Source organism: Pseudophryne corroboree, chromosome 9, assembly GCF_028390025.1.
Source record: "Pseudophryne corroboree isolate aPseCor3 chromosome 9, aPseCor3.hap2, whole genome shotgun sequence".
In the NCBI taxonomy this organism is placed as follows: domain Eukaryota; kingdom Metazoa; phylum Chordata; class Amphibia; order Anura; family Myobatrachidae; genus Pseudophryne; species Pseudophryne corroboree.
This window is the reverse complement of record NC_086452.1, coordinates 91,845,574-91,989,752: the sequence shown is the minus strand read 5'-3', so window position 1 is coordinate 91,989,752 and position 144,179 is coordinate 91,845,574. Positions and strand designations below refer to the sequence as shown.

At 46.4% G+C, this 144,179-nt stretch overlaps 1 protein-coding gene across 1 annotated transcript; it reads right to left on the bottom strand.

Moving 5' to 3' along the window:
- Positions 1-80,627: 80,627 nt before the first annotated feature.
- On the bottom strand, positions 80,628-114,425 carry LOC134957601 (protein kinase C delta type-like). Its single transcript, XM_063939612.1, has 10 exons — positions 113,861-114,425; positions 110,928-111,028; positions 109,590-109,760; positions 107,182-107,273; positions 105,916-105,978; positions 97,498-97,636; positions 84,195-84,317; positions 83,793-83,921; positions 83,023-83,239; positions 80,628-80,778 (listed from the first exon to the last, which is right to left on the bottom strand). The coding sequence occupies exons 1-10, from the start codon at positions 114,339-114,341 to the stop codon at positions 80,768-80,770; spliced, it is 1,527 nt and encodes a 508-aa protein (XP_063795682.1). The 5' UTR covers positions 114,342-114,425; the 3' UTR covers positions 80,628-80,767.
- Between the last annotated feature and the right edge of the window lie 29,754 nt (positions 114,426-144,179).

Sequence of the window (144,179 nt, the reverse complement as noted above, 5' to 3'; positions counted from 1 at the left end):
TTAGGTCCATCCCGCCATCATCCGACTGCGCAAATGCGCACAGGCCACGGATCCAAAACGCAACAACACGTGGCACAGAAAAGACCACGTCACGATCTGCCCAGAGCACAATCTGCCTCTCCACCAACGCGACGCATCAGTACGGTCGCATCAAGGCCACCGTCCGATTTGCTGGCACCCTCCCCACCACTTCAACTGCAGTCCCCTCAAATTCCAGGTGAGTCCAAAAATATACACCACAAAATAAAACACAACCCATTACAAAAATTGTGTAGAAAAAAACCCCCAAAACATAGTAATCTTATTAAATTAGCCTTTACACTTATTTAAGAAAATGGTTTGGTCATGGCCAACCCATTATAAAAGACAAATAAAGGTTACGATTATTCTGTCTGTACATTTGAAGCTAACACTAGCATATTGGGGGTAATTCCAAGTTGCTCGCAGCAGGAATTTTGTTAGCAGTTGGGCAAAACCATGTGTACTGCAGGGGAGGCAGATATAACATGTGCAGAAAGAGTTAGATTTGGGTGGGTTATTTTGTTTCTATGCAGGGTAAATACTGGCTGCTTTATTTTTACACTGCAAATTAGATTGCAGATTGAACACACCACACCAAAATCTAAATCTCTCTGCACATGTTAAATCTGCCTCCCCTGCAGTGCACATGGTTTTGCCCAACTGCTAACAAAATTCCTGCTGCGATCAACTTGGAATTACCCCCATTGTGCAGAAGTATACTACCAAATGTGAAAGTAACGTTTGCACACATAATCATATTGTGACCTTGAGTAAATATTTCACATTTTTTTTTATTACAATTAGTTTAGTATAGCCATCACAGATGTACTGTAACATACTAGCCAAGTTATTTAGTCAGAATCACACTAAACCAGGGTTTGGAATAGCAAATGTCACTTGACATTGGGCCAGATGTACTAAGCTTGAAAAGTGATAAATATCACTGTGATAAAGCACCAGCCAATCGGCTCCTAACTGTCATTTTTCAAACACAGCCTGTGACATGGCAGTTAGGAGCCGATTGGCTGGTGCTTTATCACAGTGATATTTATCACTTTTCAGGCTTAGTACATCTCCCCCATTATGTTTAGGCTTAAGGTTGTGTTGCTTAATATACTGGGACAAAATAACAACAATAGCAGGTCATAATGCAGTGGTATCCCAACTTTATGTAAACACGGTGCCCTAGAGTTTACTACATTTAAACATGGCACCCATAGCCAAAATAAAACTTATTGGGAAATTTAGGATGAAAAATTATAATAATGAGATTGTGTTTATATGACATCCTTAGCCTCAATTGTGTGTTGTGTGAAAATATTTACTTCTGTTTCTCCCCACATTTTATGACTGACAGCTCCTAGCACTAGTTTAGCTTATTATATTGATCTTAAAAAAATTGATTTGGTCGTGGCCCACCAGCCCAAGGCACCCCTGCAAGTGCCCCAACACACCACAGGGAGCCACGGCTCACAGTTTGAGAAACACTGGCATAATGGGTAGGCCAAATTTCTGCTTATTTAGGTACGGACTTGCACAAAAAAATTATTTCACTAGTTGGTGTTATTTTTAAAAATATGTACAAAAGATAATTAATATAAAACAAAAATAACTACAATATGATTCCATTCATACACACACAGATCAAGGCAACATGACCCCCGCACACCAGTCAGATGTAATGGGGAAAACTTATGTCCTTAACCTGCAGCCGGTAGACCCGACAACACCAAGCACGCCACCTATGGCTGGTCCTCCGCCTCCAACTACTCCACCACCACAATTGAGCACAGCCACACCACCGCCACAAAACACATTCCAGGCATTTTGTGACAGCTGGACAACCCAGCAACCACAAAATATGGAGTGTCTTCGCAGACAGACCCAGCTGCTGTCAAGTCTTCCACATTATCTCCCCAGATTAAGTCGCACTATGTGCAGACAAAATTCTGAGCTCAGCAGAATTGCCACATGCATGGAACAAATGCGGGCTGATACCAGCAACATGATGCTCACCATGGCCAGGATTATGGACGACCAAATGAGGCAACATCAGAACTACCTCAATCTCCTAGATTCTAACAATCGACTATGTGAAAGTCTAGCCAGAATAATAGAAAATAACACGGCATCAAACATCCAAATGAATGCTACATTAAGCAACCTCAGCCACAATATTGCCAACCTACACAACCAACAGTAGCGGATCTTGCCACGGGTAAGCAGGGCTTTTGCCCGGGGCGCCGCCTTCCGGAGGGCGCCGGCACCGTCCGGAGGGTGCCGCACCATGGCAAGGTCCGCTGCTGCTGTGCGGTGCCCGCCGCTGCCCTTATCGTCTAGTTTCCCTTCGTGGGCTGCCCGCTGTGAAGGGAAACTTGACGCTACGGGACTAGTTTCCCTTCCTGGAGAGGACCTTAACTGTTATGATGTGCGGTGCGCGTTGACGTCATCGCGCACCGCACAGCAAAGGTCCTCTCCACGAAGGGAACTAGACGCTTAGCGTCTAGTTTTCCTTCGTGGAGAGGACCTTTGCTGTGCGGTGCGCGATGACGTCATCGCGCACAGCACATCCTACTACAGTACAGGGGGTGTAACTGACCTCGCCCCCTGTATGAAGCCACGCCCCCTAACGCCGCCCGGGGGCGCAAGAAGCCTTGGAACCGGCCCTGACAACCAACAACCCAGCACAAGCTCTGAAACCACAACACCGTTAACTACGCCTATTTCATCCCCAGTTAGAAGATCAAGAAGAAGAGCTAATGTCCCTGGCCCCGACTCTGCCGGTTCTAAGGGCCACACAAAAAAATAATTTAAAGCAGCAACAGGTGTGGGTTTGTTAGGGGGTTTGAGTTTTTATGTGTTTCTATTTGAAATTTTAGAATATTTATAAAGAAAAAAATAAACACATTTGTTTGCGCAATAAACACCTGATTTGTGGGCCAAATTAATATGGTTATAATGAGTTAAGACATATTATGTTATTATTGATAAAATGTGATTCACCAAAAAAAAAAAAATCTGTGCCCGAATGAGAAGGGTGCACCTTAGTGAGCTCTCCAGAGCTTGCTGAGAAAGAAAAGTATTTTGACTTCTCTTCCTGCAGTTCAGACTTTTGTGAAGGGAGTGCTGCATATACAGCCCCCGTTTGTGCCTCCAGTGGCACCTTGGGATCTGAACGTGGTGTTGAGTTTCTTAAAAACACATTGGTTTGAACCACTAAAATCAGTGGAGTTAAAATATCTCACGTGGAAGGTGGTCATGCTTTTAGCCTTAGCTTTAGCTAGGCGTGTGTCGGAATTGGTGGTTTTGTCACTTAAAAGCCCCTATCTGGTTTTTTCATATGGTCAGGGCAGAATTGCGGATTCGTCAGCAATTTCTGCCGACGGTAGTGTCATCTTTTCATATGAACCAACCTATTGTGGTGCCTGTAGCTACCAGTGGCTGGGAGGATTCCGAGTTACTAGATGTAGTGCGGGCTTTGAAGAAGTTATGTGGCCAGAACGGCTAAGGTCAGGAAAACGGAGTCGCTGTTTATCCTGTATGCATCCAACAAGCTGGGTGCTCCTGCTTCAAAGCAAACTATTGCTCGCTGGATCTGTAACACGATTCAGCAGGTTCAGTCTGCGGCTGGGTTGTCGCATCCAAAATCAGTAAAGGCCCATTCCACAAGGAAGGTGGGCTCTTCTTGGGCGGCTGCCCGAGGGATCTCGGCATTGCAACTTTGCCGAGCAGCTACTTGGTCGGGTTCAAACACATTTGCAAAGTTCTACAGGTTTGATACCCTAGCTGAGGAGGACCTTGAGTTTGCTCATTCGGTGCTGCAGAGTCATCCGCACTCTCCCGCCCGTTTGGGTGCTTTGGTATAATCCCCATGGTCCTTACGGAGTCCCCAGCATCCACTTAGGACGTTAGAGAAAATAAGATTTTACTCACCGGTAAATCTATTTCTCGTAGTCCGTAGTGGATGCTGGGCGCCCGTCCCAAGTGCGGACTTCTTCTGCAATACTTGTATATAGTTATTGCTTAACAAAGGGTTATGTTATGTTACATCAGGTTGTCTGATGTTTTGTAATTGTTCATACTGTTAACTGGGTTTGGTTATCACAAGTTATACGGTGTGATTGTTGTGGCTGGTATGAGTCTTACCCTGGATTCCAAAATCCTTTCCTTGTAATGTTAGCTCGTCCGGGCACAGTTTCCTTAACTGAGGTCTGGAGGAGGGACATAGAGGGAGGAGCCAGTGCACACCAGTAGACCTAATTCTTTTCTAGAGTGCCCTATCTCCTGCGGAGCCCGTCTATTCCCCATGGTCCTTACGGAGTCCCCAGCATCCACTACGGACTACGAGAAAATGAATTTACCGGTGAGTAAAATCTTATTTAAACACAGGGCAACATCCATTTGTGTGTGTGGGATTGTAATCATGTAGTTAGGTACTGTTTTATGTTTCAACAAATGTAGGCTGAACTTAGGTTTTACATGAAACACATTCGTATTTTTTTTCTTTCACTTCCAAAAAAACATGAATGCCCTCATCACTGCCGAGATTTGAGTTTAGTAAATTCCCGAGATGACACTTTGAAGAAAAAACACCAACTCGGTCAAAATCGGGACTTTAGTAAATATACGCCCCAGAATCTGAACTTAATTGGATCACTTGGTCTATAATCAAATAAGGTTTAATTTGAAAAATAACTGTATACTATATATATGTGTCTACGGAGGCACAGTTGGGATATTTATACAATCTCTGTATCTTAAAGTAGTTATTGTTCTATTCTTTGGAAAACGTCCACTCAACAGTTCAGTTTCTCATTTCCCCCAGCACAGATTTCTGTATATATGATTTATAACCTATTTTATTATGTTTTGGACTTTCTATTTTATGTGAGAACATTAAAACTGGACATATTGTAAATGACTTGGTTTTCATACTATACTGTATTTATTGCTCAGTTGCGTCTTCTTCTTTTATGGTGTTTCGTCATCATTTCAGTTTTACATACATTGCTGCTCTCCAAATAAGCACAGCAAGGTCAATAGCTACCGGAGGAAAGAACTCCGTAAATGTAAGAACTTTACCGATATTGGGGGAAGCAGTATCAGCACACGTTATGTGCGCTATACCGCTTCCCCCTCATGTATGATAGCCGTGATATGCGCCTCTGTCCATATTGGCGCTGCTCTCTATAAGATAGCAGGCCAATATGCTTAGTAGAGATGAGCGGGTTCGGTTTCTTTGAATCCGAACCCGCACGAACTTCACTTTTTTTTTCACGGGTCCGAGCGACTCGGATCTTCCCGCCTTGCTCGGTTAACCCGAGCGCGCCCGAACGTCATCATGACGCTGTCGGATTCTCGCGAGGCTCGGATTCTATCGCGAGACTCGGATTCTATATAAGGAGCCGCGCGTCGCCGCCATTTTCACACGTGCATTGAGATTGATAGGGAGAGGACGTGGCTGGCGTCCTCTCCATTTAGATTAGATTTAGAAGAGAGAGAGAGAGAGAGAGATTGCTGTGATACTGTAGATTAGAAGAGAGTGCAGAGTGCAGACAGAGTTTAGTGACTGACGACCACAGTGACCAGTGACCAGTGACCACCAGAGACAGTGCAGTTGTTTGTTTTATTTAATATATCCGTTCTCTGCCTGAAAAAAACGATACACAGTCACACAGTGACTCAGTCTGTGTGCACTGCTCAGCCCAGTGTGCTGCACATCAATGTATTGTATATAAAGCTTATAATTGTGGGGGAGACTGGGGAGCACTGCAGGTTGTTATAGCAGGAGCCAGGAGTACATGATAAATAATATTATATTAAAATTAAACAGTGCACACTTTTGCTGCAGGAGTGCCACTGCCAGTGTGACTAGTGGTGACCAGTGCCTGACCACCAGTATATTAGTAGTATTGTATACTATCTCTTTATCAACCAGTCTATATTAGCAGCAGACACAGTACAGTGCGGTAGTTCACGGCTGTGGCTACCTCTGTGTCGGCACTCGGCAGGCAGTCCGTCCATCCATAATTGTATTATATACCACCTAACCGTGGTTTTTTTTTTCTTTCTTTATACCGTCGTCATAGTCATACTAGTTGTTACGAGTATACTACTATCTCTTTATCAACCAGTGTACAGTGCGGTAGTTCACGGCTGTGGCTACCTCTGTGTCGGAACTCGGCAGGCAGTCCGTCCATCCATAATTGTATTATAATATATACCACCTAACCGTGGTTTTTTTTTCGTTCTTTATACCGTCGTCATACTAGTTGTTACGAGTATACTACTATCTCTTTATCAACCAGTGTACAGTGCGGTAGTTCACGGCTGTGGCTACCTCTGTGTCGGAACTCGGCAGGCAGTCCGTCCATCCATAATTGTATTATAATATATACCACCTAACCGTGGTTTTTTTTTCGTTCTTTATACCGTCGTCATACTAGTTGTTACGAGTATACTACTATCTCTTTATCAACCAGTGTACAGTGCGGTAGTTCACGGCTGTGGCTACCTCTGTGTCGGCACTCGGCAGGCAGTCCGTCCAACCATAATTGTATTATATACCACCTAACCGTGGTTTTTTTTTCATTCTTTATACCGTCGTCATACTAGTTGTTACGAGTATACTACTATCTCTTTATCAACCAGTGTACAGTGCGGTAGTTCACGGCTGTGGCTACCTCTGTGTCGGCACTCGGCAGGCAGTCCGTCCAACCATAATTGTATTATATACCACCTAACCGTGGTTTTTTTTTCATTCTTTATACCGTCGTCATACTAGTTGTTACGAGTATACTACTATCTCTTTATCAACCAGTGTACAGTGCGGTAGTTCACGGCTGTGGCTACCTCTGTGTCGGCACTCGGCAGCCCGTCCATAATTGTATATACCAGTGACCTAACCGTGGTTTTTTTTTTCTTTCTTTATACATACATACTAGTTACGAGTATACTATCTCTTTATCAACCAGTCTATATATTAGCAGCAGACACAGTACAGTGCGGTAGTTCACGGCTGTGGCTACCTCTGTGTCGGCACTCGGCAGCCCGTCCATAATTGTATATACCACCTAACCGTGGTTTTTTTTCTTTCTTTATACATACATACTAGTTACGAGTATACTATCTCTTTATCAACCAGTCTATATATTAGCAGCAGACACAGTACAGTGCGGTAGTTCACGGCTGTGGCTACCTCTGTGTCGGCACTCCGCAGCCCGTCCATAATTGTATATACCAGTGACCTAACCGTGGTTTTTTTTTCTTTCTTTATACATACATACTAGTTACGAGTATACTATCTCTTTATCAACCAGTCTATATATTAGCAGCAGACACAGTACAGTGCGGTAGTTCACGGCTGTGGCTACCTCTGTGTCGGCACTCGGCAGCCCGTCCATAATTGTATATACCAGTGACCTAACCGTGGTTTTTTTTTCTTTCTTTATACATACATACTAGTTACGAGTATACTATCTCTTTATCAACCAGTCTATATATTAGCAGCAGACACAGTACAGTGCGGTAGTTCACGGCTGTGGCTACCTCTGTGTCGGCACTCCGCAGCCCGTCCATAATTGTATATACCAGTGACCTAACCGTGGTTTTTTTTTCTTTCTTTATACATACATACTAGTTACGAGTATACTATCTCTTTATCAACCAGTCTATATATTAGCAGCAGACACAGTACAGTGCGGTAGTTCACGGCTGTGGCTACCTCTGTGTCGGCACTCGGCAGCCCGTCCATAATTGTATATACCAGTGACCTAACCGTGGTTTTTTTTTCTTTCTTTATACATACATACTAGTTACGAGTATACTATCTCTTTATCAACCAGTCTATATATTAGCAGCAGACACAGTACAGTGCGGTAGTTCACGGCTGTGGCTACCTCTGTGTCGGCACTCGGCAGCCCGTCCATAATTGTATACTAGTATCCAATCCATCCATCTGCATTGTTTACCTGAGGTGCCTTTTAGTTGTGCCTATTAAAATATGGAGAACAAAAATGTTGAGGTTCCAAAATTAGGGAAAGATCAAGATCCACTTCCACCTCGTGCTGAAGCTGCTGCCACTAGTCATGGCCGAGACGATGAAATGCCAGCAACGTCGTCTGCCAAGGCCGATGCCCAATGGCATAGTACAGAGCATGTCAAAACCAAAACACCAAATATCAGTAAAAAAAGGACTCCAAAACCTAAAATAAAATTGTCTTAATCTTACTCACACAGTCAGCTACCTCATTGCGCCTCTTTTTTTCTTTGCGTCATGTGCTGTTTGGGGAGGGTTTTTTGGAAGGGACATCCTGCGTGACACTGCAGTGCCACTCCTAGATGGGCCCGGTGTTTGTGTCGGCCACTAGGGTCGCTAATCTTACTCACACAGCTACCTCATTGCGCCTCTTTTTTTCTTTGCGTCATGTGCTGTTTGGGGAGGGTTTTTTGGAAGGGCCATCCTGCGTGACACTGCAGTGCCACTCCTAGATGGGCCCGGTGTTTGTGTCGGCCACTAGGGTCGCTAATCTTACTCACACAGTCAGCTACCTCATTGCGCCTCTTTTTTTCTTTGCGTCATGTGCTGTTTGGGGAGGGTTTTTTGGAAGGGCCATCCTGCGTGACACTGCAGTGCCACTCCTAGATGGGCCCGGTGTTTGTGTCGGCCACTAGGGTCGCTAATCTTACTCACACAGCTACCTCATTGCGCCTCTTTTTTTCTTTGCGTCATGTGCTGTTTGGGGAGGGTTTTTTGGAAGGGACATCCTGCGTGACACTGCAGTGCCACTCCTAGATGGGCCCGGTGTTTGTGTCGGCCACTAGGGTCGCTTATCTTACTCACACAGCGACCTCGGTGCAAATTTTAGGACTAAAAATAATATTGTGAGGTGTGAGGTATTCAGAATAGACTGAAAATGAGTGTAAATTATGGTTTTTGAGGTTAATAATACTTTGGGATCAAAATGACCCCCAAATTCTATGATTTAAGCTGTTTTTTAGTGTTTTTGGAAAAAAACACCCGAATCCAAAACACACCCGAATCCGACAAAAATAATTCGGTGAGGTTTTGCCAAAACGCGTTCGAACCCAAAACACGGCCGCGGAACCGAACCCAAAACCAAAACACAAAACCCGAAAAATTTCAGGCGCTCATCTCTAGGCGTATGATTTCGACAGCTGCATGGTGTTGATGCCCATACACCACAGCAGGGACAGAGCTGTCCCTGGCTGTGGCTGGTGCTGGTTTCGGACTGCGATGGGAATCTTGTGTGAGTAGCGGTTTCCCGCACATGCGCAGCGGAGCCGACCGGGCAGTGAGACACAGCGCATCAGCACTAAGTAGATACGCTGTGCGCTCAGGGGAGCATCGCCGGAGGGGGGAACTTCTGCTTCGGCAGGAAGTGTTATAGTGGCACAATGCGTGCTGCTATAATACATCTACCCCTTTATTCTTACACTATAGAATCATTAGATACCTGGCACATACGGTATGGGACAATCCTGTCACTTGGTTTGGGCTCTGCAACACATATTCATGTCCGTGTATAATTGCATAAATAAGCATGCATCGCCATCTACTGGCAGGCATGAAAATATGTGGGCCTGATTCAGAGATGGATAGAAATGCAATGCTGCATGCAAGGAGCATTGTATTTCCATCAGATCTAAAGGCGGGACATGCAGGAGACATCTCAGTAGAAGAGACGCCTCCTGCATGCTGCTGCGATCCCAGCACTGCAACCGACGCCGCAAGCTGGGATCCTCCACGCAGATGGCCAGCTGAGAAAGCTCCAGGTTACTCAGCTGGCCCATGGAAGCGGGGGCTGAGAGGTCAGGGAGTCTGCGTGGTAACATGCAGACAACTGTCTCTCCCCTCCCAAAAAACGGGGGCAACATGCCCCCATTTCTGGGAATACAGGCTTGTCCCTACCCCCTCAATGCCGCAGCCTGTCAATCAGTGCGGGCGAGATTGCAAGGCACGTTCCGCACATACACAGTTAATTGGGAATCTGCGTGCGACAAATACCTGTGGTCAGGTCTGAATCAGGCCCTAAATTCATTGAAGCGGTGTGTATGTGTGTGTGTGTGTGTGTGTGTGTGAGTGTGTGTGTGTGTGTGTGTGTGTGTGTGTGTGTGTGTGAAAATTAGTGATGAGCGGTTTCGGTTTCTCGGAAACCGAACCCCCCCGAACTTCAGCCTTTTTACACGGGTCCGAGGCAGACTCGGATCTTCCCGCCTTGCTCGGTTAACCCGAGCGCGCCCGAACGTCATCATCCCGCTGTCGGATTCTCGCGAGGCTCGGATTCTATCGCGAGACTCGGATTCTATATAAGGAGCCGCGCGTTGCCGCCATTTTCTCACGTGCATTGAGATTGATAGGGAGAGGACGTGGCTGGCGTCCTCTCCGTTTAGATAGAGAGTGAGACACTTGATTTCCTGGAGCATTAGGAGTACTCAGAGAGAGTGCAGAGTTTTGCTGATAGTTATACTAGTGACCACCAGTTTTATTTATTATTTAATATAATCCGTTCTCTGCCTGAAAAAAAACGATACACAGTCACATACCATATCTGTGCTCAGCCTCAGTGTGCTGCATGATAATATCATCTATGTATATCTGACTGTGCTGAGTGCTCACTGCTCACACAGCTTAATTGTGGGGGAGACTGGGGAGCAGTTATAGCAGGAGTACATATTTAACAGTGCACACTTTTGCTGCCAGTGTGACTGACCAGTGACCACCAGTATATTGTCTGCCTGAAAAAGTTAAACACTCGTGTGGTGTTTTTTTTTTTTATTCTATAAACGCATTCTGCTGACAGTGTCCAGCAGGTCCGTCATTCATTATATTATAATATATACCTGCAGTAGTGATATATATATATTTTTTATATCATTATCATCCAGTCTATACTAGCAGACGCAGTACGGTAGTCCACGGCTGTAGCTACCTCTGTGTCGGCAGTCGCTCGTCCATAATTGTATACCTACCTGTGGTGGGTTTTTTTTTTCTATCTTCTTCATACTAGTAGTTTAGGAGTCTGCAGTGCTGACAGTGTCCAGCAGGTCCGTAATTATATAATATATACCTGTCCTGCAGTAGTGATATATATATATTTTTTATATCATTATCATCCAGTCTATACTAGCAGACGCAGTACGGTAGTCCACGGCTGTAGCTACCTCTGTGTCGGCAGTCACTCGTCCATAATTGTATACCTACCTGTGGTGGTTTTTTTTTTCCTATCTTCTTCATACTAGTAGTTTAGGAGTCTGCAGTGCTGACAGTGTCCAGCAGGTCCGTCATTATATAATATATACCTGTCCTGCAGTAGTGATATATATATATTTTTTATATCATTATCATCCAGTCTATACTAGCAGATGCAGTACGGTAGTCCACGGCTGTAGCTACCTCTGTGTCGGCAGTCGCTCGTCCATAATTGTATACCTACCTGTGGTGGGTTTTTTTTTCTATCTTCTTCATACTAGTAGTTTAGGAGTCTGCAGTGCTGACAGTGTCCAGCAGGTCCGTCATTATATAATATATACCTGTCCTGCAGTAGTGATATATATATATATATTTTTTGTATCATTATCATCCAGTCTAAACTAGCAGACGCAGTACGGTAGTCCACGGCTGTAGCTACCTCTGTGTCGGCAGTCGCTCGTCCATAATTGTATACCTACCTGTGGTGGTTTTTTTTTTCTATCTTCATACTAGTAGTTTAGGAGTCTGCAGTGCTGACAGTGTCCAGCAGGTCCGTCATTATATAATATATACCTGTCCTGCAGTAGTGATATATATATATTTTTTATATCATTATCATCCAGTCTAAACTAGCAGATGCAGTACGGTAGTCCACGGCTGTAGCTACCTCTGTGTCGGCAGTTGCTCGTCCATAATTGTATACCTACCTGTGGTGGTTTTTTTTTTCTATCTTCTTCATACTAGTAGTTTAGGAGTCTGCAGTGCTGACAGTGGCCAGCAGGTCCGTCATTATATAATATATACCTGTCCTGCAGTAGTGATATATATATATTTTTTATATCATTATCATCCAGTCTATACTAGCAGACGCAGTACGGTAGTCCACGGCTGTAGCTACCTCTGTGTCGGCAGTCACTCGTCATCCATAAGTATACTAGTATCCATCCATCTCCATTGTTTACCTGAGGTGCCTTTTAGTTGTGCCTATTAAAATATGGAGAACAAAAATGTTGAGGTTCCAAAAATAGGGAAAGATCAAGATCGACTTCCACCTCGTGCTGAAGCTGCTGCCACTAGTCATGGCCGAGACGATGAAATGCCATCAACGTCGTCTGCCAAGGCCGATGCCCAATGTCATAGTACAGAGCATGTAAAATCCAAAACACCAAATATCAGTAAAAAAAGGACTCAAAAATCTAAAATAAAATCGTCGGAGGAGAAGCGTAAACTTGCCAATATGCCATTTACCACACGGAGTGGCAAGGAACGGCTGAGGCCCTGGCCTATGTTCATGGCTAGTGGTTCAGCTTCACATGAGGATGGAAGCACTCAGCCTCTCGCTAGAAAAATGAAAAGACTTAAGCTGGCAAAAGCACAGCAAAGAACTGTGCGATCTTCGAAATCACAAATCCACAAGGAGTGTCCAATTGTGTCGTTTGCGATGCCTGACCTTCCCAACACTGGACGTGAAGAGCATGCACCTTCCACCATTTGCACGCCCCCTGCAAGTGCTGGAAGGAGCACCCGCAGTCCAGTTCCTGATAGTCAGATTGAAGATGTCAGTGTTGAAGTACACCAGGATGAGGAGGATATGGGTGTTGCTGGCGCTGGGGAGGAAATTGACCAGGAGGATTCTGATGGTGAGGTGGTTTGTTTAAGTCAGGCACCCAGGGAGACACCTGTTGTCCGTGGGAGGAATATGGCCATTGACATGCCTGGTGAAAATACCAAAAAAATCAGCTCTTCAGTGTGGAAGTATTTCAACAGAAATGCGGACAACATTTGTCAAGCCGTGTGTTGCCTTTGTCAAGCTGTAATAAGTAGGGGTAAGGACGTTAACCACCTCGGAACATCCTCCCTTATACTAGAGATGAGCGCCTGAAATTTTTCGGGTTTTGTGTTTTGGTTTTGGGTTCGGTTCCGCGGCCGTGTTTTGGGTTCGAACGCGTTTTGGCAAAACCTCACCGAATTTTTTTTGTCGGATTCGGGTGTGTTTTGGATTCGGGTGTTTTTTTCAAAAAACACTAAAAAACAGCTTAAATCATAGAATTTGGGGGTCATTTTGACCCCAAAGTATTATTAACCTCAAAAACCATAATTTACACTCATTTTCAGTCTATTCTGAATACCTCACACCTCACAATATTATTTTTAGTCCTAAAATTTGCACCGAGGTCGCTGTGTGAGTAAGATAAGCGACCCTAGTGGCCGACACAAACACCGGGCCCATCTAGGAGTGGCACTGCAGTGTCACGCAGGATGTCCCTTCCAAAAAACCCTCCCCAAACAGCACATGACGCAAAGAAAAAAAGAGGCGCAATGAGGTAGCTGTGTGAGTAAGATTAGCGACCCTAGTGGCCGACACAAACACCGGGCCCATCTAGGAGTGGCACTGCAGTGTCACGCAGGATGGCCCTTCCAAAAAACCCTCCCCAAACAGCACATGACGCAAAGAAAAAAAGAGGCGCAATGAGGTAGCTGTGTGAGTAAGATTAGCGACCCTAGTGGCCGACACAAACACCGGGCCCATCTAGGAGTGGCACTGCAGTGTCACGCAGGATGTCCCTTCCAAAAAACCCTCCCCAAACAGCACATGACGCAAAGAAAAAAAGAGGCGCAATGAGGTAGCTGACTGTGTGAGTAAGATTAGCGACCCTAGTGGCCGACACAAACACCGGGCCCATCTAGGAGTGGCACTGCAGTGTCACGCAGGATGTCCCTTCCAAAAAACCCTCCCCAATCAGCACATGATGCAAAGAAAAAGAAAAGAAAAAAGAGGTGCAAGATGGAATTGTCCTTGGGCCCTCCCACCCACCCTTATGTTGTATAAACAAAACAGGACATGCACACTTTAACCAACCCATCATTACAGTGACAGGGTCTGCCACACGACTGTGACTGATATGACGGGTTGGTTTGGACCCCCCCCAAAAAAGAAGCAATTAATCTCTCCTTGCACAAACTGGCTCTACAGAGGCAAGATGTCCACCTCATCTTCACCCTCCGATATATCACCGTGTACATCCCCCTCCTCACAGATTATCAATTCGTCCCCACTGGAATCCACCATCTCAGCTCCCTGTGTACTTTGTGGAGGCAATTGCTGCTGGTCAATGTCTCCGCGGAGGAATTGATTATAATTCATTTTAATGAACATCATCTTCTCCACATTTTCTGGATGTAACCTCGTACGCCGATTGCTGACAAGGTGAGCGGCGGCACTAAACACTCTTTCGGAGTACACACTTGTGGGAGGGCAACTTAGGTAGAATAAAGCCAGTTTGTGCAAGGGCCTCCAAATTGCCTCTTTTTCCTGCCAGTATAAGTACGGACTGTGTGACGTGCCTACTTGGATGCGGTCACTCATATAATCCTCCACCATTCTATCAATGTTGAGAGAATCATATGCAGTGACAGTAGACGACATGTCCGTAATCGTTGTCAGGTCCTTCAGTCCGGACCAGATGTCAGCATCAGCAGTCGCTCCAGACTGCCCTGCATCACCGCCAGCGGGTGGGCTCGGAATTCTGAGCCTTTTCCTCGCACCCCCAGTTGCGGGAGAATGTGAAGGAGGAGATGTTGACAGGTCGCGTTCCGCTTGACTTGACAATTTTGTCACCAGCAGGTCTTTCAACCCCAGCAGACTTGTGTCTGCCGGAAAGAGAGATCCAAGGTAGGCTTTAAATCTAGGATCGAGCACGGTGGCCAAAATGTAGTGCTCTGATTTCAACAGATTGACCACCCGTGAATCCTTGTTAAGCGAATTAAGGGCTGCATCCACAAGTCCCACATGCCTAGCGGAATCGCTCCCTTTTAGCTCCTTCTTCAATGCCTCCAGCTTCTTCTGCAAAAGCCTGATGAGGGGAATGACCTGACTCAGGCTGGCAGTGTCTGAACTGACTTCACGTGTGGCAAGTTCAAAGGGCATCAGAACCTTGCACAACGTTGAAATCATTCTCCACTGCACTTGAGACAGGTGCATTCCACCTCCTATATCGTGCTCAATTGTATAGGCTTGAATGGCCTTTTGCTGCTCCTCCAACCTCTGAAGCATATAGAGGGTTGAATTCCACCTCGTTACCACTTCTTGCTTCAGATGATGGCAGGGCAGGTTCAGTAGTTTTTGGTGGTGCTCCAGTCTTCTGTACGTGGTGCCTGTACGCCGAAAGTGTCCCGCAATTCTTCTGGCCACCGACAGCATCTCTTGCACGCCCCTGTCGTTTTTTAAAAAATTCTGCACCACCAAATTCAAGGTATGTGCAAAACATGGGACGTGCTGGAATTTGCCCATATTTAATGCACACACAATATTGCTGGCGTTGTCCGATGCCACAAATCCACAGGAGAGTCCAATTGGGGTAAGCCATTCCGCGATGATCTTCCTCAGTTGCCGTAAGAGGTTTTCAGCTGTGTGCGTATTCTGGAAACCGGTGATACAAAGCGTAGCCTGCCTAGGAAAGAGTTGGCGTTTGCGAGATGCTGCTACTGGTGCCGCCGCTGCTGTTCTTGCGGCGGGAGTCCATACATCTACCCAGTGGGCTGTCACAGTCATATAGTCCTGACCCTGCCCTGCTCCACTTGTCCACATGTCCGTGGTTAAGTGGACATTGGGTACAGCTGCATTTTTTAGGACACTGGTGACTCTTTTTCTGAGGTCTGTGTACATTTTCGGTATCGCCTGCCTAGAGAAATGGAACCTAGATGGTATTTGGTACCGGGGACACAGTACCTCCAACAAGTCTCTAGTTGGCTCTGCAGTAATGATGGATACCGGAACCACATTTCTCACCACCCAGGATGCCAAGGCCTCAGTTATCCGCTTTGCAGTAGGATGACTGCTGTGATATTTCATCTTCCTCGCAAAGGACTGTTGAACAGTCAATTGCTTACTGGAAGTAGTACAAGTGGGCTTACGACTTCCCCTCTGGGATGACCATCGACTCCCAGCGGCAACAACAGCAGCGCCAGCAGCAGTAGGCGTTACACGCAAGGATGCATCGGAGGAATCCCAGGCAGGAGAGGACTCGTCAGAATTGCCAGTGACATGGCCTGCAGGACTATTGGCATTCCTGGGGAAGGAGGAAATTGACACTGAGGGAGTTGGTGGGGTGGTTTGCGTGAGCTTGGTTACAAGAGGAAGGGATTTACTGGTCAGTGGACTGCTTCCGCTGTCACCCAAAGTTTTTGAACTTGTCACTGACTTATTATGAATGCGCTGCAGGTGACGTATAAGGGAGGATGTTCCGAGGTGGTTAACGTCCTTACCCCTACTTATTACAGCTTGACAAAGGGAACACACGGCTTGACACCTGTTGTCCGCATTTCTGGTGAAATACCTCCACACCGAAGAGCTGATTTTTTTGGTATTTTCACCTGGCATGTCAACGGCCATATTCCTCCCACGGACAACAGGTGTCTCCCCGGGTGCCTGACTTAAACAAACCACCTCACCATCAGAATCCTCCTGGTCAATTTCCTCCCCAGCGCCAGCAACACCCATATCCTCCTCATCCTGGTGTACTTCAACATTGACATCTTCAATCTGACTATCAGGAACTGGACTGCGGGTGCTCCTTCCAGCACTTGCAGGGGGCGTGCAAATGGTGGATGGCGCATGCTCTTCACGTCCAGTGTTGGGAAGGTCAGGCATCGCAACCGACACAATTGGACTCTCCTTGTGGATTTGGGATTTCGAAGAATGCACAGTTCTTTGCTGTGCTGCTTTTGCCAGCTTGAGTCTTTTCATTTTTCTAGCGAGAGGCTGAGTGCTTCCATCCTCATGTGAAGCTGAACCACTAGCCATGAACATAGGCCAGGGCCTCAGCCGTTCCTTGCCACTCCGTGTGGTAAATGGCATATTGGCAAGTTTACGCTTCTCCTCCGACAATTTTATTTTAGGTTTTGGAGTCATTTTTTTTCTGATATTTGGTGTTTTGGATTTGACATGCTCTGTACTATGACATTGGGCATCGGCCTTGGCAGACGACGTTGCTGGCATTTCATCGTCTCGGCCATGACTAGTGGCAGCAGCTTCAGCACGAGGTGGAAGTGGATCTTGATCTTTCCCTAATTTTGGAACCTCAACATTTTTGTTCTCCATATTTTAATAGGCACAACTAAAAGGCACCTCAGGTAAACAATGGAGATGGATACTAGTATACAATTATGGACTGCCTGCCGACTGCAGACACAGAGGTAGCCACAGCCGTGAACTACCGTACTGTACTGTGTCTGCAGCTAATATAGACTGGTTGATAAAGAGAAGATGTCTATGTAACTATGTATGTATAAAGAAGACTGAAAAAAATCCACGGTTAGGTGGTATACAATTATGGACGGACTGCCTGCCGAGTGCAGACACAGAGGTAGCCACAGCCGTGAACTACCGTACTGTACTGTGTCTGCAGCTAATATAGACTGGTTGATAAAGAGAAGATGTCTATGTAACTATGTATGTATAAAGAAGAATGAAAAAAAAACACGGTTAGGTGGTATACAATTATGGACGGACTGCCTGCCGAGTGCAGACACAGAGGTAGCCACAGCCGTGAACTACCGTACTGTACTGTGTCTGCAGCTAATATAGACTGGTTGATAAAGAGAAGATGTCTATGTAACTATGTATGTATAAAGAAGAATGAAAAAAATCCACGGTTAGGTGGTATTACAATTATGGACGGACTGCCTGCCGAGTGCAGAGACCTGCTGGACACTGTCTGTCAGCAGAATGAGTTTTATTTTTATAGAATAAAAAAAAAAAAACACACAAGTGAAGTCACACGACGAGTGTTTAACTTTTTCAGGCAATCACAATATAAGTATACTACTAACTATACTGGTGGTCAGTGTGGTCAGGTCACTGGTCAGTCACACTGGCAGTGGCACTCCTGCAGCAAAAGTGTGCACTGTTTAATTTTAATATAATATGTACTCCTGGCTCCTGCTATAACCTATAACTGGCACTGCAGTAGTGCTCCCCAGTCTCCCCCACAATTATAAGCTGTGTGAGCTGAGCAGTCAGACAGATATATAATATATATAGATGATGCAGCACACTGGCCTGAGCCTGAGCAGTGCACACAGATATGGTATGTGACTGACTGAGTCACTGTGTGTATCGCTTTTTTCAGGCAGAGAACGGATATATTAAATAAACTGCACTGTGTGTCTGGTGGTCACTCACTATATAATATATTATGTACTCCTGGCTCCTGCTATAACCTATAACTGGCACTGCAGTAGTGCTCCCCAGTCTCCCCCACAATTATAAGCTGTGTGAGCTGAGCAGTCAGACAGATATATATAATAGAGATGAGCGGGTTCGGTTCCTCTGAATCCGAACCCGCCAGAACTTCATGTTTTTTTTCACGGGTCCGAGCGACTCGGATCTTCCCGCCTTGCTCGGTTAACCCGAGCGCGCCCGAACGTCATCATGGCGCTGTCGGATTCTCGCGAGGCTCGGATTCTATCGCGAGACTCGGATTCTATATAAGGAGCCGCGCGTCGCCGCCATTTTCACACGTGCATTGAGATTGATAGGGAGAGGACGTGGCTGGCGTCCTCTCCGTTTAGAATAGATTAGAGAGACACTTGATTTACTAATTTTGGGGAGCATTAGGAGTACTCAGTACAGTGCAGAGTTTTGCTGATAGTGACCAGTGACCACCAGTTTTATTTATAATCCGTTCTCTGCCTGAAAAAAGCGATACACAGCACACAGTGACTCAGTCACATACCATATCTGTGTGCACTGCTCAGGCTCAGGCCAGTGTGCTGCATCATCTATTATCTATATATAATATTATATATATCTGTCTGACTGCTCAGCTCACACAGCTTATAATTGTGGGGGAGACTGGGGAGCACTACTGCAGTGCCAGTTATAGGTTATAGCAGGAGCCAGGAGTACATAATATATTATATAGTGAGTGACCACCAGACACACAGTGCAGTTTATTTAATATATCCGTTCTCTGCCTGAAAAAAGCGATACACACAGTGACTCAGTCAGTCACATACCATATCTGTGTGCACTGCTCAGGCTCAGGCCAGTGTGCTGCATCATCTATATATATTATATATCTGTCTGACTGCTCAGCTCACACAGCTTATAATTGTGGGGGAGACTGGGGAGCACTACTGCAGTGCCAGTTATAGGTTATAGCAGGAGCCAGGAGTACATAATATTATATTAAAATTAAACAGTGCACACTTTTGCTGCAGGAGTGCCACTGCCAGTGTGACTAGTGACCAGTGACCTGACCACCAGTATATATAATATTAGTAGTATACTATCTCTTTATCAACCAGTCTATATTAGCAGCAGACACAGTACAGTGCGGTAGTTCACGGCTGTGGCTACCTCTGTGTCGGCACTCGGCAGCCCGTCCATAATTGTATATACCACCTAACCGTGTTTTTTTTTTCTTTCTTTATACATACATACTAGTTACGAGTATACTATCTCTTTATCAACCAGTCTATATATTAGCAGCAGACACAGTACAGTGCGGTAGTTCACGGCTGTGGCTACCTCTGTGTCGGCACTCGGCAGCCCGTCCATAATTGTATATACCACCTAACCGTGGTTTTTTTTTCTTTCTTTATACATACATACTAGTTACGAGTATACTATCTCTTTATCAACCAGTCTATATATTAGCAGCAGACACAGTACAGTGCGGTAGTTCACGGCTGTGGCTACCTCTGTGTCGGCACTCGGCAGCCCGTCCATAATTGTATATACCACCTAACCGTGGTTTTTTTTTCTTTCTTTATACATACATACTAGTTACGAGTATACTATCTCTTTATCAACCAGTCTATATATTAGCAGCAGACACAGTACAGTGCGGTAGTTCACGGCTGTGGCTACCTCTGTGTCGGCACTCGGCAGCCCGTCCATAATTGTATATACCACCTAACCGTGGTTTTTTTTTCTTTCTTTATACATACATACTAGTTACGAGTATACTATCTCTTTATCAACCAGTCTATATTAGCAGCAGACACAGTACAGTGCGGTAGTTCACGGCTGTGGCTACCTCTGTGTCGGCACTCAGCAGCCCGTCCATAATTGTATATACCACCTAACCGTGGTTTTTTTTTCTTTCTTTATACATACATACTAGTTACGAGTATACTATCTCTTTATCAACCAGTCTATATATTAGCAGCAGACACAGTACAGTGCGGTAGTTCACGGCTGTGGCTACCTCTGTGTCGGCACTCGGCAGCCCGTCCATAATTGTATATACCACCTAACCGTGGTTTTTTTTTCTTTCTTTATACATACATACTAGTTACGAGTATACTATCTCTTTATCAACCAGTCTATATATTAGCAGCAGACACAGTACAGTGCGGTAGTTCACGGCTGTGGCTACCTCTGTGTCGGCACTCGGCAGCCCGTCCATAATTGTATATACCACCTAACCGTGGTTTTTTTTTCTTTCTTTATACATACATACTAGTTACGAGTATACTATCTCTTTATCAACCAGTCTATATATTAGCAGCAGACACAGTACAGTGCGGTAGTTCACGGCTGTGGCTACCTCTGTGTCGGCACTCGGCAGCCCATCCATAATTGTATATACCACCTAACCGTGGTTTTTTTTTCTTTCTTTATACATACATACTAGTTACGAGTATACTATCTCTTTATCAACCAGTCTATATTAGCAGCAGACACAGTACAGTGCGGTAGTTCACGGCTGTGGCTACCTCTGTGTCGGCACTCGGCAGCCCGTCCATAATTGTATATACCACCTAACCGTGGTTTTTTTTTTCTTTCTTTATACATACATACTAGTTACGAGTATACTATCTCTTTATCAACCAGTCTATATATTAGCAGCAGACACAGTACAGTGCGGTAGTTCACGGCTGTGGCTCCCTCTGTGTCGGCACTCGGCAGCCCGTCCATAATTGTATATACCACCTAACCGTGGTTTTTTTTTCTTTCTTTATACATACATACTAGTTACGAGTATACTATCTCTTTATCAACCAGTCTATATATTAGCAGCAGACACAGTACAGTGCGGTAGTTCACGGCTGTGGCTACCTCTGTGTCGGCACTCGGCAGCCCGTCCATAATTGTATATACCACCTAACCGTGGTTTTTTTTTCTTTCTTTATACATACATACTAGTTACGAGTATACTATCTCTTTATCAACCAGTCTATATATTAGCAGCAGACACAGTACAGTGCGGTAGTTCACGGCTGTGGCTACCTCTGTGTCGGCACTCGGCAGCCCGTCCATAATTGTATATACCACCTAACCGTGGTTTTTTTTTCTTTCTTTATACATACATACTAGTTACGAGTATACTATCTCTTTATCAACCAGTCTATATATTAGCAGCAGACACAGTACAGTGCGGTAGTTCACGGCTGTGGCTACCTCTGTGTCGGCACTCGGCAGCCCGTCCATAATTGTATATACCACCTAACCGTGGTTTTTTTTTCTTTCTTTATACATACATACTAGTTACGAGTATACTATCTCTTTATCAACCAGTCTATATATTAGCAGCAGACACAGTACAGTGCGGTAGTTCACGGCTGTGGCTACCTCTGTGTCGGCACTCGGCAGCCCGTCCATAATTGTATACTAGTATCCAATCCATCCATCTCCATTGTTTACCTGAGGTGCCTTTTAGTTGTGCCTATTAAAATATGGAGAACAAAAATGTTGAGGTTCCAAAATTAGGGAAAGATCAAGATCCACTTCCACCTCGTGCTGAAGCTGCTGCCACTAGTCATGGCCGAGACGATGAAATGCCAGCAACGTCGTCTGCCAAGGCCGATGCCCAATGTCATAGTACAGAGCATGTCAAATCCAAAACACCAAATATCAGTAAAAAAAGGACTCCAAAACCTAAAATAAAATTGTCGGAGGAGAAGCGTAAACTTGCCAATATGCCATTTACCACACGGAGTGGCAAGGAACGGCTGAGGCCCTGGCCTATGTTCATGGCTAGTGGTTCAGCTTCACATGAGGATGGAAGCACTCAGCCTCTCGCTAGAAAAATGAAAAGACTCAAGCTGGCAAAAGCAGCACAGCAAAGAACTGTGCATTCTTCGAAATCCCAAATCCACAAGGAGAGTCCAATTGTGTCGGTTGCGATGCCTGACCTTCCCAACACTGGACGTGAAGAGCATGCGCCTTCCACCATTTGCACGCCCCCTGCAAGTGCTGGAAGGAGCACCCGCAGTCCAGTTCCTGATAGTCAGATTGAAGATGTCAGTGTTGAAGTACACCAGGATGAGGAGGATATGGGTGTTGCTGGCGCTGGGGAGGAAATTGACCAGGAGGATTCTGATGGTGAGGTGGTTTGTTTAAGTCAGGCACCCGGGGAGACACCTGTTGTCCGTGGGAGGAATATGGCCGTTGACATGCCAGGTGAAAATACCAAAAAAATCAGCTCTTCGGTGTGGAGGTATTTCACCAGAAATGCGGACAACAGGTGTCAAGCCGTGTGTTCCCTTTGTCAAGCTGTAATAAGTAGGGGTAAGGACGTTAACCACCTCGGAACATCCTCCCTTATACGTCACCTGCAGCGCATTCATAATAAGTCAGTGACAAGTTCAAAAACTTTGGGTGACAGCGGAAGCAGTCCACTGACCAGTAAATCCCTTCCTCTTGTAACCAAGCTCACGCAAACCACCCCACCAACTCCCTCAGTGTCAATTTCCTCCTTCCCCAGGAATGCCAATAGTCCTGCAGGCCATGTCACTGGCAATTCTGACGAGTCCTCTCCTGCCTGGGATTCCTCCGATGCATCCTTGCGTGTAACGCCTACTGCTGCTGGCGCTGCTGTTGTTGCCGCTGGGAGTCGATGGTCATCCCAGAGGGGAAGTCGTAAGCCCACTTGTACTACTTCCAGTAAGCAATTGACTGTTCAACAGTCCTTTGCGAGGAAGATGAAATATCACAGCAGTCATCCTACTGCAAAGCGGATAACTGAGTCCTTGACAACTATGTTGGTGTTAGACGTGCGTCCGGTATCCGCCGTTAGTTCACAGGGAACTAGACAATTTATTGAGGCAGTGTGCCCCCGTTACCAAATACCATCTAGGTTCCACTTCTCTAGGCAGGCGATACCGAGAATGTACACGGACGTCAGAAAAAGACTCACCAGTGTCCTAAAAAATGCAGTTGTACCCAATGTCCACTTAACCACGGACATGTGGACAAGTGGAGCAGGGCAGGGTCAGGACTATATGACTGTGACAGCCCACTGGGTAGATGTATGGACTCCCGCCGCAAGAACAGCAGCGGCGGCACCAGTAGCAGCATCTCGCAAACGCCAACTCTTTCCTAGGCAGGCTACGCTTTGTATCACCGCTTTCCAGAATACGCACACAGCTGAAAACCTCTTACGGCAACTGAGGAAGATCATCGCGGAATGGCTTACCCCAATTGGACTCTCCTGTGGATTTGTGGCATCGGACAACGCCAGCAATATTGTGTGTGCATTAAATATGGGCAAATTCCAGCACGTCCCATGTTTTGCACATACCTTGAATTTGGTGGTGCAGAATTTTTAAAAAAACGACAGGGGCGTGCAAGAGATGCTGTCGGTGGCCAGAAAAATTGCGGGACACTTTCGGCGTACAGGCACCACGTACAGAAGACTGGAGCACCACCAAAAACTACTGAACCTGCCCTGCCATCATCTGAAGCAAGAAGTGGTAACGAGGTGGAATTCAACCCTCTATATGCTTCAGAGGTTGGAGGAGCAGCAAAAGGCCATTCAAGCCTATACAATTGAGCACGATATAGTAGGTGGAATGCACCTGTCTCAAGTGCAGTGGAGAATGATTTCAACGTTGTGCAAGGTTCTGATGCCCTTTGAACTTGCCACACGTGAAGTCAGTTCAGACACTGCCAGCCTGAGTCAGGTCATTCCCCTCATCAGGCTTTTGCAGAAGAAGCTGGAGGCATTGAAGAAGGAGCTAAAAGGGAGCGATTCCGCTAGGCATGTGGGACTTGTGGATGCAGCCCTTAATTCGCTTAACAAGGATTCACGGGTGGTCAATCTGTTGAAATCAGAGCACTACATTTTGGCCACCGTGCTCGATCCTAGATTTAAAGCCTACCTTGGATCTCTCTTTCCGGCAGACACAGGTCTGCTGGGGTTGAAAGACCTGCTGGTGACAAAATTGTCAAGTCAAGCGGAACGCGACCTGTCAACATCTCCTCCTTCACATTCTCCCGCAACTGGGGGTGCGAGGAAAAGGCTCAGAATTCCGAGCCCACCCGCTGGCGGTGATGCAGGGCAGTCTGGAGCGACTGCTGATGCTGACATCTGGTCCGGACTGAAGGACCTGACAACGATTACGGACATGTCGTCTACTGTCACTGCATATGATTCTCTCAACATTGATAGAATGGTGGAGGATTATATGAGTGACCGCATCCAAGTAGGCACGTCACACAGTCCGTACTTATACTGGCAGGAAAAAGAGGCAATTTGGAGGCCCTTGCACAAACTGGCTTTATTCTACCTAAGTTGCCCTCCCACAAGTGTGTACTCCGAAAGAGTGTTTAGTGCCGCCGCTCACCTTGTCAGCAATCGGCGTACGAGGTTACATCCAGAAAATGTGGAGAAGATGATGTTCATTAAAATGAATTATAATCAATTCCTCCGCGGAGACATTGACCAGCAGCAATTGCCTCCACAAAGTACACAGGGAGCTGAGATGGTGGATTCCAGTGGGGACGAATTGATAATCTGTGAGGAGGGGGATGTACACGGTGATATATCGGAGGGTGAAGATGAGGTGGACATCTTGCCTCTGTAGAGCCAGTTTGTGCAAGGAGAGATTAATTGCTTCTTTTTTGGGGGGGGTCCAAACCAACCCGTCATATCAGTCACAGTCGTGTGGCAGACCCTGTCACTGAAATGATGGGTTGGTTAAAGTATGCATGTCCTGTTTTGTTTATACAACATAAGGGTGGGTGGGAGGGCCCAAGGACAATTCCATCTTGCACCTCTTTTTTCTTTTCTTTTTCTTTGCATCATGTGCTGATTGGGGAGGGTTTTTTGGAAGGGACATCCTGCGTGACACTGCAGTGCCACTCCTAGATGGGCCCGGTGTTTGTGTCGGCCACTAGGGTCGCTAATCTTACTCACACAGTCAGCTACCTCATTGCGCCTCTTTTTTTCTTTGCGTCATGTGCTGTTTGAGGAGGGTTTTTTGGAAGGGACATCCTGCGTGACACTGCAGTGCCACTCCTAGATGGGCCCGGTGTTTGTGTCGGCCACTAGGGTCGCTAATCTTACTCACACAGCTACCTCATTGCGCCTCTTTTTTTCTTTGCGTCATGTGCTGTTTGGGGAGGGTTTTTTGGAAGGGACATCCTGCGTGACACTGCAGTGCCACTCCTAGATGGGCCCGGTGTTTGTGTCGGCCACTAGGGTCGCTAATCTTACTCACACAGCTACCTCATTGCGCCTCTTTTTTTCTTTGCGTCATGTGCTGTTTGGGGAGGGTTTTTTGGAAGGGCCATCCTGCGTGACACTGCAGTGCCACTCCTAGATGGGCCCGGTGTTTGTGTCGGCCACTAGGGTTGCTAATCTTACTCACACAGCTACCTCATTGCGCCTCTTTTTTTCTTTGCGTCATGTGCTGTTTGGGGAGGGTTTTTTGGAAGGGACATCCTGCGTGACACTGCAGTGCCACTCCTAGATGGGCCCGGTGTTTGTGTCGGCCACTAGGGTCGCTTATCTTACTCACACAGCGACCTCGGTGCAAATTTTAGGACTAAAAATAATATTGTGAGGTGTGAGGTATTCAGAATAGACTGAAAATGAGTGTAAATTATGGTTTTTGAGGTTAATAATACTTTGGGATCAAAATGACCCCCAAATTCTATGATTTAAGCTGTTTTTTAGAGTTTTTTGAAAAAAACACCCGAATCCAAAACACACCCGAATCCGACAAAAAAAATTCGGTGAGGTTTTGCCAAAACGCGTTCGAACCCAAAACACGGCCGCGGAACCGAACCCAAAACCAAAACACAAAACCCGAAAAATTTCAGGCGCTCATCTCTAATATATAATATTATATATAGATAATAGATGATGCAGCACACTGGCCTGAGCCTGAGCAGTGCACACAGATATGGTATGTGACTGACTGAGTCACTGTGTGTATCGCTTTTTTCAGGCAGAGAACGGATATATTAAATAAACTGCACTGTGTGTCTGGTGGTCACTCACTATATAATATATTATGTACTCCTGGCTCCTGCTATAACCTATAACTGGCACTGCAGTAGTGCTCCCCAGTCTCCCCCACAATTATAAGCTGTGTGAGCTGAGCAGTCAGACAGATATATATAATATTATATATAGATAATAGATGATGCAGCACACTGGCCTGAGCCTGAGCAGTGCACACAGATATGGTATGTGACTGACTGAGTCACTGTGTGTATCGCTTTTTTCAGGCAGAGAACGGATATATTAAATAAACTGCACTGTGTGTCTGGTGGTCACTCACTATATAATATATTATGTACTCCTGGCTCCTGCTATAACCTATAACTGGCACTGCAGTAGTGCTCCCCAGTCTCCCCCACAATTATAAGCTGTGTGAGCTGAGCAGTCAGACAGATATATATAATATTATATATAGATAATAGATGATGCAGCACACTGGCCTGAGCAGTGCACACAGATATGGTATGTGACTGACTGAGTCACTGTGTGTATCGCTTTTTTCAGGCAGAGAACGGATATATTAAATAAACTGCACTGTGTGTCTGGTGGTCACTCACTATATAATATATTATGTACTCCTGGCTCCTGCTATAACCTATAACTGGCACTGCAGTAGTGCTCCCCAGTCTCCCCCACAATTATAAGCTGTGTGAGCTGAGCAGTCAGACAGATATATATATAATATTATATATAGATATTATGATAATAGATGATGCAGCACACTGGCCTGAGCCTGAGCAGTGCACACAGATATGGTATGTGACTGAGTCACTGTGTGCTGTGTATCGCTTTTTTCAGGCAGAGAACGGATTATAAAGTAAACTGCACTGTCCTCACTAGTAAACTCTCTCCACTCAGTCTCTACACTTCTACAGTAACAGTACTCCTCCTAGTCAGCTCCAGTAAATCTCTCTCAGTCTCTTATAATCTAAATGGAGAGGACGCCAGCCACGTCCTCTCCCTATCAATCTCAATGCACGTGTGAAAATGGCGGCGACGCGCGGCTCCTTATATAGAATCCGAGTCTCGCGATAGAATCCGAGCCTCGCGAGAATCCGACAGCGTCATGATGACGTTCGGGCGCGCTCGGGTTAACCGAGCAAGGCGGGAAGATCCGAGTCGCTCGGACCCGTGAAAAAAAACATGAAGTTCTGGCGGGTTCGGATTCAGAGAAACCGAACCCGCTCATCTCTACCTTATACGTCACCTGCAGCGCATTCATCATAAGTCAGTGACAAGTTCAAAAACTTTGGGCGACAGCGGAAGCAGTCCACTGACCAGTAAATCCCTTCCTCTTGTAACCAAGCTCACGCAAACCACCCCACCAACTCCCTCAGTGTCAATTTCCTCCTTCCCCAGGAATGCCAATAGTCCTGCAGGCCATGTCACTGGCAATTCTGACGAGTCCTCTCCTGCCTGGGATTTCTCCGATGCATCCTTGCGTGTAACGCCTACTGCTGCTGGCGCTGCTGTTGTTGCTGCTGGGAGTCGATTGTCATCCCAGAGGGGAAGTCGTAAGACCACTTTTACTACTTCCACCAAGCAATTGACTGTCCAACAGTCCTTTGCGAGGAAGATGAAATATCACAGCAGTCATCCTGCTGCAAAGCGGATAACTGAGGCCTTGGCATCCTGGGCAGTGAGAAACGTGGTTTCGGTATCCATCATTACTGCAGAGCCAACTATAGACTTGTTGGAGGTACTGTGTCCCCGGTACCAAATACCATCTAGGTTCCATTTCTCTTGGCAGGCGATACCGAAAATGTACAAAGACATCAGAAAAAGACTCACCAGTGTCCTAAAAAATGCAGTTGTACCCAATGTCCACTTAACCACGGACATGTGGACAAGTGGAGCAGGGCAGACTCAGGACTATATGACTGTGACAGCCCACTGGGTAGATGTATGGACTCTAGAGATGAGCGCCTGAAATTTTTCGGGTTTTGTGTTTTGGTTTTGGGTTCGGTTCCGCGGCCGTGTTTTGGGTTCGAACGCGTTTTGGCAAAACCTCACCGAATTATTTTTGTCGGATTCGGGTGTGTTTTGGATTCGGGTGTTTTTTTCAAAAAACCCTAAAAAACAGCTTAAATCATAGAATTTGGGGGTAATTTTGATCCCAAAGTATTATTAACCTCAAAAAACATAATTTACACTCATTTTCAGCCTATTCTGAACACATCACACCTCACAATATTATTTTTAGTCCTAAAATTTGCACCGAGGTCGCTGTGTGAGTAAGATAAGCGACCCTAGTGGCCGACACAAACACCGGGCCCATCTAGGAGTGGCACTGCAGTGTCACGCAGGATGTCCCTTCCAAAAAACCCTCCCCAAACAGCACATGACGCAAAGAAAAAAAGAGGCGCAATGAGGTAGCTGTGTGAGTAAGATTAGCGACCCTAGTGGCCGACACAAACACCGGGCCCATCTAGGAGTGGCACTGCAGTGTCACGCAGGATGGCCCTTCCAAAAAACCCTCCCCAAACAGCACATGACGCAAAGAAAAAAAGAGGCGCAATGAGGTAGCTGTGTGAGTAAGATTAGCGACCCTAGTGGCCGACACAAACACCGGGCCCATCTAGGAGTGGCACTGCAGTGTCACGCAGGATGGCCCTTCCAAAAAACCCTCCCAAAACAGCACATGACGCAAAGAAAAAAAGAGGCGCAATGAGGTAGCTGACTGTGTGAGTAAGATTAGCGACCCTAGTGGCCGACACAAACACCGGGCACATCTAGGAGTGGCACTGCAGTGTCACGCAGGATGTCCCTTCCAAAAAACCCTCCCCAAACAGCACATGACGCAAAGAAAAAAAGAGGCGCAATGAGGTAGCTGTGTGAGTAAGATTAGCGACCCTAGTGGCCGACACAAACACCGGGCCCATCTAGGAGTGGCACTGCAGTGTCACGCAGGATGTCCCTTCCAAAAAACCCTCCCCAATCAGCACATGATGCAAAGAAAAAGAAAAGAAAAAAGAGGTGCAAGATGGAATTATCCTTGGGCCCTCCCACCCACCCTTATGTTGTATAAACAAAACAGGACATGCACACTTTAACCAACCCATCATTTCAGTGACAGGGTCTGCCACACGACTGTGACTGATATGACGGGTTGGTTTGGACCCCCCCCAAAAAAGAAGCAATTAATCTCTCCTTGCACAAACTGGCTCTACAGAGGCAAGATGTCCACCTCATCTTCACCCTCCGATATATCACCGTGTACATCCCCCTCCTCACAGATTATCAATTCGTCCCCACTGGAATCCACCATCTCAGCTCCCTGTGTACTTTGTGGAGGCAATTGCTGCTGGTCAATGTCTCCGCGGAGGAATTGATTATAATTCATTTTAATGAACATCATCTTCTCCACATTTTCTGGATGTAACCTCGTACGCCGATTGCTGACAAGGTGAGCGGCGGCACTAAACACTCTTTCGGAGTACACACTTGTGGGAGGGCAACTTAGGTAGAATAAAGCCAGTTTGTGCAAGGGCCTCCAAATTGCCTCTTTTTCCTGCCAGTATAAGTACGGACTGTGTGACGTGCCTACTTGGATGCGGTCACTCATATAATCCTCCACCATTCTATCAATGTTGAGAGAATCATATGCAGTGACAGTAGACGACATGTCCGTAATCGTTGTCAGGTCCTTCAGTCCGGACCAGATGTCAGCATCAGCAGTCGCTCCAGACTGCCCTGCATCACCGCCAGCGGGTGGGCTCGGAATTCTGAGCCTTTTCCTCGCACCCCCAGTTGCGGGAGAATGTGAAGGAGGAGATGTTGACAGGTCGCGTTCCGCTTGACTTGACAATTTTGTCACCAGCAGGTCTTTCAACCCCAGCAGACCTGTGTCTGCCGGAAAGAGAGATCCAAGGTAGGCTTTAAATCTAGGATCGAGCACGGTGGCCAAAATGTAGTGCTCTGATTTCAACAGATTGACCACCCGTGAATCCTTGTTAAGCGAATTAAGGGCTGCATCCACAAGTCCCACATGCCTAGCGGAATCGCTCCGTGTTAGCTCCTTCTTCAATGCCTCCAGCTTCTTCTGCAAAAGCCTGATGAGGGGAATGACCTGACTCAGGCTGGCAGTGTCTGAACTGACTTCACGTGTGGCAAGTTCAAAGGGCATCAGAACCTTGCACAACGTTGAAATCATTCTCCACTGCACTTGAGACAGGTGCATTCCATCTCCTATATCGTGCTCAATTGTATAGGCTTGAATGGCCTTTTGCTGCTCCTCCAACCTCTGAAGCATATAGAGGGTTGAATTCCACCTCGTTACCACTTCTTGCTTCAGATGATGGCAGGGCAGGTTCAGTAGTTTTTGGTGGTGCTCCAGTCTTCTGTACGTGGTGCCTGTACGCCGAAAGTGTCCCGCAATTTTTCTGGCCACCGACAGCATCTCTTGCACGCCCCTGTCGTTTTTTAAAAAATTCTGCACCACCAAATTCAAGGTATGTGCAAAACATGGGACGTGCTGGAATTTGCCCATATTTAATGCACACACAATATTGCTGGCGTTGTCCGATGCCACAAATCCACAGGAGAGTCCAATTGGGGTAAGCCATTCCGCGATGATCTTCCTCAGTTGCCGTAAGAGGTTTTCAGCTGTGTGCGTATTCTGGAAAGCGGTGATACAAAGCGTAGCCTGCCTAGGAAAGAGTTGGCGTTTGCGAGATGCTGCTACTGGTGCCGCCGCTGCTGTTCTTGCGGCGGGAGTCCATACATCTACCCAGTGGGCTGTCACAGTCATATAGTCCTGACCCTGCCCTGCTCCACTTGTCCACATGTCCGTGGTTAAGTGGACATTGGGTACAACTGCATTTTTTAGGACACTGGTGAGTCTTTTTCTGACGTCCGTGTACATTCTCGGTATCGCCTGCCTAGAGAAGTGGAACCTAGATGGTATTTGGTAACGGGGGCACACTGCCTCAATAAATTGTCTAGTTCCCTGTGAACTAACGGCGGATACCGGACGCACGTCTAACACCAACATAGTTGTCAAGGACTCAGTTATCCGCTTTGCAGTAGGATGACTGCTGTGATATTTCATCTTCCTCGCAAAGGACTGTTGAACAGTCAATTGCTTACTGGAAGTAGTACAAGTGGGCTTACGACTTCCCCTCTGGGATGACCATCGACTCCCAGCGGCAACAACAGCAGCGCCAGCAGCAGTAGGCGTTACACGCAAGGATGCATCGGAGGAATCCCAGGCAGGAAAGGACTCGTCAGACTTGCCAGTGACATGGCCTGCAGGACTATTGGCATTCCTGGGGAAGGAGGAAATTGACACTGAGGGAGTTGGTGGGGTGGTTTGCGTGAGCTTGGTTACAAGAGGAAGGGATTTACTGGTCAGTGGACTGCTTCCGCTGTCACCCAAAGTTTTTGAACTTGTCACTGACTTATTATGAATGCGCTGCAGGTGACGTATAAGGGAGGATGTTCCGAGGTGGTTAACGTCCTTACCCCTACTTATTACAGCTTGACAAAGGGAACACACGGCTTGACACCTGTTGTCCGCATTTCTGGTGAAATACCTCCACACCGAAGAGCTGATTTTTTTGGTATTTTCACCTGGCATGTCAACGGCCATATTCCTCCCACGGACAACAGGTGTCTCCCCGGGTGCCTGACTTAAACAAACCACCTCACCATCAGAATCCTCCTGGTCAATTTCCTCCCCAGCGCCAGCAACACCCATATCCTCCTCATCCTGGTGTACTTCAACACTGACATCTTCAATCTGACTATCAGGAACTGGACTGCGGGTGCTCCTTCCAGCACTTGCAGGGGGCATGCAAATAGTGGAAGGCGCATGCTCTTCACGTCCAGTGTTGGGAAGGTCAGGCATCGCAAACGACACAATTGGACTCTCCTTGTGGATTTGGGATTTCAAAGAACGCACAGTTCTTTGCGGTGCTTTTGCCAGCTTGAGTCTTTTCAGTTTTCTAGCGAGAGGCTGAGTGCTTCCATCCTCATGTGAAGCTGAACCACTAGCCATGAACATAGGCCAGGGCCTCAGCCGTTCCTTGCCACTCCGTGTGGTAAATGGCATATTGGCAAGTTTACGCTTCTCCTCCGACAATTTTATTTTAGGTTTTGGAGTCCTTTTTTTTCTGATATTTGGTGTTTTGGATTTGACATGCTCTGTACTATGACATTGGGCATCGGCCTTGGCAGACGACGTTGCTGGCATTTCATCGTCTCGGCCATGACTAGTGGCAGCAGCTTCAGCACGAGGTGGAAGTGGATCTTGATCTTTCCCTAATTTTGGAACCTCAACTTTTTTGTTCTCCATATTTTATAGGCAGAACTAAAAGGCACCTCAGGTAAACAATGGAGATGGATGGATTGGATAGTTTACTAGTATACAATTATGGACGGACTGCCACGGTTAGGTGGTATAAAAAAACCACGGTTAGGTGGTATATATTATAATAATAATACAATTATGGATGGACGGACTGCCTGCCGACTGCCGACACAGAGGTAGCCACAGCCGTGAACTACCGCACTGTACACTGGTTGATAAAGAGATAGTAGTATACTCGTAACAACTAGTATGACACTATGACGACGGTATAAAGAATGGAAAAAAAACCACGGTTAGGTGGTATATATTATAATAATAATACAATTATGGATGGACGGACTGCCTGCCGACTGCCGACACAGAGGTAGCCACAGCCGTGAACTACCGCACTGTACACTGGTTGATAAAGAGATAGTAGTATACTCGTAACAACTAGTATGACACTATGACGACGGTATAAAGAATGGAAAAAAAACCACGGTTAGGTGGTATATATTATAATAATAATACAATTATGGATGGACGGACTGCCTGCCGACTGCCGACACAGAGGTAGCCACAGCCGTGAACTACCGCACTGTACACTGGTTGATAAAGAGATAGTAGTATACTCGTAACAACTAGTATGACACTATGACGACGGTATAAAGAATGGAAAAAAAACCACGGTTAGGTGGTATATATTATAATAATAATACAATTATGGATGGACGGACTGCCTGCCGACTGCCGACACAGAGGTAGCCACAGCCGTGAACTACCGCACTGTACACTGGTTGATAAAGAGATAGTAGTATACTCGTAACAACTAGTATGACACTATGACGACGGTATAAAGAATGGAAAAAAAACCACGGTTAGGTGGTATATATTATAATAATAATACAATTATGGATGGACGGACTGCCTGCCGACTGCCGACACAGAGGTAGCCACAGCCGTGAACTACCGCACTGTACACTGGTTGATAAAGAGATAGTAGTATACTCGTAACAACTAGTATGACACTATGACGACGGTATAAAGAATGGAAAAAAAACCACGGTTAGGTGGTATATATTATAATAATAATACAATTATGGATGGACGGACTGCCTGCCGACTGCCGACACAGAGGTAGCCACAGCCGTGAACTACCGCACTGTACACTGGTTGATAAAGAGATAGTAGTATACTCGTAACAACTAGTATGACACTATGACGGTATAAAGAAAGAAAAAAAAATACCACGGTTAGGTGGTATATATTGTAATACAATTATGGATGGACGGACTGCCTGCCGAGTTCCGACTGCCGACACAGAGGTAGCCACAGCCGTGAACTACCGCACTGTACTGTGTCTGCTGCTAATATAGACTGGTTGATAAAGAGATAGTATACAATACATACAACAATGAATATACTACTATACTGGTGGTCAGGCACTGGTCACCACTAGTCACACTGGCAGTGGCACTCCTGCAGCAAAAGTGTGCACTGTTTAATTTTAAATTAATATAATATTATGTACTCCTGGGGGCTCCTGCTATAACAACCTGCAGTGCTCCCCAGTCTCCCCCACAATTATTATAAGCTTTGCCTTTTATACATTGATGTGCAGCACACTGGGCTGAGCTGAGTGCACACAGACTGAGTCACACTGTGTGACTGGCTGCTGCTGTGTATCGTTTTTTTTCAGGCAGAGAACGGATATAGCAGAGAACGGATATATATTAAAATAAATAAAAGTTAACTAACAACAACTGCACTGGTCACTGTGGTAAACTCTGTCTGACTCTGCACAATCTCTCTCTCTCTTCTAATCTAATTTCTAATGGAGAGGACGCCAGCCACGTCCTCTCCCTATCAATCTCAATGCACGTGTGAAAATGGCGGCGACGCGCGGCTCCTTATATAGAATCCGAGTCTCGCGAGAATCCGACAGCGTCATGATGACGTTCGGGCGCGCTCGGGTTAACCGAGCAAGGCGGGAGGATCCGAGTCTGCTCGGACCCGTGAAAAAAACATGAAGTTCGTGCGGGTTCGGTTTCAGAGAAACCGAACCCGCTCATCTCTAATGGACTCCCGCCGCAAGAACAGCAGCGGCGGCACCAGTAGCAGCATCTCGCAAACGCCAACTCTTTCCTAGGCAGGCTACGCTTTGTATCACCGCTTTCCAGAATACGCACACAGCTGAAAACCTCTTACGGCAACTGAGGAAGATCATCGCAGAATGGCTTACCCCAATTGGACTCTCCTGTGGATTTGTGGCATCGGACAACGCCAGCAATATTGTGTGTGCATTAAATCTGGGCAAATTCCAGCACGTCCCATGTTTTGCACATACCTTGAATTTGGTGGTGCAGAATTATTTAAAAAACGACAGGGGCGTGCAAGAGATGCTGTCGGTGGCCAGAAGAATTGCGGCACACTTTCGGCGTACAGGCACCACGTACAGAAGACTGGAGCACCACCAAAAACGCCTGAACCTGCCCTGCCATCATCTGAAGCAAGAAGTGGTAACGAGGTGGAATTCAACCCTCTATATGCTTCAGAGGTTGGAGGAGCAGCAAAAGGCCATTCAAGCCTATACAACTGAGCACGATATAGGAGGTGGAATGCACCTGTTTCAAGCGCAGTGGAGAATGATTTCAACGTTGTGCAAGGTTCTGCAACCTTTTGAACTTGCCACACGTGAAGTCAGTTCAGACACTGCCAGCCTGAGTCAGGTCATTCCCCTCATCAGGCTTTTGCAGAAGAAGCTGGAGACATTGAAGGAGGAGCTAACACAGAGCGATTCCGCTAGGCATGTGGGACTTGTGGATGGAGCCCTTAATTCGCTTAACAAGGATTCACGGGTGGTCAATCTGTTGAAATCAGAGCACTACATTTTGGCCACCGTGCTCGATCCTAGATTTAAAACCTACCTTGGATCTCTCTTTCCGGCAGACACAAGTCTGCTGGGGTTCAAAGAACTGCTGGTGAGAAAATTGTCAAGTCAAGCGGAACGCGACCTGTCAACATCTCCTCCTTCACATTCTCCCGCAACTGGGGGTGCGAGGAAAAGGCTCAGAATTCCGAGCCCACCCGCTGGCGGTGATGCAGGGCAGTCTGGAGCGACTGCTGATGCTGACATCTGGTCCGGACTGAAGGACCTGACAACGATTACCGACATGTCGTCTACTGTCACTGCATATGATTCTCTCCCCATTGAAAGAATGGTGGAGGATTATATGAGTGACCGCATCCAAGTAGGCACGTCAGACAGTCCGTACTTATACTGGCAGGAAAAAGAGGCAATTTGGAGGCCCTTGCACAAACTGGCTTTATTCTACCTAAGTTGCCCTCCCACAAGTGTGTACTCCGAAAGAGTGTTTAGTGCCGCCGCTCACCTTGTCAGCAATCGGCGTACGAGGTTACATCCAGAAAATGTGGAGAAGATGATGTTCATTAAAATGAATTATAATCAATTCCTCCGTGGAGACATTCACCAGCAGCAATTGCCTCCACAAAAGTACACAGGGAGCTGAGATGGTGGATTCCAGTGGGGACGAATTGATAATCTGTGAGGAGGGGGATGTACACGGTGATATATCGGAGGATGATGATGAGGTGGACATCTTGCCTCTGTAGAGCCAGTTTGTGCAAGGAGAGATTAATTGCTTCTTTTTTGGTGGGGGTCCAAACTAACCCGTCATTTCAGTCACAGTCGTGTGGCAGACCCTGTCACTGAAATGATGGGTTGGTTAAAGTGTGCATGTCCTGTTTATACAACATAAGGGTGGGTGGGAGGGCCCAAGGACAATGCCATCTTGCACCTCTTTTTTCTTTCATTTTTCTTTGCGTCATGTGCTGTTTGGGGAGTAGTTTTTTGAAGGGCCAGCCTGCGTGACACTGCAGTGCCACTCCTAGATGGGCCAGGTGTTTGTGTCGGCCACTAGGGTCGCTTAGCTTACTCACACAGCTACCTCATTGCGCCTCTTTTTTTTCTTCTTTGCGTCATGTGCTGTTTGGGGAGTAGTTTTTTGAAGGGCCAGCCTGCGTGACACTGCAGTGCCACTCCTAGATGGGCCAGGTGTTTGTGTCGGCCACTAGGGTCGCTTAGCTTACTCACACAGCTACCTCATTGCGCCTCTTTTTTTTCTTCTTTGCGTCATGTGCTGTTTGGGGAGTAGTTTTTGGAAGGGCCAGCCTGCGTGACACTGCAGTGCCACTCCTAGATGGGCCAGGTGTTTGTGTCGGCCACTAGGGTCGCTTAGCTTACTCACACAGCTACCTCATTGCGCCTCTTTTTTTTCTTCTTTGCGTCATGTGCTGTTTGGGGAGTAGTTTTTTGAAGGGCCAGCCTGCGTGACACTGCAGTGCCACTCCTAGATGGGCCAGGTGTTTGTGTCGGTCGCTTAGCTTACTCACACAGCTACCTCATTGCGCCTCTTTTTTTTCTTCTTTGCGTCATGTGCTGTTTGGGGAGTGTTTTTTGGAAGGGCCATCCTGCGTGACACTGCAGTGCCACTCCTAGATGGGCCAGGTGTTTGTGTCGGCCACTTGGGTCGCTTATCTTAGTCACACAGCTACCTCATTGCGCCTCTTTTTTTCTTTGCGTCATGTGCTGTTTGGGGGGTGTTTTTTGGAAGGGCCATCCTGCGTGACACTGCAGTGCCACTCCTAGATGGGCCAGGTGTTTGTGTCGGCCACTTGGGTCGCTGAGCTTAGTCATTCAGCGACCTCGGTGCAAATTTTAGGACTAAAAATAATATTGTGAGGTGTGAGGTGTTCAGAATAGACTGAAAATGAGTGGAAATTATGGTTATTGAGGTTAATAATACTTTGGGATCAAAATGACCCCCAAATTCTATGATTTAAGCTGTTTTTTAGGGTTTTTTGAAAAAAAACACCCGAATCCAAAACACACCCGAATCCGACAAAAAAAATTCAGTGAGGTTTTGCCAAAACGCGTTCGAACCCAAAACACGGCCGCGGAACCGAACCCAAAACCAAGACACAAAACCCGAAAAATTTCCGGTGCTCATCACTAGTGAAAATAGACATTTTATATACAGCATACTAAGATAAGTGCTGATGAGAACATTCATATACCATCAAATTGTATGTTTCTATTGATGTTACCAAAAGGTTAAAAAAAAAAAAAGGGGGGAAGACTACATGAGCCAAGGGGTTCTTATCTGCCATCAAATTCTATGTTTCTAACATAGAGGGTAAATGTACAACATTATGAACATCTTTAGGGATTAATTAAGTGCAGTGTAGTCTGCTACGGAGCATCTCCGTGATGCTAGGCTGCACACATACCAGCCATTTACGGTAGGCTGTCCATCGCAGGTTTTTATGCGCACATCATGTTCATTCTAGCACCTGTCGCAATCCGTGCAGTTCCTCTTTCCTGCCTGGGGTGTTGCTCTCTGCTCTGGTGCTTCTAGCACACTCTGGTCTATCTCAACACCATAGCAGAGAGCGACACCCCAGGCAGGAAAGAGGAAGTGCATGGTTTATGACAGATGCAGAGTGCTAGAATGAACACTACATACCTCTATGGGGTGTGATGGGAAATGTGCAATGTTCATGGCTGCTATGCACTATTCTGAATGACATATCACCGCCATCAGACTGAACTGTCTTGTTCCCTTAAGGGTAGATTTAGTAAGATGCTGGTTGTCAAAACTGCTGATCAGCGGCAGCTTTGACTGAGAGTTTTAAAACGGCAATAGAAACATAAGCTAAGCAAGCCTGCTCTACCATTTATTCCTAACAGCCACATCTAATAACTCTACCCTATAGTCAGGGACGTTCGGTGAGCTAAATAGCTCAGGAGGCATTGCCTGGCATCAGAGACAGATTTACACGCAATGTGTGACCCAAAGGTTACATCTGGTCATTATACACAGGTGCAGTAGTAAAAACTCCTGGAAATTTGGTGAGATTTGATCAGAGATGTACGGAAAAGTTAGCCAGGGGAGGCACTACCTCACCTGCCATAGACTTTTTACTCCAAAGTTTTGGCTATAAAAATGATTAGAATAATGAAAAGAAGATATTTCAAACATATTCTTTGTATTTTTCATATACTTTATACAGTCAAACCTTTGGCACAAACATTAGTATGACAGGAAAGGCTCTGCCTCCCCTGCCTCACCCCACCGTACGTCACTGCCTATAGTGTCTGAAAGATACGTCATTATTGGGTTGCTGCAGAGTTTCCCAAACCCGCAATTCCGGTTCAGATCATTTTAGGGATATCCGTGCTTGAGTCCAGTTGTTTAAATCAAATTGACTGCGCTACTAATTAAGTCACCTGTGCTCAAGCATGGATATCCTTAAAACCTGAAGTGTAATGGCAGAGTTTGGGAAACCGAGTTGCTGCATTAGTGCTCTTTATAAACATTCTGCAATCTTCCAAAATTGCCACTAGGGGGTAATGTTCTATCAATGGCAGTTGATAGGTTTACCACACTATCTATTTAAATTGGGACACTTATGAATTGCACAGGTTTTATGGCTGGCTGACTTCAACCTTGCATTTTACAGTGTAATTCAAGAGTGTCCCGGTCTAAAGGGATAGTGCGGTAAGCCTATTGATAGAACTTATTTTAACGTTGCTCCCAAATTATAAGCAGGGGTTAAAGTGGGTCTGAACTGGGCGGAACTGCTTTCCATTAGTTGTGTTTGGAGGGGGAACGAGTTTCGCCTCCGCTGCGGCTCTGCACACAATCCCTGGTGACCAGTACCTGCCAATCAAGTGATTCCTCCCCTAAGAGGAGTCGCAGAGTGCTCACTCAGCTTTTTCGCCGCATAGTTCAATTAATGTTGGCGGTGCTACAGTCAGTTGGCAGGCCCATCTCCCCCTCCTATGGCATGCCAGGAATGAGATGTGACTACATCCTGCGGCAATGTCTGTCATTTCCACAGCAGCACAAAGAGCAACAGAGGAGGACTGACCGATGCAGAAGCAATAGCCGACTGACTGTGAGTTATGTGATGCTGCTTTTTTATTCCTTTGTATAAATATATTACAAGCACTTAAGGGAAAGATATAGATTCTATTTTCACTACATTAAATAAATCATCTTCTCTGCTTCCAAACTATATATATATATATATATATATATATTTATTTGTTTTTTCTTAAAGCCACCCGCTACTATAAAAGGTGGTAGTCAGTGGGGATTGTGTTGTTGTCCCTAACCCAGCCCTTAAACTAACCCTAAGTTGTAGACTGGATGGACCATGTAATTCGTATCTGCTGTAGAATTTTATGTTTCTATGTACATGGTGTATAGCAAGAAAATATCTGTGAATTCAATGGTACGATAACTTTGACATATACTTGTACTTGTGGGGCAATAACATCTCCTCTAATTGAATTCAGCCCTATGAATAGAGGTTATGTCAGGCATGTCCAAACTGCGGCCCTCCAGCTGTTGAGAAACAACATATCCCAGCATGCCCTGACACAGCTTTAACATTCTCTGACAGCAAAACTGTGCCAGGGCATGCTGGGATATGTAGTTTCACAACAGCTGGAGGGCAGGGCCGGTGGAAGGTTTCTCGGCACCCTAGGCAAAAGTTAAGCCTACCCCCCACCCCCTCTCCTTATTGACGTTACGTTACAGTAGTGCCTCTTATTCACGTTACACCACTGTTGAGCCCATTTACATTAAACCACACAGTAGAGTCCATTCACGTCCTGCCACACAGTAGTACTCCTTATACAAATGATGCCACACAGTAATAGTGCCCCTTATAACACTATATGCCATAAAGTAATGCCCCCTATACATTATGCCACTCAGTAATGCCCCCTATACATTATGCCACACAGTAATGCCACTTACACATTATGACACACACAGTAATGGCCATTACACATTATGCCACATTATGATTGGCTTGCGGTCCATGAGCTCCAATTGGCTTGTGGATGGCTCCAGATTCAACATGATGGTGTCGTTGTCTCTCACATGGTTGTGTGCACTGGCCAGTGTACCACCTATAAACAGTTGGCGCGTAAAACAAAAATGTGTGCTTGTACTGGAGCAATAATGCTAAAATTATATATATATATATATATATATATACACACACACACACACACACACACACACACACACACACACACACACACACAACCTTTTAATAATAGTGTATACATTTCATGAAAAGTGAGTGCCTATTATGTTTCTTTCTTTAATTATAGTTGTACATGCTTGTGTGTATATATATATATTCTTTTTTTCAGTGTCCCGTATCCCCTTTCCTGTTTGTAAAAAAATAAATAATTATATGGAGATATATATATATATATATGTGTATAATAGTGGTCGAAGTGGAAATTTTGAAGTGGGGGTATGGAAAAGTGATGATTGCAATTATGCGCGCACCTCTGGAAAAGAGTGTGTGGCCACTGAAAAGGGGGCGTGTCCTTCAGTGTAGTTTCCAACACCATATACCCCTTATACACATTATGCACAACACCACAATAGTAGGACCCCTTATACTATCTAGTACTCGTGCCCCTTTCATATTATACTACACAGTATGAGCCGAAATTCACATTATATTACAGTATCAGCTGAAATTCACATTATACCACATGGTATGAGCTGAAATTCACATTATAGCACACAGAATGAGCCGAAATTCACATTATAGCACACAGAATGAGCTGAAATTCATATTATAGTACACGGTATGAGCCGAAATTCACATTATAGCACACGGTATGAGCTGAAATTCACATTATACCACACAGAATGAGCTGAAATTCACATTATAGCACACAGAATGAGCCGAAATTCACATTATAGCACACAGAATGAGCTGAAATTCACATTATGGCACAATGAATGAGCCAAAATTCACATTAAAGCACACAGTATGAGCCGTAATTTACGTTATAGCACCCAGAATGATCCAAAATTCACATCATGCCACATGGAATGAAACAAAATTCAGGGAGAGTGACAGCTGGGACATAAAGAGAGTGACAGAGAAAGTGACAGAGGAATAGGGAAAGTGACAGCAGGGACATAGAGACAGGGAGAGTGACAGAGGAATAGGGAAAGTGACAGCAGGGACATAGGGACAGTGAGAGTGACAGGGAAAGTGACAGCAGGGACATAGGGACAGGAAGAGTGACATGGACAGTGACAGCAGGGACGTAGGGGCAGGGAGAGTGACAGGGAAAGTGACAGCAGGACACAGGGACAGGGAGAGTGACAAAGAGAAGGAAAGCATTGGCATACAGTAGGGACTAGGAAGAGAGGCAGCCGGGTAAGCAGTGGCGTAACTTCAGCTCAATTGCCCCTTGCAAAAAATTATTTGTATTTTACTGACTCCTTGCCCTGTGTGAGTGATAACCCCCCTTCCCCTGTGTGAGCCATGCACCCCCTCCCCCCCCCCCCCCAACACACACACACTTCCTCCTTTTCTGAGCCATTTCCCCCTTCCTACTGTGTGAGAGAGGGAGACAGGGAGAGGGAGAGCGCGAGAGAGACTGGGAAAGAGAGAAAGATGAGAGAGACATGGAGAGAGAGACAGAGATAAGGAGAGAGAGAAGAGAGGGAGAGAGATGGAGAGGGGAAGAGAGACGAGGGAGAGAGAGAGAGGCGAGGGAGGGAGAGAGAGAGGTGAGGGAGAGAGGCGAGGGAGAGAGAGAGAGATGAGGGGGAGAGAGAGGCGAGGGAGAGTGAGTGGCGAGGGAGAGAGAGAGGCGAGGAAGAGACTAAAGTGACAAGAGGCGAGGGGGAGAGAGGCGAGGGAGAAAGTGACGAGGAGAGATGGACGAGGGGGAGAGAGAGAGAGAAGAGGGAGTAAGAGAGACAAGGGAGAGAGAGAGGCAAGGGAGAGAGATGACGGAGACGAGAGAGAGATGGATGCGGAAGAGAGAGAAAGACGAGGGAGAGTGAGAAGAGGGAGAGGAGAGAGAGACAAGGGAGAGACAGAAATGGGGAGAGAGGGATATGGGAGGGGAAAGAGACAGAGATAGATGCAGAGACAGGGAGAGGGAGATAGGGACACAGGGAGGGGGTGAGAGACAGGAGAGACAGCGAGAGACATGCAGAGACAGGGAGAGAGAGAAGCGAGGGAGAGACGCAGAGACGGAGGGATACAGGGAGAAGGCGAGAGACAGGGACACAGACAGGGAAAGGGAGAAAGAGACAGGGAGAGAGAGACGAGGGAGAGAGACAGATGGAGAGAAAGAGAGGGGGAAAGAGACGTGGGAGAGAGACAGGGAGACAGATGGGGACACAGACAGGGAAAGGAAAAGAGAGACAGGGAGAGAGAGACGGGGAGACGCAGGAGAGAGACGGAGAGGGAGACAGAGATGGGGAGAGAGAGAAGCGAGGGAGAGAGACAGGGACACAGACAGGGAAAGGGAAATAGAGACAGGAAGAGAGGGAGATGAGGGAGACAGACAGGGAGAGAGAGGGGAGGTTGACAGAGAGAGAGAGATGCGGGAGGGAGAGAGGGAGAGACAGATGGGGAGAGAGAGAAGCGAGGGAAAGGGGGAGAGACAGTGAGAGGGAAAGAGACGCAGAGAGACAGGGAGAGAGACGCAGAGACAAGGAGACAGTGCTGGGGAGAAAGAGAGAGACAGGGAAAAAGAGGGAACAGCACAGGGTGAGGTGCATGGAACCTTTGCCGCTCTGCGGGATGCTGGGTGATGAAGAAGGGCACCAAGGGTGCCACACACTGACGCTCCTCCTTATGTGGCCGGGCGGCTGTGGTCTCACCTCTAGAGTTTCCTGCACAAGAGCCGCAAACTTTCTGCACAGTCCACACTTACCCTACCTCCTTGTCCGTTATGGCGCTCGCTGGTAGCTGCGGTGCGGCGCCTCTTCCGGCCTCGCTGTCCGGACCGTGTAGCCCTCTCTGTCAGGACGGCTGGTTGTGGGGGAAGCTCCTCCTCGTGTCCCCGGTCTCCACTCTGCTCCTTGGCCTCCTCCCACTAATGTTCCCTGCCTCCCCGTGTCTCGCTTATACCGCAGCCACTGAATGGCAGTGAGTGGGTCCTTTTATGTGCCCCTGCCCGAGAGGGGGTCTTTTAGTGACCCCTTCGCCCTACTGTGGTCGGTGGCACAGCGGCTCCTAAGAATGCGGCGCTACTATTTCAAATCTGCCGCAGACCGGCAGCCAATCAGGAGCGGTCCACGGCAGATTTGAAATAGTAGCTCTGCGGACAGGAGCGAGAGCTCAATGCAGTGGCGGCGGGGGGTCTTCAGAGCACTGTATATATATAGGCAGGAAGGCGGCCAACAGCTGGTTGGAAACTGCGACGGCTGAAGGAGCATGGAAGGCTTGGGACAGCGATCGGACCTCCCTGCCTACAACTGCAGGGGGAGGAGGGAGTGGTGGATGATGCTGCTGCCTGCCAGGAATTAGGACACAGTAGCATCGCGCTGCTTCTCCTGCTTGTTGCCGGGGTCCGTCAGCAGTGGGGGCGCGGCAGGGCAGACGCAGTTCACCCTGGCCGCGGGTGACTGATAGTGGTGGCTGCGGCTGGCTAGACCGGTGCTGCGGCCACCGCTAACCAGCCCTGCACAACATGATTTTTAGGTAAAACTAATTCAGGAGGGGCGTGCCGCCCTCCAGCGGCCGGCGCTCATAGGCAGCTGCCTAAAGCTGCCTAATGGTAGCGCCGGCCCTGCTGGAGGGCGACAGTTTGGACTTGCCTGGGGTATGTGATCCCTGTACAGCAGTCACAGAAAAGGTTAATCTCTGCAGCTTGTCACTCAAATTACATTGTTGCTCTTTTATTTTTAGAGAGCTGGGAGCTGTAACTCACAGAGCAGCTGCAAAAATGAGTCTTATACATAACACAGCCAACAGTTCTGTATTCCTGGGGTGTGGTATGTTAGATAGACTAGACTTAGGTTGACAGTATCTAGGTCGACCACTGTTGGTTGACAGCAAGTAGGTCGACATGTACTAGGTTGACATGAAAAAAGGTTGACATAACTGTAAAAAAAAAAATTGGTGTTGTTTTCTTTGTAGCATGACCAGGAACCCCAATAAGTGCACCGGGTCCCCTGATGTGGCTTGCCATACTTTGGGCAAGGTGGTTGCTCCACTACCGCTGCGCTCGGCACAGGTTACCGTTCCCAATTGTAGTCCACGTGGATCGTAAAATATGAAAAAGTAAAAAAAATGAAAAAAAGTGAAAAATTCATATTGACCTTTTCTCCTGTCGAATTAGTACATGTCCAGCTATAGTCCCTGTCGACCTAGAAACCATGTCGACCTACTTACTGTCGACCAATAGTGGTTGACCTAGACATTGTCGACCTAAGTCTTGTCGACCTAGAGACCGGATCCCATATTCCTGTATAGTGGATTTAATTCTCAGTATATGTCACTGACAGCTGCGCCACACCAATTATTTATTACTCTATAGTGGATTTAAGTCTCAGTATTTGTAACTGACAGCTGCACAGTACCACTTGTCATAGGCGAATCCAGGGGGGCGGGCACTCGGGCCCGTGCCCCCCTGTCGTTTCTCACTTCTTCTTCTTTTTTTCAAAAGGAGAACAGCAGCAGCACTACTGCACTAGGACCCGCCGCTGCCCTAACAGCAAGTCCGTGTGGTAACCAATGGGGATGAAACCTACCTCCCCCACTGCCAGCCAGCCAGAGTCCAGCCCAGGCACGGGGTTCAAATGCCAGCATCGAGTAAGACTGTTACATGTGATGGTGCAGAAGGCTTCATTAGCCCTCACTGCACCGCACAGTTTCCTCCTCCACTTCCTTTACCACCATGCTAGGTGCAGTCAAACTCAGCTCAGCGTTGAGAAGGCGGCCCGTGTGATTGTAACAGGGCTGTCCTACAGACGTCTTGTGCTGCTTGTTGGAGATCCAGCTGGCTGCTTCTGCTAATCAAAGATGGGCAGTTCGTGTCCTGCAGTCTGTCTCACAGCAGTACCCAAAACAAGGTATGCTGCACCTGCCACCACCAACTAAAAACTATAATAATGATATTGTGCTGGGGTGCCTTCCAGGCTCCTATAACTAATGGAACAGGTGACCAACATTTCAAGGTCCAATCAGCCTTTTCATCAGGGTGAGACATTGGCAATAAACCAGGATGCGCTCCTGTAGCCAATCATTACCGGATGGCGTATTCTGTGAGGCCATGCCCCCTGTGATACCACTCCGTTATCTGGGAGCATGTGTGCCTTAGATGCATGTAAACTTAACATGTCTAAGACCGAGCTGATCATCTTCCCTCCCTCCCGCATAACCTCACCTCCTACAATCTCATTATCTATTGATGGCACTACTATCTCCTCTAGCCCCCAAGTGCGCTGTCTTGGAGTAATCCTTGACTCCTCCCTCTCCTTCAAACCACACATTCAGCACCTCTCACAAACCTGCCATTTTCATCTAAAAAATATTTCCAGGATCAGACCCTTTCTGACCCAGGATGCTACTAAGACTCTTATCCACTCACTGGTCATCTCCAGACTGGACTACTGTAATCTGCTCCTGACTGGCATTCCTGACAAATACCTCTCTCTCCACTCCAATCTATACACAAAGCTGCTGCCCGGCTCATCTTCCTCACTAAATGCACTACGTCCACCTCTCCTCTCTTATTAGACCTTCACTGGCTCCCCTTCCCTTTCAGAATCCATTTCAAGCTTCTCACACTCGCTTACAAAGCCCTCACCCACTCCTCTCCCATCTACATCTCTGACCTTATCTCCCTTTACACTCCCACCCGTCCTCTTCGCTCTGCTAATGCACGCCGACTCTCCTGCCTACGGATTACTTCCTCCCACTCCTACCTCCAAGATTTTTCACATGCTGCACCACTTCTTTGGAATTCCCTACCTCTCCCCCTCAGACTCTCCACCTCTCTACAAAACTTCAAACGGGCTCTCAAGACCCTCTTCTTCACCAAACCCAGCCAAATCTCATCCTAACCCTCTGTTCTACGCTCTCTATGTACCCCAACTGTATCACCCTTGTCTGTCTACCCCTCCCCTTTAGAATGTAAGCTCTCACGAGCAGGGCCCTTTTCCCTCATGTGCTTATCCTTTCTTACTTTAATAATCTTCAACTGCACCAATTCCATCAGTCTTCTGCCACCTGATACTTATTCCAGTGTCATCTGCTGATGTAACTATGTTTATTTACGCTGTACTTGTCCTATACTGTCATCAACTGTGAGTTGCTGTTTTCCTGTTTGATTATTTGTTTATGTACTCTGTAATTGGGCGCTGCGAAACCCTTGCGGCGCCATATAAATAAAGGATAATAATAATAATAATAAATGTAAATATAACTATCACCATTCCCCTATCATGGTGCCCACCCTTTCATTTTCTTCTGGATCCGCCCCTGCCACTTGTGTAATCCTTTGTACAGCATGTAATTTTCAGTATATGACAGCTGCTACACAGCATCTCTATAATACTGTATACTGTGTGTGCTCCCCTATATTATATTGTATTTACTGCAATGCTGTCTTATCTTTTATGGTCATAACGGCAATGCTCTCTGTAATTTATAGTGGCCACTACAATGCCCTCTGTATTATCTGGCCATCATTGGATGATGTCTGTATTATCTGCCTGTTACTGCAATGCTCTCTGTAGTATATAGAGGTCACCAAGATGTTCCCTGTATTATATGTAGAGATGAGCGGGTTCGGTTTCTCTGAATCCGAACCCGCCCGAACTTCATGGTTTTTTTCACGGGTCCGAGCAGACTCGGATCCTCCCGCCTTGCTCGGTTAACCCGAGCGCGCCCGAACGTCATCATGACGCTGTCGGATTCTCGCGAGACTCGGATTCTATATAAGGAGCCGCGCGTCGCCGCCATTTTCACACGTGCATTGAGATTGATAGGGAGAGGACGTGGCTGGCGTCCTCTCCATTTAGATTAGAAGAGAGAGAGAGAGAGAGAGAGAGATTGACCTGATTTACTGGAGCTTAGGAGTACTGTAGAAGTGTAGAGAGTGCAGAGTTTACTAGTGACTGACCACAGTGACCACCAGACAGTGCAGTTTTGTTTTATTTAATATATCCGTTCTCTGCCTGAAAAAAACGATACACACAGTGACTCAGTCACATACCATATCTGTGTGCACTGCTCAGCCCAGTGTGCTGCATCATCTATGTATATATATCTGACTGTGCTCAGCTCACACAGCTTATAATTGTGGGGGAGACTGGGGAGCACTGCAGTGCCAGTTATAGGTTATAGCAGGAGCCAGGAGTACATATTATATTAAAATTAAACAGTGCACACTTTTGCTGCAGGAGTGCCACTGCCAGTGTGACTGACCAGTGACCTGACCACACTGACCACCAGTATAGTTAGTAGTATACTATATTGTGATTGCCTGAAAAAGTTAAACACTCGTCGTGTGACTTCACTTGTGTGGTGTTTTTTTTTTTATTCTATAAAAAACTCATTCTGCTGACAGACAGTGTCCAGCAGGTCCGTCATTATATAATATATACCTGTCCGGCTGCAGTAGTGATATATATATATTTTTTATATCATTATTTATCATCCAGTCGCAGCAGACACAGTACGGTAGTTCACGGCTGTAGCTACCTCTGTGTCGGCACTCGGCAGTCCATCCATAATTGTATACCACCTACCCGTGTTTTTTTTTTCTTTCTTCTTTATACATACATACTACTACATCTCTTTATCAACCAGTCTATATTAGCAGCAGACACAGTACAGTACGGTAGTTCACGGCTGTAGCTACCTCTGTGTCGGCACTCGGCAGTCCGTCCATAATTGTATACCACCTACCCGTGGTTTTTTTTTCTTTCTTCTTTATACATACATACTATTACATCTCTTTATCAACCAGTCTATATTAGCAGCAGACACAGTACAGTACGGTAGTTCACGGCTGTAGCTACCTCTGTGTCGGCACTCGGCAGTCCGTCCATAATTGTATACCACCTACCCGTGGTTTTTTTTTCTTTCTTCTTTATACATACATACTACTACATCTCTTTATCAACCAGTCTATATTAGCAGCAGACACAGTACAGTACGGTAGTCCACGGCTGTAGCTACCTCTGTGTCGGCACTCGGCAGTCCGTCCATAATTGTATACTAGTATCCATCCATCTCCATTGTTTACCTGAGGTGCCTTTTAGTTGTGCCTATTAAAATATGGAGAACAAAAATGTTGAGGTTCCAAAATTAGGGAAAGATCAAGATCCACTTCCACCTCGTGCTGAAGCTGCTGCCACTAGTCATGGCCGAGACGATGAAATGCCAGCAACGTCGTCTGCCAAGGCCGATGCCCAATGTCATAGTACAGAGCATGTCAAATCCAAAACACCAAATATCAGTAAAAAAAGGACTCCAAAACCTAAAATAAAATTGTCGGAGGAGAAGCGTAAACTTGCCAATATGCCATTTACCACACGGAGTGGCAAGGAACGGCTGAGGCCCTGGCCTATGTTCATGGCTAGTGGTTCAGCTTCACATGAGGATGGAGGCACTCAGCCTCTCGCTAGAAAAATGAAAAGACTCAAGCTGGCAAAAGCAGTAGCACCGCAAAGAACTGTGCATTCTTCGAAATCCCAAATCCACAAGGAGAGTCCAATTGTGTCGGTTGCGATGCCTGACCTTCCCAACACTGGACGTGAAGAGCATGCGCCTTCCACCATTTGCACGCCCCCTGCAAGTGCTGGAAGGAGCACCCGCAGTCCAGTTCCTGATAGTCAGATTGAAGATGTCAGTGTTGAAGTACACCAGGATGAGGAGGATATGGGTGTTGCTGGCGCTGGGGAGGAAATTGACCAGGAGGATTCTGATGGTGAGGTGGTTTGTTTAAGTCAGGCACCCGGGGAGACACCTGTTGTCCGTGGGAGGAATATGGCCGTTGACATGCCTGGTGAAAATACCCAAAAAATCAGCTCTTCGGTGTGGAGGTATTTCAACAGAAATGCGGACAACAGGTGTCAAGCCGTGTGTTCCCTTTGTCAAGCTGTAATAAGTAGGGGTAAGGACGTTAACCACCTCGGAACATCCTCCCTTATACGTCACCTGCAGCGCATTCATAATAAGTCAGTGACAAGTTCAAAAACTTTGGGTGACAGCGGAAGCAGTCCACTGACCAGTAAATCCCTTCCTCTTGTAACCAAGCTCACGCAAACCACCCCACCAACTCCCTCAGTGTCAATTTCCTCCTTCCCCAGGAATGCCAATAGTCCTGCAGGCCATGTCACTGGCAATTCTGATGATTCCTCTCCTGCCTGGGATTCCTCCGATGCATCCTTGCGTGTAACGCCTACTGCTGCTGGCGCTGCTGTTGTTGCTGCTGGGAGTCGATGGTCATCCCAGAGGGGAAGTCGTAAGACCACTTTTACTACTTCCACCAAGCAATTGACTGTCCAACAGTCCTTTGCGAGGAAGATGAAATATCACAGCAGTCATCCTACTGCAAAGCGGATAACTGAGGCCTTGGCATCCTGGGTGGTGAGTAACGTGGTTCCGGTATCCATCATTACTGCAGAGCCAACTAGAGACTTGTTGGAGGTACTGTGTCCCCGGTACCAAATACCATCTAGGTTCCATTTCTCTAGGCAGGCGATACCGAAAATGTACACAGACCTCAGAAAAAGAGTCACCAGTGTCCTAAAAAATGCAGCTGTACCCAATGTCCACTTAACCACGGACATGTGGACAAGTGGAGCAGGGCAGGCTCAGGACTATATGACTGTGACAGCCCACTGGGTAGATGTATGGACTCCCGCCGCAAGAACAGCAGCGGCGGCACCAGTAGCAGCATCTCGCAAACGCCAACTCTTTCCTAGGCAGGCTACGCTTTGTATCACCGCTTTCCAGAATACACACACAGCTGAAAACCTCTTACGGCAACTGAGGAAGATCATCGCGGAATGGCTTACCCCAATTGGACTCTCCTGTGGATTTGTGGCATCGGACAACGCCAGCAATATTGTGTGTGCATTAAATATGGGCAAATTCCAGCACGTCCCATGTTTTGCACATACCTTGAATTTGGTGGTGCAGAATTATTTAAAAAACGACAGGGGCGTGCAAGAGATGCTGTCAGTGGCCAGAAGAATTGCGGGACACTTTCGGCGTACAGGCACCACGTACAGAAGACTGGAGCACCACCAAAAACTACTGAACCTGCCCTGCCATCATCTGAAGCAAGAAGTGGTAACGAGGTGGAATTCAACCCTCTATATGCTTCAGAGGTTGGAGGAGCAGCAAAAGGCCATTCAAGCCTATACAATTGAGCACGATATAGGAGGTGGAATGCACCTGTCTCAAGCGCAGTGGAGAATGATTTCAACGTTGTGCAAGGTTCTGCTGCCCTTTGAACTTGCCACACGTGAAGTCAGTTCAGACACTGCCAGCCTGAGTCAGGTCATTCCCCTCATCAGGCTTTTGCAGAAGAAGCTGGAGACATTGAAGGAGGAGCTAACACGGAGCGATTCCGCTAGGCATGTGGGACTTGTGGATGGAGCCCTTAATTCGCTTTACAAGGATTCACGGGTGGTCAATCTGTTGAAATCAGAGCACTACATTTTGGCCACCATGCTCGATCCTAGATTTAAAGCCTACCTTGGATCTCTCTTTCCGGCAGACACAAGTCTGCTGGGGTTGAAAGACCTGCTGGTGAGAAAATTGTCAAGTCAAGCGGAACGCGACCTGTCAACATCTCCTCCTTCACATTCTCCCGCAACTGGGGGTGCGAGGAAAAGGCTCAGAATTCCGAGCCCACCCGCTGGCGGTGATGCAGGGCAGTCTGGAGCGACTGCTGATGCTGACATCTGGTCCGGACTGAAGGACCTGACAACGATTACGGACATGTCGTCTACTGTCACTGCATATGATTCTCTCCCCATTGAAAGAATGGTGGAGGATTATATGAGTGACCGCATCCAAGTAGGCACGTCACACAGTCCATACTTATACTGGCAGGAAAAAGAGGCAATTTGGAGGCCCTTGCACAAACTGGCTTTATTCTACCTAAATTGCCCTCCCACAAGTGTGTACTCCGAAAGAGTGTTTAGTGCCGCCGCTCACCTTGTCAGCAATCGGCGTACGAGGTTACATCCAGAAAATGTGGAGAAGATGATGTTCATTAAAATGAATTATAATCAATTCCTCCGCGGAGACATTGACCAGCAGCAATTGCCTCCACAAAGTACACAGGGAGCTGAGATGGTGGATTCCAGTGGGGACGAATTGATAATCTGTGAGGAGGGGGATGTGCACGGTGATATATCGGAGGATGATGATGAGGTGGACATCTTGCCTCTGTAGAGCCAGTTTGTGCAAGGAGAGATTAATTGCTTCTTTTTTGGGGGGGGTCCAAACCAACCCGTCATATCAGTCACAGTCGTGTGGCAGACCCTGTCACTGAAATGATGGGTTGGTTAAAGTGTGCATGTCCTGTTTTGTTTATACAACATAAGGGTGGGTGGGAGGGCCCAAGGACAATTCCATCTTGCACCTCTTTTTTCTTTTATTTTTCTTTGCGTCATGTGCTGTTTGGGGAGGGTTTTTTGGAAGGGACATCCTGCGTGACACTGCAGTGCCACTCCTAAATGGGCCCGGTGTTTGTGTCGGCCACTACGGTCGCTAATCTTACTCACACAGCTACCTCATTGCGCCTCTTTTTTTCTTTGCGTCATGTGCTGTTTGGGGAGGGTTTTTTGGAAGGGACATCCTACGTGACACTGCAGTGCCACTCCTAGATGGGCCCGGTGTTTGTGTCGGCCACTAGGGTCGCTAATCTTACTCACACAGCTACCTCATTGCGCCTCTTATTTTCTTTGCGTCATGTGCTGTTTGGGGAGGGTTTTTTGGAAGGGACATCCTGCGTGACACTGCAGTGCCACTCCTAAATGGGCCCGGTGTTTGTGTCGGCCACTAGGGTCGCTAATCTTACTCACACAGCTACCTCATTGCGCCTCTTTTTTTCTTTGCGTCATGTGCTGTTTGGGGAGGGTTTTTTGGAAGGGACATCCTGCGTCACACTGCAGTGCCACTCCTAGATGGGCCAGGTGTTTGTGTCGGCCACTAGGGTCGCTTAGCTTAGTCATCCAGCGACCTCGGTGCAAATTTTAGGACTAAAAATAATATTGTGAGGTGTGAGGTATTCAGAATAGACTGAAAATGAGTGGAAATTATGGTTTTTGAGGTTAATAATAATATGGGATCAAAATGACCCCCAAATTCTATGATTTAAGCTGTTTTTTAGGGTTTTTTGAAAAAAACACCCGAATCCAAAACACACCCGAATCCGACAAAAAAAATTCGGTGAGGTTTTGCCAAAACGCGGTCGAACCCAAAACACGGCCGCGGAACCGAACCCAAAACCAAAACACAAAACCCGAAAAATTTCAGGCGCTCATCACTAATTATATGGAGATCACTGATGCTATCTGGTTTATATGTTGATCAATATAATATTCTCTGCATTATATGGTAGTCACTACAATATTTTCTAGCAGTCACTGTGATACTCTCCGCAGGCCCAGCGATGGAGGGAAGGGATAGGTAGGGGGGGGATGGGGACAAAGGTGACACCCATACAGGGCCCCAAGGATAAAGGGCACAAAAAAAATCATACACAATCAGATGGCGCTAAGACTTCAAACAAAATAGCTACACTGCCTATTATAATAGTAATACTCTACCACTCTGAAAAAACAGTACTTTTAATTCACCATAAAATCAGTGGTATATTCACAGCATAGCACTGATTTCAATCCACTTTTTTAAAGTTGTGTAATTCTGCAGATAGATGATGTCAGTTTGTGAGGTGGATGTTACATTTCCAACCCAACAGGTTTCATCACAGTGGACTTCATCAGGGTTAAATCATCAGAAGGGTGAGTGTACACATACAAGTGTTTTTTAGAATGTTCACAATGTCATTTTACACGGTGATGAAAAATTCAATAGTTGAGAAATCAATAAGGACTGTTCACAAAGTGAGAATCAAGTAGCGAAAGGTAGATAAAAATCCAATAGCAATTGTGGAGAATTATTAAAATTCAGGGACGCAGAGCACCTGGTCACATGTAACTCATCCACAAACAGGGATATGTATATTCTTTTTATAAAGCCACCCTCTGCTTTTAAAGGGGGATCAAGGAGGAGGATTGTGGGGGCCCCAGAGATATCAGTATACCGGTTCCCAAGATTTCTGTTGCTGGCCCTGATTTTGGAAATATCAGGGATTATACCAATTTTTAGGGTGCCCGTCTTTTAACAGCCATGTGAGACCACAACCCTTCTGCAAGACCATGCCTCCTTGTTCATATTGTGTGCCAATACTCCCACAGGGGAAGGGACACCAGACAAATTATTTCTTAATTCACCAAATTGGTCAGGAACGGCTCTGTATAAAGGAACTTGTATTTTGCTTTAGGGTAAATGTGCTGATAGATGGTAGGATATGATTGGATGAGAGCAGTTTATATTCCTCTTCTGCAGCTTCGAATACACCCCTCTCCTGCTGCTACCTGGAGACAGTGAGATAGATTATGCCTCCCAGAACCATACATGCTGTGATAGAGACAGTACCATATCTAGGCAAAGTGAATGGTTGGTGGTCCAGGACCAATTCAAATTATTTATGGTCAGTGTAATAGGCAAAACCAGTCATAAAATATGTGGACAAACAGAAGCGATTCCTGTCCCTTCCCACATAATTGACCCTAAAGATGACATATAAACACAATTTAGTTAATTTAATATGGTTTTTTTTTTCATAATTTCTCAATCAGAAACTTTTAGCCTAGGGGTGCTGTAAATAAAATGATGATGCTCTAGGGTGCCGTGATTCAAAAAAGTTTGGGAACCACTGACTTATCCAACTGAAACTTCACTCATCTGCGTCATGATATCATCTGACCTGTAATTCTGAACCACAGCACTATGGAGGCTAGCCTAGAACCAGAAGCCCAGATCCACAGAGCAAATGGTAAAGCTTGAGCAAGTTGTGGAGAGCCTTCCCTGCCATCAGGTAGTTGTGGGCCCCCAGGGGTTACAATTTGTAGGTAGACGATCCGGGCGGCACCCTCCTCCTCCCCGATAGCCGCCCCTGGCAAGAGTGATCCCGTCCAACCTATACTTCCAGCCCAGGGTGAGCTGGCAGAATCAGTCACTCATACAGACATGTTTAGCAGCACTTTATTGTGAGGTTGTTGACTCAGTTATAAGACACATTCTGGATAGATAGATAGATAGATAGATAGATAGATAGATAGATAGATAGATAGATAGATAGATAGATAGATAGATAGGATAGATATTGCCAAATCCAAAGTCAGGAGTCCTGTGTGAAAACCAGGGAACGTGCTCTTCGCTTCTTCATCCTCTGTTCCTGACAGAAGAAAATGAAGGAAAATTCAAGTATTTTAAAACCTCCTTGAGCCATGTGAAGCCCCCAGCCGCCACTGTTGGAGGTGATCAGTGATGTAGTTTCCATTACAGAGCTGCAGATCAGGTGTAGGGATGTGAGAGGGGATGCGGTCAGATGGTAGACACTCATTATGTAGACAGTGAGTATGGAGATGGGATGTAGCTAATATACCGGCTGTCAGGATCCCGGCATTCAGGATCCTGGCGCTTGAATCCGGCCAGCTGCTAAAATACCTGCGGCCGGGATTCCCACTCGGGTGGTGGGTCCACGCCACCACCCAAGGGAGAACAGAATCCGTGCACAGGAACCGAAGCGCGGTGAGCCTGTGAGGAGACTCGCTGCCGGTATTGCGGCTGGCGGGATGCCACTGTCAGGATCCTGACAGCCGACATCCCATTAGCCGGCATATCACACTGAATCCTTACATAACATTGCCAGGTGACAGGATCCTGACACGGGTGTAATGCAACTCAGAGCACTGCTACTGTGAAAAGCAGCAGAAGATAGCAAGCAGCAAAGTTGTAAAAACCGGCAAGTTAATCAGAACAGTACTTAAAACATGTCTAAGCCACACTGGTTTTGCTCGTAGCTTCCCTGATCTCCTTCCTCGCCTTGCTGTGAGCGCAAATACATCAATATAAAGGAATGCACAATTCTGGGGTGTAAACTGCATAATACAGCTGTATTGTCACAGTGAGCCACCTCAGGACACAATTTGGTGCGTTAATAGGGTGCAGTTTGCAACTTCCTACTAGTGATGAGCGGGTTCCGTTCCTCGGAATCCGAACCCGCCCGAACTTCACCTTTTTTTTACACGGGTCCGAGCGACTCGGATCCTACCGCCTTGCTCGGTTAACCCGAGCGCGCCCGAACGTCATCATCCCGCTGTCGGATTCTCGCGAGACTCGGATTCTATATAAGGAGCCGCGCGTTGCCGCCATTTTCACACGTGCATTGAGATTGATAGGGAGAGGACGTGGCTGGCGTCCTCTCCGTTGTATTAGAAAAAAAAAAACTGAGTGACTTAGTTTTAATTGTGGGGAGGATTGGGGACGGGGAGCAGCTGTTAGGGAGTACAGTGCAGGGTTTTGAGTTTAATCCGTTGTTTCTCTGCCTGAAAAAAAACGCTCCACCATATCTGTGCTCACTCAGTGTGCTGCACTGCTGCATGATATATCTGTGCTGAGTGCACTGCTCACACTGCCTAATTGTGGGGACTGGGGAGCAGTTATAGCAGGAGTACAGTGCACAGTTTTGGTGACAGTGACCACCAGTCCAGTATACGTTTGTCTGCCTGAAAAACACTGTGGTGTTTTTTTTTTTCTCTCTTCATGCTAGTTTGTTTAGCAGTCTGCTGACAGTGTCCACCAGGTCCGTTATACAGTATATTATATATATAATTAAGCACTAAGCAGCAGTACGGTAGGCCACGGCGGTACCTACCTCTGTGTCGTCAGTGCACTCGTCGTCCATAAGTATAAGTAATACTATACTATCCATCCATCTACATTGTATACCTGTGGTGTTTTTTTTTTTTTCTTCATACTAGTTTGTTTAGCAGTCTGCTGACAGTGTCCACCAGGTCCGTTATACAGTATATCATATATATAAGCACTAAGCAGCAGTACGGTAGGCCACGGCTGTACCTACCTCTGTGTCGTCACTCGTCGTCCATAAGTATAAGTAATACTATACTATCCATCCATCTACATTGTATACCTGTGGTGTTTTTTTTTTCTTTCTTCATACTAGTTTAGCAGTCTGCTGACACTGTCCACCAGGTCCGTTATACAGTATATCATATATATAAGCACTAAGCAGCAGTACGGTAGGCCACGGCTGTACCTACCTCTGTGTCGTCACTCGTCGTCCATAAGTATAAGTAATACTATACTATACATCCATCTACATTGTATACCTGTGGTGTTTTTTTTTTTCTTTCTTCATACTAGTTTAGCAGTCTGCTGACACTGTCCACCAGGTCCGTTATACAGTATATCATATATATAAGCACTAAGCAGCAGTACGGTAGGCCACGGCTGTACCTACCTCTGTGTCGTCACTCGTCGTCCATAAGTATAAGTAATACTATACTATCCATCCATCCATCTACATTGTATACCTGTGGTGTTTTTTTTTTTCTTTCTTCATACTAGTTTGTTTAGCAGTCTGCTGACAGTGTCCACCAGGTCCGTTATACAGTATATTATATATATAATAAAGCACTAAGCAGCAGTACGGTAGGCCACGGCTGTACTTACCTCTGTGTCGTCAGTGCACTCGTCGTCCATAAGTATAAGTAATACTATACTATCCATCCATCTACATTGTATACCTGTGGTGTTTTTTTTTTCTTTCTTCATACTAGTTTGTTTAGCAGTCTGCTGACAGTGTCCACCAGGTCCGTTATACAGTATATCATATATATAAGCACTAAGCAGCAGTACGGTAGGCCACGGCTGTACCTACCTCTGTGTCGTCACTCGTCGTCCATAAGTATAAGTAATACTATACTATCCATCCATCTACATTGTATACCTGTGGTGTTTTTTTTTTTCTTTCTTCATACTAGTTTAGCAGTCTGCTGACACTGTCCACCAGGTCCGTTATACAGTATATCATATATATAAGCACTAAGCAGCAGTACGGTAGGCCACGGCTGTACCTACCTCTGTGTCGTCACTCGTCGTCCATAAGTATAAGTAATACTATACTATCCATCCATCTACATTGTATACCTGTGGTGTTTTTTTTTTCTTTCTTCATACTAGTTTAGAAGTCTGCTGACAGTGTCCACCAGGTCCGTTATACAGTATATCATATATATAAGCACTAAGCAGCAGTACGGTAGGCCACGGCTGTACCTACCTCTGTGTCGTCACTCGTCGTCCATAAGTATAAGTAATACTATACTATCCATCCATCTACATTGTATACCTGTGGTGTTTTTTTTTTCTTTCTTCATACTAGTTTGTGTAACAGTCTGCTGACAGTGTCCACCAGGTCCGTTATACAGTATATCATATATATAAGCACTAAGCAGCAGTACGGTAGGCCACGGCTGTACCTACCTCTGTGTCGTCACTCGTCGTCCATAAGTATAAGTTATACTATACTATCCATCCATCTACATTGTATACCTGTGGTGGCTTTTAGTTGATCGCAAAATATGGAGAACAAAAATGTGGAGGTTAAAAAAATAGGGAAAGATCAAGATGCACTTCCACCTCATGCTGAAGCTGCTGCCACTAGTCATGGCCGAGACGATGAAATGCCATCAACGTCGTCTGCCAAGGCCGATGCCCAATGTCATAGTACAGAGCATGTAAAATCCAAAACACAAAAGATCAGTAAAAAAATGACCCAAAAATCAAAATTAAAAGCATCTGAGGAGAAGCGTAAACTTGCCAATATGCCATTTACGACACGGAGTGGCAAGGAACAGCTGAGGCCCTGGCCTATGTTCATGGCTAGTGGTTCAGCTTCACATGAGGATGGAAGCACTCATCCTCTCGCTAGAAAAAAGAAAAGACTTGCGGCAAAAGCACAGCAAAGAACTGTGCGTTCTTCGAAATCACAAATCCCAAAGGAGAGTCCAATTGTGTCGGTTGCGATGCCTGACCTTCCCAACACTGGACGGGAAGAGCTTGCGCCTTCCACCATTTGCACGCCCCCTGCAAGTGTTGAAAGGAGCACCCACAGTCCAGTTCCTGATAGTGAAATTGAAGATGTCAGTGTTGAAGTACACCAGGATGAGGATATGGGTGTTGCTTGGGCTAGGGAGGAAATTGACAAGGAGGATGCTGATGGTGAGGTGGTTTGTTTAAGTCAGGCACCCAGGGAGACACCTGTTGTCCGTGGGAGGAATATGGCCATTGACATGTCTGGTGAAAATACCAAAAAAATCAGCTCTTCAGTGTGGAAGTATTTCAACAGAAATGCAGACAACAGGTGTCAAGCCGTGTGTTGCCTTTGTGAAGCTGTAATAAGTAGGGGTAAGGACGTTAACCACCTCGGAACATCCTCCCTTATATGTCACCAGCAGCGCATTCATAATAAGTCAGTGACAAGTTCAAAAACTTTGGGCGACAGCGGAAGCAGTCCACTGACCAGTAAATCCCTTCCTCTTGTAACCAAGCTCGCGCAAACCACACCACCAACTCCCTCAGTGTCAATTTCCTCCTTACCCAGGAAAGCCAATAGTCCTGCAGGCCATGTCACTGGCAAGTCTGACGAGTCCTCTCCTGCCTGGGATTCCTCCGATGCATCCTTGAGTGTAATGCCTACTGCTGCTGGCGCTGCTGTTGTTGCTGCTGGGAGTCGATCGTCATCCCAGAGGGGAAGTCGGAAGACCACTTGTACTACTTCCAGTAAGCAATTGACTGTCCAACAGTCCTTTGCGAGGAAGATGAAATATCACAGCAGTCATCCTGCTGCAAAGCAGATAACTGAGGCCTTGACAACTATGTTGGTGTTAGACGTGCGTCCGGTATCCGCCGTTAGTTCACAGGGAACTAGACAATTTATTGAGGCAGTGTGCCCCCGTTACCAAATACCATCTAGGTTCCACTTCTCTAGGCAGGCGATACCGAGAATGTACACGGACGTCAGAAAAAGACTCACCAGTGTCCTAAAAAATGCAGTTGTACCCAATGTCCACTTAACCACGGACATGTGGACAAGTGGAGCAGGGCAGACTCAGGACTACATGACTGTGACAGCCCACTATGTAGATGTATTGCCTCCCGCTGCAAGAACAGCAGCGGCGGCACAAGTAGCAGGATCTCGCAAACGCCAACTCGTTCCTAGGCAGGCTACGCTTTGTATCACCGCTTTCCAGAATACACACACAGCTGAAAATCTCTTACGGCAACTGAGGAAGATCATCGCAGAATGGCTTACCCCAATTGGACTCTCCTGGGGATTTGTGACATCGGACAACGCCAGCAATATTGTGCGCGCATAACATCTGGGCAAATTCCAGCACGTCCCATGTTTTGCACATACCTTGAATTTGGTGGTGCAGAATTATTTAAAAAACAACAGAGGCGTGCAAGAGATGCTGTCGGTGGCCAGAAGAATTGCGGGCCACTTTCGGCGTGCAGGCACCGCGTACAGAAGACTGGAGCACCACCAAAAAACCTGAACCTGCCCTGCCATCATCTGAAGCAAGAGGTGGTAACGAGGTGGAATTCAACCCTCTATATGCTTCAGAGGATGGAGGAGCAGCAAAAGGCCATTCAAGCCTATACATCTGCCCACGATATAGGCAAAGGAGGTGGAATGCACCTGTCTCAAGCGCAGTGGAGAATGATTTCAACGTTGTGCAAGGTTCTGCTGCCCTTTGAACTTGCCACACGTGAAGTCAGTTCAGACACTGCCAGCCTGAGTCAGGTCATTCCCCTCATCAGGCTTTTGCAGAAGAAGCTGGAGGCATTGAAGGAGGAGCTAAAACAGAGCGATTCCGCTAGGCATGTGGGACTTGTGGATGGAGCCCTTCATTCGCTAACCAGGATTCACGTGTGGTCAATCTGTTGAAATCAGAGCACTACATTTTGGCCACCGTGCTCGATCCTAGATTTAAAACCTATGTTGGATCTCTCTTTCCGGCAGACACAAGTCTGCAGGGGTTCATAGAACTGCTGGTGAGAAAATTGTCAAGTCAAGCGGAACGCGACCTGTCAACATCTCCTCCTTCACATTCTCCCGCAACTGGGGGTGCGAGGAAAAGGCTCAGAATTCCGAGCCCACCCGCTGGCGGTGATGCAGGGCAGTCTGGAGCGACTGCTGATGCTGACATCTGGTCCGGACTGAAGGACCTGCCAACGATTACTGACATGTCGTCTACTGTCACTGCATATGATTCTCTCACCATTGAAAGAATGGTGGAGGATTATATGAGTGACCGCATCCAAGTAGGCACGTCAGACAGTCCGTACGTATACTGGCAGGGAAAAGAGGCAATTTGGAGGCCCTTGCACAAACTGGCTTTATTCTACCTAAGTTGCCCTCCCTCCAGTGTGTACTCTGAAAGAGTGTTTAGTGCCGCCGCTCACCTTGTCAGCAATCGGCGTACGAGGTTACTTCCAGAAAATGTGGAGAAGATGATGTTCATTAAAATGAATTATAATCAATTACTCCATGGAGACATTCACCAGCAGCAATTGCCTCCAGAAAGTACACAGGGATCTGAGATGGTGGATTCCAGTGGGGACGAATTAATAATCTGTGAGGAGGGGGATGTACACAGTGAAAGGGGTGATGAATCGGACGATGATGATGAGGTGGACATCTTGCCTCTGTAGAGCCAGTTTGTGCAAGGAGAGATTGATTGCTTCTTTTTTGGTGGGGGCCCAAACCAACCAGTCATTTCAGTCACAGTCGTGTGGCAGACCCTGTCGCTGAAATGATGGGTTGGTTAAAGTGTGCATGTCCTGTTTATACAACATAAGGGTGGGTGGGAGGGCCCAAGGACAATTCCATCTTGCACCTCTTTTTTCTTTCATTTTTCTTTGCGTCATGTGCTGTTTGGGGAGTATTTTTTGGAAGGGCCATCCTGCGTGACACTGCAGTGCCACTCCTAGATGGGCCAGGTGTTTGTGTCGGCCACTAGGGTCGCTTAGCTTACTCACACAGCTACCTCATTGCGCCTCTTTTTTTTCTTCTTTGCGTCATGTGCTGTTTGGGGAGTATTTTTTGGAAGGGCCATCCTGCGTGACACTGCAGTGCCACTCCTAGATGGGCCAGGTGTTTGTGTCGGCCACTAGGGTCGCTTAGCTTACTCACACAGCTACCTCATTGCGCCTCTTTTTTTTCTTCTTTGCGTCATGTGCTGTTTGGGGAGTATTTTTTGGAAGGGCCATCCTGCGTGACACTGCAGTGCCACTCCTAGATGGGCCAGGTGTTTGTGTCGGCCACTAGGGTCGCTTAGCTTACTCACACAGCTACCTTATTGCGCCTCTTTTTTTTCTTCTTTGCGTCATGTGCTGTTTGGGGAGTATTTTTTGGAAGGGCCATCCTGCGTGACACTGCAGTGCCACTCCTAGATGGGCCAGGTGTTTGTGTCGGCCACTAGGGTCGCTTAGCTTACTCACACAGCTACCTCATTGCGCCTCTTTTTTTTCTTCTTTGCGTCATGTGCTGTTTGGGGAGTATTTTTTGGAAGGGCCATCCTGCATGACACTGCAGTGCCACTCCTAGATGGGCCAGGTGTTTGTGTCGGCCACTAGGGTCGCTTAGCTTAGTCACACAGCTACCTCGGTGCAAATTTTAGGACTAAAAATAATATTGTGAGGTGTTCAGAATAGACTGAAAATGAGTGGAAATTATGGTTATTGAGGTTAATAATACTATGGGATCAAAATGACCCCCACATTCAATGATTTAAGCTGTTTTTTAGGGGTTTTTTGAAAAAACACCGGAATCCAAAACACACCCGAATCCGACAAAAAAAATTCAGTGAGGTTTTGCCAAAACGCGTTCAAACCCAAAACACGGCCGCGGAACCGAACACAAAACCAAAACACAAAACCCGAAAAATGTCCGGTGCACATCCCTACTTCCTACTACACTGGCTAGAACACCTATGGTGCCTGAGTGCCCATGCTGCGCAAACTTTACAGCTGTCTTCCTAGCCCTGTCATAGCTATCTGAAAATGACTCAGAGAAAGTCCTAGGGCGATCACCGACCGACATCCTAGCAGACGCCACATCCACCAGAGCATCCAGATCATCTGACAGTTCTTCCTCAGACCCTGCAAATAAAGGAAAAGACCCATCACAGGCCGACAAAGAGGACGGCCCTGCAACAGTATTAGCAGTAGAGATAGGAGAGAGAGGAGAAACCAAAGGCACAGCAGAAGGCAAACCAGCTGTTGCTAAAGCCTGGTACATCTGGGCAACTATCGGGGTTAATTGATCAATGGATCTTATCTGCCGTCAAATTCTATGTTTCTAAGATCAGCGGAAAGGGGTAAAGGAGACAAAGATGTATTCTCGGCCGCAACAGATGACATAACAACTGACTGGGACAGTAAGGGGTTACCAGCCGACAGACATTAGAATCCCTGTCTCTATGCCTGTGTGGGGTAGGTAAGGGGCATCCTGCCTGCTGAGAAGTAGCCAGGGAGGATACAGCCTGGTTGCCAGCAGCCATAGTGTCTAAAACAGGCAGTGATACATAGAGATGAGCGCCTGAAATTTTTCGGGTTTTGTGTTTTGGTTTTGGGTTCGGTTCCGCGGCCGTGTTTTGGGTTCGAACGCGTTTTGGCAAAGCCTCACCGAATTTTTTTTGTCGGATTCGGGTGTGTTTTGGATTCGGGTGTTTTTTTCAAAAAACACTAAAAAACAGCTTAAATCATAGAATTTGGGGGTCATTTTGATCCCAAAGTATTATTAACCTCAAAAACCATAATTTACACTCATTTTCAGTCTATTCTGAATACCTCACACCTCACAATATTATTTTTAGTCCTAAAATTTGCACCGAGGTCGCTGTGTGAGTAAGATAAGCGACCCTAGTGGCCGACACAAACACCGGGCCCATCTAGGAGTGGCACTGCAGTGTCACGCAGGATGTCCCTTCCAAAAAACCCTCCCCAAACAGCACATGACGCAAAGAAAAAAAGAGGCGCAATGAGGTAGCTGTGTGAGTAAGATTAGCGACCCTAGTGGCCGACACAAACACCGGGCCCATCTAGGAGTGGCACTGCAGTGTCACGCAGGATGGCCCTTCCAAAAAACCCTCCCCAAACAGCACATGACGCAAAGAAAAAAAGAGGCGCAATGAGGTAGCTGTGTGAGTAAGATTAGCGACCCTAGTGGCCGACACAAACACCGGGCCCATCTAGGAGTGGCACTGCAGTGTCACGCAGGATGTCCCTTCCAAAAAACCCTCCCCAAACAGCACATGACGCAAAGAAAAAAAGAGGCGCAATGAGGTAGCTGACTGTGTGAGTAAGATTAGCGACCCTAGTGGCCGACACAAACACCGGGCCCATCTAGGAGTGGCACTGCAGTGTCACGCAGGATGTCCCTTCCAAAAAACCCTCCCCAATCAGCACATGATGCAAAGAAAAAGAAAAGAAAAAAGAGGTGCAAGATGGAATTGTCCTTGGGCCCTCCCACCCACCCTTATGTTGTATAAACAAAACAGGACATGCACACTTTAACCAACCCATCATTTCAGTGACAGGGTCTGCCACACGACTGTGACTGATATGACGGGTTGGTTTGGACCCCCCCGAAAAAAGAAGCAATTAATCTCTCCTTGCACAAACTGGCTCTACAGAGGCAAGATGTCCACCTCATCTTCACCCTCCGATATATCACCGTGTACATCCCCCTCCTCACAGATTATCAATTCGTCCCCACTGGAATCCACCATCTCAGCTCCCTGTGTACTTTGTGGAGGCAATTGCTGCTGGTCAATGTCTCCGCGGAGGAATTGATTATAATTCATTTTAATGAACATCATCTTCTCCACATTTTCTGGATGTAACCTCGTACGCCGATTGCTGACAAGGTGAGCGGCGGCACTAAACACTCTTTCGGAGTACACACTTGTGGGAGGGCAACTTAGGTAGAATAAAGCCAGTTTGTGCAAGGGCCTCCAAATTGCCTCTTTTTCCTGCCAGTATAAGTACGGACTGTGTGACGTGCCTACTTGGATGCGGTCACTCATATAATCCTCCACCATTCTATCAATGTTGAGAGAATCATATGCAGTGACAGTAGACGACATGTCCGTAATCGTTGTCAGGTCCTTCAGTCCGGACCAGATGTCAGCATCAGCAGTCGCTCCAGACTGCCCTGCATCACCGCCAGCGGGTGGGCTCGGAATTCTGAGCCTTTTCCTCGCACCCCCAGTTGCGGGAGAATGTGAAGGAGGAGATGTTGACAGGTCGCGTTCCGCTTGACTTGACAATTTTGTCACCAGCAGGTCTTTCAACCCCAGCAGACCTGTGTCTGCCGGAAAGAGAGATCCAAGGTAGGCTTTAAATCTAGGATCGAGCACGGTGGCCAAAATGTAGTGCTCTGATTTCAACAGATTGACCACCCGTGAATCCTTGTTAAGCGAATTAAGGGCTGCATCCACAAGTCCCACATGCCTAGCGGAATCGCTCCCTTTTAGCTCCTTCTTCAATGCCTCCAGCTTCTTCTGCAAAAGCCTGATGAGGGGAATGACCTGACTCAGGCTGGCAGTGTCTGAACTGACTTCACGTGTGGCAAGTTCAAAGGGCATCAGAACCTTGCACAACGTTGAAATCATTCTCCACTGCACTTGAGACAGGTGCATTCCACCTACTATATCGTGCTCAATTGTATAGGCTTGAATGGCCTTTTGCTGCTCCTCCAACCTCTGAAGCATATAGAGGGTTGAATTCCACCTCGTTACCACTTCTTGCTTCAGATGATGGCAGGGCAGGTTCAGTAGTTTTTGGTGGTGCTCCAGTCTTCTGTACGTGGTGCCTGTACGCCGAAAGTGTCCCGCAATTTTTCTGGCCACCGACAGCATCTCTTGCACGCCCCTGTCGTTTTTTAAAAAATTCTGCACCACCAAATTCAAGGTATGTGCAAAACATGGGACGTGCTGGAATTTGCCCATATTTAATGCACACACAATATTGCTGGCGTTGTCCGATGCCACAAATCCACAGGAGAGTCCAATTGGGGTAAGCCATTCCGCGATGATCTTCCTCAGTTGCCGTAAGAGGTTTTCAGCTGTGTGCGTATTCTGGAAAGCGGTGATACAAAGCGTAGCCTGCCTAGGAAAGAGTTGGCGTTTGCGAGATGCTGCTACTGGTGCCGCCGCTGCTGTTCTTGCGGCGGGAGTCCATACATCTACCCAGTGGGCTGTCACAGTCATATAGTCCTGACCCTGCCCTGCTCCACTTGTCCACATGTCCGTGGTTAAGTGGACATTGGGTACAACTGCATTTTTTAGGACACTGGTGAGTCTTTTTCTGACGTCCGTGTACATTCTCGGTATCGCCTGCCTAGAGAAGTGGAACCTAGATGGTATTTGGTAACGGGGGCACACTGCCTCAATAAATTGTCTAGTTCCCTGTGAACTAACGGCGGATACCGGACGCACGTCTAACACCAACATAGTTGTCAAGGACTCAGTTATCCGCTTTGCAGTAGGATGACTGCTGTGATATTTCATCTTCCTCGCAAAGGACTGTTGAACAGTCAATTGCTTACTGGAAGTAGTACAAGTGGGCTTACGACTTCCCCTCTGGGATGACCATCGACTCCCAGCGGCAACAACAGCAGCGCCAGCAGCAGTAGGCGTTACACGCAAGGATGCATCGGAGGAATCCCAGGCAGGAGAGGACTCGTCAGAATTGCCAGTGACATGGCCTGCAGGACTATTGGCATTCCTGGGGAAGGAGGAAATTGACACTGAGGGAGTTGGTGGGGTGGTTTGCGTGAGCTTGGTTACAAGAGGAAGGGATTCACTGGTCAGTGGACTGCTTCCGCTGTCACCCAAAGTTTTTGAACTTGTCACTGACTTATTATGAATGCGCTGCAGGTGACGTATAAGGGAGGATGTTCCGAGGTGGTTAACGTCCTTACCCCTACTTATTACAGCTTGACAAAGGGAACACACGGCTTGACACCTGTTGTCCGCATTTCTGGTGAAATACCTCCACACCGAAGAGCTGATTTTTTTGGTATTTTCACCTGGCATGTCAACGGCCATATTCCTCCCACGGACAACAGGTGTCTCCCCGGGTGCCTGACTTAAACAAACCACCTCACCATCAGAATCCTCCTGGTCAATTTCCTCCCCAGCGCCAGCAACACCCATATCCTCCTCATCCTGGTGTACTTCAACACTGACATCTTCAATCTGACTATCAGGAACTGGACTGCGGGTGCTCCTTCCAGCACTTGCAGGGGGCGTGCAAATGGTGGAAGGCGCATGCTCTTCACGTCCAGTGTTGGGAAGGTCAGGCATCGCAACCGACACAATTGGACTCTCCTTGTGGATTTGGGATTTCGAAGAATGCACAGTTCTTTGCTGTGCTGCTTTTGCCAGCTTGAGTCTTTTCATTTTTCTAGCGAGAGGCTGAGTGCTTCCATCCTCATGTGAAGCTGAACCACTAGCCATGAACATAGGCCAGGGCCTCAGCCGTTCCTTGCCACTCCGTGTGGTAAATGGCATATTGGCAAGTTTACGCTTCTCCTCCGACAATTTTATTTTAGGTTTTGGAGTCCTTTTTTTACTGATATTTGGTGTTTTGGATTTGACATGCTCTGTACTATGACATTGGGCATCGGCCTTGGCAGACGACGTTGCTGGCATTTCATCGTCTCGGCCATGACTAGTGGCAGCAGCTTCAGCACGAGGTGGAAGTGGATCTTGATCTTTCCCTAATTTTGGAACCTCAACATTTTTGTTCTCCATATTTTAATAGGCACAACTAAAAGGCACCTCAGGTAAACAATGGAGATGGATGGATTGGATACTAGTATACAATTATGGACGGGCTGCCGAGTGCCGACACAGAGGTAGCCACAGCCGTGAACTACCGCACTGTACTGTGTCTGCTGCTAATATATAGACTGGTTGATAAAGAGATAGTATACTCGTAACTAGTATGTATGTATAAAGAAAGAAAAAAAAACCACGGTTAGGTGGTATATACAATTATGGACGGGCTGCCGAGTGCCGACACAGAGGTAGCCACAGCCGTGAACTACCGCACTGTACTGTGTCTGCTGCTAATATATAGACTGGTTGATAAAGAGATAGTATACTCGTAACTAGTATGTATGTATAAAGAAAGAAAAAAAAACCACGGTTAGGTGGTATATACAATTATGGACGGGCTGCCGAGTGCCGACACAGAGGTAGCCACAGCCGTGAACTACCGCACTGTACTGTGTCTGCTGCTAATATATAGACTGGTTGATAAAGAGATAGTATACTCGTAACTAGTTTGTATGTATAAAGAAAGAAAAAAAAACCACGGTTAGGTGGTATATACAATTATGGACGGGCTGCCGAGTGCCGACACAGAGGTAGCCACAGCCGTGAACTACCGCACTGTACTGTGTCTGCTGCTAATATAGACTGGTTGATAAAGAGATAGTATACTCGTAACTAGTATGTATGTATAAAGAAAGAAAAAAAAAACCACGGTTAGGTGGTATATACAATTATGGACGGGCTGCCGAGTGCCGACACAGAGGTAGCCACAGCCGTGAACTACCGCACTGTACTGTGTCTGCTGCTAATATATAGACTGGTTGATAAAGAGATAGTATACTCGTAACTAGTATGTATGTATAAAGAAAGAAAAAAAAACCACGGTTAGGTGGTATATACAATTATGGACGGGCTGCCGAGTGCCGACACAGAGGTAGCCACAGCCGTGAACTACCGCACTGTACTGTGTCTGCTGCTAATATATAGACTGGTTGATAAAGAGATAGTATACTCGTAACTAGTATGTATGTATAAAGAAAGAAAAAAAAACCACGGTTAGGTGGTATATACAATTATGGACGGGCTGCCGAGTGCCGACACAGAGGTAGCCACAGCCGTGAACTACCGCACTGTACTGTGTCTGCTGCTAATATATAGACTGGTTGATAAAGAGATAGTATACTCGTAACTAGTATGTATGTATAAAGAAAGAAAAAAAAAACACGGTTAGGTGGTATATACAATTATGGACGGGCTGCCGAGTGCCGACACAGAGGTAGCCACAGCCGTGAACTACCGCACTGTACTGTGTCTGCTGCTAATATAGACTGGTTGATAAAGAGATAGTATACTCGTAACTAGTATGTATGTATAAAGAAAGAAAAAAAAACCACGGTTAGGTGGTATATACAATTATGGACGGGCTGCCGAGTGCCGACACAGAGGTAGCCACAGCCGTGAACTACCGCACTGTACTGTGTCTGCTGCTAATATATAGACTGGTTGATAAAGAGATAGTATACTCGTAACTAGTATGTATGTATAAAGAAAGAAAAAAAAACCACGGTTAGGTGGTATATACAATTATGGACGGGCTGCCGAGTGCCGACACAGAGGTAGCCACAGCCGTGAACTACCGCACTGTACTGTGTCTGCTGCTAATATATAGACTGGTTGATAAAGAGATAGTATACTCGTAACTAGTATGTATGTATAAAGAAAGAAAAAAAAACCACGGTTAGGTGGTATATACAATTATGGACGGGCTGCCGAGTGCCGACACAGAGGTAGCCACAGCCGTGAACTACCGCACTGTACTGTGTCTGCTGCTAATATATAGACTGGTTGATAAAGAGATAGTATACTCGTAACTAGAGATGAGCGCCGGAAATTTTTCGGGTTTTGTGTTTTGGTTTTGGATTCGGTTCCGCGGCCGTGTTTTGGGTTCGACCGCGTTTTGGCAAAACCTCACCGAATTTTTTTTGTCGGATTCGGGTGTGTTTTAGATTCGGGTGTTTTTTTTAAAAAACCCTAAAAAACAGCTTAAATCATAGAATTTGGGGGTAATTTTGATCCCAAAGTATTATTAACCTCAAAAAACATAATTTACACTCATTTTCAGCCTATTCTGAACACATCACACCTCACAATATTATTTTTAGTCCTAAAATTTGCACCGAGGTCGCTGTGTGAGTAAGATAAGCGACCCTAGTGGCCGACACAAACACCGGGCCCATCTAGGAGTGGCACTGCAGTGTCACGCAGGATGGCCCTTCCAAAAAACCCTCCCCAAACAGCACATGACGCAAAGAAAAAAAGAGGCGCAATGAGGTAGCTGACTGTGTGAGTAAGATTAGCGACCCTAGTGGCCGACACAAACACCGGGCACATCTAGGAGTGGCACTGCAGTGTCACGCAGGATGTCCCTTCCAAAAAACCCTCCCCAAACAGCACATGACGCAAAGAAAAAAAGAGGCGCAATGAGGTAGCTGTGTGAGTAAGATTAGCGACCCTAGTGGCCGACACAAACACCGGGCCCATCTAGGAGTGGCACTGCAGTGTCACGCAGGATGTCCCTTCCAAAAAACCCTCCCCAATCAGCACATGATGCAAAGAAAAAGAAAAGAAAAAAGAGGTGCAAGATGGAATTATCCTTGGGCCCTCCCACCCACCCTTATGTTGTATAAACAAAACAGGACATGCACACTTTAACCAACCCATCATTTCAGTGACAGGGTCTGCCACACGACTGTGACTGATATGACGGGTTGGTTTGGACCCCCCCCAAAAAAGAAGCAATTAATCTCTCCTTGCACAAACTGGCTCTACAGAGGCAAGATGTCCACCTCATCTTCACCCTCCGATATATCACCGTGTACATCCCCCTCCTCACAGATTATCAATTCGTCCCCACTGGAATCCACCATCTCAGCTCCCTGTGTACTTTGTGGAGGCAATTGCTGCTGGTCAATGTCTCCGCGGAGGAATTGATTATAATTCATTTTAATGAACATCATCTTCTCCACATTTTCTGGATGTAACCTCGTACGCCGATTGCTGACAAGGTGAGCGGCGGCACTAAACACTCTTTCGGAGTACACACTTGTGGGAGGGCAACTTAGGTAGAATAAAGCCAGTTTGTGCAAGGGCCTCCAAATTGCCTCTTTTTCCTGCCAGTATAAGTACGGACTGTGTGACGTGCCTACTTGGATGCGGTCACTCATATAATCCTCCACCATTCTATCAATGTTGAGAGAATCATATGCAGTGACAGTAGACGACATGTCCGTAATCGTTGTCAGGTCCTTCAGTCCGGACCAGATGTCAGCATCAGCAGTCGCTCCAGACTGCCCTGCATCACCGCCAGCGGGTGGGCTCGGAATTCTGAGCCTTTTCCTCGCACCCCCAGTTGCGGGAGAATGTGAAGGAGGAGATGTTGACAGGTCGCGTTCCGCTTGACTTGACAATTTTGTCACCAGCAGGTCTTTCAACCCCAGCAGACCTGTGTCTGCCGGAAAGAGAGATCCAAGGTAGGCTTTAAATCTAGGATCGAGCACGGTGGCCAAAATGTAGTGCTCTGATTTCAACAGATTGACCACCCGTGAATCCTTGTTAAGCGAATTAAGGGCTGCATCCACAAGTCCCACATGCCTAGCGGAATCGCTCCGTGTTAGCTCCTTCTTCAATGCCTCCAGCTTCTTCTGCAAAAGCCTGATGAGGGGAATGACCTGACTCAGGCTGGCAGTGTCTGAACTGACTTCACGTGTGGCAAGTTCAAAGGGCATCAGAACCTTGCACAACGTTGAAATCATTCTCCACTGCACTTGAGACAGGTGCATTCCATCTCCTATATCGTGCTCAATTGTATAGGCTTGAATGGCCTTTTGCTGCTCCTCCAACCTCTGAAGCATATAGAGGGTTGAATTCCACCTCGTTACCACTTCTTGCTTCAGATGATGGCAGGGCAGGTTCAGTAGTTTTTGGTGGTGCTCCAGTCTTCTGTACGTGGTGCCTGTACGCCGAAAGTGTCCCGCAATTTTTCTGGCCACCGACAGCATCTCTTGCACGCCCCTGTCGTTTTTTAAAAAATTCTGCACCACCAAATTCAAGGTATGTGCAAAACATGGGACGTGCTGGAATTTGCCCATATTTAATGCACACACAATATTGCTGGCGTTGTCCGATGCCACAAATCCACAGGAGAGTCCAATTGGGGTAAGCCATTCCGCGATGATCTTCCTCAGTTGCCGTAAGAGGTTTTCAGCTGTGTGCGTATTCTGGAAAGCGGTGATACAAAGCGTAGCCTGCCTAGGAAAGAGTTGGCGTTTGCGAGATGCTGCTACTGGTGCCGCCGCTGCTGTTCTTGCGGCGGGAGTCCATACATCTACCCAGTGGGCTGTCACAGTCATATAGTCCTGACCCTGCCCTGCTCCACTTGTCCACATGTCCGTGGTTAAGTGGACATTGGGTACAACTGCATTTTTTAGGACACTGGTGAGTCTTTTTCTGACGTCCGTGTACATTCTCGGTATCGCCTGCCTAGAGAAGTGGAACCTAGATGGTATTTGGTAACGGGGGCACACTGCCTCAATAAATTGTCTAGTTCCCTGTGAACTAACGGCGGATACCGGACGCACGTCTAACACCAACATAGTTGTCAAGGACTCAGTTATCCGCTTTGCAGTAGGATGACTGCTGTGATATTTCATCTTCCTCGCAAAGGACTGTTGAACAGTCAATTGCTTACTGGAAGTAGTACAAGTGGGCTTACGACTTCCCCTCTGGGATGACCATCGACTCCCAGCGGCAACAACAGCAGCGCCAGCAGCAGTAGGCGTTACACGCAAGGATGCATCGGAGGAATCCCAGGCAGGAGAGGACTCGTCAGACTTGCCAGTGACATGGCCTGCAGGACTATTGGCATTCCTGGGGAAGGAGGAAATTGACACTGAGGGAGTTGGTGGGGTGGTTTGCGTGAGCTTGGTTACAAGAGGAAGGGATTTACTGGTCAGTGGACTGCTTCCGCTGTCACCCAAAGTTTTTGAACTTGTCACTGACTTATTATGAATGCGCTGCAGGTGACGTATAAGGGAGGATGTTCCGAGGTGGTTAACGTCCTTACCCCTACTTATTACAGCTTGACAAAGGGAACACACGGCTTGACACCTGTTGTCCGCATTTCTGGTGAAATACCTCCACACCGAAGAGCTGATTTTTTTGGTATTTTCACCTGGCATGTCAACGGCCATATTCCTCCCACGGACAACAGGTGTCTCCCCGGGTGCCTGACTTAAACAAACCACCTCACCATCAGAATCCTCCTGGTCAATTTCCTCCCCAGCGCCAGCAACACCCATATCCTCCTCATCCTGGTGTACTTCAACACTGACATCTTCAATCTGACTATCAGGAACTGGACTGCGGGTGCTCCTTCCAGCACTTGCAGGGGGCATGCAAATAGTGGAAGGCGCATGCTCTTCACGTCCAGTGTTGGGAAGGTCAGGCATCGCAAACGACACAATTGGACTCTCCTTGTGGATTTGGGATTTCAAAGAACGCACAGTTCTTTGCGGTGCTTTTGCCAGCTTGAGTCTTTTCAGTTTTGTAGCGAGAGGCTGAGTGCTTCCATCCTCATGTGAAGCTGAACCACTAGCCATGAACATAGGCCAGGGCCTCAGCCGTTCCTTGCCACTCCGTGTGGTAAATGGCATATTGGCAAGTTTACGCTTCTCCTCCGACAATTTTATTTTAGGTTTTGGAGTCCTTTTTTTTCTGATATTTGGTGTTTTGGATTTGACATGCTCTGTACTATGACATTGGGCATCGGCCTTGGCAGACGACGTTGCTGGCATTTCATCGTCTCGGCCATGACTAGTGGCAGCAGCTTCAGCACGAGGTGGAAGTGGATCTTGATCTTTCCCTAATTTTGGAACCTCAACTTTTTTGTTCTCCATATTTTATAGGCAGAACTAAAAGGCACCTCAGGTAAACAATGGAGATGGATGGATTGGATACTAGTATACAATTATGGACGGACTGCCACGGTTAGGTGGTATAAAAAAACCACGGTTAGGTGGTATATATTATAATAATAATACAATTATGGATGGACGGACTGCCTGCCGACTGCCGACACAGAGGTAGCCACAGCCGTGAACTACCGCACTGTACACTGGTTGATAAAGAGATAGTAGTATACTCGTAACAACTAGTATGACACTATGACGACGGTATAAAGAATGAAAAAAAAACCACGGTTAGGTGGTATATATTATAATAATAATACAATTATGGATGGACGGACTGCCTGCCGACTGCCGACACAGAGGTAGCCACAGCCGTGAACTACCGCACTGTACACTGGTTGATAAAGAGATAGTAGTATACTCGTAACAACTAGTATGACACTATGACGACGGTATAAAGAATGCAAAAAAAACCACAGTTAGGTGGTATATATTATAATAATAATACAATTATGGATGGACGGACTGCCTGCCGACTGCCGACACAGAGGTAGCCACAGCCGTGAACTACCGCACTGTACACTGGTTGATAAAGAGATAGTAGTATACTCGTAACAACTAGTATGACACTATGACGGTATAAAGAATGAAAAAAAAACCACGGTTAGGTGGTATATATTATAATAATAATACAATTATGGATGGACGGACTGCCTGCCGACTGCCGACACAGAGGTAGCCACAGCCGTGAACTACCGCACTGTACACTGGTTGATAAAGAGATAGTAGTATACTCGTAACAATTAGGATGACACTATGACGGTATAAAGAATGAAAAAAAAACCACGGTTAGGTGGTAGGTATATAATAATAAATAATACAATTCTGGTCGGACGGACTGCCTGCCGTGTGCCGACACAGAGGTAGCCACAGCCGTGAACTACCGCACTGTACACTGGTTGATAAAGAGATAGTAGTATACTCGTAACAATTAGGATGACACTATGATGGTATAAAGAATGAAAAAAAAACCACGGTTAGGTGGTAGGTATATAATAATAAATAATACAATTCTGGTCGGACGGACTGCCTGCCGTGTGCCGACACAGAGGTAGCCACAGCCGTGAACTACCGCACTGTACACTGGTTGATAAAGAGATAGTAGTATACTCGTAACAATTAGGATGACACTATGACGGTATAAAGAATGAAAAAAAAACCACGGTTAGGTGGTAGGTATATAATAATAAATAATACAATTCTGGTCGGACGGACTGCCTGCCGTGTGCCGACACAGAGGTAGCCACAGCCGTGAACTACCGCACTGTACACTGGTTGATAAAGAGATAGTAGTATACTCGTAACAATTAGGATGACACTATGACGGTATAAAGAATGAAAAAAAAACCACGGTTAGGTGGTAGGTATATAATAATAAATAATACAATTCTGGTCGGACGGACTGCCTGCCGTGTGCCGACACAGAGGTAGCCACAGCCGTGAACTACCGCACTGTACACTGGTTGATAAAGAGATAGTAGTATACTCGTAACAATTAGGATGACACTATGACGGTATAAAGAATGAAAAAAAAACCACGGTTAGGTGGTAGGTATATAATAATAAATAATACAATTCTGGTCGGACGGACTGCCTGCCGTGTGCCGACACAGAGGTAGCCACAGCCGTGAACTACCGCACTGTACACTGGTTGATAAAGAGATAGTAGTATACTCGTAACAATTAGGATGACACTATGACGGTATAAAGAATGAAAAAAAAACCACGGTTAGGTGGTAGGTATATAATAATAAATAATACAATTCTGGTCGGACGGACTGCCTGCCGTGTGCCGACACAGAGGTAGCCACAGCCGTGAACTACCGCACTGTACTGTGTCTGCTGCTAATATAGACTGGTTGATATTTAAAGAGATATTAGTAGTATACAACAATACTATACTGGTGGTCAGGCACTGGTCACCACTCCTGCAGCAAAAGTGTGCACTGTTAATTAATATAATTGTACTCCTGGCTCCTGCTAACAACCTGCAGTGCTCCCCAGTCTCCCCCACAATTAATTATAAGCTTTTAATTTATACATTGATGACTGTGCAGCACACTGGGCTGAGCTGAGTGCACACAGACTGAGTCACACTGTGTGACTGACTGTGCTGTGTATCGTTTTTTTTTTCAGGCAGAGAACGGATATAGCAGAGAGAAGTGAACGGATATATTATATTAAATAAAAGTTAACTAGCAACTGCACTGGTCACTGACTGTGGTAAACTAACTCTGTCTGCGACTCTGCACAATCTCTCTCTATCTAATCTATCTATCTCTATTCTAATGGAGAGGACGCCAGACACGTCCTCTCCCTATCAATCTCAATGCACGTGTGAAAATGGCGGCGACGCGCGGCTCCTTATATAGAATCCGAGTCTCGCGATAGAATCCGAGCCTCGCGAGAATCCGACAGCGTCATGATGACGTTCGGGCGCGCTCGGGTTAACCGAGCAAGGCGGGAAGATCCGAGTCGCTCGGACCCGTGGAAAAAAAAGTGAAGTTCGTGCGGGTTCGGATTCAAAGAAACCGAACCCGCTCATCTCTACTCGTAACTAGTATGTATGTATAAAGAAAGAAAAAAAAACCACGGTTAGGTGGTATATACAATTATGGACGGGCTGCCGAGTGCCGACACAGAGGTAGCCACAGCCGTGAACTACCGCACTGTACTGTGTCTGCTGCTAATATATAGACTGGTTGATAAAGAGATAGTATACTCGTAACTAGTATGTATGTATAAAGAAAGAAAAAAAAACCACGGTTAGGTGGTATATACAATTATGGACGGGCTGCCGAGTGCCGACACAGAGGTAGCCACAGCCGTGAACTACCGCACTGTACTGTGTCTGCTGCTAATATAGACTGGTTGATAAAGAGATAGTATACTACTAATATTATATATACTGGTGGTCAGGTCACTGGTCACTAGTCACACTGGCAGTGGCACTCCTGCAGCAAAAGTGTGCACTGTTTAATTTTAATATAATATTATGTACTCCTGGCTCCTGCTATAACCTATAACTGGCACTGCAGTAGTGCTCCCCAGTCTCCCCCACAATTATAAGCTGTGTGAGCTGAGCAGTCAGACAGATATATAATATATATAGATGATGCAGCACACTGGCCTGAGCCTGAGCAGTGCACACAGATATGGTATGTGACTGACTGAGTCACTGTGTGTATCGCTTTTTTCAGGCAGAGAACGGATATATTAAATAAACTGCACTGTGTGTCTGGTGGTCACTCACTATATAATATATTATGTACTCCTGGCTCCTGCTATAACCTATAACTGGCACTGCAGTAGTGCTCCCCAGTCTCCCCCACAATTATAAGCTGTGTGAGCTGAGCAGTCAGACAGATATATATAATATTATATATAGATAATAGATGATGCAGCACACTGGCCTGAGCCTGAGCAGTGCACACAGATATGGTATGTGACTGAGTCACTGTGTGCTGTGTATCGCTTTTTTCAGGCAGAGAACGGATTATAAATAAAACTGGTGGTCACTGGTCACTATCAGCAAAACTCTGCACTGTACTGAGTACTCCTAATGCTCCCCAAAATTAGTAAATCAAGTGTCTCTCTAATCTATTCTAAACGGAGAGGACGCCAGCCACGTCCTCTCCCTATCAATCTCAATGCACGTGTGAAAATGGCGGCGACGCGCGGCTCCTTATATAGAATCCGAGTCTCGCGATAGAATCCGAGCCTCGCGAGAATCCGACAGCGTCATGATGACGTTCGGGCGCGCTCGGGTTAACCGAGCAAGGCGGGAAGATCCGAGTCGCTCGGACCCGTGAAAAAAAACATGAAGTTCTGGCGGGTTCGGATTCAGAGAAACCGAACCCGCTCATCTCTACCTTATACGTCACCTGCAGCGCATTCATCATAAGTCAGTGACAAGTTCAAAAACTTTGGGCGACAGCGGAAGCAGTCCACTGACCAGTAAATCCCTTCCTCTTGTAACCAAGCTCACGCAAACCACCCCACCAACTCCCTCAGTGTCAATTTCCTCCTTCCCCAGGAATGCCAATAGTCCTGCAGGCCATGTCACTGGCAATTCTGACGAGTCCTCTCCTGCCTGGGATTTCTCCGATGCATCCTTGCGTGTAACGCCTACTGCTGCTGGCGCTGCTGTTGTTGCTGCTGGGAGTCGATTGTCATCCCAGAGGGGAAGTCGTAAGACCACTTTTACTACTTCCACCAAGCAATTGACTGTCCAACAGTCCTTTGCGAGGAAGATGAAATATCACAGCAGTCATCCTGCTGCAAAGCGGATAACTGATACAGCAGCTGCAGTCAGGAGGGAAGGCACAGCAGTAGCTGGCACTTGGCTGTCATCAACCTCAGGGGAAAATGGCCTCCGATGCCCTTTCCCCCTAGCCCTCCTGCAGCAAGCATAATGGTAGCCATGATGGGACACCCTACTGACTGCATTGTGGGTGGCCGGCAACCTGTTTAAACTTTATGCCCCACCTACAACAGGAGAAACCCAAGTGGCAGGTCCCACAACCACCTCTAAGCTTCGCTCCCGGTTAGTGGCTGCTGTGGGCACACGCCTTCCGCATATCAAGCAAGGAGTGCTGACTAGAAGAACCCGGCTAAAACAGCCAGACCCCCCTGGGAGCAACAGTGCTGGCCGTATCCAGCAAGCCACAGCATGTTGCGGTCCCATGTCAGGTGACAGAGGAGTCAGTCAGACGGGCAGTGGCTGCAATCTGGCGGTGGGGGCGCTGCATGCTGGTTCCACCAAAAGAAGGAGGACAGGGAGAATAGGAAGAACGGATAAGGAGTACAGGGAGCAGCATAAAGAACAAAAGCTAGAGAGGGAGAAATAAAGGCCTGGAGCAACTAAGTAAAGAAAGAAAGACAAATGACAGCAAAAACATTTAAACACCAAATTTATTCAAATAATAAAAATATTTACAATAAATTATTCTTTCATAATAAAAAGAAATGAGCAATGTGACTACACAGACAGTGTCACCTCTTGTACAGCAAAGCCTAGAACCCCATCCCTAAAAAAAACCTAACTGGATAAAAATAAACTGTGTATCTCACACAGATATATATAGTAGGACACTAAAAATTAAAATCTAAATGTAAAAAAAAAAAAAAAAAAAGCCGGCCTCCAAACCGCCCCCTCTAGCCGGGCCAATCACACACCTTATTTTGTGTTGTTATGGTTTGATGGAAAAATACATTTTAACTCACTTAGGGGCCCATTTATCAAGGGTTGCATATAATGCGATCTGGACTGGATCTTAACACCCAGAATCGCATTGCAATATGTGTGAATGTATCACGTGGCACCTGCAGGGACAGGGATCCTGGTCCTAATTCAGATCTGTTCGCTCGCTAGCGTTTTTCGCTGCCCAGCGATCAGGTAACTACTGCGCATGTGTATGCACCGCAATGCGCAGGCGCGCCGTATGGTTACAAAGCGGATTGTTGTTGTGCACTGGTTCTAGCAAAGAAACCATTCGCACAGCCGTTCACAAGGAGATTGACAGGAAGAGGGTGTTTGTGGGTGGCAACTGACCGTTTTCTGGGAACGGTTGGAAAAACACAGGTGTGTCGAGGTGTTTGCAGGGCGGGTGTCAGACATCAATTCCGGGCTCGAATAGGCTGAAGTGATTGCAGCGGCTGAGCAAGGTCAGAGCTACTCAGAAACTGCACAAGCTGTTTTTATACAGGGCGGCTGCACACGCGTTCGCACACTTGCAAAGCTTAAATACACTCCCCTATAGGTGGTGTCTATCTGTTCGCAGCGCTGCAAAAAATAGCGAGCGAACAGATCTGAATTAGGCCCCCTGTGCATGCGTGCACAGAGGCATTTCAGATGGAGGGTTCCCAGGGAACCCAGATGGATTTACTTTTCGCGATCTGTAGCCCATAGGCTACAATAGGCTATCGCAATCAAAAGATTGCGGTAGCTGTGGGGGTGACCGCAATGCACAGGGCATTTCCGGCGGAGAGTTCCTAGGGAACCCAGCCGGATCTTCTTTTCGCGATCCATAGCCCATAGGCTACAATGGGCTACAGCAATACTGGAGGGACAATGGGGGTAATTCAGACTGCATTGCTGCATCGGCAGGGATTGCTGTCTGAATTACTATGCGCAGTACGCTCGCGCGGTGGTGCACTGTGCATGTGCAGCCAGTGAGATGAGAAAGCATCTCACTGGTGCGATCGCCTGATTGACAGGCAGAGGCAGTCGCAGGACGGGAGGGGGCGTACCAACAGCCTTAGAACGCCGTTGGTGGGGCACGGTCCTAACAATGGAGGCGTGTCTGGACTGTTGGGTGGGTGGGCCGCAGTGGCTGCGTGATGTCATACGCAGCCGCTGCGACCCGGGACATGGCAGTTAGCCCTCTGCCAGCTAGCAGGAGCTGTGCTGGCAGGGAGCTACATGTCAGGTACAAAAGCATCACCGCTGTGCGATGATTCTGTACCTATGTAGGGGGGAGCAGGGCCTGACATGCGGGGCGGACTAGCCCTGTGCTGGGCGTCCCCCCGCATGTCAAAGTAAAGGGTCGTAGATGTGCTAAATTTAGCACATCTACGATCAACTTTGAATTACCCCCAATATTGGGAATGCTTTGCGTTCCCGATATTGATACATTGGCCAGCATCGCATCCTCCATAGAAACCAATGGGGAATGTTGCTGCGGGCAGAAATGGAGGGATTGCAGCAGGTATAGCACAAATATTATTTGATAAATGGGCCCCTAACTATTAAAATGTTAATGTTAAAAAAAAAAAAAAAAAATACCGGCCTCCAACCATCCCCTATAGCCGGCCCATCACACACCTGATGTTATGCTTGTATTCAAAAAAAATTAAAATTTAAAAATATAAAAAAATGTAAACTTTTAAATAAAATTTACATAATACTTATAAAATCTAATAATTAAAATGTAAATGTAAAATTGTAAATACAAAAATGTAAAAATAGTAAAATTTAAAATTGTTTCATTATAAAATACCCTCCCACTAAATTTGAAAATGTAAATTTAAAAAATGTTAATATTCAAATTTAAAAAAAGTTAAATTTAAAAACTTATAAAAAATAAGAAAATAATAAACAATCTTCCAAGTTGTAATCAATCTTCTTATCACAGATGTTCTATATAATTACAAAAAAAAAAAAAAAATCAGTACATTGGTAACATCTTCTTACAAGATACAATATAACATAATATACATCTTTAACTCCATGCAGAAGAAATATAGACTTTTTTTAAACAATCTTTAGTACAGTGCAACATGACGGCTCCGCAGAACATAAGATGCTTTGTGATGCTTCTTTTTGCAGTAATGCGCTCATTTATAAAGTAAGCACCTGGACCTGCACATCAAGGGGGGCCTATTTCAATGGTGTGGAGCAACATCGTAATGGGAAAAGCTGGATGGAACAGAGTGTTTGTAACTAAGGGGGTAATTCTAAGTTGATCGCAGCAGCAAGTTTGTTAGCAATTGGGTAAAACCATGGTGGTCATTCCGAGTTGTTCGCTCTGTAAATTTTTTCGCATCGCAGCGATTTTCCGCTTAGTGCGCATGCGCAATGTTCGCACTGCGACTGCGCCAAGTAAATTTGCTATGCAGTTAGGTATTTTACTCACGGCTTTTTCTTCGTTCAGGCGATCGGAGTGTGATTGACAGGAAGTGGGTGTTTCTGGGCGGAAACAGGCCGTTTTATGGGTGTGTATGAAAAAACGCTACTGTTTCTGGGAAAAACGCGGGAGTGGCTGGAGAAACGGAGGAGTGTCTGGACGAACGCTGGGTGTGTTTATGACGTCAGACCAGGAACGACAAGCACTGAACTGATCGCAGATGCCGAGTAAGTCTGGAGCTACTCCGAAACTGCTAAGAGGTGTGTAATCGTAATCGCAAATTTGAGAATCTTTTGTTCGCAATTTTAAGAAGCTAAGATTCACTCCCAGTAGGAGGCGGCTTACCGTGTGCAATGCTGCTAAAAGCAGCTTGCGAACGAACAACTCGGAATGAGGGCCCGTGTGCTCTGCGGGGGGGCAGATATAACATTTGTAGAGAGAGTTAGATTTGGGTGGGTTATTTTGTTTCTGTGCAGGGTAAATACTGGCTGCTTTATTCTTACACTGCAATCTAGATTCCAGTTTGAACACCCCACACCCAAATCTAACTCTCTCCGCACGTTATATCTGCCCCTCCTGCAGTGCACATGGTTTTACCCAACTGCTAACAAAATTGCTGCTGCGATCAACTCGAAATGACCACCTAAATGTTGGGTGGCTGCATTTACTGGACACAATATATCAATGAGACTGAAGGGGCGGAGACTGAGAATCTACAGAGGCATTCTCTGGCTAGCAAGAGGTCACAGAGTCTCTTCCCTGCTTAATGATCTTTCTTTTACAGGTTCTCACAAGATGCTGGAAAGTCAGAGATGTTCTTTCAGTAGGATGGCTTTTGTATCAACCAGGCACTTTTGATATAAGTGTCTTACTAGGTGCACAAATACTCATTGTAATAAAAGCATTGATATGTAAAAGGGAAACATACAGTAAGGACGGTCCACATCCCCTACAGTCCCCTCACTCATGATTAATGTCACGTGATGCTAGTTTTAAAAGAAAGTGCAATATGGGAAAATAACGGCAATTAATAGTAGGCAGGAAAATAAATTAGTGATACACAAGTGACAAGTTGGGCAAATCAATGTATTGGCCTATTGGAAGTGCTTGCAAGGGAGGGGCTGATCCAGACACAAACACAGAATTCCCCCCTCCTATATGATAGTAGTAATGCAGAGAAGTCAGGTTATATATGTAACTGAGTTCTCTACATTACTACTACCATACATGTATTCCAATGCACTGATCACACTATTGCTGTATATACCATCTATGTATATTACAGCATACTTCATGAGCGCTGGGATACATTTGCCAGCATCTCTTCCCGTTGGATCACACACCAGGAGGACCATGAAACAACGGATTATGTAGGGTTACATTGCTTCTTCTGAGCATGCAGCAGGTGCACCTTACTCTTCCTCCTCCCTCCCTTTGTTCTCCCTCTGCTAACACCCCAGACATGCTCCTTTTCCTCACCCACTGTCCTCTATTCCCCCTCTACCATTGTTATATCTCTTACGCTATATCTCTGTTTATGTAATAATCTGCAGACGGTTATTGTTTCTGCATTGCTTTGTGTGAGGAGCTTTTTGTATAACTTTCCATTAGGAAAATGTATTAATGCTTCTTACAATACTGCTATACCCAGCTCTGTCTACCTTTCTCCTTCTTTATTCTTCCTCCGTTTAATATTGAAAACTTAAACTAATCATGTTTAAAAAATCAGAAGAAAACTAAATCCATAATGTACATACCTGCAGAAACTCCAACTCCTACATCCAGCAGTGCTGCTGCCTCAGCTAGACGGTCGTAGGCCCGGTGCCTTTGGGGGGGGGTTCTCCAGGTGGAGGTGGTAAATGAGAACCCTGCAAACCGGTCCTGCTGGGGTACTGTTACAGGTGGATTATAGTCCTCTTCTGCCTCCATTATTGCTAGCTGGTTATTTATGGAGGCAGAGGGTGGAAAGGTCGGCTACAGAAATAAGAAGTAAAAGTGTATCAGTGATTATTACATCTTTCATATGACTTGTAAGAGAGAAAAAGAGGCAATTACCAAACTTCCTATTGTAGAGGTTATTTACAGTAGTTACATATTAGACCCTGACAACATATCTATATAAAGCTAAAGGAAGAGGCATTACAGGTGCACAAATATAACGCACTGTCGCTCAGCCCATATATAACCACAGTATTGCAGTAGATGTAGGTTGCTCTGGTGCAAATAAAGGTGTCCGTCTACTCAGTGCTCTCAGGAGAAGGCTACGTAACTACAAGTGCAGAGAGGAGAAGGACTTTCTAGAGCATTGACCACCCCACCCCCACCCCCACCCCGCGACTGTCTCTGCCTGATTGACAGGCAGAGGTGATCGCATTTTCTGCGGCCTTCCTGCAGTACGAACACTGTACATGTGCTGCATCTTTGTCTCAGAATGTGCGGTTGGATCGCTTACTGTGATCCAACCTGAATTAGGCCCTATATGCTGACCGGCATTCAGTAGCTCATGGAAGTTCTGTTTTATACTTACTGCTGCAGGAATGTATGGTGGCTCCATCTCAAGGGCTTCCAAGGCGACCCAGTTGATATGCCGGAAGAAGCGATGGAGGCGGATGTTATCATTCACTCCTGGGCGTCTGGCTGGCATGATACTGAAGAGCTGAAAAAGATATTTGTATTTAATGATTTGTACAGTACAGATGCTCAATACAATCATGTTACAAACATTTCTGCTGCCTGGCACAGAGGAATATAAAGTGATTGTTCCATGGCCGCAGTCTGGTATTACTGAGTTCTATCTGCTCGCAGTGCCACAAAAGCTGCAGCATGACTGACATGCTGCTGGCGGACAGTGTTCCAGAAAACGGGGGCATGACGGCCCTGTTTCCTGGGTATTCTGAAGCCAGAGGCTGCGCCCTGCGTCCTCATTTACCTCGTCAATGATGTTCCTGACTTCAGTGCCTGGTCCAAAAGATCTTCCATTGACCATTTTGCTGAGAATGATGCCAAAGCAAAACCAATCATGACCGATAGCTCTCTCTTCGCGAAAACGTACCTACCGGAAAGAAGAGCGACAGACAGTCATTACCAGGCTTTTACTAATAACTTTTTCCATTTTTACTTTTCTAATTACGGGGACAAACACAAGATTTCTATTTTCTGGGTGGAGGATACATACATACATACATATATATATATATATATATATATATATCCAGAAAGTCCACACTCACTGCTCCAATTTGCAACCTGGGCGGTGCTCCATAAGAGATTCACAAGAAATCCAAAAATATATCCGAAAAAAGATACAGGCACTCACCACTTCCTTGATGATGAAAACTTTATTGGTGTGTCTCACATAGAGACAGTTAACAGCATGTCAGCAATAGGTGTCAACGTTTCGGCTCCATCTGAGCCTTTTTCAAGACTAACAAGATTTCTCTGACGTCCTAGTGGATGCTGGGGACTCCGTCAGGACCATGGGGAATAGCGGCTCCGCAGGAGACAGGGCACAAAAGTAAAAGCTTTAGGATCAGGTGGTGTGCACTGGCTCCTCCCCCTATGACCCTCCTCCAAGCCTCAGTTAGATTTTTGTGCCCGGCCGAGAAGGGTGCAATCTAGATGGCTCTCCTAAAGAGCTGCTTAGAGTAAAAGTTTGTTAGGTTTTTTATTTTCAGTGAGTCCTGCTGGCAACAGGCTCACTGCTACGAGGGACTTAGGGGAGAGAAGTGAACTCACCTGCGTGCAGGATGGATTGGCTTCTTAGGCTACTGGACACCATTAGCTCCAGAGGGAGTCGGAACACAGGTCTCACCCTGGGGTTCGTCCCGGAGCCGCGCCGCCGACCCCCTTGCAGATGCCGAAAAGTGAAGAGGTCCAGAAACCGGCGGCAGAAGACTTTTCAGTCTTCATAAGGTAGCGCACAGCACTGCAGCTGTGCGCCATTGTTGTCAGCACACTTCATAGCAGCGGTCACTGAGGGTGCAGGGCGCTGGGGGGGGCGCCCTGGGCAGCAATGATAGTACCTTATTCTGGCTAAAAATACATCACATATAGCCCCTGGGGGCTATATGGATGTATTTAACCCCTGCCAGGTCTCAGAAAAACGGGAGAAGAAGCCCGCCGAAAAGGGGGCGGGGCCTATTCTCCTCAGCACACAGCGCCATTTTCCCTCACAGAAATGCTGGTGGGAAGGCTCCCAGGCTCTCCCCTGCACTGCACTACAGAAACAGGGTTAAAACAGAGAGGGGGGGCACTTATTTGGCGATATGACTATAAATGGTATAAGGGAAAAAATAAGAATTTACTTACCGATAATTCTATTTCTCGGAGTCCGTAGTGGATGCTGGGGTTCCTGAAAGGACCATGGGGAATAGCGGCTCCGCAGGAGACAGGGCACAAAAAGTAAAGCTTTTCCAGATCAGGTGGTGTGCACTGGCTCCTCCCCCTATGACCCTCCTCCAGACTCCAGTTAGGGACTGTGCCCGGACGAGCGTACACAATAAGGGAGGATTTTGAATCCCGGGTAAGACTCATACCAGCCACACCAATCACACCGTACAACTTGTGATCTAAACCCAGTTAACAGTATGATAACAGAGGAGCCTCTGAAAGATGGCTCCCTAAACAATAACCCGAATTAGTTAACAATAACTATGTACAAGTATTGCAGATAATCCGCACTTGGGATGGGCGCCCAGCATCCACTACGGACTCCGAGAAATAGAATTATCGGTAAGTAAATTTTTATTTTCTCTATCGTCCTAGTGGATGCTGGGGTTCCTGAAAGGACCATGGGGATTATACCAAAGCTCCCAAACGGGCGGGAGAGTGCGGATGACTCTGCAGCACCGAATGAGAGAACTCCAGGTCCTCCTTTGCCAGGGTATCAAATTTGTAGAATTTTACAAACGTGTTCTCCCCTGACCACGTAGCTGCTCGGCAGAGTTGTAATGCCGAGACCCCTCGGGCAGCCGCCCAAGATGAGCCCACCTTCCTTGTGGAATGGGCCTTAACAGATTTAGGCTGTGGCAGGCCTGCCACAGAATGTGCAAGTTGAATTGTGTTACAAATCCAACGAGCAATCGACTGCTTAGAAGCAGGCGCACCCAACTTGTTGGGTGCATACAGTATAAACAGCGAGTCAGATTTTCTGACTCCAGCCGTCCTTGAAATGTATATTTTTAAAGCTCTGACAACGTCCAACAACTTGGAGTCCTCCAAGTCGCTTGTAGCCGCAGGCACTACAATAGGCTGGTTCAGGTGAAACGCTGATACCACCTTAGGGAGAAAATGCGGACGCGTCCGCAGCTCTGCCCTATCCGAATGGAAAATTAAATAAGGGCTTTTATAAGATAAAGCCGCCAGTTCAGATACTCTCCTGGCGGACGCCAGGGCCAGTAACATAGTCACTTTCCATGTGAGATATTTCAAATCCACATTTTTTAGTGGTTCAAACCAATGGGATTTGAGGAAATCTAAAACTACATTTAGATCCCACGGTGCCACCGGAGGCACCACAGGAGGCTGTATATGCAGTACTCCTTTGACAAAAGTCTGGACCTCAGGAACTGAGGCCAATTCTTTTTGGAAGAATATTGACAGGGCCGAAATTTGAACCTTAATAGATCCCAATTTGAGACCCATAGACAATCCTGATTGCAGGAAATGTAGGAAACGACCCAGTTGAAATTCCTCCGTCGGAGCACTCCGATCCTCGCACCACGCAACATATTTCCGCCAAATGCGGTGATAATGCTTCGCGGTGACTTCCTTTCTTGCCTTAATCAAGGTAGGAATGACTTCTTCTGGAATGCCTTTTCCTTTTAGGATCTGGCGTTCAACCGCCATGCCGTCAAACGCAGCCGCGGTAAGTCTTGGAATAGACACGGTCCCTGCTGAAGCAGGTCCTGTCTTAGAGGTAGAGGCCACGGATCGTCCGTGACCATCTCTTGAAGTTCCGGGTACCAAGACCTTCTTGGCCAATCCGGAGCCACTAGTATCGTTCTTACTCCGCTTTGCTGTATGATTCTCAATACCTTTGGTATGAGAGGCAGAGGAGGAAACACATACACCGACTGGTACACCCAAGGTGTTACCAGCGCGTCCACAGCTATTGCCTGCGGATCTCTTGACCTGGCGCAATACCTGTCCAGTTTTTTGTTGAGGCGAGACGCCATCATGTCCACCATTGGTCTTTCCCAACGGTTTATTAGCATGTGGAAAACTTCTGGATGAAGTCCCCACTCTCCCGGGTGAAGATCGTGTCTGCTGAGGAAGTCTGCTTCCCAGTTGTCCACTCCCGGGATGAACACTGCTGACAGTGCTATCACGTGATTCTCCGCCCAGCGAAGGATCCTGGCAGCTTCTGCCATTGCACTCCTGCTTCTTGTGCCGCCCTGTCTGTTTACATGGGCGACTGCCGTGATGTTGTCCGACTGGATCAACACCGGTCTTCCTTGAAGCAGAGGTTCCGCCTGGCTTAGAGCATTGTAGATTGCTCTTAGTTCCAGAATGTTTATGTGAAGAGACTTTTCCAGGCTCGACCACACTCCCTGGAAGTTTCTTCCTTGTGTGACTGCTCCCCAGCCTCTCAGGCTGGCGTCCGTGGTCACCAGGATCCAATCCTGTATGCCGAATCTGCGGCCCTCCAATAGATGAGCCCTCTGCAACCACCACAGAAGAGATACCCTTGTCCTTGGAGACAGGGTTATCCGCAGGTGCATCTGAAGATGCGTGCATTGATGTACAGACACCTTTCCTGGTTTTAGGAGATTCCTGACCAGGTCGGATAACTCCTTGGCTTTTTCCTCGGGAAGAAAAACCTTTTTCTGAACCGTGTCCAGAATCATCCCTAGGAACAGCAGACGAGTTGTCGGCATTAATTGGGATTTTGGAATATTCAGAATCCATCCGTGCTGCTTTAGCACCTCTTGAGATATTGCTAATCCCATCTCTAGCTGTTCTCTGGACCTTGCCCTTATTAGGAGATCGTCCAAGTATGGGATAATTAATACGCCTTTTCTTCGAAGAAGAATCATCATCTCGGCCATTACCTTTGTAAAGATCCGAGGTGCCGTGGACAAACCAAACGGCAGCGTCTGAAACTGATAGTGACAGTTTTGTACAACGAACCTGAGGTACCCCTGGTGTGAGGGGTAAATTGGAACGTGGAGATACGCATCCTTGATGTCCAAGGATACCATAAAGTCCCCTTCTTCCAGGTTCGCTATCACTGCTCTGAGTGACTCCATCTTGAACTTGAACTTCTTTATGTACAGGTTCAAGGACTTCAGATTTAGAATAGGCCTTACCGAGCCATCCGGCTTCGGTACCACAAATAGAGTGGAATAATACCCCTTCCCTTGTTGTAGAAGAGGTACCTTGACTATCACCTGCTGAGAGTACAGCTTGTGAATGGCTTCCAAAACCGTCTCCCTTTCGGAAGGGGACGTTGGTAAAGCAGACTTCAGGAAACGGCGAGGTGGATCTGTCTCTAATTCCAACCTGTACCCCTGAGATATTATCTGCAGGATCCAGGGATCTACCTGCGAGTGAGCCCACTGCGCGCTGTAATTTTTGAGACGACCTCCCACCGTCCCCGAGTCCGCTTGAGAAGCCCCAGCATCATGCTGAGGCTTTTGTAGAAGCCGGGGAGGGCTTCTGTTCCTGGGAAGGAGCTGCCTGTTGCTGTTTCTTCCCTCGACCTCTGCCTCGTGGCAGATATGAATAGCCCTTTGCTCTCTTATTTTTAAAGGAACGAAAGGGCTGCGGTTGAAAAGTCGGTGCCTTTTTCTGTTGGGGAGTGACTTGAGGTAGAAAGGTGGATTTCCCGGCTGTAGCCGTGGCCACCAAATCTGATAGACCGACTCCAAATAACTCCTCCCCTTTATACGGCAAAACTTCCATATGCCGTTTTGAATCCGCATCGCCTGTCCACTGTCGCGTCCATAAAGCTCTTCTGGCCGAAATGGACATAGCACTTACCCGTGATGCCAGTGTGCAGATATCCCTCTGTGCATCACGCATATAAAGAAATGCATCCTTTATTTGTTCTAACGACAGTAAAATATTGTCCCTGTCCAGGGTATCAATATTTTCAATCAGGGACTCTGACCAAACTACCCCAGCACTGCACATCCAGGCAGTCGCTATAGCTGGTCGTAGTATAACACCTGCATGTGTGTATATACTTTTTTGGATATTTTCCATCCTCCTATCTGATGGATCTTTAAGTGCGGCCGTCTCAGGAGAAGGTAACGCCACTTGTTTTGATAAGCGTGTTAGCGCCTTGTCCACCCTAGGAGGTGTTTCCCAGCGCTCCCTAACCTCTGGCGGGAAAAGGTATAATGCCAATAATTTCTTTGAAATTATCAGCTTTTTATCAGGGGCAACCCACGCTTCATCACACACGTCATTTAATTCTTCTGATTCAGGAAAAACTATAGGTAGTTTTTTCACACCCCACATAATACCCTGTTTAGTGGTACCTGTAGTATCAGCTAAATGTAACGCCTCCTTCATTGCCAAAATCATATAACGTGTGGCCTTACTGGAAAATACGGTTGATTCGTCACCGTCACCACTGGAATCAGTGCCTGTGTCTGGGTCTGTGTCGACCGACTGAGGCAAAGGGCGTTTTACAGCCCCTGACGGTGTTTGAGGCGCCTGGACAGGCACTAATTGATTGTCCGGCCGCCTCATGTCGTCAAACGACTGCTTTAGCGTGTTGACACTATCCCGTAATTCCATAAATAAAGGCATCCATTCTGGTGTCGACCCCCTAGGAGGTGACATCCCCATATTTGGCAATTGCTCCGCCTCCACACCAATATCGTCCTCATACATGTCGACACACACGTACCGACACACAGCAGACACACAGGGAATGCTCTAAACGAAGACAGGACCCACTAGCCCTTTGGGGAGACAGAGGGAGAGTCTGCCAGCACACACCAAAAAGCGCTATATATGACAGGGATAGCCTTATAATAAGTGCTCCCTTATAGCTGCTTTATATATATCAAGATATTGCCATTAAATTTGCCCCCCCTCTCTGTTTTACCCTGTTTCTGTAGTGCAGTGCAGGGGAGAGACCTGGGAGCCGTCCTGACCAGCGGAGCTGTGAGAGGAAATGGCGCCGTGTGCTGAGGAGATAGGCCCCGCCCCTTTTTCGGCGGGCTCGTCTCCCGCTATTTTGTGAATACAGGCAGGGGTTAAATATCTCCATATAGCCTCTGGGGGCTATATGTGAGGTATTTTTAGCCTTTATATAGGTTTACATTTGCCTCCCAGGGCGCCCCCCCCCAGCGCCCTGCACCCTCAGTGACTGCGTGTGAAGTGTGCTGAGAGGAAAATGGCGCACAGCTGCAGTGCTGTGCGCTACCTTTAGAAGACTGCAGGAGTCTTCAGCCGCCGATTCTGGACCTCTTCTTACTTCAGCATCTGCAAGGGGGCCGGCGGCGCGGCTCCGGTGACCATCCAGGCTGTACCTGTGATCGTCCCTCTGGAGCTGATGTCCAGTAGCCAAGAAGCCAATCCATCCTGCACGCAGGTGAGTTCACTTCTTCTCCCCTCTGTCCCTCGTTGCAGTGATCCTGTTGCCAGCAGGAATCACTGTAAAATAAAAAACCTAAGCTAAACTTTCTCTAAGCAGCTCTTTATGAGAGCCACCTAGAATTGCACCCTTCTCGGCCGGGCACAAAAATCTAACTGGAGTCTGGAGGAGGGTCATAGGGGGAGGAGCCAGTGCACACCACCTGATCTGGAAAAGCTTTACTTTTTGTGCCCTGTCTCCTGCGGAGCCGCTATTCCCCATGGTCCTTTCAGGAACCCCAGCATCCACTAGGACGATAGAGAAACACTTATATAAAGGTTGTCCCTGTATAATTATAGCGTTTTTGGTGTGTGCTGGCAAACTCTCCCTCTGTCTCCCCAAAGGGCTAGTGGGGTCCTGTCCTCTATCAGAGCATTCCCTGTGTGTGTGCTGTGTGTCGGTACGTGTGTGTCGACATGTATGAGGACGATGTTGGTGAGGAGGCGGAGCAATTGCCTGTAATGGTGATGTCACTCTCTAGGGAGTCGACACCGGAATGGATGGCTTATTTAAGGAATTACGTGATAATGTCAACACGCTGCAAGGTCGGTTGACGACATGAGACGGCCGGCAAACCAATTAGTACCTGTCCAGGCGTCTCAAACACCGTCAGGGGCGTTAAAACGTCCTTTTACCTCAGTCGGTCGACACAGACACGGACACTGACTCCAGTGTCGACGGTGAAGAAACAAACGTATTTTCCTTTAGGGCCACACGTTACTTGTTAAGGGCAATGAAGGAGGTGTTACATATTTCTGATACTACAAGTACCACAAAAAAGGGTATTATGTGGAGTGTGAAAAAACTACCTGTAGTTTTTCCTGAATCAGATAAATTAAATGAAGTGTGTGATGATGCGTGGGTTTCCCCCGATAGAAAATTATTGGCGGTATACCCTTTCCCGCCAGAAGTTAGGGCGCGTTGGGAAACACCCCTTAGGGTGGATAAGGCGCTCACACGCTTATCAAAACAAGTGGCGGTACCGTCTCCAGATAGGGCCGCCCTCAAGGAGCCAGCTGATAGGAGGCTGGAAAATATCCTAAAAAGTATATACACACATACTGGTGTTATACTGCGACCAGCGATCGCCTCAGCCTGGATGTGCAGCGCTGGGGTGGCTTGGTCGGATTCCCTGACTGAAAATATTGATACCCTTGACAGGGACAGTATTTTATTGACTATAGAGCATTTAAAGGATGCATTTCTATATATGCGAGATGCACAGAGGGATATTTGCACTCTGGCATCAAGAGTAAGTGCGATGTCCATATCTGCCAGAAGTTGTTTATGGACACGACAGTGGTCAGGTGATGCAGATTCCAAACGGCACATGGAAGTATTGCCGTATAAAGGAGAAAAAGACAACGTCTTTTCAGCCTCAGTCCTTTCGTCCCCATAAGGGCAAGCGGGCAAAAGGCCAGTCATATCTGCCATGGGATAGAGGAAAGGGAAGAAGACTGCAGCAGGCAGCCCATTCCCAGAAACAGAAGCCCTCCACCGCTTCTGCCAAGTCCTCAGCATGACGCTGGGGCCGTACAAGCGGACTCGGGTGCGGTGGGGGGGGGGTCGTCTCAAGAGTTTCAGCACGCAGTGGGCTCACTCGCAAGTGGACCCCTGGATCCTACAAGTAGTATCCCAGGGGTACAGATTGGAAATTCGAGACGTCTCCCCCTCGCAGGTTCCTGAAGTCTGCTTTACCAACGTCTCCCTCCGACAGGGAGGCAGTAGTGGAAACAATTCACAAGCTGTATTCCCAGCAGGTGATAATCAAAGTACCCCTCCTACAACAAGGAAAGGGGTATTATTCCACACTATATTGTGGTACTGAAGCCAGACGGCCCGGTGAGACCTATTCTAAATCTGAAATAGTTGAACACTTACATACAAAGGTTCAAATCAAGATGGAGTCACTCAGAGCAGTGATAGCGAACCAGGAAGAAGGGGACTATATGGTGTCCCGGGACATCAGGGATGCTTACCTCCATGTCCCAATTTGCCCTTCTCACCAAGGGTACCTCAGGTTCGTGGTACAGAACTGTCACTATCAGTTTCAGATGCTGCCGGTTGGATTGTCCACGGCACCCCGGGTCCTTACCAAGGTAATGGCCGAAATGATGATTCTTCTTCAAAGAAAATGGACGATCTCCTGATAGGGGCAAGGTCCAGAGAACAGTTGGAGGTCGGAGTAGCACTATCTCAAGTAGTTCTACGACAGCACGGGTGGATTCTAAATATTCCAAAACCGCAGCTGTTTCCGACGACACGTCTGCTGTTCCTAGGGATGATTCTGGACACAGTCCAGAAAAAGGTGTTTCTCCCGGAGAAGAAAGCCAGGGAGTTATCCGAGCTAGTCAGGAACCTCCTAAAACCAGGAAAAGTGTCAGTGCATCATTGCACAAGGGTCCTGGGAAAAATGGTGGCTTCTTACGAAGCGATTCCATTCGGTAGATTTCACGCAAGAACTTTTCAGTGGGATCTGCTGGAAAAATGGTCCGGATCGCATCTTCAGATGCATCAGCGGATAACCCTGTCTCCAAGGACAAGGGTGTTTCTTCTGCGGTGGCTGCAGAGTGCTCATCTACTAAAGGGCCGCAGACTCGGCATTCAGGACTGGGTCCTGGTGACCACGGATGCCAGCCTGAGAGGCTGGGGAGCAGTCACACAGGGAAAAAATTTCCAGGGAGTGTGGGACTTCTCTCCACATAAATATACTGGAGCTAAGGGCAATTTACAATGTTCTAAGCTTAGCAAGACCTCTGCTTCAAGGTCAGCCGGTATTGATCCAGTGGGACAACATCACGGCAGTCGCCCACGTAAACAGACAGGGCGGCACAAGAAGCAGGAGGGCAATGGCAGAAACTGCAAGGATTCTTCGCTGGGCGAAAAATCATGTGATAGCACTGTCAGCAGTGTTCATTCCGGGAGTGGACAACTGGGAAGCAGACTTCCTCAGCAGGCACGACCTCCACCCGGGAGAGTGGGGACTTCATCGGGAAGTATTCCACATGATTGTGAACCGTTGGGAAAGACCAAAGGTGGACATGATGGCGTCCCGCCTGAACAAAAAACTGGACAGGTATTGCGCCAGGTCAAGAGACCCTCAAGCAATATCTGTGGACGTTCTGGTAACACCGTGGGTGTACCAGTCGGTGTATGTGTTCCCTCCTCTGCTTCTCATAACCAAGGTACTGAGAATTATAAGACGTAGAGGAGTAAGAACTATACTCGTGGCTCCGGATTGGCCAAGAAGGACGTGGCACCCGGAACTTCAAGAAATGCTCACAGAGGACTCATGGCCTCTGCCGCTAAGAAGGGACTTGCTTCAGCAAGTACCAGGTCTGTTCTAAGACTTACCGCGGCTGCGTTTGACGGCATGGCGGTGGAACGCCAGATCCTAAGGGAAAAAGGCATTCCGGAAGAGGTCATTCCTACCCTGGTCAAAGCCAGGAAGGAGGTGACCGCAAAACATTATCACCACATGTGGCGAAAATATGTTGCGTGGTGTGAGGCCAGGAAGGCCCCACAAAGAAATTTCAACTCGGTCGATTCCTGCATTTCCTGCAAACAGGAGTGTCTATGGGCCTCAAATTGGGGTCCATTAAGGTTCAAATTTCGGCCCTGTAAATTTTCTTCCAGAAAGAATTGGCTTCAGTTCCTGAAGTCCAGAAGTTTGTCAAGGGAGTATTGCATATACAACCCCCTTTTTGTGCCTCCAGTGGCACTGTGGGATCTCAACGTAGTTCTGGGATTCCTCAAATCACATTTTAAACCGCTCAAATCTGTGGATTTGAAATATCTCACATGGAAAGTGACCATGCTGTTGGCCCTGGCCTCGGCCAGGCGAGTGTCAGAATTGGCGGCTTTGTCTCACAAAAGCCATATCTGATTGTCCATTCGGACAGGGCAGAACTGCGGACTCGTCCCCAGTTTCTTCCTAAGGTGGTGTCAGCGTTTCACCTGAACCAGCTTATTGTGGTACCTGCGGCTACTAGGGACTTGGAGGACTCCAAGTTGCTAGATGTTGTCAGGGCCCTGAAAATATAGGTTTCCAGGACGGCTGGAGTCAGGAAAACTGACTCGCTGTTATCCTGTATGCACCCAACAAACTGGGTGCTCTTGCTTCTAAGCAGACGATTGCTCGTTGGATTTGTAGCACATTTCAACTTGCACATTCTGTGGCAGGCCTGCCACAGCCTAAATCTGTCAAGGCCCATTCCACAAGGAAGGTGGGCTCATCCTGGGCGGCTGCCCGAGGGGTCTCGGCATTACAACTCTGCCGAGCAGCTACGTGGTCGGGGGAGAACACGTTTGTAAAATTCTACAAATTTGATACCCTGGCTAAAGAGGACCTGGAGTTCTCTCATTCGGTGCTGCAGAGTCATCCGCACTCTCCCGCCCGTTTGGGAGCTTTGGTATAATCCCCATGGTCCTGACGGAGTCCCCAGCATCCACTAGGACGTCAGAGAAAATAGGATTTTACTTACCGATAAATCTATTTCTCGTAGTCCGTAGTGGATGCTGGGCGCCCATCCCAAGTGCGGATTGTCTGCAATACTTGTACATAGTTATTGTTACAAAAATCGGGTTATTATTGTTGTGAGCCATCTTTTCAGAGGCTCCGCTGTTATCATGCTGTTAACTGGGTTCAGATCACAGGTTGTACAGTGTGATTGGTGTGGCTGGTAGGAGTCTTACCCGGGATTCAAAATCCTTCCTTATTGTGTACGCTCGTCCGGGCACAGTATCCTAACTGAGGCTTGGAGGAGGGTCATAGGGGGAGGAGCCAGTGCACACCACCTGATCCTAAAGCTTTTACTTTTGTGCCCTGTCTCCTGCGGAGCCGCTATTCCCCATGGTCCTGACGGAGTCCCCAGCATCCACTACGGACTACGAGAAATAGATTTATCGGTAAGTAAAATCTTATTTACAGCAGGTTCTCACCCAGCAGCCCATGACACACAATGAACCCTGGAGCACTTTTATAGCAGAGGCATATCACAAACCCCGCCCATCAATCATCCAACAGGAAATAACAAAAAACACTGGTATTCAAGTGTTTAACATGTGTAATCAAGGATACATGTGCAGCCAATCGAATGTCCTATAACATCAACTAATTACACAACATGTGAACACAATCACAACCATTTAAAACTAGTGATGAGCGGATTCGGTTTTACTCGGTTTTACTCGGTTTTACTCGGTTCTCAAAACGGCATCTTATTGGCTCACGGATGTCACGTGTTTTGGATAGCCAATAAGATGCCGTTTTGAGAACCAAGTAAAACCGAGTAAAACCGAACCTCGCTCATCACTATTTAAAACCAAAAGAACAACCGATAGCGGCTGATAGTCGCGTTACCGGAAGTGTTGTGCGTTCCATTGTCAGTGGAACGCACACGTCTATCCGGCGGAAGTGGATTTAGCAGACGTGAGGCAGTTACGACAACGAGAGGCTAAATGGATATATGAGCTGGACACTCTGACACCACGGGGCCTAAATGAGGCAAATCCATTCAATGTTTTTCTTGGATAGGGCTATGACTAGACTTTTTTAATATCCGTACTTTTCATAATGTATGTTCACAATTATGTGTGTTGTCTTGTTTGTGATTTTCTTGTCTTTTGTGTTGGTGATCACTCTGGTTCACCTAGTGGCAGAGGCAATATCACACACCCAATACGGTCCCCATTTAGTCCTGGGTTCCATTTATATCCATATTATGTGTTTTAAACTTCTATTACACATTTCTCAGCTAAGCTGTATAAGTTATTATGAATTATTCTATATATATGTATAAAGGCGAGAATGTGTGGTTCTGGAGCCGAAACGTCGACACCTTTTGCTGACATGCTGTTAACTGTCTCTATGTGAGACACACCAATAAAGTTTTCATCATCAAGGAAGTGGTGAGTGCCTGTATCTTTTTTCGTATATTTATATATATATATATATATATATATATATATATATATATATATATATATATATATACAGGTTGAGCATCCCATATCCAAATATTCCGAAATACGGATTCTTTTTGAGTGAAAGTGTTTTCTGATGGCTCAATGTAAACAGACTTTGTTTTATACACAAAGTTATTGTGTATATACACAAAGTTATTAAAAATATTGTATTAAATGACCTTCAGGCTGTGTGTTTAAGATGTATGTAAAACTTAAATGCATTCTGTGCTTAGACTTCCAAAATATGGAAAAATCCGATATTCAAAATACACACACACACACACACACACACACACACACACACACACACACACACACATATATATTTATTTATACGTATGCAACAATAATCAGAATTGTCACCTTGACGTCCCTGAAACATTGGTATCATGCTGTGAACCTTTTGAATATATCACTTTTGGATTAAGACTCGGAGTGCCGCTATCTTTTGTTCTACATTATATGTATACGTACATATATAATTTGACTGATCGGCCATAACATTAAACCCACATGTCTAATATTGGGCAGGTTCCCCTCATGGCACCACAACAGCTCTGACCCACCACGGAAGGAACTCCACAAGACCTCTGAAGGTGTTCTGTGTACCTGAGAATCAGGCCCAGTGTATATAATTACATGAGTACACAGTAGAATACCCTTTGCACCTCACCTCAGGAGTGATGTCGCCACATCTTCCAGCACAGCCAGTGGCACTCCAGTCTCTAGGTGTGATGTTACTTGCGAGACCGAAGTCGGCGATCTTGAGGTGGCCTGTTGCAGCCACTAAGATGTTATCTGGCTTGAGGTCGCTGTGAAGAAAATAACACCTTTGTATACAGTGTGCTTTCATACAAACATGATTTATTGATACATACATCATCACTTTATATGTGTAAATAATAGTGGTTTTGAATGTATGTTTAGGAACAAGGACTAGAGTGTCAGTACCTACTGTAATCATTTGTAGGTCAGTGTCCATGGGGGTTATTCAGAGATAGATGCAGATCACTGCATACGCAAGATCTGCATCCATCTCCTCACATGCTGCGGGCGGCCCAGCACAGGGCAAGGCAACCTGTGGTTCCGAATCATGATCCAATCTAATTGTGGACGCATTGATTTAAGGTTGACTCCTGCCAGCTCAATCTGGCTATGTGTGACATCATGCAGCCTCCCTGAAAACACTCCCGGCATGCCACGTTTGGCCCACCACACCCACAAAATGCTATGTCGCCACCCACCCAACACATGCCACTGTTAATCATCCTTTGGGGATGCGCCTGCAATGTGAATGACCACACAGGCGCAATGCAGACGCTGCAGGTGTACAGTGCAAACTGTGATGCGGCCGCTTTCACGGCCAAGTCTGAAGGAGAGCCCATGTGATTCCACTATGTCATGTACAGTTGTGTGTGCTCAGCAGAATTCTGTTATGTAGTAGTATAGGCTCAATCAGCCCATTAACCCTTCTGATGCTAATATGTGTGGTTACTGCATAATAATTAGTGATATTGGTCACAGGGAGCGACACCTGGGGGCTGATGCTGATCCTTCCCAGCTGGTGAAGGGGAGAACCTTATAAATGGGGTAAGTTTATTCTTGTATGTAACCCTAAAGAGATTGTAAAAGTCCATTGACACGTGGGTCAGACAGTATATTGTGCTTACTGAGCTTTTTATTCCCCAAGTGCCGCTGCTGCAATTTATCATTGGGACTCGGTAACTTTCAGAGGGCAGTGGGGTGAATTATTTACTTGTGCAGTGAGTGCCAGATACCTGCAGGATTATATATATAGTGGTTGGAGAAGGAAATAAGAAGTTGGGGTATGGGAATAAAATGGCCGGGGTCCGGGGTACACCTAGAGCCACAGAAGCCTTAGAGGTGTTGCTAGTATAAAAACAATCCTTGATCCTTTTTAAAACTATATAGCAGTGTTGGACTGGGGCATGAAGGGCCATCGGGGGAATGCAATGGTAGGGGCCCATGTTTAGGTGCGGGACCAGTCCCAAGAGAGGGTGTGGTCAGCCACCATATTGGTTTGCCAATTAGAGGCTGGGCCCCTTGATAAATATATATAGTAAATACTGCTAGTTGTCACGAACCGGTCTCTTACCTCTGCGGGTTCTGGGGTTCATCCGTTGCCAGTGCGGTTGCTCGCGGTGCTGTGCGCCCGTGTGGGGACACGGCGTGATCAATGGCACAGGTAATGCAGAGTCTGGGAACTGTGAGTGCGGAGACCAAATGGCCTAAGGCACTGCGGTGTGTCTGCTGTATAGGAGGTGGCCATGTTGGAGACCAAATAGCTAATACAGAGCACTTGTGAAAACACCTGTGGGCAGGTGTAAGCCAATCCCGTGCTTGTGCTGCCTTTAAGTAGGCTGGGATTATGTTACTCTGGGCCAGTGCTTTGTTGTATCAAAGCTGTGCTCTAGCTCTGAGCTCTCTCCGTGCATTCCTGTGTGATTCCCGTGGTCCAGATATCGCCTCCGTTCCCAGAGGTCCGTCTGCAGCCTTCACTGCTGAAAGATCCACCGGCTCTCCGCTGTGCTGTCAGTTAATTGCACTCCTATTGGAAATAGTTGGATTCCCAGTGTCCTGCATGAGGTTACCTTGTCAGTCTGCCTATCATTCAAAGTCTGGAGGATTCTGTTTCTCTCAGCTGTTCGTTTGTTCAACTCTGCATTTAACCCATTCATCACCTTGTCTTCTACTACAGTTTCACAGTGATCTCCGGAACCCGCAAGTAACCCAATTCAGTACTTTTATTTGCTATGTTGTCATTACAAGGATAATTCATCACAGTCTCTCAGTTAACTCTCAAAGCTCCATTGCCAATTCTTACAGTTAATTCTCCATGTCTGCATTAACCAGTTAAACACAATCTGCAGTTCAGCATCAAAGCTTGTTTATATTTGCTATGTTGTCATAACAAGGATAATTCTTCAGTCTCTCAGTTAACTCTCAAAACTCCATTGCAAATCCTTACAGTTATCTCTTCATGTCTGCATTATCCAGTTAATAACATTCTGCAGTTCAGCATCAAAGCTTGTTTATATTTGCTATGTTGTCATAACAAGGATAATTCTTCAGTCTCTCAGTTAACTCTCAAAACTCCATTGCAAATCCTTACAGTTATCTCTTCATGTCTGCATTATCCAGTTAATCATATTCTGCAGTTCAGCATCAAAGCTCGTTTATATTTGGACAATCCAACATTTATTCATCAGCTTGTTTTGCATATGTTTCCATGAACATTTCTTTTATGTATTTTTGAGTTTTCTCTTGCATATTATTCCTGCAATACTTCAGTATAATATGATGATTAACAACTTGTCAGTTAACTCTTTACTGAATTGTTATTTTGAATAAATATATGAATCGGAACTTTCTTCGTCCTCCCTGCTTTCTTCATAGCCCAGCACCTACACCTGTGGTTGGTCCCGGGTTAACGGATTCACAAAAACACCCGGACCTGACAGTAAGCACTGGCCACATGGATCCGTCAAGTGACCAATTCGCAGGAGGCGGTGCTACGTCAGATATCCTTTCCCGTCTGGAAAACCAGGAGTCTATACAGACACAAATAGTGCAGTTTATGCAAACTATGGCAGACCGTTTAGAGACTCTTTATACGGCTATTAAAACGTTCCAAGTCCAGATTCCAACCCCAGATGTCCCAGTTACCACTACAGCTTCTCCTGTGACGCTGCCTACGTCCCGCTTGCAGTTACCCTCTCCGAGTAAGTTTGACGGAACTCCAAAACTTTGCAGAGGATTCCTGAATCAATGCGAGATCCAGTTTGAACTGATGTCTGCCAGTTTCCCATCAGCTCGTTCTAAGGTTGCATATATTATTGCCCTCCTCTCCGGTCAGGCTCTGGAGTGGGCATCACCATTATGGGAGAGAGGTGATCCTATCCTCTCTAATTACAAAGAGTTCGTATCTTCCTTCCGGAGAATCTTTGACGAACCAGGCAGGACCACCTCAGCATCCTTGGAGATTCTCCGTCTACGTCAAGGTTTACGTCCTGTCAGTCAATATATTATTCAGTTTCGCACGTTGTCTTCAGAGTTAAACTGGAATGAGGAGGCCCTGATAGCCGCGTTTTGGAATGGACTTTCAGAAAGAATCAAGGATGATTTAACTATCCGGGATGTGCCAATTAAACTGGATGAATTGATTTCTCTCTGTAACAAACTTGATCTACGTTACAGGGAGCGATGTTTAGAGAAATCCAGGGCAGAGCGATCCAGTCCACGTGATCATCCTAGACCTCGACAAGATTCTTCATCACAGTCTCCAGTAATGACTGAAGAACCTATGCAGATTGGGCACTCTCGCCTCACAGAGGAGGAACGACTTCGTCGTCGACAGGGTAACCTCTGCATGTACTGTGGGTCCTCCGAACATTTAGTTAAATTCTGCAAACTCCGACCGGGAAACTCTCGCCTCCTAGCTTATTCAAGAGAGGTTAATCTAGGAGTTACTTTAGAATCACGTTCTGGGAAAGAGCCAACCTTGTCTATTCAATTAGAAGTTCCAAGTTCTACAGTGAAAGTTTCAGCCCTCCTAGATTCCGGGGCAGCCAAGAACTTCATCTCCTCAGCCTTTGTCATACGGTCTAAAGTTCAAACCATGCCCCTGGAAGCAGCAGTTGCTGTTACAGCAGTGGATGGAAGTCGAATTCCAGATGGTATAATTACTCATCGAACCGTATGTCTCAAGATGAAAGTTGGTGAGCTCCATTCCGAATACCTCTCCTTCTACGTGATTCCCAAAGCCTCTCAAGATGTGATACTTGGTTTACCTTGGCTGCAGAAACATAATCCTCAACTTAATTGGCAAACCATGGAAGTCCTTTCATGGGGTAAATCTTGTACCAAGGACTGTGTAGCTACAATTGTACCTCTTCGGTCAATTAGCCTTTCCGATCTACCTCCGGTGTATCAATCCCTTGCGGATGTTTCCAGTAAGCAAGCAGCAGACTCTCTACCTCCTCATCGTGAATGGGACTGCCCAGTCGTCCTGGTTCCGGGCAAGACCCCTCCTAGGGGACAAATTCATCTGCTATCCATCCCAGAGACGCGAGCTATCCGGGATTGGTCCACTCCTACAACTCTCAAGGGGATTCAGCGATTTCTTGGCTTTGCTAATTTCTATAGGAGATTCATTAAGAATTATTCTACGTTAGCTGCTCCTATCACAGCCCTAACTCGCAAGGGAGCAAATCCTACGAACTGGTCTTCTGAAGCAATCAAAGCCTTCTCTGATTTAAAGCAAGCCTTTGTGTCAGCCCCCATTCTTCGACAGCCTGATTTGAATCGTCCCTTTCTACTAGAGGTGCATGCATCTACAGAAGCAGTAGGAGCTGTGTTGTCACAAGTCTTTGAAGATAAAAAGGTCCATCCCTGCGGATATTTCTCCCGTAACTTCCTCCCGGCAGAACGTAATTATGCAATCGGTGAGCAAGAGTTACTTGCCATCAAGTTGGCATTTGAGGAGTGGAGATACCTTCTAGAAGGAGCACAACATCGCATTACAGTTTATACTGATCATAAGAATCTTCTGTATCTGCAGTCAGCTCAGTGTTTGAATCCACGACAAGCTCGATGGGCGCTTTTCTTCTCACGATTTGATTTCAAACTCACCTATCGTCCAGGGTCTCAGAACAAAAAGGCAGATGCCCTTTCCCGGTCCTTTGCTTCTTCTGAATTAAATGATGCTACCACGAATCAAGCCATTGTGAATCCTACGTCCTTCTTAATGACTCGAACCTCTCCAGTTCCTCCGCCTGGCAAGACCTTTGTCGCCACAAGTCTTCGAAAACGGCTGCTTACCTGGGCTCACTCCTCTTCCTTCATGGGTCATCCTGGGGTTCTAAAGACTCTCAAATTTATTCAACAGTCTTATTGGTGGCCACGTCTCAAAGCCGATGTCCAAGAGTTTATAGCAGCATGTCCTAAATGTGCCCAACATAAGAGTCCAAGAAGTTCTCCACCAGAGTTTCATCCATTGCCAGCCCTAGAGGTTCCAGCAGCAGATCAAGAGCTTCAACGTCTATCTAGCATCTGGAGTTGTGTACGTAAGTCCTTGGTCACAACTTCCGCTCGTTATAAATCTTTTGCAGATAGAAAACGTAAAGCTGTACCGAGTTACAAAGTGGGAGACCAAGTTTGGATTTCTACGCGCAATCTCAAGTTCAAAGTTCCTTCTAAGAAATTTGCTCCCAAGTTTATTGGTCCATTTCCCATTGTTAAGGTACTCAACCCTGTGTCATACAAAGTCAAGTTGCCACCGTCTTTGAGAATTCCTAACGCCTTTCATACATCTTTACTGAAGCCTTTGATTCTCAATAAGTTCCGTACTACCCAGTCCAAATCTCCTAAAGTTCACTCTTTGCAGAATGAGGAATTTGAAGTTAAAGAGATTGTGGACTCACGTTCCCGATATGGACGTTTACAGTTTCTGGTCGACTGGAAGGGTTACGGTCCAGAGGAAAGATCCTGGGTTTTCTCTGAAGATGTTCATGCTCCAAGACTGGTACAGAAATACTTCTCCAAAAATCCTGATAAGGTTCAAAGGTGTTCGGAGACCACCCTTAGAGGAGGGGGTACTGTCACGAACCGGTCTCTTACCTCTGCGGGTTCTGGGGTTCATCCGTTGCCAGTGCGGTTGCTCGCGGTGCTGTGCGCCCGTGTGGGGACACGGCGTGATCAATGGCACAGGTAATGCAGAGTCTGGGAACTGAGTGCGGGGACCAAATGGCCTAAGGCACTGCGGTGTGTCTGCTGTATAGGAGGTGGCCATGTTGGAGACCAAATAGCTAATACAGAGCACTTGTGAAAACACCTGTGGGCAGGTGTAAGCCAATCCCGTGCTTGTGCTGCCTTTAAGTAGGCTGGGATTATGTTACTCTGGGCCAGTGCTTTGTTGTATCAAAGCTGTGCTCTAGCTCTGAGCTCTCTCCGTGCATTCCTGTGTGATTCCCGTGGTCCAGATATCGCCTCCGTTCCCAGAGGTCCGTCTGCAGCCTTCACTGCTGAAAGATCCACCGGCTCTCCGCTGTGCTGTCAGTTAATTGCACTCCTATTGGAAATAGTTGGATTCCCAGTGTCCTGCATGAGGTTACCTTGTCAGTCTGCCTATCATTCAAAGTCTGGAGGATTCTGTTTCTCTCAGCTGTTCGTTTGTTCAACTCTGCATTTAACCCATTCATCACCTTGTCTTCTACTACAGTTTCACAGTGATCTCCGGAACCCGCAAGTAACCCAATTCAGTACTTTTATTTGCTATGTTGTCATTACAAGGATAATTCATCACAGTCTCTCAGTTAACTCTCAAAGCTCCATTGCCAATTCTTACAGTTAATTCTCCATGTCTGCATTAACCAGTTAAACACAATCTGCAGTTCAGCATCAAAGCTTGTTTATATTTGCTATGTTGTCATAACAAGGATAATTCTTCAGTCTCTCAGTTAACTCTCAAAACTCCATTGCAAATCCTTACAGTTATCTCTTCATGTCTGCATTATCCAGTTAATAACATTCTGCAGTTCAGCATCAAAGCTTGTTTATATTTGCTATGTTGTCATAACAAGGATAATTCTTCACAGTCTCTCAGTTAACTCTCAAAACTCCATTGCAAATCCTTACAGTTATCTCTTCATGTCTGCATTATCCAGTTAATCATATTCTGCAGTTCAGCATCAAAGCTCGTTTATATTTGGACAATCCAACATTTATTCATCAGCTTGTTTTGCATATGTTTCCATGAACATTTCTTTTATGTATTTTTGAGTTTTCTCTTGCATATTATTCCTGCAATACTTCAGTATAATATGATGATTAACAACTTGTCAGTTAACTCTTTACTGAATTGTTATTTTGAATAAATATATGAATCGGAACTTTCTTCGTCCTCCCTGCTTTCTTCATAGCCCAGCACCTACACCTGTGGTTGGTCCCGGGTTAACGGATTCACAAAAACACCCGGACCTGACACTAGTGCATACAGAATAATGAACCAGATTAATAACAAGAATGTACTGTAGAAGATACATCATAGTCCTGTGCAGTATAACATAACATATAGTATGTACAATGTATAATTCCAGTGCTCAGTCTGGGATCTGATCCCTAGAGGAAGAAGTGGTGCCTCAGGCAGTGGGGCCCCCCCGGGGGTTTCCCCTGTTCCCCTGTGGGACAGTCCAACCCTGCTATATATTATTAGGTAACCCATATTATGTGATATAAAGTTATCAAACCTGTGTTCCCCACCATCCCGGTGTCCATCCACCTCTTCTCCATATGTTTTATTGCACATTCCCTTAATGTCTCCCATGTGACCCCTGCTCCTCTTACTTCCTCCTTCCCTTACTTACCACCTGCACCTCTCATACCCTCTATCCCTCTTTAACCCTGCACCTCTCACTCCCTCCTTCCACCTCCTTCCACTGCACTTCTCACTCCCTCCTTCCCTCTATCATCCCTACACCTCTCCTTCCCTCTCTCACCCTGCATGTGAGACCCAGATTGGATGGCAGGGAAGGCACATTCTGGGTGTACATGATCTGGGGTCTCAGTGCAGCCCCCCATGACCTGCTAGGTGTATATAGTTACAGAGCTGGGTGGCAGGTGTGTGGTGATGTAATAAAAAAGTATGTAAAAGTTTCTAAAATTAATGTTTCCCTCCTCTTCCTCAGGGGTCCTCTCTGACAGTGTTAGACAAGTGCAGGAAGAGTATGACGTCACTATATTACAGGAGAAAGGGACTTCCCTGAGCAGAGAGCAGATGTTATGGTGCACAACCAATAGGGCCCCATGTGATGCCACTGAAAAGCTTCTGGAATGAATGTTAGTACACTATTTTCAAAACTCTGAAATGACAGGAAAAGAATAGAACACTTGTGCAGAGAGATCTCCTGTGTCCCCCGAGAGCTGGTCATATAGATTGTACTTTGGGAGAGAGGCAGGTGTAACATGTAAGTGGAAGATATGGGACAATGACTGTATAACATGTACAGTATTAGAATCCATAGTATAATATCACATTATTAATACTATTGTTATATTGTAACTATATACTTACCCATGGGCGATGCCCTTGGAATGCAGGAATTGCAGCCCACATACAATCTCCGCACTGTAGAATCTGTTAGATAGAAAATAAGGTAATGTTACAATGTTAGGATGTGTACATAATGGCTGAGGGATTTCCAGACAATACTCCCCACATTTTCTGACAATGGGCCTAATTCAGACCTGATCGCTCGCTAGGCTTTTTTTGCAGTCCTGCGTTCACATAGTCTCCTCCCATAGGGAGTGTATTTTAGCTGTGCAAGTGTGCGAACGCATGTGTAGCAGAGCTGTGCAAACAGATTGTGTGCAGTCTCTGCACAGCTCAGGACTTACTCAGCCGCTGCAAACACCTCAGCCTGTCCAGGACCAGAATTGACATCAGGAACCCTCCGTGCGAACGCTTAGGCACGCCTGTGTTTTTCCAACCACTCCCTGAAAACACCCTCTTCCTGTCAAATGGATTTTTTGCACAAACCCATCGCAGAGCAATGAACTGCTTTGTACCTGTGCGATGCGCCTGCACATTGCGGTGCATACGCATGCACAGTTCTAACCTGATTACAGAGGTGCAAAAACCACTAGCGAGCGACCAGGTCTGAATTAGGCCCAATGTCCCCATTTATTTTGTTTTGAATTTACATAACCATCAGTGCTTCTCTATCCAATTACATATTCTCTGTACAATACACATAACATCACATATCTTGTCTTTCTTTACTCTCACACCCTCCTGACACTTGGCCAACATTGCGGGGTGATCATATCATACAACCCATTAAGAACCTAGCAATCTGGTGGACCATTCTGCAATAGGTAGCATCTATCCTTGTGTATCAATGCCTATTTCCCTATAGATTGTAAGCTTGCGAGCAGGGCCTTCCTACCTCTATGTCTGTCTGTTTTTACCCAGTTTTGTTCTATTACTGCTGTTCTAATTGTAAAGCGCAATGGAATATGCTGCGCTATATAACAAACTGTTAATAATAATAATAATAATAATAATAATAATAATAAATTTACCAACTGCCTAATAAGATATTTCTAGTGTTGTGCATTGGTGAAAGTCGCTATATATTGTATATGGCTTATTAGAGTTTATCTAAAAGGAGTATTGGAATGCCTTCAAGATGACACTCACAAAGTATCCTTATATAATAACAGCTGCTTTGTTTGTCAGGATGGAAGACAACTTACAGAAACAATTATGATAAATCAGAAGGATAAAGTGCTGTTTCTAAGGCACAGACAATACTAACAAGATATTTTATGTTCTCACCTTGCATTAGAGATGGTAAGAGGCCCATTCCTCATCAGAAGATGTTCTAAGTCACCACCACTTGCATATTCCATACCAAGGAGCACGTGCTCCTGTTTATGGGAGAAGCAATAGTGTTATTATACATGTCAGGAGGGAAAGAGTTGGGCCGTGGGGAATATCATCTTCTGACCAAAATAAGTAAAGATAAATGATATACATTATTAATTTGTAAAAGTGTCCTTCACTTCTTTTCTCCTCATGGGAATATAATGGACAGTCATGGGGAGGACAAGGAGAACAGAGAGAGGGCATGGGAGAAAAGAGGAAGAATCTTACTATACCACAGTCTATGGAACATGTTCTATAATCGTTTTACAGTGAGTTAGTAACACATAACACCAATAAAATTATAATTTTTACACCAAAATAACAGGTAGTAAATTGTCCTACATGCCAACATTAATAGTAATTGCTGCATCTAAAATAATAAAACAATGAATAATTGCAGAAGAGCTACAGGTGTATTAGTTGTAGCAGCTGTTATTAATAGCATTGATCCTCAGACCATGGAGCACATGACACAAGGCCATTCTCACCTCCCTGCAGGAAGCATGTGTACCTGATACAGAAATACCACTGTCTCTCTGTACCTGTCCTGTCTCACATGGTCCAGGGTCTCAGTGTGGCTGTTACCATTCACCCCCACAGCCACAATGAGGCTACGTGTAAGTAATGTCAGCCAAGCAGCCAGTATCCGCTACACCAGGCCAGGCCAACCTGTGGCTCTCCAGCTGTTGTGAAACTACAAATCCCAGCATGCCTGATGACAGTTTTGTTATTAGAGGATATTAAAACTGTGGTAGGGCCTGCTGGGATGTGTAGTTCCACAACAGCTGGAGAGCCACAGGTTGGCCAGGCCTGATTTACACTGTGATCTGCCACCAGACCATCGGTGACTACAGGGGAGCATGGTCTCACAAGAGTTTTATTGCCTGGGGGGCAGGTTAGTAATACATAGGGGAACATGTAACTGTAGAGGTGGGAGGGATGGAGAAGAAATACTGTACAGGTTATCACTACAGGGGAGAGGGGAAATCTGTCACTACAGAAATTAGGGGGGAAGGTTTTACAGCCATGATTGTGTTATACTAATATATCCATTATGATAAAATAAACTGTGGATTGCTGGCTCTTATCAGTATTTCCATGTGAGAATTCTCATTATCTGCTCTGCCCTCCTATGTACTAGCAGTGGTGCCAAGAGAGGGGGGAGAGGGTACAAATTACCCAGGCCCAGATCTGATGGAGGGTCCTAGAGGGGGCCCCAGACTTTCTCCCCCTTAAGCTGCAGCTCTTCTCCTCAGTCCAGCACACGCTGCTGTGTGCTGGGCTGTAGTGTGGCCATGGTTGCACTTAAAATAAAATAAAAAATCAGATTTTTTTCAAAGGTACAGGACCACGCCTCTTGTGATTAGGCCACGCCCCCTGAAAAGTACCTGGACCCAGCCAGGCTCTCTACTGCCCTGTGTACTAGTCCAGTAGATGCCACCAATAAGATAGCCCCACTTATTAAATCACCACTGACTTAGGTCTGTGGCATATTTACACCAAGTATCCAGCCCATTTCCAGCAGTGGAGGAGGAGACGTGGCAGGAGACATATGGACAGCAATGTAAAACAGAAGGCAGCACTGGGAGAGAAGCTACGGACATATACTCAGATACAACATTCAGTTCCGTCTTCAATAATTACTTATCATCAAGTGCTTGATATTCCCTTTATCACCAAGTGTTCAATAATCCCTTTATCACTAAGGGGTCCATTTACCATTGATCGCATATACAATGCAATCCGGGGCATTAATATTGCCCCAGATTGCATTGCATAATGCGATCATATTAGGTGGCTGTATCACACAGCACAGACAGGGACAGGAGCTGCCAGGACCACTGCACATGAGCAGTCATCATGACCATCGTGCACAGCAGCCATTTCTGCCAGAGGTTCCTCTGGAACTTCTAAAGTGTAGCTCATCGGTCACCATAATCAGAAGATTGCGGTAGCACGAAAGCCAATATCCCGATATTGATACATCGGGCAGTATTGCATCCCCCAAAGAAACCTATGATGGATGTGGCTGCTGGTGGAAATAGAGTGATCGCAGCAGGTATGAGATACCTCCTTCTTACATTGGGGGATACATAATATTTGCAGCTAGTATTGTATGATAAATGGACCCCTAAGTGCTATGGATACAGTATACATGCAGTTCTGGAGAAGTATTAACATTTATATAATGCCAGTATATTGTGCTTTCCATTTAGATGAGAGTTACTTTATAGGAAATAAAAGTCACAGCAGAAGATAACAAACATATAGGATGTATGTCTGGATATTTAGCAATAAAGAGGCATTTACAGCCGTACCTTGGTCTGGTGGGCGAAGTGGCCGTGAATGAGGAAGGTGCTTTCTGATGCAAGTTCTAGCACTTTCCTTTCCACAAAGGCAACTTTTTCGCCCACACTTAGCAGATGTCGTTTGCTCATGATCTTTACAGCTAACAACTCGTTGGTATGTGAGTCGGCTGCCAGCAGGACCTAGAAGAAATATTACAGTGTCAGCCTCATAACAACACAGAGATATAAAGGCAAATGCATTGCTGTCCAACAAGGATTATTTCTTTATTAACAGTTTTATGACCACAAAAGAAAAAGAAACAAAAATGCAGATCCATATCCATGGTCCCAAGCATTGCTAATCAGAATAATTACAACGACCTCTGCAATCTAACAGAACAAAATCAAGGTGCCTGGCATACTTTTTGGCCAAAAATTACCGGCCCACAAACCAGCGTCCAGGTGACCTTGTCTCTGGTGGGTTCCTAACACTAAGATTCAAGTCTGGAGCGTGGCTATAGTGTTAGGAAGTGGTAATAAGAAAAACATGAGCTATTTGATAAGCAGTATTACTGTACATAAGTTAAAGTGTTAAAACCAGTACTCACTGGCAGATGTGGGGAGAGATGTGGGCTGAGCGTACCGCTCAGCACACATCTCTTCCCCCTTCCCCCGCTCAGCACAGTGCGATGTGTGCTGAGCGTCCGTGGAGAGCGGGGTGGGGGGCGCTCATTTCACCCAGCGGGTGAAGTGAGAGACCCTCTAGAATGGCCTGAATGCAGGCCAATCTAGCACCAGCGATAGCGATGCGCGGGACTGCGCATCGCTATCGCTGTAAGGGGAACACATGGAGAGATCACTGCTTAAAATCTAAGCAATCTATTCAGATTGCTTAGATTTTAAGCCGCGATCGCTCCGTGAGTACCCCCCTTTACATTGGTAAAAAAAATATTAAAGTGCTAAATTGAGTGTTACAATGCGATTCCCCAAGCAGCCAGGTCACACCAATTCAGGGGGCACCGTTCCCCTAACCCACATCCAAAACTGACAAACTGTATAAATGTAATCAGGCCTTACTATAATAGTGCCTTTCCCAATCTGTAGTCTGTGTGTGCTAAAGATACATGCTAATTAGAAACACCTTTGGGTAGGTGGAGAGGTGCTAATTCTAGCTAAAGGAGTATCCACCTTCAAATATACATAAAATGGAGTCTAATGGGGAGGGGGGGCTGCACTACCTAACTACAAATGTCTGTTCTTTCTTTTTACCATTAAATAAAGTTGCACCACAGCCTTGTTCATCTCTAATAACATCCATATTGAGACATATAGTAAATCCCCTGTGACAACTGAAACCTCATTGCTTACCTTCCCAAAGGCACCTTGGCCTAACTGATGGTAAAACTCCAGTCTCTGGATGGTGCTAGAGACTGCATCTCTGAGGCAGGGGGTTGAAGCACTGCTGGTTTCTAATGGAGTGAAAAGGGTCATGAGAACATTGCAACAAACCCCATATATTATACTGTAGAACATTAATTAAGCTCACATCTTTATTATAGAAGAAAACCATGGTTATTTATTTTCCATTCAATTATCCTAATTCCTGCTGAGTGCAAAGTGCAGTCATACATAGTAATTATTTAATACTAATCAGTGCACATACGTCCTGACTGTCCTGGTTACAGCAGGACAGTCCCGCTATTCAGACACTGTCCTGCTGTCCCACCCACCGGCAGCAGTGTCCTGTGAGCCAGAGGGGTTGGCAGTTGGGGAAGGCTTTGATCACCCATTTCTCTGCTCTACAAAGCAGCAAGTGATCTTTGAATAGGTGCCGTGCATACGTACACAGCATGCAGTCAGCACTGGGAGGGGAGCGGGGCCTGCCCAGCCGCTCGGAGAGCACTGGGTATGCCCCTAAAATGATGGAAAATGGGTTCATTCATGATGCGCGGCCATGCCCACTCGGCCGAGGCCACATTCACACCCCTTTTTTGGGTTGCTCGTGGCACAGCCGCACACAAGTGTGTACACAAGTGTGATTTTGGAATCCATTGGGGCTTATGTGATTTGGGGGCATACTGGGGCACATTACAGTATGTAATTTGGGGGCAAACTGGGGCACATTATATGATATGGGGCACATTGGGGCATATTATGTGATTCCAGGGCACACTGGGGCACATAATGTGATATGGGGCATATTGTGGTATAAATGGGCACACAATGAGGTATTATATGTGATTTGGTGACATTGGTGTATTTGATGTGATTTGGGGCACAGTGTGGAGTATAATGCAAATTAATGGCACATTGTGCAATATGTTAATTGGGGTCAGCGTGCATAGTATATGCATTGAGAGCACTCTTTTGCATAGTGGTGGTGGTGGTTGGGAGGGCCCAATGCATATTTTTACACCTGGGCCCACCATTCGCTAGTTCCGCCTCTGGGGAGAAGTCGTTATCAAACTCCACAAAATGTATCTTGGCCTCTTGGGTAATGCCATCTTCATATAGGGAGCGTGTAACAAATAATTACTGGCTTAGTGCGTTACATGCTCAGAGGATTTATTAGAGATGAGCGGATTCGGTTTTACTCGGTTTTACTCGGTTCTCAAAACCGAATCTTATTGGCTATCCAAAACACGTGACATCCGTGAGCCAATAAGATGTCGTTTTGAGAACCGAGTAAAACCGAATCCGCTCATCTCTAGATTTATTATATGGTTGAGTGGAGACTTCATCTGGGGGACACTTTGGTCCCTCCCTTATTGAATGAGTATATGAGAAGGATGCTAGAAGCTGTTTATTAACGCCTTTTCAGTTTAGGGGCTGGAGGGGAGGAGCTTATTTACAGCTAGAAAAAGTTATCTCATTAATTGCTGACACTTCTATCCCTCATGATAAGAAGTGACCCCCTGATGAAGGAAAGAGATAATCATGCTTCCATCCTCCTGACCGCAGGCCAATATTGCTGTGTGACCCCATCATACAGCCCACCAAGAACCTTTGCAATCTCATGGACCATTACACAATATATAACACCTATCCTTGTGTATCAATGCCCATTTCCCTATAGATTATACGCTTGTGAGCAGGGCCTTCCACCCCTGTGTCTGTCTGTTATTACCCAGTTTTGTTTTATCACTGTTTGTTTCCAATTATAAAGTGCAATAGAATTTGCTGCGCTATATAAGAAACTGATCATCAATAAATATGTCTAATTAAAGGTTAAAAACATTAACGATTAAAGTGGCGATTCTGTATCCTGTATTGTATAATGCAATATTATGCTGACAAATATGAGTGTAAGTTAGTGTATGGGTTTCTCTCACAGACACAGTATCATCGCTGCGCCTCACACAGATACAGTAACTATAATGACTACTATATAACTGACACTAAACTTAATATTAAATGTGATTCACAGAAATCATCTATAAAAGTTTTGATTAATTGATAGAATAATTGGTCTATTAAATCAATACAAATAAACATAAGTTGAAAATAGCAGAAATACCTCCTTTACTTTCAATAAGAAATGAAACACATCTAGCTGTAAATGTAATACCCTGCAAGTTGCCGGCAGCTGCAAGATTTCAGCCATTTAGCTTCTAGATATAAGACTTATACTGGCAAACTTGGTTTTGCTTTTTGTATTATTGCTGCTTTACATCGAAAGGTTATGTCGCCAAAATCTCCCGGCTGCCTGCAACCCACAGACTTTACATTTAGCCCATAATCTTTACTACTAATTCACAATAATCAGTATAGCGAATTACTACCCACACTGCAAGTGACTGACGCTTCCTTGTCACTGGCAGCTCCACATTACCCTCTACACATACACTTACATCACCCGCATCCTTACCCTGAGTATCATTACTCCAAACCAGAGCTCTTATTTGTCTCTGATTCCAAAGAGCAGAACTATGGCAGAAACTGATTGCACAGTAATACATGTGGTGTAAATGGGGCTTTACTGACACTTGTGGAGAAGATACAATACATAAAAGTTGGGTTGTTCCATGAGGCACAGTATTTTACCCTGGATATAATTCACACCTTATTATTAATAAATACAAATAATATAATTTATGAGCATTATTTACAAACAAGACAAATGCCAGTAAATTAGATGATGATGCAAGTAGGTTAGCATGCTGTAAATAAATTCATAGAAATGTATTTTCACATATTAGTAGTAGAAATAGAGGCCTCAGCACTTGTCTACTATAGTACATCCTACCAAAATACATTTAGTGTCTGTATAAAAACAGTTTGTATGTATGGGTTTCACTTACTCCCTCCTTCTGCATCTCCCTGAGGGCCTCTACTTTGCGTCCTCTCATCACTGGTCTCATCTGAGCTTGATGACAACTTTCTAGCAACCTTTCTCTTGATGGAGACCTTCTCATCATCAGAGGAGTCAGATAGTATTCTCCTCTTCCAGCCACATCTGGGCTTGATGTTTAAATCTGCCGCCTCAAAGGTGTTGGAATAAATTGTCTTCTTCATCGCTCTCTTTTTAATTGTTGGCTTCGGCATCTCTGACTTTGGTCTCTCTGTCTTCTTCATCTCTGGCTTTGGCATCTCTGGCTTTGGCATCTCTGGCTTCGGCATCTCTGGCTTCGGCATCTCTGACTTCTTCAACATGGCCGCCGGCTTTATCTCTGGTCCAACTGTCACCAGTGCCTTGACAGTAAACGGCTGGGTTGCCATGACGACAGCTGCCCATATACCTATACTACAGACATGCTGTATGCTGGGGGTGTCTGTGTGCATGTAACATCAATGGGGGGGCATGTGTGAAATTAGCACTAGATTAAATGGGGGTTTCCTAAATTATGGGGTGGAAGTAATTTTATCAATGCATACTGATTAGAATAAAATGTATCTATAATAAGGTACATATTGAATTGGGTTTCTCACTTCATAAAAAAATGTTATTAAAAACATTAATGGATTATTTATTTATTTATTTATTTATTTCTACGTTACTACGTTATTTATGTATCACACACATATTGGACAGTGCTCCACCGGTAACATTTCAGTTACTGACATCAGTCCCTGTCCCAGTGGAGCTTACAATCTGTATTCCCTATGATACTGGTACCAGGACACCACACAGGTCACATGTCCCAGTCCCCCGGCAGGTGCCCTGTGTATCACCAACTGTCACATGTGACATATCTACAGGTGACCTGGAAACAGGAACTGTGTGGGGTCCTGAGGGCGAGTGTGAGAACCTGCGCCCTATCATATGGACAGTTATAGCAATACCAAATAGTTATTGAAAGGATAAAACACAGGACAAACGGATGTAAAATAAATCACATTATTTGCACTGAGAGGTGAACACAGATGTGTCTTACAGGTTACACTGAAAATGGTGCTCAGCCATGGACCTGTCCCCGCCGGCCGCGCAGAGTTGTCAAAAACAAAATAATAAACTAATAAAACTAAGCAGCAGGAGCAGCTAAAGCAGTGTCCAGCTCCTTAGGGCAGGTCAGAGGGCGGGGTATAGGGGAGGAGGAGCCTGTGCTTCTGACCTTTAACTATTAGTGACCCAGCCTCCTCCAGCATCATCTACAGATGCGTCCTTAAACATCGTTGCGGTGTTGCAAGCAAATTGTGGTATATCGGGTAACGTACTGCACTGCAGACTCAATATGTCTGTGAATGACGTAGTTCAGACATATCGTTGGCCTACACCTGCCTACCCGCTAGCGATATATTGGCTGTTCGCTCAGACGTATAAGTACCCAGCATAAGATGTATTTGTTATTTCAGTACAGGTGATTCAGCATGTGTACTCCAGGCCCATGTAAATTGGTCTGTTTGTCCATAAGAGATACAGCCAGTCACATGATCTGCATACACTAAGAAAGGAAGCGTAATGAAATTGCTCATAGTTCAGGGATTTACTATTAGATGTTTTACACTCGGACCACAAGGAGCAATGTGACAGAGTATTAGCCACATGATATTTCTGAGCAGTCTAAAATATTTTTGTAACTTAGAGGGGTTATCTTTTTAGAAGGGTTATCCAATAGCGTTGTCTCAATCCCCCCTAATTAGTATATTGGTGATGCCAATCCCACTAGCCACCCTCGCCCCCACCCCCAGACACCTGTCATTCTTGATTGCAGCTAATATCACAAGTAGTGAAGCTGGGAACATACTACAAGATATACTGACCAATCTGTTGTGTATTCACATTACACCACAGTAGTGTCCGTTATTATAATTACACCAATCAGTAGTACCCCTTATATACAGTAGAGCCCCGTATACACATTACACAACACAGTAGAGCCGCTTACACATGTTATGCTGCAGTAGAGCCGCTTATACATGTTACTCTGCAGCTGTTAATGCAGAGAGAGGTGCTGCTGCAGCAGCTGGGACAGAGAGATGTGCTGCTGCAGCATCTGGGACAGAGAGGTGCTGCAGCAGCTGGGGCAGAAAGAGGTGCTGCAGCCAAGGGAACAAAGAGTGATGTAGCAGGACAGAAGTAACCCAGCTGCACAGCTACAAGCAGACAGCGAGACATATAAAGAGGGTGGGCAGAGTTCCAGCATGTGCCGGCTGTCAGTGTTTCCTGCTGTCGCCTCTGGCCTGTCCTGTTCCCTACCTAGTCTCAGAGACCAAGTCAGTGTGTGCCTCTCTACTTTTCCTTCTCCTGCTATGCGGCTGCCTCTACAGCAACCTGCGGTATATTGGGCAGAGTGAGGGGGGGGGCAGGTGGTGGCGCGCCCTTTAACTTTTCCGGCGCCCAGAGCTTGAGCTCCACTGGAGCCACCCTCGCTACACCCCTGGCTGTAATGATATAGTGTCGTATTCCGGATCTGGCAGTGCGCACTCGGGCACCATAAATCATTACATCATATAGGCCCATAGCAAGATCACTGAATCGTTCAGGTGTGTACTCGGGGTAAGAGGAAAGCTGCATCCAAGTCTTGGGTTTTTATTTAAACCAGGTCAGACTTGAGGTGTGTAATAAATGCGGCACCTGATTGGACAGGAACTGTAGCCAATCCTGTCTAATGCTGCAGTATTAGTGTACCTCCCATTAAATACTAATATGGCCACGTGGCGCCATCGCTGGGTTATGACCCTCAGGGGATTGCATCACAGACTTTCAAATTGACTGACGAGATCTGTGTGTGGACAGCCTCCCTTTTATCAGTGGAGGGGATTTGTTTCATATATAATATATTTGTGATTTTTTATTGTTATGCACTGCCCTGTTGTGATGCTTCAGTGACTCTTGTAGTGGAATATATCCTCTGCACAGGGCCGGTTCTAGACCTTGTGGTGCCTGGGCAAAAGTTTCCTTTGGTGCCCCCCCCCCCCCCCCCCCCCCTGCCCTCCTGACAGGCAAAATAGGGTTGGTGCAAAAATAGGGGTGTGGCTTCATAGTACCGATTCACCTTACACCGCACAGTAGTGTCCGTCAGTCACATTACATCACACAGTAGTGTCCATTATTCACATTACACCCCACAGTAGTGTCCATCAGTCACATTACATCACACAGTAGTGTCCATTATTCACATTACACCACACAGTAGTGTCCATTATTCACATTACACCACACAGTAGTGTCCGTCAGTCACATTACATCACACAGTAGTGTCCATTATTCACATTACACCACACAGCAGTGTCCGACAGTCACATTACACCACACAGTAGTGTCCGTCAGTCACATTACACCACACAGTAGTACCCATTATACTATGTTAGAGCCCCTTACACACATTATACCACAGTAGAGCAGAGCCCCTTATACACGTTACGCCAGGTAGCCCCGTACACACATTGCACGATGTTGACCCTTATACACACTGTGACAGGTAGACCCTTACACACATTGCATTTATTAAGTGACCCCTATGCAATGCCCTCAATAATAGTGCCCCCAGTAGTAATGCCCCCTGTAGGTATGCCCCTGTAGTTGTGCCCCAGTAGATATGCTCCCAGTAGATATGCTCCCAGTAGTTATGCCCCCTATAGATATGCTCCCAGTAGTTATGCCCCCAGTAGTTATGCCCCCTGTAGAGATGCCCCCTGTAGATATGCTCCCAGTAGTTATGCCCCCTGTAGATTGCCCCCTGTAGATGTGCCCCCCGCAGATTTGCCCCAGTAGCTGTGCCCCCTGTAGATTTGCTCCCAGTAGATGTGTCCCCCTGTAGATTTGCCCCCAGCCTGGGTGTGGTCGGGCAGTGGGTGCCTGCGGGGTGACTGCCGCCGCGCCCACAGACTGCAGTGCTCCGGGCTCCCGCCTGGCTTGCCCGTGCCTAGGTCCGCTCCTGCCTCTGCAGAAATGAAAGCTTGTTATATATCTAAAATAACTTCCTATATAGAGCACACCCTAACTCATAATATGTAATACTAAAGGGCCCTACACACTCAGTGATCCGCCGCCGAGCTGCCCACAGCTGATATGGGTGACACGGCAGCAGGGGGGAGGTGACGGGGGGAGTGACTTCACTTCACTCCCCCCATCACCCGGCTCCATAGCAATTCATGCTAATATGGATGAGATTGTCCATATTGGCCTGCATGTATAAGCGACCCGGCACCAACAATGAACGAGCGCGGGGCCACGTGCCTACACACTGAACGATATGAACGAGTTCTCATTCAATAATGAACGAGAACGTTATATCGTTTAGTGAAATCTATAAGTGTGTAGGGCACTTAAATATTACAATGGTAAAATAACTTGTAATGTTTGCAAATAAAAGAAACACCAAGTTCTGGTCTTGTGCTAAGCCTGATCAGATAATATGTATTTGTGTCTTGTTTACTTATAGGAAAAGAGTAAATGTTTGTGCTATTCTGTAAATGCTATATAATAACTGTAAATGACTATTATATTAATAATTGAATCTGCCTCTTACTGAATTATCTTTAACTAAACCTTTACATTCAGCATTCTGCAATTTAATTCATATAGAAAAAACATCCCCCTGCCAACTAACAACATGCTGCTTCACTGACATGGCCATCTATTACCGTACTGTGTGCGTGTTACAGTATAGGGTTAGCGAAGCAGCTGTCAGTGACATATACTGAGGATTACATGCTTTACAAAGGATAGCAGAAGTGGTACTGTGCAGCTGTCAGTGACATATACTAGAGATGAGCGGGTTCGGTTTCTCTGAAACCGAACCCGCACGAACTTCATGTTTTTTTCACGGGTCCGAGCAGACTCGGATCCTCCCGCCTTGCTCGGTTAACCCGAGCGCGCCCGAACGTCATCATGACGCTGTCGGATTCTCGCGAGACTCGGATTCTATATAAGGAGCCGCGCGTCGCCGCCATTTTCACACGTGCATTGAGATTGATAGGGAGAGGACGTGGCTGGCGTCCTCTCCATTAGAAATTAGATTAGAAGAGAGAGAGAGATTGTGCAGAGTCAGACAGAGTTTACCACAGTGACCAGTGCAGTTGTTGTTAGTTAACTTTTATTTATTTTAATATAATATATCCGTTCTCTGCTATATCCGTTCTCTGCCTGAAAAAAAACGATACACAGCAGCAGCCAGTCACACAGTGTGACTCAGTCTGTGTGCACTCAGCTCAGCCCAGTGTGCTGCACATCAATGTATAAAAGGCAAAGCTTATAATAATTGTGGGGGAGACTGGGGAGCACTGCAGGTTGTTATAGCAGGAGCCCCCAGGAGTACATAATATTATATTAATTTAAAATTAAACAGTGCACACTTTTGCTGCAGGAGTGCCACTGCCAGTGTGACTAGTGGTGACCAGTGCCTGACCACCAGTATAGTAGTATATTGTTGTATGTATTGTATACTATCTCTTTATCAACCAGTCTATATTAGCAGCAGACACAGTACAGTGCGGTAGTTCACGGCTGTGGCTACCTCTGTGTCGGCAGTCGGAACTCGGCAGGCAGTCCGTCCATCCATAATTGTATTACAATATATACCACCTAACCGTGGTATTTTTTTTTCTTTCTTTATACCGTCGTCATAGTGTCATACTAGTTGTTACGAGTATACTACTATCTCTTTATCAACCAGTGTACAGTGCGGTAGTTCACGGCTGTGGCTACCTCTGTGTCGGCAGTCGGCAGGCAGTCCGTCCATCCATAATTGTATTATTATTATAATATATACCACCTAACCGTGGTTTTTTTTTCATTCTTTATACCGTCATAGTGTCATACTAGTTGTTACGAGTATACTACTATCTCTTTATCAACCAGTGTACAGTGCGGTAGTTCACGGCTGTGGCTACCTCTGTGTCGGCAGTCGGCAGGCAGTCCGTCCATCCATAATTGTATTATTATTATAATATATACCACCTAACCGTGGTTTTTTTTTCATTCTTTATACCGTCGTCATAGTGTCATACTAGTTGTTACGAGTATACTACTATCTCTTTATCAACCAGTGTACAGTGCGGTAGTTCACGGCTGTGGCTACCTCTGTGTCGGCAGTCGGCAGGCAGTCCGTCCATCCATAATTGTATTATTATTATAATATATACCACCTAACCGTGGTTTTTTTTTCATTCTTTATACCGTCGTCATAGTGTCATACTAGTTGTTACGAGTATACTACTATCTCTTTATCAACCAGTGTACAGTGCGGTAGTTCACGGCTGTGGCTACCTCTGTGTCGGCAGTCGGCAGGCAGTCCGTCCATCCATAATTGTATTATTATTATAATATATACCACCTAACCGTGGTTTTTTTTTCATTCTTTATACCGTCGTCATAGTGTCATACTAGTTGTTACGAGTATACTACTATCTCTTTATCAACCAGTGTACAGTGCGGTAGTTCACGGCTGTGGCTACCTCTGTGTCGGCAGTCGGCAGGCAGTCCGTCCATCCATAATTGTATTATTATTATAATATATACCACCTAACTGTGGTATTTTTTTTTCTTTCTTTATACCGTCGTCATAGTGTCATACTAGTTGTTACGAGTATACTACTATCTCTTTATCAACCAGTGTACAGTGCGGTAGTTCACGGCTGTGGCTACCTCTGTGTCGGCAGTCGGCAGGCAGTCCGTCCATCCATAATTGTATTATTATTATAATATATACCACCTAACCGTGGTTTTTTTTTCATTCTTTATACCGTCGTCATAGTGTCATACTAGTTGTTACGAGTATACTACTATCTCTTTATCAACCAGTGTACAGTGCGGTAGTTCACGGCTGTGGCTACCTCTGTGTCGGCAGTCGGCAGGCAGTCCGTCCATCCATAATTGTATTATTATTATAATATATACCACCTAACCGTGGTTTTTTTTTCATTCTTTATACCGTCGTCATAGTGTCATACTTGTTGTTACGAGTATACTACTATCTCTTTATCAACCAGTGTACAGTGCGGTAGTTCACGGCTGTGGATACCTCTGTGTCGGCAGTCGGCAGGCAGTCCGTCCATCCATAATTGTATTATTATTATAATATATACCACCTAACCGTGGTTTTTTTTTCATTCTTTATACCGTCGTCATAGTGTCATACTAGTTGTTACGAGTATACTACTATCTCTTTATCAACCAGTGTACAGTGCGGTAGTTCACGGCTGTGGCTACCTCTGTGTCGGCAGTCGGCAGGCAGTCCGTCCATCCATAATTGTATTATTATTATAATATATACCACCTAACCGTGGTTTTTTTATACCACCTAACCGTGGCAGTCCGTCCATAATTGTATACTAGTATCCAATCCATCCATCTCCATTGTTTACCTGAGGTGCCTTTTAGTTCTGCCTATAAAATATGGAGAACAAAAAAGTTGAGGTTCCAAAATTAGGGAAAGATCGAGATCCACTTCCACCTCGTGCTGAAGCTGCTGCCACTAGTCATGGCCGAGACGATGAAATGCCAGCAACGTCGTCTGCCAAGGCCGATGCCCAATGTCATAGTACAGAGCATGTCAAATCCAAAACACCAAATATCAGAAAAAAAAGGACTCCAAAACCTAAAATAAAATTGTCGGAGGAGAAGCGTAAACTTGCCAATATGCCATTTACCACACGGAGTGGCAAGGAACGGCTGAGGCCCTGGCCTATGTTCATGGCTAGTGGTTCAGCTTCACATGAGGATGGAAGCACTCAGCCTCTCGCTAGAAAACTGAAAAGACTCAAGCTGGCAAAAGCACCGCAAAGAACTGTGCGTTCTTTGAAATCCCAAATCCACAAGGAGAGTCCAATTGTGTCGTTTGCGATGCCTGACCTTCCCAACACTGGACGTGAAGAGCATGCGCCTTCCACTATTTGCATGCCCCCTGCAAGTGCTGGAAGGAGCACCCGCAGTCCAGCTCCTGATAGTCAGATTGAAGATGTCAGTGTTGAAGTACACCAGGATGAGGAGGATATGGGTGTTGCTGGCGCTGGGGAGGAAATTGACCAGGAGGATTCTGATGGTGAGGTGGTTTGTTTAAGTCAGGCACCCGGGGAGACACCTGTTGTCCGTGGGAGGAATATGGCCGTTGACATGCCTGGTGAAAATACCAAAAAAATCAGCTCTTCGGTGTGGAGGTATTTCACCAGAAATGCGGACAACAGGTGTCAAGCCGTGTGTTCCCTTTGTCAAGCTGTAATAAGTAGGGGTAAGGACGTTAACCACCTCGGAACATCCTCCCTTATACGTCACCTGCAGCGCATTCATAATAAGTCAGTGACAAGTTCAAAAACTTTGGGTGACAGCGGAAGCAGTCCACTGACCAGTAAATCCCTTCCTCTTGTAACCAAGCTCACGCAAACCACCCCACCAACTCCCTCAGTGTCAATTTCCTCCTTCCCCAGGAATGCCAATAGTCCTGCAGGCCATGTCACTGGCAAGTCTGACGAGTCCTCTCCTGCCTGGGATTCCTCCGATGCATCCTTGCGTGTAACGCCTACTGCTGCTGGCGCTGCTGTTGTTGCCGCTGGGAGTCGATGGTCATCCCAGAGGGGAAGTCGTAAGCCCACTTGTACTACTTCCAGTAAGCAATTGACTGTTCAACAGTCCTTTGCGAGGAAGATGAAATATCACAGCAGTCATCCTACTGCAAAGCGGATAACTGAGTCCTTGACAACTATGTTGGTGTTAGACGTGCGTCCGGTATCCGCCGTTAGTTCACAGGGAACTAGACAATTTATTGAGGCAGTGTGCCCCCGTTACCAAATACCATCTAGGTTCCACTTCTCTAGGCAGGCGATACCGAGAATGTACACGGACGTCAGAAAAAGACTCACCAGTGTCCTAAAAAATGCAGTTGTACCCAATGTCCACTTAACCACGGACATGTGGACAAGTGGAGCAGGGCAGGGTCAGGACTATATGACTGTGACAGCTCACTGGGTAGATGTATGGACTCCCGCCGCAAGAACAGCAGCGGCGGCACCAGTAGCAGCATCTCGCAAACGCCAACTCTTTCCTAGGCAGGCTACGCTTTGTATCACCGCTTTCCAGAATACGCACACAGCTGAAAACCTCTTACGGCAACTGAGGAAGATCATCGCGGAATGGCTTACCCCAATTGGACTCTCCTGTGGATTTGTGGCATCGGACAACGCCAGCAATATTGTGTGTGCATTAAATATGGGCAAATTCCAGCACGTCCCATGTTTTGCACATACCTTGAATTTGGTGGTGCAGAATTTTTTAAAAAACGACAGGGGCGTGCAAGAGATGCTGTCGGTGGCCAGAAAAATTGCGGGACACTTTCGGCGTACAGGCACCACGTACAGAAGACTGGAGCACCACCAAAAACTACTGAACCTGCCCTGCCATCATCTGAAGCAAGAAGTGGTAACGAGGTGGAATTCAACCCTCTATATGCTTCAGAGGTTGGAGGAGCAGCAAAAGGCCATTCAAGCCTATACAATTGAGCACGATATAGGAGATGGAATGCACCTGTCTCAAGTGCAGTGGAGAATGATTTCAACGTTGTGCAAGGTTCTGATGCCCTTTGAACTTGCCACACGTGAAGTCAGTTCAGACACTGCCAGCCTGAGTCAGGTCATTCCCCTCATCAGGCTTTTGCAGAAGAAGCTGGAGGCATTGAAGAAGGAGCTAACACGGAGCGATTCCGCTAGGCATGTGGGACTTGTGGATGCAGCCCTTAATTCGCTTAACAAGGATTCACGGGTGGTCAATCTGTTGAAATCAGAGCACTACATTTTGGCCACCGTGCTCGATCCTAGATTTAAAGCCTACCTTGGATCTCTCTTTCCGGCAGACACAGGTCTGCTGGGGTTGAAAGACCTGCTGGTGACAAAATTGTCAAGTCAAGCGGAACGCGACCTGTCAACATCTCCTCCTTCACATTCTCCCGCAACTGGGGGTGCGAGGAAAAGGCTCAGAATTCCGAGCCCACCCGCTGGCGGTGATGCAGGGCAGTCTGGAGCGACTGCTGATGCTGACATCTGGTCCGGACTGAAGGACCTGACAACGATTACGGACATGTCGTCTACTGTCACTGCATATGATTCTCTCAACATTGATAGAATGGTGGAGGATTATATGAGTGACCGCATCCAAGTAGGCACGTCACACAGTCCGTACTTATACTGGCAGGAAAAAGAGGCAATTTGGAGGCCCTTGCACAAACTGGCTTTATTCTACCTAAGTTGCCCTCCCACAAGTGTGTACTCCGAAAGAGTGTTTAGTGCCGCCGCTCACCTTGTCAGCAATCGGCGTACGAGGTTACATCCAGAAAATGTGGAGAAGATGATGTTCATTAAAATGAATTATAATCAATTCCTCCGCGGAGACATTGACCAGCAGCAATTGCCTCCACAAAGTACACAGGGAGCTGAGATGGTGGATTCCAGTGGGGACGAATTGATAATCTGTGAGGAGGGGGATGTACACGGTGATATATCGGAGGGTGAAGATGAGGTGGACATCTTGCCTCTGTAGAGCCAGTTTGTGCAAGGAGAGATTAATTGCTTCTTTTTTGGGGGGGGTCCAAACCAACCCGTCATATCAGTCACAGTCGTGTGGCAGACCCTGTCACTGAAATGATGGGTTGGTTAAAGTGTGCATGTCCTGTTTTGTTTATACAACATAAGGGTGGGTGGGAGGGCCCAAGGATAATTCCATCTTGCACCTCTTTTTTCTTTTCTTTTTCTTTGCATCATGTGCTGATTGGGGAGGGTTTTTTGGAAGGGACATCCTGCGTGACACTGCAGTGCCACTCCTAGATGGGCCCGGTGTTTGTGTCGGCCACTAGGGTCGCTAATCTTACTCACACAGCTACCTCATTGCGCCTCTTTTTTTCTTTGCGTCATGTGCTGTTTGGGGAGGGTTTTTTGGAAGGGACATCCTGCGTGACACTGCAGTGCCACTCCTAGATGTGCCCGGTGTTTGTGTCGGCCACTAGGGTCGCTAATCTTACTCACACAGTCAGCTACCTCATTGCGCCTCTTTTTCTTTGCGTCATGTGCTGTTTGGGGAGGGTTTTTTGGAAGGGCCATCCTGCGTGACACTGCAGTGCCACTCCTAGATGGGCCCGGTGTTTGTGTCGGCCACTAGGGTCGCTAATCTTACTCACACAGCTACCTCATTGCGCCTCTTTTTTTCTTTGCGTCATGTGCTGTTTGGGGAGGGTTTTTTGGAAGGGACATCCTGCGTGACACTGCAGTGCCACTCCTAGATGGGCCCGGTGTTTGTGTCGGCCACTAGGGTCGCTTATCTTTCTCACACAGCTACCTCATTGCGCCTCTTTTTTTCTTTGCGTCATGTGCTGTTTGGGGAGGGTTTTTTGGAAGGGACATCCTGCGTGACACTGCAGTGCCACTCCTAGATGGGCCCGGTGTTTGTGTCGGCCACTAGGGTCGCTTATCTTTCTCACACAGTCAGCTACCTCATTGCGCCTCTTTTTTTCTTTGCGTCATGTGCTGTTTGGGGAGGGTTTTTTGGAAGGGACATCCTGCGTGACACTGCAGTGCCACTCCTAGATGGGCCCGGTGTTTGTGTCGGCCACTAGGGTCGCTTATCTTTCTCACACAGTCAGCTACCTCATTGCGCCTCTTTTTTTCTTTGCGTCATGTGCTGTTTGGGGAGGGTTTTTTGGAAGGGACATCCTGCGTGACACTGCAGTGCCACTCCTAGATGGGCCCGGTGTTTGTGTCGGCCACTAGGGTCGCTTATCTTTCTCACACAGTCAGCTACCTCATTGCGCCTCTTTTTTTCTTTGCGTCATGTGCTGTTTGGGGAGGGTTTTTTGGAAGGGACATCCTGCGTGACACTGCAGTGCCACTCCTAGATGGGCCCGGTGTTTGTGTCGGCCACTAGGGTCGCTAATCTTACTCACACAGCTACCTCATTGCGCCTCTTTTTTTCTTTGCGTCATGTGCTGTTTGGGGAGGGTTTTTTGGAAGGGACATCCTGCGTGACACTGCAGTGCCACTCCTAGATGGGCCCGGTGTTTGTGTCGGCCACTAGGGTCGCTTATCTTACTCACACAGCGACCTCGGTGCAAATTTTAGGACTAAAAATAATATTGTGAGGTGTGATGTGTTCAGAATAGGCTGAAAATGAGTGTAAATTATGTTTTTTGAGGTTAATAATACTTTGGGATCAAAATTACCCCCAAATTCTATGATTTAAGCTGTTTTTTAGGGTTTTTTGAAAAAAACACCCGAATCCAAAACACACCCGAATCCGACAAAAAAAATTCGGCGAGGTTTTGCCAAAACGCGGTCGAAGCCAAAACACGGCCGCGGAACCGAACCCAAAACCAAAACACAAAACCCGAAAAATTTCCGGCGCTCATCTCTAACATATACTGAGACTTACATGCTTTACAAAAGATTACACAAGTGGTACTGTGCAGCTGTCAGTGACATATACTGAGGATTACATGCTTTACGAAAGATTATACAAGTGGTACTGTGCAGCTGTCAGTGACATATACTGAGACTTACATGCTTTACAAAAGATTACACAAGTGGTACTGTGCAGCTGTCAGTGACATATACTGAGACTTACATGCTTTACAAAAGATTACACAAGTGGTACTGTGCAGCTGTCAGTGACATATACTGAGACTTACATGCTTTACGAAAGATTATACAAGTGGTACTGTGCAGCTGTCAGTGACATATACTGAGACTTACATGCTTTACGAAAGATTATACAAGTGGTACTGTGCAGCTGTCAGTGACATATACTGAGACTTACATGCTCTACAAAGGATTACACAAGTGGTACTGTGCAGCTGTCAGTGGTATATACTGAGATTTACATGCTTTACAAAGGATTACACAAGTGGTACTGTGCAGCTGTCAGGAACATATACTGAGATTTACATGCTTTACAAAGTATAACAGAAGTGTTACTGTGCAGCTGTCAGGGAAATATACTTATACTTACATGCTTTACAAAAGATTACACAAGTGGTACTGTGCAGCTGTCAGTGACATATACTGAGGATTACATGCTTTACGAAAGATTATACAAGTGGTACTGTGCAGCTGTCAGTGACATATACTGAGACTTACATGCTTTACAAAAGATTACACAAGTGGTACTGTGCAGCTGTCAGTGACATATACTGAGACTTACATGCTTTACAAAAGATTACACAAGTGGTACTGTGCAGCTGTCAGTGACATATACTGAGACTTACATGCTTTACGAAAGATTATACAAGTGGTACTGTGCAGCTGTCAGTGACATATACTGAGACTTACATGCTTTACGAAAGATTATACAAGTGGTACTGTGCAGCTGTCAGTGACATATACTGAGACTTACATGCTCTACAAAGGATTACACAAGTGGTACTGTGCAGCTGTCAGTGGTATATACTGAGATTTACATGCTTTACAAAGGATTACACAAGTGGTACTGTGCAGCTGTCAGGAACATATACTGAGATTTACATGCTTTACAAAGTATAACAGAAGTGTTACTGTGCAGCTGTCAGGGAAATATACTTATACTTACATGCTTTACAAAGGATTACACAAGTGGTACTGTGCAGCTGTCAGGGACATATACTGAGAATTACATCCACTATACAGTAATACATAAGCGGCACAGCTGTCAGTGACATATACTGAGAATTAGTGACATATACTGAGAATTACATTCACTATACAGGAATATAGACATGTTGGGCTGTGTTATGTGTAAGGTGCATACACATGGTGAGATATTGACTATCTCCGATTTCGACTATGTGATTTCCTTTGAACTCCCCAGAGCAGAGAAGCACCGACTTTGACTGTTTCTTTGATTTTGACTAAGTGCTCATTTTGATTATACTTTGTACCAGATAGTACACACTATATAGTCAAGATTGTCTGTACAGTCTGTCTTTCCTAGCGATACCGACCCCGCGGGACCACTCATCGGTATCGCATTGGTATTGCAAGCTGCCTAGCACAGTGCGATTTGCACTAACTTTCCTTGTGATTTTGAATATATAGACAAAATCGAAAAGATAAATCTCAGTGTGTGTACACTAGAGATGAGCGCCGGAAATTTTTCGGGTTTTGTGTTTTGGTTTTGGGTTCGGTTCCGCGGCCGTGTTTTGGGTTCGACCGCGTTTTGGCAAAACCTCACCGAATTTTTTTTGTCGGATTCGGGTGTGTTTTGGATTCGGGTGTTTTTTTAAAAAAACCCTAAAAAACAGCTTAAATCATTGAATTTGGGGGTAATTTTGATCCCAAAGTATTATTAACCTCAAAAAACATAATTTACACTCATTTTCAGCCTATTCTGAACACATCACACCTCACAATATTATTTTTAGTCCTAAAATTTGCACCGAGGTCGCTGTGTGAGTAAGATAAGCGACCCTAGTGGCCGACACAAACACCGGGCCCATCTAGGAGTGGCACTGCAGTGTCACGCAGGATGGCCCTTCCAAAAAACCCTCCCCAAACAGCACATGACGCAAAGAAAAAAAGAGGCGCAATGAGGTAGCTGACTGTGTGAGTAAGATTAGCGACCCTAGTGGCCGACACAAACACCGGGCACATCTAGGAGTGGCACTGCAGTGTCACGCAGGATGTCCCTTCCAAAAAACCCTCCCCAAACAGCACATGACGCAAAGAAAAAAAGAGGCGCAATGAGGTAGCTGTGTGAGTAAGATTAGCGACCCTAGTGGCCGACACAAACACCGGGCCCATCTAGGAGTGGCACTGCAGTGTCACGCAGGATGTCCCTTCCAAAAAACCCTCCCCAATCAGCACATGATGCAAAGAAAAAGAAAAGAAAAAAGAGGTGCAAGATGGAATTATCCTTGGGCCCTCCCACCCACCCTTATGTTGTATAAACAAAACAGGACATGCACACTTTAACCAACCCATCATTTCAGTGACAGGGTCTGCCACACGACTGTGACTGATATGACGGGTTGGTTTGGACCCCCCCCAAAAAAGAAGCAATTAATCTCTCCTTGCACAAACTGGCTCTACAGAGGCAAGATGTCCACCTCATCTTCACCCTCCGATATATCACCGTGTACATCCCCCTCCTCACAGATTATCAATTCGTCCCCACTGGAATCCACCATCTCAGCTCCCTGTGTACTTTGTGGAGGCAATTGCTGCTGGTCAATGTCTCCGCGGAGGAATTGATTATAATTCATTTTAATGAACATCATCTTCTCCACATTTTCTGGATGTAACCTCGTACGCCGATTGCTGACAAGGTGAGCGGCGGCACTAAACACTCTTTCGGAGTACACACTTGTGGGAGGGCAACTTAGGTAGAATAAAGCCAGTTTGTGCAAGGGCCTCCAAATTGCCTCTTTTTCCTGCCAGTATAAGTACGGACTGTCTGACGTGCCTACTTGGATGCGGTCACTCATATAATCCTCCACCATTCTTTCAATGGGGGGAGAATCATATGCAGTGACAGTAGACGACATGTCCGTAATCGTTGTCAGGTCCTTCAGTCCGGACCAGATGTCAGCATCAGCAGTCGCTCCAGACTGCCCTGCATCACCGCCAGCGGGTGGGCTCGGAATTCTGAGCCTTTTCCTCGCACCCCCAGTTGCGGGAGAATGTGAAGGAGGAGATGTTGACAGGTCGCGTTCCGCTTGACTTGACAATTTTGTCACCAGCAGGTCTTTCAACCCCAGCAGACCTGTGTCTGCCGGAAAGAGAGATCCAAGGTAGGCTTTAAATCTAGGATCGAGCACGGTGGCCAAAATGTAGTGCTCTGATTTCAACAGATTGACCACCCGTGAATCCTTGTTAAGCGAATTAAGGGCTGCATCCACAAGTCCCACATGCCTAGCGGAATCGCTCCGTGTTAGCTCCTTCTTCAATGCCTCCAGCTTCTTCTGCAAAAGCCTGATGAGGGGAATGACCTGACTCAGGCTGGCAGTGTCTGAACTGACTTCACGTGTGGCAAGTTCAAAGGGCATCAGAACCTTGCACAACGTTGAAATCATTCTCCACTGCACTTGAGACAGGTGCATTCCATCTCCTATATCGTGCTCAATTGTATAGGCTTGAATGGCCTTTTGCTGCTCCTCCAACCTCTGAAGCATATAGAGGGTTGAATTCCACCTCGTTACCACTTCTTGCTTCAGATGATGGCAGGGCAGGTTCAGTAGTTTTTGGTGGTGCTCCAGTCTTCTGTACGTGGTGCCTGTACGCCGAAAGTGTCCCGCAATTTTTCTGGCCACCGACAGCATCTCTTGCACGCCCCTGTCGTTTTTTAAAAAATTCTGCACCACCAAATTCAAGGTATGTGCAAAACATGGGACGTGCTGGAATTTGCCCATATTTAATGCACACACAATATTGCTGGCGTTGTCCGATGCCACAAATCCACAGGAGAGTCCAATTGGGGTAAGCCATTCCGCGATGATCTTCCTCAGTTGCCGTAAGAGGTTTTCAGCTGTGTGCGTATTCTGGAAAGCGGTGATACAAAGCGTAGCCTGCCTAGGAAAGAGTTGGCGTTTGCGAGATGCTGCTACTGGTGCCGCCGCTGCTGTTCTTGCGGCGGGAGTCCATACATCTACCCAGTGAGCTGTCACAGTCATATAGTCCTGACCCTGCCCTGCTCCACTTGTCCACATGTCCGTGGTTAAGTGGACATTGGGTACAACTGCATTTTTTAGGACACTGGTGAGTCTTTTTCTGACGTCCGTGTACATTCTCGGTATCGCCTGCCTAGAGAAGTGGAACCTAGATGGTATTTGGTAACGGGGGCACACTGCCTCAATAAATTGTCTAGTTCCCTGTGAACTAACGGCGGATACCGGACGCACGTCTAACACCAACATAGTTGTCAAGGACTCAGTTATCCGCTTTGCAGTAGGATGACTGCTGTGATATTTCATCTTCCTCGCAAAGGACTGTTGAACAGTCAATTGCTTACTGGAAGTAGTACAAGTGGGCTTACGACTTCCCCTCTGGGATGACCATCGACTCCCAGCGGCAACAACAGCAGCGCCAGCAGCAGTAGGCGTTACACGCAAGGATGCATCGGAGGAATCCCAGGCAGGAAAGGACTCGTCAGACTTGCCAGTGACATGGCCTGCAGGACTATTGGCATTCCTGGGGAAGGAGGAAATTGACACTGAGGGAGTTGGTGGGGTGGTTTGCGTGAGCTTGGTTACAAGAGGAAGGGATTTACTGGTCAGTGGACTGCTTCCGCTGTCACCCAAAGTTTTTGAACTTGTCACTGACTTATTATGAATGCGCTGCAGGTGACGTATAAGGGAGGATGTTCCGAGGTGGTTAACGTCCTTACCCCTACTTATTACAGCTTGACAAAGGGAACACACGGCTTGACACCTGTTGTCCGCATTTCTGGTGAAATACCTCCACACCGAAGAGCTGATTTTTTTGGTATTTTCACCTGGCATGTCAACGGCCATATTCCTCCCACGGACAACAGGTGTCTCCCCGGGTGCCTGACTTAAACAAACCACCTCACCATCAGAATCCTCCTGGTCAATTTCCTCCCCAGCGCCAGCAACACCCATATCCTCCTCATCCTGGTGTACTTCAACACTGACATCTTCAATCTGACTATCAGGAACTGGACTGCGGGTGCTCCTTCCAGCACTTGCAGGGGGCATGCAAATAGTGGAAGGCGCATGCTCTTCACGTCCAGTGTTGGGAAGGTCAGGCATCGCAAACGACACAATTGGACTCTCCTTGTGGATTTGGGATTTCAAAGAACGCACAGTTCTTTGCGGTGCTTTTGCCAGCTTGAGTCTTTTCAGTTTTCTAGCGAGAGGCTGAGTGCTTCCATCCTCATGTGAAGCTGAACCACTAGCCATGAACATAGGCCAGGGCCTCAGCCGTTCCTTGCCACTCCGTGTGGTAAATGGCATATTGGCAAGTTTACGCTTCTCCTCCGACAATTTTATTTTAGGTTTTGGAGTCCTTTTTTTTCTGATATTTGGTGTTTTGGATTTGACATGCTCTGTACTATGACATTGGGCATCGGCCTTGGCAGACGACGTTGCTGGCATTTCATCGTCTCGGCCATGACTAGTGGCAGCAGCTTCAGCACGAGGTGGAAGTGGATCTTGATCTTTCCCTAATTTTGGAACCTCAACTTTTTTGTTCTCCATATTTTATAGGCAGAACTAAAAGGCACCTCAGGTAAACAATGGAGATGGATGGATTGGATACTAGTATACAATTATGGACGGACTGCCACGGTTAGGTGGTATAAAAAAACCACGGTTAGGTGGTATATATTATAATAATAATACAATTATGGATGGACGGACTGCCTGCCGACTGCCGACACAGAGGTAGCCACAGCCGTGAACTACCGCACTGTACACTGGTTGATAAAGAGATAGTAGTATACTCGTAACAACTAGTATGACACTATGACGACGGTATAAAGAATGAAAAAAAAACCACGGTTAGGTGGTATATATTATAATAATAATACAATTATGGATGGACGGACTGCCTGCCGACTGCCGACACAGAGGTAGCCACAGCCGTGAACTACCGCACTGTACACTGGTTGATAAAGAGATAGTAGTATACTCGTAACAACTAGTATGACACTATGACGACGGTATAAAGAATGAAAAAAAAACCACGGTTAGGTGGTATATATTATAATAATAATACAATTATGGATGGACGGACTGCCTGCCGACTGCCGACACAGAGGTAGCCACAGCCGTGAACTACCGCACTGTACACTGGTTGATAAAGAGATAGTAGTATACTCGTAACAACTAGTATGACACTATGACGACGGTATAAAGAATGAAAAAAAAAACCACGGTTAGGTGGTATATATTATAATAATAATACAATTATGGATGGACGGACTGCCTGCCGACTGCCGACACAGAGGTAGCCACAGCCGTGAACTACCGCACTGTACACTGGTTGATAAAGAGATAGTAGTATACTCGTAACAACTAGTATGACACTATGACGGTATAAAGAATGAAAAAAAAACCACGGTTAGGTGGTATATATTATAATAATAATACAATTATGGATGGACGGACTGCCTGCCGACTGCCGACACAGAGGTAGCCACAGCCGTGAACTACCGCACTGTACACTGGTTGATAAAGAGATAGTAGTATACTCGTAACAATTAGGATGACACTATGACGGTATAAAGAATGAAAAAAAAACCACGGTTAGGTGGTAGGTATATAATAATAAATAATACAATTCTGGTCGGACGGACTGCCTGCCGTGTGCCGACACAGAGGTAGCCACAGCCGTGAACTACCGCACTGTACACTGGTTGATAAAGAGATAGTAGTATACTCGTAACAATTAGGATGACACTATGACGGTATAAAGAATGAAAAAAAAACCACGGTTAGGTGGTAGGTATATAATAATAAATAATACAATTCTGGTCGGACGGACTGCCTGCCGTGTGCCGACACAGAGGTAGCCACAGCCGTGAACTACCGCACTGTACACTGGTTGATAAAGAGATAGTAGTATACTCATAACAATTAGGATGACACTATGACGGTATAAAGAATGAAAAAAAAACCACGGTTAGGTGGTAGGTATATAATAATAAATAATACAATTCTGGTCGGACGGACTGCCTGCCGTGTGCCGACACAGAGGTAGCCACAGCCGTGAACTACCGCACTGTACACTGGTTGATAAAGAGATAGTAGTATACTCGTAACAATTAGGATGACACTATGACGGTATAAAGAATGAAAAAAAAACCACGGTTAGGTGGTAGGTATATAATAATAAATAATACAATTCTGGTCGGACGGACTGCCTGCCGTGTGCCGACACAGAGGTAGCCACAGCCGTGAACTACCGCACTGTACACTGGTTGATAAAGAGATAGTAGTATACTCGTAACAATTAGGATGACACTATGACGGTATAAAGAATGAAAAAAAAACCACGGTTAGGTGGTAGGTATATAATAATAAATAATACAATTCTGGTCGGACGGACTGCCTGCCGTGTGCCGACACAGAGGTAGCCACAGCCGTGAACTACCGCACTGTACACTGGTTGATAAAGAGATAGTAGTATACTCGTAACAATTAGGATGACACTATGACGGTATAAAGAATGAAAAAAAAACCACGGTTAGGTGGTAGGTATATAATAATAAATAATACAATTCTGGTCGGACGGACTGCCTGCCGTGTGCCGACACAGAGGTAGCCACAGCCGTGAACTACCGCACTGTACACTGGTTGATAAAGAGATAGTAGTATACTCGTAACAATTAGGATGACACTATGACGGTATAAAGAATGAAAAAAAAACCACGGTTAGGTGGTAGGTATATAATAATAAATAATACAATTCTGGTCGGACGGACTGCCTGCCGTGTGCCGACACAGAGGTAGCCACAGCCGTGAACTACCGCACTGTACACTGGTTGATAAAGAGATAGTAGTATACTCGTAACAATTAGGATGACACTATGACGGTATAAAGAATGAAAAAAAAAAACACGGTTAGGTGGTAGGTATATAATAATAAATAATACAATTCTGGTCGGACGGACTGCCTGCCGTGTGCCGACACAGAGGTAGCCACAGCCGTGAACTACCGCACTGTACACTGGTTGATAAAGAGATAGTAGTATACTCGTAACAATTAGGATGACACTATGACGGTATAAAGAATGAAAAAAAAACCACGGTTAGGTGGTAGGTATATAATAATAAATAATACAATTCTGGTCGGACGGACTGCCTGCCGTGTGCCGACACAGAGGTAGCCACAGCCGTGAACTACCGCACTGTACACTGGTTGATAAAGAGATAGTAGTATACTCGTAACAATTAGGATGACACTATGACGGTATAAAGAATGAAAAAAAAACCACGGTTAGGTGGTAGGTATATAATAATAAATAATACAATTCTGGTCGGACGGACTGCCTGCCGTGTGCCGACACAGAGGTAGCCACAGCCGTGAACTACCGCACTGTACTGTGTCTGCTGCTAATATAGACTGGTTGATATTTAAAGAGATATTAGTAGTATACAACAATACTATACTGGTGGTCAGGCACTGGTCACCACTCCTGCAGCAAAAGTGTGCACTGTTAATTAATATAATTGTACTCCTGGCTCCTGCTAACAACCTGCAGTGCTCCCCAGTCTCCCCCACAATTAATTATAAGCTTTTAATTTATACATTGATGACTGTGCAGCACACTGGGCTGAGCTGAGTGCACACAGACTGAGTCACACTGTGTGACTGACTGTGCTGTGTATCGTTTTTTTTTTCAGGCAGAGAACGGATATAGCAGAGAGAAGTGAACGGATATATTATATTAAATAAAAGTTAACTAGCAACTGCACTGGTCACTGACTGTGGTAAACTAACTCTGTCTGCGACTCTGCACAATCTCTCTCTATCTAATCTATCTATCTCTATTCTAATGGAGAGGACGCCAGACACGTCCTCTCCCTATCAATCTCAATGCACGAGTGAAAATGGCGGCGACGCGCGGCTCCTTATATAGAATCCGAGTCTCGCGATAGAATCCGAGCCTCGCGAGAATCCGACAGCGTCATGATGACGTTCGGGCGCGCTCGGGTTAACCGAGCAAGGCGGGAAGATCCGAGTCGCTCGGACCCGTGGAAAAAAAAGTGAAGTTCGTGCGGGTTCGGATTCAAAGAAACCGAACCCGCTCATCTCTAGTGTACACACCTGGTCTGTGGGTTACAACTCCCAGCGCTGCAAAAATAAAAGAGCAACAATGTAAGCTGAGTGACAAGCTGCAGAGATTAACCCTTTCTGTGACTGCTGGACGGGGATCTCTCTATTCATAGGGCTGAATTCAATTAGTTCAATTGCAAGTACAGTTTATACCGCAGTTACCATACCATTGGATTTGCAGATATTTTCTTGCAGTGCACCATATACATAGGAACATAGCATTTTACGGCAGATAAGAATGACATGGCCCATCCAGTCTGGCCTTTTAGGTTAAGGCATTAGGGTTAGTTTAGAGGTCTGGGTTAGGGTCAGGGCCGGCAACAGAAATCTTGAGACCCTATATCTCTGGGGCCTCCCGCAACCCACCTAGACCACCCCTATTTAAAAAAATAGTAGATGATAGATCGGGCCTGATTGTGCTGACAGCCACCATTCCTCTCCCCCAGTCCTGCCACTTTACCTACATGCCCTGGAAGACAAGAATTCCTGTGTTTTAGTTTTCTACACCCTGGGGTATATTTACTAAGATCCCGATTTTGACCGAGATGCCGTTTTTTCTTCAAAGTGTCATCTCGGTCATTTACTAAACTCAAATCACGGCAGTGATGAGGGCATTCGTATTTTTTTGGAAGTCCAAGAAAAAAAATACGAATGAATACACCATCGGTCAAAAACGCCAGCAAATTAGCAGAACTCGGTCATTTACTAAAAAGTGCAAATTTCAAAAGAGCCAAACACTGCCGTGAAAAATTACAAATCGTAAAAAAGTGCTAAAAAAAAACAGACCTGCTTTTTTGAGCCGTGATTGGATAGGCATGCACGGATCCATGAGATCCGTGCATGTATATCAGTCGGAAGGGGTGGGAAAGTGTTATTTTTTACCAAAAAAAAATGTGTGGGGTCCCCCCTCCTAAGCATAACCAGCCTCGGGCTCTTTGAGCCGATCCTGGTTGCAGAAATATGGGAAAAAAATGGACAGGGGTTCCCCCATATTTAAGCAACCAGCATCGGGCTCTGCGCCTGGTCCTGGTTCCAAAAATACGGGGGCCAAAAAGCGTAGGGGTCCCCCGTATTTTTGAAACCAGCACCAGGCTCCACTAGCTGGACAGATAATGCCACAGCCGGGGGTCACTTTTATACAGTGCCCTGCGGCCGTGGCATCAAATATCCAACTAGTCACCCCTGGCCGGGGTACCCTGGGGGAGTGGGGACCCCTTCAATCAAGGGGTCCCCCCCCCCCCAGCCACCCAAGGGCCAGGGGTGAAGCCCGAGGCTGTCCCTCCCCATCCAATGGGCTGCGGATGGGGGGCTGATAGCCTTTTTGGATAGTTATGAATATTGTTTTTAGTAGCAGTACTACAAGTCCCAGCAAGCCTCCCCCGCAAGCTGGTACTTGGAGAACCACAAGTACCAGCATGCGGCGGAAAAACTGGGCCGCTGGTACCTGTAGAACTACTACTAAAAAAATACCCCAAAAATGACAACACACACACACCTTGAAAGTAAAGTTTTAATACATCCATCCACACAAACATATACACATACTTACCTTATGTTCACACGCAGGTCGGTCCTCTTCTCCAGTAGAATCCATGGGGTACCTGTTGAAAAAATTATACTCACCAAATCCTGTGTAGAAAGCTCCTCGGATAATCCAGTTGTAATCCACGTACTTGGAAAAAATAAAAAAACGCAGACCCGACCTCGCACTGAAAGGGGCCCCATGTTTTCACATGGGACCCCTTTCCCCGAATGCCAGAAACCCACTTTGACTTCTGTCTAAGTGGGTTTCTTCAGCCAATCAGGGAGCGCCACGTTGTGGCACCCTCCTGATCGGCTGTGTGCTCCTGTACTGACTGACAGGCGGCACACAGCAGTGTTACAATGTAGCGCCTATGCGCTCCATTGTAACCAATGGTGGGAACTTTCTGCTCAGCGGTGAGGTCACTTTCGGTCAACCGCTGAGCAGAAAGTTCCCACCATTGGTTACAATGGAGCGCATAGGCGCTACATTGTAACACTGCCGTGTGCCGCCTGTCAGTCAGTACAGGAGCACACAGCCGATCAGAAGGGTGCTACAACGTGGCGCTCCGTGATTGGCTCCACCCAGTTCTGGAAACCCCCATGCAAATCCTGCTTATGCCACTGTTACATATTGCGTCTCTGCATGTTAAATATTGTTCTTACCCCCAAAAAGTCTTGTATTAATACTAGAGTTGTATTTCTTCAGGAGCTTTTTGCAGCTTTGCAGCTAGTGGTCTGTGCATAGAATACTATGGAGATTTCACTCGACAGCCTCAAGAATGTGGTGCCGCCACCCAAATTTGTAAGAAGCATTTTATTCCAGATATTGACAGCTCTCCTTTTTTCTGACAGTTTGATGTCTGATATATTTGACACACAAAGTCTCGAATATTGGGGGTCATTCCGACCCGATCGCTCGCTGCAGTTTATCGCAGCGATCGGGTCGGAATTGCGCATGCGCCGGCACCGCTACGATCAACTCAGAATGACCTCCAAAATATCAATTCATTTAACCAACATCTAAGGTTTCCAAAGTTGGACTGGGCTGTGACTATTTTTCGGGATCCGGTCTGAAGATCGACACTGTCTAGGTCGACAATGTTTAGGTCAACCACTATAGGTTGACAGGGTTGGAAGGTCGACAGGGTTGGAAGGTCGACAGGTCAAAAGGTCGACATGAGTTTTTCCAATTTTTTTCTTTTTTTGAACTTTTTAATACTTAACGATCAACGTGGACTACGATTGGAATGGTAATCTGTGCCAAGCGAAGTGGCAGCGGAGCGAGGCACCTTGCCCGAAGCATGGCGAGCCATGCAAGGGGATACGCTACAGTAATTGGGGTTCCCGGTCACTCTACGAAGAAAACAACAACAAAAAAACAAAACTCATGTCGACCTGTTGACCTAGCACATGTCGACCAATAAATCATGTCGACCTTCCAACCCTGTCTACCTAGTGACTGTCGGCCTATAGTGGTCTACCTAAACATTGTCGATCTAATGATCCACACCCCTATTTCTCTTACGTCCTAGAGGATGCTGGGGACTCCGTAAGGACCATGGGGAATAGACGGGCTCCGCAGGAGACAAGGGCACTAAAAAGAACTTTAGATATGGATGTGCACTGGCTCCTCCCTCTATGCCCCTCCTCCAGACCTCAGTTAGATCCTGTGCCCAGAGGAGACTGGGTGCACTACAGGGAGCTCTCCTGAGTTTCTCTGAAAGAAAGAATTTTGTTAGGTTTTTTATTTTCAGGGAGCCCTGCTGGCAACAGGCTCCCTGCATTGCGGGACTGAGGAGAGAGAAGCAGACCAAATGCTAGGCTCTGCTTCTTAGGGTACTGGAAACCATTAGCTCCAGAGGGAGTCGGAACGCAGGTCTCCCCTCGCTGTAAGTCCCGGAGCTGTGCCGCCGTCCTCCTCACAGAGCCAGAAGATAGAAGCCGGGTGAGTATAAGAAGATAGAAGACTTCAGAGGCGGCAGAAGACTTCAGATCTTCTCAGAGTTAACGCGTAGCGCCATTGCTCCCACACACACAACACACACGGCAGGCACTGATGGGTGCAGGGCACAGGGGGGGCGCCCTGGGCAGCAATAATAAACATCTAGGACTGGCCATAGATCTGTATATTTAAAACCCCCGCCAGTTTTGAAGAAATCGAGCGGGACCGAAGCCCGCCGCTGAGGGGGTGGAGCTTGATCCCTCAGCACTAACCAGCGCCATTTTCTCCACAGCACACCGCTGAGAAGCTGTCTCCCCGGACTCTCCTCTGCTGAACACGGTGACAGAGGGTTTTAAAGAAGGGGAGGGGGGGGCACATAATTTGGCGCAGTTATTATATAAAGAAAAGGGCTATATACATCTGTGATATTTCCAAGGTCATTGGCGCTGGGTGTGTGCTGGCATACTCTCTCTCTGTCTCTCCAAAGGGCCTTGTTGGAAACTGTCTCCAGATTAGAGATTTCCCTGAGTGTGTGGGGTGTCGGTACGCGTGTGTCGGCATGTTTGAAGTGGAAGGCTCTTCTAAGGAGGAGGTGGAGCAAATGAGTGTGGTGTCTCTGTCGGCAACGCCGACACCTGACTGGTTGGATATGTGGAATGTTTTAAATGCAAATGTGAATTTATTACACAAGAGGTTGGACCAAGCGAAGTCCAGGTAATGTACAGGGAGTCAAGCCCTGCCTTTCACTATGACGCAGGGACCTTCTGGGTCTCAGAAGCAACCACTATCCCAAGTAGTTGACACTGATACCGACACGGATTCTGACTCCAGTGTCGACTATGATGATGCAAAGTTGCAGCCTAAATTGGCTAAAAGTATTCATTATATGATTATTTCAATAAAGGATGTGTTGCATGTAACAGATGACCCCTCGGTACCTGACACGAGGGTCCACATGTTTAAAGAAAAGAAGCCTGAGGTTACTTTTCCCCCTTCACATTAGATAAATGAGTTGTTGAAAGGGCTTGGGAAACTCCAGACAAGAAACTGCAGATTCCCAAAAGGATTCTTATGGCGTATCCTTTCCCGGCTAAGGACAGGATATGGTGGGAATCCTCCCCAAGAGTGGACAAAGCTTGATACGCTTATCCAAAAAGGTAGCGCTGCCATCTCAAGATACCGCAGCCCTCAAGGATCCTACTTTAAAGTCAATTTACACACATACTGGTACATTACTCAGACCGGCGATAGCGTCGGCTTGGGTTTGTAGCGCTTTAGCAGCGTGGACAGATACCTTATCTGCTGATATTGATGCGCTGGATAAGGAAACCATTTTATTGACCTTGTGTCATATTAAGGATGCTGTCCTATATATGAGAGATGCTCAGAGAGACGTTGGCCTACTGGGTTCCAGGGCCAACGCTATCGCGATTTCTGCTAGGCGAGCCCTATGGACCCGACAATGGACGGGTGATACCGACTCGAAGAGGCATATGGAGGTTTTGCCTTACAAGGGTGAGGACTTATTTGGGGAAGCTCTCACGGACCTGGTTTCCACCGCTACTGCAGGTAAATCAACTTTTTTGCCTTATGTTTCCTCACAGCCTAAGAAAACGCCACATTATCAGATGCAATCCTTTTGGTCGCATAAATCCAAGAGAGTACGGGGATCTTCCTTTCTTGCCAGAGGTAAGGGCAAGGGGAAAAAGCTGCCAACTACAGCTAGTTCCAAGGAGCAGAAGTCCTCCCCGGATTCTACAAAATCCACTGCATGACGCTGGGGTTCCGCTGAGGGAGTCCGCCCCAGTGGGGGCACGTCTTCGACTTTTCAGCCACGTCTGAGTTCAATCACAGGTGGATCCCTGGGCTTCTCCTCGCCGGTTTTTCAAATCGGCCCTACCGGCTTCTTCCCCAGAGAGGGAGGTAGTTTTAGCAGCAATTCAAAAATTGTGTCTTCAACAAGTGGTGGTCAAGGTTCCCCTGCTACAGCAGGGGATGGGGTTTTACTCAACCCTGTTTGTGGTCCCGAAACCGGACGGTTCGGTCAGACCCATTCTGAATTTAAAATCCTTAAACCTATACTTAAAAGGTTCAAGTTCAAGATGGAATCACTCAGAGCGGTCATCGCCAGCCTGGAAGGGGGGATTATATGGTGTCCCTGGACATAAAGGATGCATACCTTCATGTCCCCATATATCCGCCTCATCAGGCGTTTCTGAGATTTGCTGTACAGGATTGTCATTACCAATTTCAGACGTTGCCGTTTGGGCTTTCCACAGCCCCGAGGAGTTTCACCAAGGTAATGGCGGAAATTATGGTGCTCCTGCGCGAGCAGGGTGTCACAATTATCCCGTACTTGGACGATCTCCTAATAAAAGCGAGATCAAGAAAGCAGTTGCTGAACAGCGTATCACTATCCCTGAGGGTGTTGCAGCAGCATGGCTGGATTCTCAATCTCCCGAAGTCACAGTTGGTTCCAATGACCCGTTTACCTTTCTTAGGCATGATTCTGGATACAGACCAGAAAAGGGTTTTTCTCCCGATGGAAAAGGACCAAGAACTCCTGAACTTGGTCAGGGACCTCTTGAAGCCACAAAGAGTGTCGGTGCATCACTGCACTCGAGTTCTGGGAAAGATGGTGGAGTCTTACGAGGCCATTCCATTCGGCAGGTTCCATGCGAGGACTTTTCAGTGGGACCTTCTGGACAAGTGGTCCGGGTCGCATCTACAGATTCATCAGATGATCAGCCTGTCCCCCAGGGCCAGTGTATCTCTACTGTGATGGCTGCAGAGTGCTCACCTACTAGAGGATCACAGGTTCGGCATTCAGGACTGGGTTCTGGTAACCACAGACACGAGCCTCCGAGGATGGGGAGCAGTCACACAGGTAAGAAACTTCCAAGGTCTATGGTCAAGCCAGGAGGCTTGTCTACACATCAACGTACTGGAATTAAGGGCCATATACAACGCCCTTTGTCAAGCAGAGAATTTGCTTCGCGACCTACCGGTTCTGATTCAGTCAGACAACATCACCGCAGTGGCTCATGTAAACCGTCAAGGCGGAACAAAGAGCAGAGTGGCAATGGCAGAAGCCACCAGGATTCTTCGCTGGGCGGAAAATCATGTAAGCAGTCTTCATTCCGGGAGTGGACAACTGGGAAGCGGACTTCCTCAGCAGACACGATCTACATACAGGAGAGTGGGGACTTCATCAGGAAGTCTTTGCAGAGATTGCAAGTCAGTGGGGACTGCCTCAAATAGACATGATGGCGTCACGCCTCAACAAGAAACTTCCGAGGTATTGCGCCAGGTCAAGGGACCCTCAGGCGGTAGCAGTGGATGCCCTGGTGACACCGTGGGTGTTCCAGTCGGTCTATGTGTTCCCTCCTCTTCCTCTCATTTCCAAGATATTGAGAATCATAAAACGAAGAGGAGTACAGGCAATTCTCATTGTTCCAGATTGGCCTCGAAGGGCCTGGTATCCGGATCTGCAGGAAATGCTCACAGAAGATCCGTGGCCTCTTCTTCTCAGAGAGGACCTGTTGCAACAGGGGCCCTGTCTGTTCCAAGACTTACCGCGGCTGCGTTTGACGGCATGGCGGTTGGGGCATTCCGGATGAGGTCATTTTCTTTCAGAAGGAATTGGCTTCTCTCCCAGAAGTCCAGACTTTTGAGAAGGATGTGCTGCATATCCAGCCTCCTTTTGAGCCTCCAGTGGCACCATGGGACCGTAACGTGGTGTTACGGTTCCTTACGTCTCAATGGTTTGAGCCTCTTCAAACGGTGGAATTAAAGTATCTCACTTGGAAAGTGGTCATGTTGTTGGCCTTGGCATCGGCAAGGCGAGTGTCTGAGTTGGCGGCTTTATCTCACAAAAGCCCCTATCTGATTTTCCATGTGGATAGAGAGCGGAGTTGCGGACTCTTTTCATATGAACCAACCTATTGTGGTGCCTGTGGCTACGCGGGACTTGGAGGATTCCGAGTCCCTTGATGTGGTCAGGGCATTGAAAATGTATGTAGTCAGAACGGTTAGGAAAACAGAGGCACTGTTTGTCCTGTATGCAGCCAGCAAGGTTGGTGCTCCTGCTTCTAAGCAGACTATTGCTCGCTGGATCTGTAACACGATTCAGCAGGCTCATTCTATGGCTGTATTGCCGTTACCAAATTCAGTAAAGGCCCATTCCACTAGGAAGGTGGGCTCTTCTTGGGCGGCTGCCCGAGGTGGCTCGGCATTACAGCTTTGCCGAGTGGTGACTTGGTCGGGTTCAAACACCTTTGCAAAGTTCTACAAGTTTGATACCCTGACCTCATGTTTGCTCAATCGGTGCTGCAGAGTCACCCGCACTCTCCCGCCCGTTTTGGAGCTTTGGTATAAACCATGTGGTTCTTGAAATGTCCCCAGCATCCTCTAGGACGTAGGAGAAAATAGGATTTTAAAACCTACCGGTAAATCCTTTTCTCTTAGTCTGTAGAGGATGCTGGGTGCCCGTCCCAGTGCGGACTCTATCTGCAGTTGTTAGTTATGTTTTCACACGGGTTGTGTTACGTTATGGTCAGCCTGTTACTGACGTTGTTCATGCCGTTGACTAAAGTTTTCTGTTAAATGCCATGTTGTACGGCGTGTTTGAGGTGTGAGCTGGTATATGTCCCACATTAGTTAACAATAAATCCTTTCCTCGAAATGTCTGTCTCCCTGGGCACAGTTCCTATAACTGGAGTCTGGAGGAGGGGCATAGAGGGAAGAGCCAGTTCACACCCCTTTCAAAGTCTTAAAGTGCCCATGTCTCCTGCGGATCCCGTCTATAATATCCCATGATTCTTGAAGTGTACCAGCATCCTCTACTGACTAAGAGAAAAGGATTTACCGGTAGGTATTAAAATCCTATTTTTTCTTACGGTATTGTATACTTTCTGTTGTGTTCACATTTTAATGACTAAACCATGATGTCTGTTTCCTTATCCAGTAGACACTGCGAGTCCCTCCTTGGTAGCTGCTCCAGCCTCTGTGGACATGCCGTGGGCTGT

Bases quoted from the DNA above. Each gene is read 5' to 3' on its own strand.
- LOC134957601 (XM_063939612.1), bottom strand. From the start codon at position 114,341: ATGCACACAGACACCCCCAGCATACAGCATGTCTGTAGTATAGGTATA. The intron at 83,922-84,194 runs GTAAATGAGGAC...TATCTTTTTCAG, and splicing joins TCAGGAACATCATTGACGAG to CTCTTCAGTATCATGCCAGC. The intron at 83,240-83,792 runs GTAAGTATAAAA...TTATTTCTGTAG, and splicing joins CACCATACATTCCTGCAGCA to CCGACCTTTCCACCCTCTGC.